At 56.2% G+C, this 138,908-nt stretch overlaps 4 protein-coding genes across 15 annotated transcripts; 1 reads left to right on the top strand and 3 right to left on the bottom strand.

Moving 5' to 3' along the window:
- Positions 1-1,224: 1,224 nt before the first annotated feature.
- On the top strand, positions 1,225-60,090 carry GNB1L (G protein subunit beta 1 like). 9 transcript variants are annotated; one of them, XM_080821177.1, is made up of 10 exons: positions 1,233-1,443; positions 1,564-1,658; positions 28,627-28,772; positions 29,281-29,406; positions 34,364-34,526; positions 39,310-39,408; positions 44,490-44,705; positions 48,605-48,687; positions 58,995-59,087; positions 59,533-60,090. In XM_080821177.1, the coding sequence occupies exons 3-9, from the start codon at positions 28,648-28,650 to the stop codon at positions 59,047-59,049; spliced, it is 867 nt and encodes a 288-aa protein (XP_080677303.1). In that variant the 5' UTR covers positions 1,233-1,443; positions 1,564-1,658; positions 28,627-28,647; the 3' UTR covers positions 59,050-59,087; positions 59,533-60,090. The 9 variants fall into 9 exon arrangements, with proteins under 9 accessions (XP_080677302.1, XP_080677301.1, XP_080677303.1 ...); XM_080821178.1 differs by lacking the exon at positions 48,605-48,687 and adding an exon at positions 26,661-26,710 and having other exon boundaries at positions 1,390-1,425; XM_080821172.1 differs by lacking the exon at positions 48,605-48,687 and adding an exon at positions 26,661-26,710 and having other exon boundaries at positions 1,426-1,443.
- A 17,982-nt stretch (positions 60,091-78,072) lies between these two features.
- Positions 78,073-85,992, bottom strand: TBX1 (T-box transcription factor 1; the record flags this gene model as incomplete). Of its 2 annotated transcripts, XM_080821429.1 has the most annotated exons (8): positions 78,073-79,043; positions 79,414-79,514; positions 79,600-79,667; positions 80,293-80,448; positions 81,050-81,221; positions 82,069-82,170; positions 84,148-84,511; positions 85,809-85,992. In XM_080821429.1, 8 exons carry the CDS (start codon positions 85,990-85,992, stop codon positions 78,556-78,558), a joined length of 1,635 nt encoding a protein of 544 aa, XP_080677555.1. In that variant the 3' UTR covers positions 78,073-78,555. The 2 variants fall into 2 exon arrangements, with proteins under 2 accessions (XP_080677555.1, XP_080677556.1); XM_080821430.1 differs by lacking the exon at positions 85,809-85,992 and having other exon boundaries at positions 84,148-84,572.
- A 32,324-nt stretch (positions 85,993-118,316) lies between these two features.
- Positions 118,317-119,186, bottom strand: GP1BB (glycoprotein Ib platelet subunit beta; the record flags this gene model as incomplete). The annotated part of the gene is made up of 2 exons (XM_080821613.1): positions 118,317-118,936; positions 119,177-119,186. 2 exons carry the CDS (start codon positions 119,184-119,186, stop codon positions 118,317-118,319), a joined length of 630 nt encoding a protein of 209 aa, XP_080677739.1.
- A 261-nt stretch (positions 119,187-119,447) lies between these two features.
- SEPTIN5 (septin 5) lies at positions 119,448-128,254 on the bottom strand (the record flags this gene model as incomplete). 3 transcript variants are annotated; one of them, XM_080822154.1, is made up of 12 exons in its annotated part: positions 119,448-120,503; positions 120,614-120,716; positions 120,954-121,089; positions 121,189-121,285; positions 122,073-122,174; positions 122,295-122,412; positions 122,592-122,726; positions 122,814-122,937; positions 123,189-123,275; positions 123,383-123,479; positions 127,958-127,968; positions 128,105-128,147. In XM_080822154.1, 12 exons carry the CDS (start codon positions 128,145-128,147, stop codon positions 120,447-120,449), a joined length of 1,110 nt encoding a protein of 369 aa, XP_080678280.1. In that variant the 3' UTR covers positions 119,448-120,446. The 3 variants fall into 3 exon arrangements, with proteins under 3 accessions (XP_080678280.1, XP_080678279.1, XP_080678278.1); XM_080822153.1 differs by lacking the exon at positions 127,958-127,968 and having other exon boundaries at positions 128,105-128,254; XM_080822152.1 differs by lacking the exons at positions 127,958-127,968; positions 128,105-128,147 and adding an exon at positions 124,127-124,554.
- Between the last annotated feature and the right edge of the window lie 10,654 nt (positions 128,255-138,908).

Here is a 138,908-nt window from a genome sequence, read left to right on the forward strand (position 1 = left end):
AATTGTCGGGGAACTCCCCCTCTCCTTTGAGGCAGGAAGTTTAAATTATCAGGTCAATTAGGAAAGATACAACCGAAAAATACAAGTTTCATTCACACTTCAAGGAGGCGTTTCCTGGCTGGGTGCCACTTTTATTATTTTTGGCCAACGCGGCTGAAAGCCCCACAGACCCAAGTAAAAGTACAATGTGATCTTTGATTCGCGTTTCAAAGATCAAAGAGAGAGAGTTTGGGTGTAAACGCAGATAACATTTCAGAGTTGGTTTCATGAAAGGAGTCACTAGACCAGGGCAGAGAGGGAGCTGGTCTCTTATGTGTGTGCTCGCCTGGAGAAACATCTTTTTCCAGTGAATTCCACTCCGCTGATGGCTCTAATAACATCTGGCCGGCATCCAGGTCCTTGGCCCACAGGGCATTTGGTCTTTGGGCTGGGGACCAGCCCCTCTCCCACCTCTTTACCTTAAGCACAGGAAGAGGAGACACGGAGCGGTGCACGCGAGAAGCACCCAATATTATGCTCCACTCGCTTTTGCAAAGTCTCTGGGTGCTGACTGGGCTTGCCACTCCCGGGCAGCAAACTTGGCCTTGGCAGCCTGCCCTCACTGTCCTCTCTCGGTCCAGCTTCGACCGGGGTAGGTAGCACAAACTCACCCACTAGAAAACCCACAGGCCCCCGCTTGCCAGCCCCTAGGCACCCCGGTGAGGATTCCTCGCTGTCAGCCCTGTCCTGCCCTCTTACTCCTGGGCCGGAGGTTATGTAGAACCAGGCACTGGGTGGTGAGAGACACTTTATATGGAAGCGCTGCTGCCCCTCTATGCCCAAACCCTCCCTGATGCCCTCTGTCCCCAGCATCTCTTCTGAATTTCAGTAGCGCCCCAGTGCCCAGCTGATGGAGGGCAGTGGCAATGGCTCAAACTTCTCTGGGGGAGCCGGGTGAGTGTCCGGCCCCTCCCTCCAGCTATCTGTTCCTCAGCCCCAGCGCATTTCACGTCTCCCTGCCAGACACCGCCAGCCCTGGCCGCCCCACGCGCGCGAACGCGGCCCGACCCGCTCCACGGACTTCGCGCGGCCAGGTTGAACGCGCTCCCATGACCCCCCGCGCCGCACTGCCTCGCTGGCAGGGCCTGGGAGCGCCTGCGCAGCCCTGCGCCCCAAGGCTCAGGGCGCAGGCGCGGCCCTCCTGGGAAGCGAGCGTGCGTCGTATGGGGCGGCCGCGCGCACGCAGGGGGCGTGGCTGCGCGACGTGTTCCGCTCTGAACGCTGCGTCAGTCCGAGCGAGCGTAGCCACCTTCGGCCCGGCGGGTCAGTGGGGCGGCGGAACCCGAGCGGCCAGCTGGGACCCCGCCCCTTCATCCCTTCCTAAGCCCCTGTCCGCAGAGAAGCGCTCGGAGTCCCCGGACTGTGTCCCAGTTGCCCTTCCGAAAGGCGAGCCTCAGTTTCTCGGTCCGCGCCGCAGGCTGGGGAGATCCTGGAGTCATGTTCGGGTGGTTCCCGCGGTCTTCGGAGGTCGCCCCCGCTTCCCGCCTTGCCTCACGGCGGCCGATATTGTTCTGCACTTTTTAGGTGGCACTTGGACGCTCGCTCCGGGAGGGGACCGGTCCGCAGTCTCCAGCCGCAGATCCGTGGACCCTCTTCACAGACGCTTCGCGCAGCCTCAGGTAGGTTGGCTTCTTTTTGCAGTGGGACTTGTGAACTCATATCCCGGCGGTTTCCTGCATGGCGTTTGCGGGAGGGGTGGTGCAGTGGTCTGCCCTCCACTCGCTGTGAGGCCTTGGGCAAGTTATTCTACCCCCTGGGCCCCGGGTCACCTCGGAGCTGAGAATGCTCTAGCGTTCGCGGTGCTTTTGGGCTTTGCGGGGAGGCAAATGCGCGTGCGTCCCGGTACGTGTTCCTTGAGTAGAGCGCTGTGCAGTCCAGGAGAAGGGACCAAATCCTTCAGTGTTAGGGTGGGGGGGAGAAGGGATAGAGGTCAACAGACTGGTAGTCAAGGACGGTTCAGGCCCAAAGCCTGAACCAGGGCTGGCTGGTTGGAGCAAGGGAGGCTTCTCTTCTCCCTCAGGCTGCAGGGGGCACACAGGCATGCTGGTGAGCAGGCAGGAAACAGCTGGGGTTCTGGTTGGGGGTGGGAGTTTGGGACTGGGAGGAATCCAGGGCAGAGACCTGGGTCGTGTGCACTCTGTCCTGAGCATGGGATGTGGTTTTTGCATGTTGCCTGCCACTTAACCTTAGATTGGTGGCAGGAGCTGGGGCATGGCTCACAGTCACTGGTTTTCAGAACTCCATGAGGGACTGAACTGGGCTCACAAGTAGACTGCGTTTGTGTGCTGCCCCTTAGGCCACTACTGCTGGCAGGCTCTAGCATATTCTTTTCCTGTGTTAGGATGGGGAGGATTTTCAGGTGGAAGAACCTCCACTGGAACCTGAGAGGTTCCAGAATTCTTGGGTGGCAAAGGTGGGTGCTGCAGGCTGCCCTGGGAGGTGCTCAGCAGAAAGCCCAGCAGAGCTGTATCTCCCTGGAGGATCTCACTCTGATGGGGACAGGAGAGATAAACACATGGGCAACTATGCGCAAAGGTGTGTGCAGGCTGTGGTGCCCCGTTGTGAGTTGATGGAGCATTAGGGTCTGTGTGGAGGGGTTGCAGAGTGTGTTCTGTGGTGGCTATGAGTGGACCTCCCTTTGCAGAGAGACTGAAGAGGTGGCCACTATCAAGCTGGGCAGCGTGAGAGCCCTGGGAGAGGGCTTCTGGCATTGGAAGATGATGGTTGCAGCCTCCTTTTCCACTTCAGGGCTCTTTGGGCTGCTTAGGGTTGATGACCACTGCTCTCCAGGCCCTTTACAGGAGTAAAGGTGTGGTGAAAGAAGGTGTAGCAAGTGGGATTAAACTTGGGGGTGTGGATGCTGGGCTGTTGACAGGAATGGGGACACAGGGAGGTGGTGTTCAAGGTGGGGTGTCTTTGCCAACGGGCTACAGTCTGAGTGGTGAGGTGAGTCTGGAAAGCGCGGATGAGGAGGTTGGAGGGCACAGAGAATAGCGGGTCCCCAGGCTTCTGTTGAGGATAAAGGTAGCACCTTTCAAGCTCCTCGTGCTTTGATGTTAAAGGATCTTTTGATACTTATATAACAGTTACAGTGTTTGGGGTGACTAGGGGACTCCTTCTTGGTGGATTGAAGGGTAGTTCCTAACCAGCATGGTGATGTGTGGTGGTTAAGCTGTGGTCTTTAGAGTCAGGTTCAGCTGCCTCCATCACTTAGTGGTGGTTGGTGTGTGGCTGCAAACAGATGACTTCACTCACCACTCTGCCTCTAGTATGATAACAGTACCAGCCTCATCAGGGGGTCAGTGTTTGGCACAGACAGAGCACTCAGTAAAAGGTTGCTTCTGTCATTTTCCTGAAACTCCCTGACAGCCAGCCAAGCCATCCAAGGAAACCCTGGGGATTCTGATCTGGCCCTCTTTCCTTCTCCTGCGACTGACAGCATCTGCCATCACAACTTGCCCGTGAAACGTCACAGGTGGCATTTGTCCACCTTCTCAGACATCATAGGCCTGCCTCCTGGGCTCTTCTTCCACTCAGAGCTCCTAGTTGGGTTCCTGGGATTTGCCTGGGATTCCTCCTGCTGCACAGTGGAGCTTGTTTGGCCTTGTTTCCGCTCTTCCCCACCTTGTTTTTGGACAGATTGCCTTGGATGGTGGCCTGCGTCTGACAGTCCCATCAGCTCTTCTCAACACTCCTGAGGCCACAGCTGTCAGCTCTTCTGACCCTCAGCAGTTACCTGGGATGCCTGGGTTTGCCACACTCCTTTTCAGCCCATCTCTGTCCCGTTGTGTCATGCCCACTCTCCCCACTGCGCCATTTCTTCTTTCTTCCTCCTTCTTCTTATAGTCGGTGTGGCAACTCCCTTCTGTTCCCAGCATGTCCCTTGGCTGGCGTGTTGGCAGGGCCCTCACAATCCCATCTGGGTGGGAACCAGTTATGCCATTGCACACCCTTGGCAGCAGATGGACCAGGTCTCTCCAGAGGTCACATATGTCCCCCACCCCAGTGGATCCCTGGATTGAGCAGCCCTGCTGTGGGGACCCTGTGTGTGCGCTTGCACAACCATGGAGCAGAAGAGCACGGCCATTAGTGCTCCTGCTGGTAAGCCCACAGAAGGGGGGCCCCCGGCTCTGTGCATGCCTGGCCCATGGTCCCCAGGGTGGACTTCTGCTGTGTGCCAATCTCACACCCATGCACCTTTGATTGCTCCCCATGGCTTCTGGACCGATTTGTCCACTTTGATTTGTCCACAACCTCTCCTGTGTCTTGGGATATCCTAGGGCACCTAATGGACTGACCCCAGGCATGGGCAGCCCCCTACATTGATGGGGACCTGCTCCTTCCTGATGATTATGAGCTCTTCTGCCAGGATTTCAAGGAAGTTTTTCAAAACCCGAACAGTTTTACTGAATACCATGGTGTATCACCTTGCCCCGCTACCTGCTGCCTCAAGCCAGCCCACAATGGCCCCACAGCTGCCTATGGTGAGGCAGTACTTAGCTAGGTACTCAGAGGCCCTGGTGCTCAACGTGGGCGCTGTCCCCATTGCTGTGGCCACCCCTGCTGTTTGTAGTTCCAACTCTACACACAGAAATACTCTCCCTGAACAGCAGTGGGCCAAGGAGAACAGCCTTGGGTCTGTGGAGTCCCCTACCTTGTCTAGCTCTGCATGCAGCACTGATCCTGGTCCTGTGGGGCCAGCCCCGTCCCAGCCAGGGGAGATGACCCCTACACCTGTTCCTGTACTTTCAGGATCTGCTAACCTGCCTGCCCAGAAGCCAGATCCAGTTCCACCAGGGCGTCCAGAACCCCCAGAAGACAGAGGAGATTTCTGAGATGGAGGTAGACCAGGAGGCATCCTTAGGTACCCCACAGTGGGTGGCGGACACCTCAAGAGCCCCAGGAGACTTAGCAGTTTCTCCTACTCCCCACTCCACAGCCCTGGGTTCTGCACACAGCCCAGGGAGGTGGAGCAGTGCTCCTTGTGACCAAGTGGCCTACATAGCTACATAGCCCACAGCCCCCCAACAGGACAGGATGGCTTTCCCAGATATTTGCCCTACCCACTTGCTTTATTGTTGGGTAGGAGGTGCACCCATTTGGCCTCTCCTCTGAGCACAAACAGCCCTCTCGTCCCCCTCACCACCCCATCTCCTGTTATAACAGAATAGTGGACTCTTTGCTGTGTGCATCATCCTCACGACTTCCCCAGTGGCCCAGAATCTGCCTCCCAGTAGGTTCTCAGGTGCGTTTCCACTGGTTGGACAATTTCAAAAGCAGTCTCGTCAGATTTTTGTATGTCTTTATAGCTGTTCCACTCCCTGGAACCCTTTGTTCAATGTTGGCTGGACTGGACTAGGTCTGTCCTGTCAGCTCCTTGTGAATCTGCCCCTGGGTGATGTCTCTACTTTGGCCCCCTTCCCCGTCTTGGCTCCCTGTGACCTCTGTCCTCTGGGCTGGAATTTAAGGACGGCTGCGTGGAGGAAGCAGCCACTTTGATCATTTAGTATGAGTGGGATGGCAGAGAAAGATGCTTCCCTATGGGTTTACCACCAGCCTTGGCCAGCTAGGAAGGTAAGATACAGGCCTCCTGGCCAGTTTCAATTCAATTCTCATTTTCCCCTTTTGTTTATCAACATTCTAGTGATACCTGGCTTTCTTCAGAAGTTGGCATGAATTTCTGTGTCTCAGTGCCTTTGCCTATGTTGCCCTCCCACTTTCTGCTCTTCAGCGGTCCCTGTCTCCCTGCCCACTCTTGCACATTGCTCACTCTGCACTTAAACCATAACACTATAAATGACTTGGATCTCTGGGTAGACTGTGAGCCTCTAGGGCAGGAGCACATCTCGATCAGCTTTGTGTTCCTGGTACACAGTTCATTAAACATATGTTGAATCCACGGCTCCTCTTGTGTGGTGGGTGCCAGCGGGCAGAGCCCTTATTTTGTTAGCAGGAGCACTATTGCCTCTTCAGGGTAGGCCCTAGCCTCAAGCACTCGAGGTCAGTGTTGGAGGTGTGGTTTCCGGTGGGGGCTTTGAGAATTGAAGGGTCTGGTTGAAGGCAGGAGTTAGGCTGAATAGGTGGGAGCGGGAGGCTTGGCAGGTAGAGTGTGATTTTGAGAACTGACTTCCTAGAGCCGGAAGTAAATCCAGCAGCAGGCTGCAAACCAGAGCTTTAGACCCAGGGGCCAGAGGTTTGGATTGGGATTAAGGAAGACCTGTTCTGTACAAGGATGGGTTTTCTAATAATGAGAACTGAGTTCAGAACCCCCTCAGCCAAGTTTAACACAGGATGGGTACAGTGCACCTACCCAGAGGGACAATTAGACAAGAACATCATATCCCTCCAGTTTTACAGTTGTGGAAACAACGCTTTCCTGGAAAGTAGGAAGAAAAAGTAAGTGGAAATGTGAACTGCTGCTAAAACTAGTTATTTTAGAGAAAAATTAGGAAGCAAATAAACAAATATCTGGTAAAAATTTTTAAGTAAAATAGACACTGCTGGGATTATTGTATTTAGTAATTGTCGTTTTTAAAGTCTCTGGCTTCAGATGGTTTTATGTGTGAGCTGTTTTATGGCCCTGATGCCCTGTAAGTAAAACAGGTGCAAGTCTTAGAAATAAGTGGGAGGCTGATAGAACCCTAAAAGCAAACAAGCAATCGAACAGAAGAAATCACTGCAGCCTTGATTCTGATCAAGTGTAGGAAATCTCTGCACGTTGTAACCCAACCCCAGACGCACTGCTGCCCCCCTGCCACTGCTATTGCTCAGGTCTGGACCCTCCTCCTTTTCCAGACCCAGCTCAGACTGTTTCCCATGGCAGGGCAGACCCTGGCCTGCCAGTGGGTGTGATATTGTTGGCCATATCTTTTGAGTTGGTAAGATGTCTCTGACCGTAGAACCTGGGGTTACTCTCTGGGCTGATGACCCAGTGCCTTAGTTGACATCCCCTCTAGTGCTGGCCTCTGAACAGGGCACCTTTCTCATCCACATTTAGTGGATCTGAAGTGAATCCCTTTCAGCTCAAGATCACCATCTTCCCTTCTGACCCCATTGCCATCTCCTTTGGGCCCCAGACAGCTCCTGCCAGCTTGGTTTGTAGTCTGGCATCCCTCTCCTGAGGGCCACCTCTCCAGAGGCAGGCCCAAGAGGACCCGTGGAGAGGCCAGACGACCTGTATTTTAATTTGGAAAATGGGTCCGGTTGTGGTTGGGCTCTCATCACAAAGGACAAGAAATGAGGGTGGGGCCTTAGCGGCAAAGGCAAGGTTGCCAGTTCCTGGGTGCCCTTGAGGGTGGCATCAGGAGAGGAGGGGAAGGCTCTGGCCTGGCCTTGCAGATAGGCAGTGCATATGGTGTTGCAGAGTGACGGTTTCATTGGCAGCTGATGCTGTGCCCTGTCTTTGGGCAGATGCAGTGACCTAGCTGCTTTCCCGTTCTGAGCGGGGAGAAGGAACACAGAGAACCAGAAGAGGAGGCCCTGCCATGTGTGACGGGAGGAGAATCCTCAGGGCATTCACCACTCCCGGCTCTTCACACACAGGTGTGAGGCTAGAGGAGGCTGCTTCTGGGACCAGGACAGTCTGGCAAGGTTTGCTGGCTGTGCTCAGGGTCTGGCCGATGTGCTAGGGTCTGTCTACCAAATCATTGTGCCTGTCCCGTACTTGGCCTTGGAAATAACATGGAGATTTTATTTCCTAAAGCTAGGACACAGCGGGCACAATAGAAGAATTTTTAAAGTACATGTCTACGAGGAAAAGTTGAACACCAGAAGTATCATGGATACGGTCCTCTGAGGGACCACACTCTTTATAAAGCTGCAACAATGAATGTACTTGGAATTGGTGTGGATGGATGAACAGAGGAGAATAGAGAACTCTGAAATAAAGCCAAATAAATGCAGGATTTGGTTCATGCTAAAGGTATGGTTTCAAATTAATGGGGGTGAAATGGATTATTTAGTAAAAGGAGTTGGAACAACTGGTTAGCCATCTGGAAAATAGTAAAACTGGATACCCACCTCACTCTGCGCCAGGCTCCACTCCAGATGGATTAAAGATGTCAATATTTTAAAAAAAATCTTGAAAGTACTACAGGGAAATATGGGTGATTTTTTTTTTCCTGCCTGTGATCCCAGAACTTTCAAAGTTCTAGATATCCAGAATTGCTGAAGGTATGGAGAAAGAGGCTTTTTCTTGCTATTGTTGGGACTATCCAATACTACAAATCACCTCCATAACATTTCTTTTCTCTCTCTTTTTTTTTTTTTTAAGATTTTTTTCATTTATTTGACAGGCAGAGATCACAAGCAGGCAGAGAGGCAGGCAGAGAGAGAGGGAAGCAGGCTGCCTGCTGAGCAGAGAGCCCGATGTGGGGCTCGATCCCAGGGTCCTGGGATCATGACCCGAACTGAAGGACCCGAGCCGAAGGCAGAGACTTTAACCCACTGTGCCACCCGGGCGCCCCCCCCCCCCCTTAACATTTCTAAGCACACAGACCCTGACCACTTGGCTTATGTGCAGATGGCCACTGTTCTTCCTCAGTGTGGGACTTCAGAGCATGGACTTGAGCTCGGTCACACCTTTCCTCCACTTGCAAGCTCATGGTCCTTGGTGTCACCTGACCTCATAAGGCAGTGGGAAGATCAAATGGGTAAGGTCTGAGCCCTGTCAGGTGCCTAGCAGGCACTCACCGCATTAACAGCAAGACTGGAAACGGCCCAAAGGTCCTATAGCACGGACTGAGGTAAATAGAGCTGTTGTCCTGTCCCATCAGTTGGGATGAGCCAGACTGTGCTGCAGTCACAACCTCCCACGTCTCACTACTCATCTGTCACAGACCAGCCGGCATGGCCCCCACCCATGGCAGAGGACCCATGCCAACAGGAGTTCACTGGACGTACTTCTCCACAACCACAGAGGCAGGGGAAAGACCACAGTGAACCACAAGTGATACTTGTCACTCCTTTTCCATGATGGTGGCCAAAGGAAGCTGCCAAACCACACCTGAGTTCTGAGGGATGAGTGGCTAATCCTCCCGTGGGGTGAGGCCGTCAGCATGGAGAAGGTGAACCTGACACTCAACAGGGCAGCTGTCGCCAAAGTGGGGGCAGGCCTCCATCAGTACCCGTGGAAAGATGCCTGCGAGTTTACAAAGGCTGTGGGGCTTAAACGACAGAATGTATTCCTCCCAGTTCTGGAGGCTGGAAGCCCAAGATCAAGGTGCTAGCACGCTTGTTTCTCCTGCGGTCTGTCCGCTTGGCTTGTGATGGCCGTCTCCTCCCTGTGTCCTCACATGGTTGTGTCTCTGTGCCTTTTGGTTCTAATTCCTCTTTTAAGGACTAGTCCTGTTGGATTAGGGGCCACCCACATGACCTCATTTAACCTTAATGCCCTTTTTATAGAGGTCCTATCTCCAAATAGAGTCACATTCTGAAAGGGTAGGGGCTAGAACTTCAACATGTGAATTGGGGGGCAGGGGGATGGACACAGTTTGCCCCTAATAATGCTCATGATGGAGTTCTTATTTTTCATTTTTGCAATTTCCAAAAGTGCTGTGGTGAGCACCCTTGGAGCATCGCTGAGTGACAGGCAGGGCCCCTCTACCCGCCTGTGCCAGTCTTGTAACAGGAGTGGGAATCTCTGAGGTGCGGAGCCGCTGAGTTTGGGGGCTCGTGTTTTCCACAGCATGACCTGTCCTACCCTAAAAAGTAGAGGACCCTTTTCCCACAGGGCACAGACCTTCCCACCCCAGGTTAAGGATGCCACGCTGGCCCAGCCTGCCCATGGTGCCATCTTTCTCATACATGCCTGGCTCTCTGGTCTGGTCCTCCACCAATTATCTGGCTTTATAGTGAGTGTTCATTATTTGATAGAGAAATATTCCCAACTCTCCCTCCCCCTCTCTGACACATGTTTTTTCAGTTGTTTTGGCTAGTTGTAAAAACACATGTCAAAAACAGACGTGGAGAGGATGGTACAGTGGACCATGGTGTGTCCGCTCGACTCCAGTGTTGGTCAGTCCCTATCCTGGGGGCACCCTGTTGGTGGATCAGCTGGCCACGTGTGCTGTGCCAGACAGCAGGCATCCTGAGCTCACTTTCTCTTTGGGCTGTGGTGGCCTCATTTGTAAATGGACTACATGATCTCTGTTACAAGGGTGTTGATGGTGAGCCCGGGAGAAGTCCCTGGTCTGCGGGGTGCCCTTGGCAGCCCATTCCTTCTCTCCTGGCCTCAGGAGGGGCACAGCCAGGGCTGGGGCTGTGGGTGCTGGGTGCTCATCCACTTGCCGGGAGGGGCCGCCAGACAGTGGAGAGGAGCATTCTGGGCTCTTGTCCACCTGTGTGCCTAAGTAGCATAGGGCCTGGACTGACAGTGAGCCCATACTCGGCCATACGTGCAGGTGCTGTGTGGTCAGTGCAGGGACACCTGGCACTGGGAGTGCTGCATCTCATGCCCCATGGGGTCCTGAGTGCAGAGTGTTGTTCGCCTTCACATTTTGCACCAAAACCAAGGTTTTCTGAAGGCTACAGGTGGAGAGGTGGGAGGCCTGTGAGGGCCTACAAGGTAGGGGAATTCAGGAAGCATGGGGTGGCCAGGTAACTGATCCAGTGCACTGTCCTCTAGGACATGGCAACCTTTCCACCACCAAGACCCCTGTGTTCCTCTCCCTGAAAATCAGGGTGCAAATGGGAGCCATGGATGATGACGGGCAGGAGGGTAACCCCAGAGCCAGTGCAGCTCTGCCCCTGTGTTCCCACCCCACTCCAGGTTCCTGCTTCCTGAGTTCCACCATGGTTTCCTGGCCCCTATCATCACGTCCCATGTCCCCTGTCCCCCTTCATCCCCCACAAGTTGCTGAACTTAGCAAGGCTCCCTTTGCTGCCTGGGTAATGGAGAGAATTTCTGCCTTGCATGTGCTAGGAGGCAGCAGGCAGGTAGCCTCTGTCGCAGGAGGAAACATGGATCCCTGTCGGAAAGTGTATCCCCACCACCATGGTTACAGACCCTCTCTCCCAGTGGGATCAGGTTCCCAGGAGCTGCCTGGGCACTATCCCCTGGGGATTGGCCCATTCCGTGCCCAGGGTGAGAGTTGTCTGGGGGCTGTCATCAGCACTGGGCAGCTGGCTGCCGTGGACCAGATCTCATGGCGGAAGCAGGCCCCAGAGGCTGGCACTGGTGCGTGGGAATGGTCACACTTCCTGTAAAACAGTGAGCTTTTCCGTGTGTTCACCGGGGACAAAAATGCTGCTGGCCTGGCTGGCTTCCCACTCCTGCCTGGAAGTTTGTGGGGGCAGGCCAGCTGAAAGTGCTCCCGACCTGGACTTCCTTCCTGCCATCTTTCCAGGCTCCCTGGACCTGCCCCTGGGGGTGATAGGCATCCTCAGCTGCAGCTTGAGGTGCCTGTTCATGGAGTGGCGCTGCCTGCCCAGCCAGCCTGCCTCAGCTACCCGGCAGCCCCCTCTCCCTGGCATTTCCTTTCAGTCTAGCAAGTTTGGCCTGCCCCCCACCATCCTGAGCAGCAGTCTGCAACTGCTGGCCTCAGCGGCCCAGCTCCAAAGCCCCTGCTGGCTGCGGAGCACATGGCCACACCTCACACACTGTGGCTGCCAGTTTGTCCTACATCATTGTGCCTTTGTCTGAGGCTCACTCCGGCCGCCCTGGCGCAGTCTCGCCCGGCTGGCGTGGGAGCCCCGGTAGAGCGCCTAGCAGGGACTTGGCTGTGGTGTGGCAGGGGAGAGCAGGCGTGCGGCTAGGAGCACCGTGCTCCCTTCTGCCTGGGCACCCATCGTACCATGTGGGCCTTGATGCCCACAGAGGAGCCATGTCCCAGGGGATGTGACTGTAACTTTGCCTCTCCATTGCCCTCTCCTCCAAACGCCGTGGAACCCTTCCAGAAGGGGTGCCTGCAGACCTGGCGGAATGATGTCTCGACACATGTGGGGCACTGCTGGGTTTACTGCAGGCAAGGAGCTCCTGGGGCTGGGACGGGGCACGTTCTCCCTCAAAGGAGCCAGGAACGCGTGAGCTTTGCAGGAGCAGGACTCCAAGTTATGGGGCAAGTGACTCGCTGCTATTGGACAGAACGAGAAGCTTCAGGCTGAGGGTGGAGGCAGCTGTCAGTCTGTCTCCCAAGGGCCTTCAGGGGTGCAGCACTCTTGACTCCACCACAGAAGTCTGTTGTTTCAACAGCTGTCCCCCAGATCTGCTTCGCGGCCTTTCTGGCCCCTGGAGAGATGCCCTGTCCGTAGTCAAAGCTCAGAGGGGGCTCCTGGCAGCGGGGCTTGGCGGTTTTCCCTGTACTCTCAAGAAGCAGCCAGCACAGGGCCTTGTGGAGCCTCAGGTCACCTTCACCTGTTGCTCCTGGGACATGACTGTGCTGGAGGCAGGCAGGCCTGGGACTGACCTTTGGTCCCTTAGGGTAAGTGCTGCTGGAGGGCATTCTTTTTTTTTTTTTTTAAGATTTTATCTATTTATCTGACAGACAGAGATCACAAGCAGACAGAGAGGCAGGCAGAGAGAGAGGAGGAAGCAGGCTCCTCGCTCAGCAGAGATCCCGATGCGGGGCTCGATCCCAGAACCCTGGGATCATGACCCGAGCCGAAGGCAGAGGCTTTAACCCACTGAGCCACCCAGGCGCCCCAACTGGAGGGCATTCTTTACAACACCCCCCCCCCGCCCCGCCACCGCACAGTACACACAGTTCCATCAGTCACTGGGAGAGGTGGGGATGGCCGTGGTTGGGGTGCGCGCTTGCTGCCCAGGGGGAAGGCAGGTGCAGGGATGGGGCCTGTGGGGCGCAGGGCTGCTCAGAGCACTGTCTTCCCTCTCCTAAGCCCTCCCTCCCATGCAGGGCTGGCTGTACTGCGTCCCCGGAACCCCTCCCTGGGATCTGCATCTTTGAAGCCAGGGATACTGACAGAGGATTCAATGAATCCAAGGTCGCCAGTCGGGCGTTGACAGATGCCCGGCCACGATACTATTTCTGATTTAATAACCGAATGGGAGGCTGGCCCTTGGTAATAATTAGGGCTAATTACTGAGGAGGTGTTGACAGACGGGCTGAGAGGAAACAAACTACCTTTATCCCCGGGCTTAGAGTCAGATTACCGGCCCAGTGCTATCTGCCCCTCGGAAAGTAGACGCTTCAATCACTCACCGAGGCTTCAAAGGGGAAAGGGCCCTGACAATGCATGGGGTTTGGAAAGGAGCTATGAAGTGCGCCTTTGACTCCGAATCGCCAAACGGAGCCCCATTCCAGAAATGGTTTCTTTGTGAAGTTTGAGTTACCCCCGGCAAACCAGCCTCCCTGGCTTAGGGCTGGGGAGGGGTGCTGTGGGCGCAGGCTGGGCTGGTGCCGGGACGGGCTCGGCTGGCCCCGATCCCTCCTAGGCTGGGCCTGTGCCTGGCAGCCCATGGGCCTGAGCAGGGAGGTGCAGCATGCTTTCCTTGGCCCGGGGAGTGTGTCCAGTTCTTTGTGGCCAGGAGCTGCAGGTAACAGGACAGGGATCTTACTGTCCCCCAGGCTTGTTCCTTCCATTGTCTCATCCGGACACACTTTCTAAAGCTGTTGTGGGCAGGTCCAGGTTCTCTGGTTTTGTTTTGTTTTGCTTTTGGGGACAGGGCAGAGGGAGAGAATCTCAAGCAAGCTCCAAGCACAGAGCTTGATCTCACAACCTTGAGATCATGGCCTGAGTCGAAATCGAGAGTCAGACGCTTAACCAACTGAGCCGCCCAGGTGCCCAGTAGTCCGGCCTCTCTGGAAGGGACTGTGCCCTTGGCCTTACTTATGGCAGGACCACCTCTCTGGGGCCTGGGCATCACTTACTGGGCTGCCCCCACCCTGGCTTCAGTGGTAAGCCAATGCTGTGGGCGGGACACTGACCCCCAGGGCCTCAGCGACAGGGTGACGACTTGGAAAGGGATTGTCCTAAGTTGTAGGCTGGTTCCTGATGCCTGTTTGTGCACCTGCTGACTCCCCTGGGACTCCTTGTATTTCAAAGACCATGGAAGGCAGTGGTCAAACCTCCATTCCCATGGAAGATTTCCCAGTGACCTGGACTAGACTGCCCAGGTCACTGTGTCTGTGATATGGCTTCCAAGGGCCAGTTCTGGGACTCTTGCTGTAGTCTGTCCTGATCAGGAAGGTGGGAGGGTGATGAAGCAGTGCTCAGGACAGGCCTGTCCAGAGAGCATCTTTGCGGTCCCAGGTGTACCCTGGGAAGCACAAAGTGGGTTTCTGTTCCTGCCAGCCTGGAGAGCCAGCCACTTCAGAGCCTTCCCACTAGGACGGCTATGTAGTTCAAGGAGAGAATAAGCTGGTCTGGCTGATGGAGATGCATTCTTCCTTTCCCTGGCACGCTGCTCTGCTTCTCCAGGTGACCATGGTGGTGATGACAATTATGACAAAAGTCATCAGCTAATTTGCTTAGCTATTAGGGAGCTATTAGGAACACTACTGGTGAATTTAAATCTACTTCTCTGGGGGCAAAAACAGGATGGTGAATTATTTTAAGTGGGCTAAGCCCTTAAAAATTGGCATTGAGGGGCGCCTGGGTGGCTCAGTGGGTTAAAGCCTCTGCCTACGGCTTAGGTCATGATCCCAGGGTCCTGGGATCGAGCCCCACATCGGGCTCTCTGCTCAGCAGGGAGCTTGCTTCCATCTCTCTCTCTCTGCCTGCCTCTTTGCCTACTTGTGATCTGTGTCTGTCAAATAAATAAATAAAATCTTTTAAAAAAAATTGGCATTGAATCTTTTTAAAGCTGCCTAAGTAGAATTAGAAATTGTCTCTAAGCCAGCAAAGTCTAAGCAGGAAACTGGGTTTTCATAATGTGTTAGTGGTAACTCCTATAGACTGTAGCTTGAAAAAAAAAAGCACAATATTGTCTAATATATTTTATTTGAAAAATAGCATCCCAGAACATTTTCTGGGATCCCAAGAGAGCAGTGGCTCAGTGCATTACCTTGTGCACAGAAGCGTGCTCGAGTCCTCTTCTCTTCTTATTAACATTTTACGTGATTAGCATGGTACAGCTGTCACAGTCATGAACTGACATTGGTGCATCATTACTGACTTAAGTCTACATTTATTCAGATTTCTTGAGTTTTTACCTAACGTCCCCTTTCCCCAGGATGCCATCCAGGGCATCCCATTACATTTCATTGTCAGGTGTCCTTAGTGTCCTCTGGGCTGTGACAGTTTCTTAGACTTCCCCTATTTTTCTAGCTTTGACCGTTTTATGGGGTACCAGTCAGGTCTTTTGTGGAACGTTCGTTCCTCAGCTAGGCTATGTCACATGTCTTTCTCATGATTAGACTGGGGCTGTGGATTTCCAGGAGCTGGACCTCAAAGATAAAACATCATCTCATCACATATTAATGGTACATACTGTCAAAATGACATCACTGTTGATTTCAGCCTTGGTCACCTGGCTGAGGTAGTGGTTGTCAGGTTTCCTTTCTGTAAAGTTGGTCTTTTCTTTCCCTTTCCAGACTGTCCTCTTAGGAAGGACTCAGTATGGGCTGCCTCTCATGAGGGGTTCCTTGAGGGCTGAGTATCTCCACAAATGATTGGGAATTTTCCTGCATGCAATATTTGTCTACTCTCCCCCGTTTATTTTTTAAATTATTTTATTATATCAGAATGAACTCGTGAAGATCTGTTATTAATATGATTGTTACTATGAAATGTACTTCCAGTGACTCTTAACACCTGTCTGTACCAGCACCACCACAATCCCAACCCAGAAGCTGATCCATTATCTCAGAACCTTTCTCCTGCTCCCCCTCAATAGTCAGCCTCTCCCCCCAACACCTGGCCCTTTGCCACCGCCCACCTGTGCTCTCTGCCTAGTTGGGCCGGAATGCCATATAACTAGGCTCATACTGTACGTAACCTTTCACGCACCATAATTCTCTGGAGTTCCATCCATGTTGTTGCGTTTTCCAGTAGTTCCTTATTATTGCTCGAGAGTATTCCATTCACCTGTGAATGGTCATTGGGAGCAACATGAACAGAACTGCTGTACACATTCATGTACAGGCTTTTGTTTGCACATCAATTTTCATTTCTCTCCAATAATTATCAAGGGGTAGGATTGCCAGGCAATATGATACATGTATATTTCACTCTATAAGAAACTACCAGGTGTTTTCCAGAATGCTTGTACCATTTTGCATTCTTAGGAACAGTGTATGAGAATTTTGTGTTCCACGTTTCCATCAGCACTTGGTTTTGTTCTAATATTTATGGCCTTCAGTTCCATTTCTGCTAAATTGTCAAGCTTATGTGCATTGGGTTGTTTATAGCATTTCCTTAACGTTTGTTGTGTCTTGAGTGATAATCCTTTCATGAAGATAGTTTGTTTCTATCTGTTTAGATAGAGATTTATCAATGTTGTAAATCTTTCTAAAGAACCAGTCTCTGATTTTGTTGATTTTCTCCATTGTTTTACTATTCCCTTTTTCATTTGTTTCTGCTCTATCCTTATCATTTCCTTCCTTTATCTTACTTTGGGGCTTATTTTGTACTTCTTTTTCTAGTTTCTTAAGGTGAAGACTACATCATTGATTTGAGATTTTTCTTTTTCTAATATAGGTTTGTGTTTTTTTTTTTTTAAAGTAATCTCTACACCCAGCATGGGGCTTGAACTCACAACCCTGAGATCCAAGAGTCTTATGCTGTACTGACTGAGCCAGCCAGGTACCCTGAATGTAGGCATTTAATGCTATATTTTTTTCCTCCATGCCTCACTTTAGCTGTATCCTACAAATTTTGATTATTTTGTTTTTCATTTTTAATAAGTGCAAAATATTTCCTAATTTCTCTTGGGACTACGTACCTCTTTAACCAATTGAGTATTTCGAAGTATATTGTTCATTTTCCAAATATTTGGAGATTTTCCAGTTACCTTTCCATTATTGATTTCCAGGTTAATTCCATAATATTAGAGAAGATATTTTGTATGTTTTTGTTTCTTCATTTTTTAAGGTTTTATGACCCAGGATATGGTCTATCTTGATGAATATTCCATGTGCATTTGAGAATAATGTGTTTTTTTCTGTTGGATAGAGTATTCTCTTAATGTCAGCTAGGTCGGGTAGACAGATAGTATTAATCAGGAATCTGTATGACTTTTTGGCCACTTATTCAGCTAATTACTAAAGAGGAGTTTAAGTCTTAGCTATAATTATGTATTTGTTTATTTCTGCTTTTCAGTTCCATCAGTTTTTCCTTCATACATTTTGAAGTTCTGTTGTTAGCTGAATACATATTTAGGACTCTTACATCTTTTTGATGAATTGATACATTTCATTATTTTCTATCCTTCTTATCCCTGGTACTGTTCCTTTCTCTGAGGTGTACTTTCTGTGACATTAACATATTCTCTCCAACCAACTTTCTTTTATTATATGTATAGTAATTATTTTTCATCTTTTAATCTGTGTTTTATATTGAAAGTGGGTATCTGCCAGATAATTTACATTTGGGTCTTTTTTTTAATAGGTTATAATTGTTAGATCTAATAACTAACATGTTAAGAGCATTTACATTTATCGTAGGCATTGATATGATTCTATTTTGTTTCACTGTTTTGTTGTTTTCTCTTTTTCCTTTAATTTTTTGGTTTCTCGGTCTCTTCTTTTCTGTCTTCTTATGAATTATTTAAATATTTTCAAATACTCCTTTGAAATTTTTCTGTTGGCTTTTTAGCTGTATCTCTTTGTATTATATGTTTTTAGTGGTTCCTCTAGAGATAGCAGTGTACATTCTCAACCTTTAACAGTTTTTTTGGGTTAGTATTATTTTTCATTTCATATAAAATATAGAAGCCTTACAATCATATAGGTCCCCTTGCCCTCCTGCTTTCATGTGATAGCTGTCTATTAAGAATCCTACCAGACAGTATTATCGTTTTAACAATATACATGTTCATTTAAGAGGTGAAAATTTGTCTTTTATATTTTCCTGGATATTTACTATTTCTCTTCCTCTGCCTTCTTGAAGTTCCACGATTCCTTCTGATTAACATTATTTTTGAGCTGTAGAACCTCCTTTAATATTCCCTTTAGGCCACATCTGCTGCCAAATATTCTCTCAGTTTTCCTTCATCTGAGAATATCAGTTTTTGCCTTCATTCCCCAAAGAGAATTTACTGGATATAGAGGTTTTTTCTTTCAATACTTTAAAAGTATTCCACTGTCTGCTGGCTTCCGTGGTTTCTGATGAGAAATCCACACTAATTCAGATTGTTATTTCCCTATGTATGTGTCATCGCTGTCAAGATTTTTTCTTTATTATTTTTCAGCAGTTTATGCTGTATTTTTTTTTTTTTTTAAAGATTTTTTATTTATTTGACAGAGAGAGATCACAGTAGACAGAGAGGCAGAGAGAGAGGGAGAGAGGGAAGCAGGCTCCCTGCTGAGCAGAGAGCCCGATGCGGGACTCGATCCCAGGACCCTGAGATCATGACCTGAGCCGAAGGCAGCGGCTTAACCCACTGAGCCACCCAGGCGCCCAGTTTATGCTGTATTTGAATGTGGTTTTATCCTGCTTATGGCTCATTAAGATCTTAAATCTATAAATTTTTGTCTCTTCCCAAATTTGTGGAATTTCAGATAGTTATTTATTCAAGTAATTTTCCCGCTCCATTTCTTTCTCTTCTTCTCCAGACTCTAGTGACACGAACCTCAGACATTTTACTGTTATTTCACAAGTCCCTGATGCTCTAATTATTTATTTCAATGTTTTTTTCTTTCTGGTTTTATACTAGATAATTTCTATTGACCAATCTTCATGTTTTTTAGCTCTTTCCTTTGTCATCTCCCATTCCATTATTGAATTTTTTTGTTTTTGGATATTTTTTGGATGTTATTGTTTTGAAATTTCCTTTAAAAAATTAATTTATGTTTTTCTGCTGAGAACTTTCCTTCTGTTCATTTCAAGTATGTTTACCTTTGCCTCATGAAGCATAATTATAGAAGTTGCTTTAGAATCCTTTTCTGATATTCCCAATATTTGAATAGTCTCGAAGTTGGCATCTGTAAGTTGACTTTTCCCTTGAGAACTGCTCTCATTTTCTGGTTCTTGGTATGTTGAATAACTTTGTATTATATCCTAGACATATTCTGGTTGAGTGTTACATGGGGTCCTCTGGAGAATGTTGAGTTTTGTATTAGCAGGCAGTCAGCCCAGTTAGAATTGCCACACACGTTCTGTCTTGCCCTTTGTGGGCTATGGTTTTAATCTCTTCAATTTTCAAAGCTTTTGAGAGGTTCCTTTGGGTCTATCCCAGGCTTATGAAACTCAGTAGCGAGCAGTAGTGAGTAGTGGGACTTTTGTGAGTTCATTCACAGAATTAAGAGACCTTTTTCTTTAGCTCTTTCCTCTCTGCATTCCCCACCCCCATGCCCAACTCTGCACACACACTCTATCTAGCAGGATTCTCTTATGGTTCCTCTGGTCAAAAAGACAGAGGTTTCTCTCAGAGTCACTGCTTCCACACAGTTCTGTGTCCAGGGCCCATTCTTGTCCAGGCAGTACTGAGAGAGAAGAGAAAAACTAGCCATCAGGGATTTCCTCTCACATTCTTTAGACTTTTTCTTTGTAAAGTTGTCCAGAAACTAGTCTATCTAAGTTTTAGCTACTGCTGCCTTGCAGCTATGCAAGCTGGGCCTACCCCAAGGCAATGCCGCAAGACATATGAATAAAATTGGAAAACTCAACCCATATAGATCACTTCTCCTCCAAGGTTTTACTTGCCTCCAAAATCTGTCTGTCATTGTTCACTTTTCAGAGGTTTTAGGTAATTGCTTTTTATACTTTGTCTAGAGTTTTTAGTCATAGTCAGCCAGAGAAAGAGGCTATGGTGAATTTGTTTCATCCTTGCCAGATCCAGAAGCCTGTCAATGTAGTTTTACTTTGCATTTCACTGTGAGTCATGTTAAGCATCTTTGTATATGTTTAAGGGCCATTTTCATTTCTTGTGAATGTGAATTCATGTCTTTGCCCATTTTCTATTTGGTTTTCAGAATTTCTTTCCTTAATTTTGAAGATTTCTGTATATTCTAAAGATACTGAATTTTATCTCTTTTGACGTGTTAAAGTTTAGAAATGTCTTAGGTATTTTATCTTCTAATTGGTATTGTGAACAGAATTTTCTCTAACAGGTTATTGTTTGTGCATATGGAAGCTATTAAGTTCTCTTTGTTAGTTTTTTCCCTGATACCATACTAAGGTGTGTGGTTTTTTTTTTTTCTTTAACATTTGAATTTGTTTTATCATTGATTATCTAAGGCTCTCAAGTATATCATCATGTCATCTGGAAGATCATTTGTTTTCTTTTCCAAGTCATATGCCTTTAATTGATTTTTCTTATTTAATTGCATTGGCTTAAACCTTCAGTATAGTGTTGAATAGTAGTATAGATACTGGGTATTCTGACCTTAGAAAAAATACCTCCAATATTTCTTCATAAAGTAATGTTTTGACTGTAGAAGGAGGTTGTGTGTGTGTGTGTGTGTGTGTGTATTTTAATAATTTTTAAGAAACTCATAAGTTTCTCTTTGGTTAGGTGGGGTTTGTTTTGTTTTAAGATTTTATTTATTTATTTTGAGAGAGAGAGAGACAGCACGAGTGATGGGGAAGCACAGAGGGTGAGGGAGAAGCAGATCCCCCACTGAGCAGGGAGCCAGGTTAAGTGTTTTAATAAAAACCCAGGTGCCCTGGTTAAATGTTTTAATAAAAAATGGGTTTTGGGGCACCTGGATGGCTCAGTGGGTTAAGCCTTTGGCTTCGGCTCAGGCCATGATCCCAGGGTCCTGAGATCAACCCCAGTGTCAGGCTTCCTACTCAGTGGGGAGCTTGCTTCTCCATCTCCCTCTGACTCTCACCCCCTCTGCTCATGTTCTCTCTCTTTTTTTTTTTTTTTAGATTTTTCATTTATTTATTTGATAGACAGAGATCACAAGTAGGCAGAGAGGCAGACAGAGAGAGAGGGAGGAAGCAGGCTCCCTGCTGAGCAGAGAGCCCGATGCAGGGCTCGATCCCAGGACCCTGGGATCATGACCTGAGCTGAAGGCAGAGACTTTAACCCACTGAGCCACCCAGGCGCCCCGACGACTCATTTTCTCTCTTGCTTGCTCTCCTTCACACACACATACTCTCTCTCTCTCAAATAAATAAATAAAATATTTTTAAAAAACACAACAACTAACCTTACATTTCCACTTGGTCATCCTGTATTATTTCTTTAATTTGATGTTGTATTTTGTTTGCTAATATTTTATTTACTATTTTTGTATGATAATCATAAGTTATATTGGCCTCTACTTTCGCTCTGATCAAAGCTTTAAATATACCTCATGAATTCTGGTTTATAGTGCTTTTCGTTGTCATTTCTTAAAGTTAGTAGATTAAGTACTTCCCATTTCACCTAAAATTTGTTGTATAATAAATGGTTTTAAATTTTTAGTTGGGAGGACATTTTAGTTTTTATTTTGTTAATTTCTAATATAACTTCACTGTGGTCATAGTGTGTGTTTATAATATTTCTTCTTTATGGAACTTACTGATGTTTTCTTTGTGACCCAGAATACAATTTTTATACATGTTCACATGCACTTGAGAAGAAGGGGTAGTCTCTGTTTTCTGGGTGTAAAGTTCCATATGGATCCATAATATTTACCCCTTGGAGTCTTCTATTTCCTTACTTATTATTTATTATTCACTTGCTATGATTTGTACTAAGAGTAGTAGTATATCCTGTTCTCCAATTATTGGTGAATTTTTTCTGTGACTCCATGCATTTCCTGTAGCTTCTGTTTTATAAAGGTGGCGTTTTTGTCTTTTAGTACATAGGTATTCAAAACAATCATATATTCATTGTAAATTGCAGCTTTCAGTATTGCAAAGTATCTGGGTTTGTCAATTCTGATGCTTTTTGGCTAGAATTCAACTTTGTTGACATCGGTATTTCAACCCCTGCTTTTTTATTGTTTCTATTTGTCTGAAATACCTTTGTCCATCTCTAGTTTTAGCCTTTTGGAATCTCTTTAACTTAAAAAAAAAAAAAGATTTATATACTTATTTTAGAGAGAGAGAGAGAGAGAGCACGTGTGCATGAGTCAGTGGGGGGCGGGTGCTGAGGGAGGTGCTGAGGGAGAGGGAGACAAGTCCCAAGTAGACTGTGCTGAATGCAGAGTCCTAGGCTCAGTCTCAGGACCCCAAACAAGATCACAACCTGAGCTGAAACCAATCAGGTACATAACTGACTGCACCACCCAGGCGCCCCCACCCTTTTTTCCTTACTAGCTTTATATTCTGAGTATTCTGGGTATGGCCTATCATTAGATATATGTGTCATGAATATTTTCCCCCGTCTATGGCCTCCTTTTTTATGTTATTAATGTCTCTTAATGAGAATTATCATTTTGAGTTTCAGCCATGTGAGACTGGAGTTTATACATTTTCAGTTTTGTGGAATATTCTATTATATGTATGTACCAACTTTGTGCAGTTGATGGTCATTTGCATTGTTTCTAGTTTTTATTAGCATGCATAATATTGCTATGAACATTCTTATACAAATCTCTCCTTGTACATATGTGAGAATTTCTTTAGGGTATTTATCTAAGAATGGGGTTGCTGCCTCATAAGGTGTGCAGACTAGTCCTAAATTGTTTTCCAAAGTGATTCTTTCAATTTATGTTCTCTCTTGCGAGATAAAGCGTTCAAGTTGTCCCACATTGTAGTCAACATTTGACAGATTGTTTAATCTTTTGCTAATTTGCTAGGAGTGTAATTATATCACATTGTGGTTTTGACAGGCTTTCCAAGATTATTAATTAGGTTAAACATCTTTTCATATGTTTATTAGCCATTTATGTTTCTTGTGATATATCTGTTCAAGTCTTTCGCTTATTTTCCTTTTTGGCGTTTGCTTTCTTATTGTATTGATCTGTGTGTTCTTTATTCTAGATATGAGTCCAGTGTGGGTTTGTCTTCCTCTCCTTCCTCTAGAATGCTTTTATAATTTTAAGAATGCTTTTATAATTTTAATTTTATAATTTATAATTTTTATAATTTTACAGAAAAGTTGCAAATACAGTATAGTGAATACTTACATACCCTTCACTTATGTTCATTAATTGTTCGCATTTTGCCACATTTGCTTTACCTGTCTGTATGTAGATAGAGACTGGAATTTCTTTTTCTGAAACATTTGAAAACAGTGTGCAGACATCATGACGTTTCAGCCCTAAAACACTGTAGCCTGGGACTAAGAGCATTCTTCTAGGCAAAATACCATTATTCCTGCCCAAGAAAATGAACAATAATTTCATATTTTAAAAGATATTATATTTCTTTATTTAGAGAGAGTAAGCATGAGCGGGAGGAGGGGCAGAGGGAGAGGGAGAGAATCCCAAGCCGACTCTGCACTGATGCCGAGATCAGACCTGAGCTGAAATCAAGAGTCAGATGCTCAACTGACTGAGTGGCCCAGGTGCCCCACAGTAATTCCATATTATCTACAGTCTATATTCAGAAACTCCCCAGTTGTTCCCTTACCTTTCTGATCCAGTCAAGGTTCATGTGTTATATCTGGTCACAATGCCTCTTTAGTCTCTCAACTTAGAACCTTCACCCTGCTTTTTGCTCTTGTTTTTTCTCTTGATCTTGACCTTTTTCATAAGTGTGAGCTAGCTGCCTTGCCCAATATCCTGTAATCTGGATGTGTCTGTTTTCTGCAAGTCATTGGCACAGGTATACGAGGATGGTGCTGTGTTTTCTGGCATCACCTCAGGAGATAAGTGATGCTGGTTTGTTTATTATTGGCGGTGCCAGCTTCAATCTCATGGTGAAGGTGGTGACAGCCAGATGTCTCCATTGTTAAGGAACATTCTCCTTCTGCGATCAGTAAATAATCTGTAATGTAATACCTTGGCACAGAGCAAATCTCCTGTTTCCCAACAGCCTTTCACCCAGTTGGATCCTTTTTCAAATCTGAGTGGTGAATTTTGTGATCTCTTGCTCTCCACTTGTGATTTTAGTCCCCTCTTTCTATTTCTTCAGAGCCTTAAACATCTTTATTCTATATGCCTGGATGCTTTGTGCTCTAGGGGTCTAGTTCTGCCTTTTGTTGTTTCTCATGGCTCTCACTCATGGTGCTGTGTTTCCTTTTTCTTTTCTATGAGTTCCGACTCCTTGCATTTCATAGGACTTTATCGGTGAATTCATTCAGGCCTGTGTTGAAGGTGGGCTCCTTCTGAGACATTTCACAGACTGAAGTTTTGGAGACCTCCTAAGGTGGTGTAAATTAGGACTAAAGCATCATTCTGGCACCTCTGGTGTAGGTCTACTTCTGGTTCAGTTTAACACTGAGCATTTAGTCCTGTGGGGTCTCATCTTTATGGAGATGTTCCTAGGAGATTGTCCACTTGGGGAGGGTCCCGAGCTTTGTCTTTCATGGACTTGGAGGCCTTGCCTTAGAACCAGAATTCTAGATCACTAATGTAGCAAATGCCCTCAGGGCAGGTGCCAATCTTGGGGGGGGCTCCATAGACCTCACTACGTTTGACTTCTGCTTACTTAGTGTTTGGCCTTTGAAGGTTCTAAACTTTTTTTTTTTTTTTTAGTTTTTTTTTTAAGATTTTATTTATTTATTTGACAGACAGAGATCACAAGTAAGCAGAGAGGTAGGCAGAGGGGGTGGGGGAGCAGGCTTCTCGCTGAGAGGAGAGCCCGATGCGGGGCTTGATCCCAGGACCCTGAGATCATGACCTGAGCAGAAGGCAGAGGCTTTAACCCACTGAGCCAACCAGGCGCCCCGAGTTTGGGTTTTTATTTTAGTTGTTTTGTGGGCATCTATCCTGTCACAGAGTAGTGCCTCCCTAGTTTCTGCTGGTTATGGAATTCTTAGGTGCCTTGTGGGGCTTCTGGAAGCCATTCTGTGCTCTCCTGTGGCCCACTTATGGAGGGCTTGGGGTGGGGGGTGCTGTTTGAGGTACTCGCAGCATCCCACGTGGCTTGTCCTTGCTCTCCCAGGCATAGGCAGTCAGTGAGGCAAAATCTGGTGGGCTGGAGTCAGCAATGATAGTGCTTGGTTGACTCTGGTGGTGGCTTCCCTGCTTTGGCTCACTTCTCAGTGCTCCTTGTTGATTCCAAGCTTCTTCAAGGACCAGTGGTCCTGTTGCAGTAAAAGGAAAGGGTTCTGTGACTGAGGGCACGGTGGGTGCTCAGGGCTGACTCAGGGATCAGGCTGTGGTCTTTGGGTACCAGCTTCTCCCTTGGCCCTCCCTGCCTCCTCTGCATTTGCCAGTCTCTGGTTGTTTGCCTGCCTTCCCCATGAGGGGCACCCTTGGGTCCCATGGCCACTGTGCCTGCCTGAGGCGTGCATGGCTTGATGGGAGGGTGAGTGCCAGGTGTAGCCTCAGGCAGACAGGGTCCCATGGGGAAAGGCATAGGTGGCTGGGTGGCCAGGAGGAAGGCTCTATCTGGGCCCTTCTCTGTGGGGCTGACCCTGAGGCCTGCCAGGCTGCTGCTTCTAAGGTGGGACACAGGGGGGCACTGTCATCCTCCATCCATGGGCCCAGGGCCTGAGGGGCTTTCGGGGTTCGCAGCATCAGTTGGAAAGGCTGTCAGAGTTGCGCAAATTTTGTCAGGTTGTCTTTCTTTTTAATTTTGAAAAGAATGTGTCTCTCTTTGACATCTCGAAAAATAGGCAGAATCCAAAGTTGTGCTCGGTGGATTAAGTTTCATGTTCCTTTGCCCTCTGGGAGGAAAAGACAAGTGACAGAACAGGGGAATGAGGCAGTGGCGGGCGGCTGGTACCACGCACCGGTGTTGCACAAGGGGCTGCGGCCTCCGCTCCAGGCGGCTCACTGCCAGGGGAGATAGGATAACGCGATTATTCTCAATTAGATTAATAAAGAATAATTAGATGTCATAAATCAAGTAATCATAGGATATTGTCATGGGAAAAATATGTAGCTAGAATTAATTAGTTTTCAAATAAAGCGTTTATTTTAATTGCTTGAAATGATGGAGCCCTTAATTGCCGATGCATCATTTTGGCCTGAACAGTTTGGTTGTTGTAACAACGTGACGGGTTTGTTCCCCGCAGTTCTGGGGAAACAATAGAGGAGAACTTGATTTCATCACCTCAGACGGAGCCTTGTGCTGGTGAGGTTCTGGAAACTCCCATCAGGCCGCAGGCAGGTGGCAAGTGTGGGCTGCGCTTTGGCTGGCGCCGCCCAAGGCCCCCGTGCTGCCTGTGCATGTGTGTGAGTGTGTGCAGGCATGTGCGTGCGTGTGTACACATGTGAGCATGTGCCCTCTGTCCGTGTGCACATAAGTGTGCATGAATGTCACGTGTGTGCGTGTAGTGTCTCCTGGCAGCTCACCTGTCCCAAGCCACAGAGCAGGGGCCATGGGTCATGGAGCAATGTGGGGTCAGGTGTCTGCCTGCAGGAGGCCGTCCTTGCATTTGGGAAGAGTCAGTTGGTTTTTAGCTAAAGTTGAGAGAGGCGTTCAGAACAAAAACCCTAAAAAAGAAAGAAACAAACAGGGACTTGGCCATTTGTAAGGTCCATTCTCAGGGACCCCTTCCTTCTCTTTGACAGAGGCGGGATCAAGCAGTGGAGTGGCTGCCTATGGTCTCTCCCCAGTAAGGGTGAGCATCTGCCCCTTCCTGTCCCCAGCCCTGCCGTGTCTGCTCTGGGTCATTAGGATCAGCCCCAACCCTACTTCCATCCCTCATGTGGACCAGGCCTCAGCTGGCCTGGTGCTGGCACTGGCTTTCCACTGGGTCTCTGCAGTGTTTCCCTGGCTCCGGTGGTCTCCGGAGTCTCAGGTCACTACCTGCCCCCCACTCCCCTCCTGTCTGGTGACTCAGAGCCCCCTGGCCTCCAAGGCCCCAGCTGCCTTGACAGTGGCATTTCTCAGGTGTTTGAACCTTGCACTCTAGTGAAGCTACTCCGGGCTCTATTCTGGAGAGAGAGAGAGAGAGAGAGAGAGAGAGAGAAGGAAAGGGTCTGGGATGGTTTCAACGAGGGGAGGTACAGGGCTTCCCGGTGAGGGTGTGGCTGAGTGGTGCCTGGACCAGTCTCCAGCTGGAGAAACTCATGCCCCTCCTTCCTCTGCGACTGTGTGTTTGCCTGTCCTCTGGCTCAGCCCCCATCCCACGTGAGCCTCTGTCTTTGGCCTGGAACCCCCTCCAGCTTCTGGCATTGGCAAAGGCTCCCTCCTGGAGGAATGCTATCTTCTCTGCTCCTGTTCTTTGCCCTGCCCAGTTCCCCTGGTGGCTGTGGCTCCCTCAGTGGCCAGGTAGCCTCCTCCCTGGTCTGTGTCCAGGCTGGAGAGAGACAGGTGGGGAAGCGTCTCAGATCGAGCAGGAGAGGCCCCCTGATGAAGTTGCTGCAGCCTCCCAGCAGTCTGCTCCTGGCCTTTCCCTCTGTACCCTCAGCCTGGCCTGGGACCTGCAGGCTGACAGATGTGCCCCTTGGTCATTGGAGCAGGTCACTTCTGGTCCGGCAACGCCTCCTGTACCATTGCTGGGGTGGGCTCAGTGGTTACCCTGGGAGGCTTCTCCTTTCAGGAGGGTCGGCCCCATGGGACCAGTGATTTGAGGAAGGGTCACTTATCTGTCATATCAGTCCTCCTGGGGAGTGACATGGTAACTCAGTCACTACCCCTTCCCCACACACCAGCGCACTAGCCGCTCCGCCTCTTGGTGGCAGCGTGCAGACTTCAGGCCTGAATCTGAGGGGCCTGGGGTAGCTCACCAGACCATTCCCTGCCTCCTTTTCTCCAGCAGTGAATGTGGTGCTGCCTTCTCTGAGGGCGGACGTATAGGCCCTCAGGACCCAGCAGGCAGGGTCTGCAGCACATGTGAGAGAGATTCCTCTCTATCTTTGGGTCCTGCTCACTCCCCCAGCCCCCAGGGCCCCCACACACCTCTTGTCTGTCCCTCGGTTCATCCCTTCAATATGCACGTGCTGAGGAGCTGCTGTGTGCCTGATGCCAGTGGTCAGGCCTGTGGTCTGGGGGGAGCAGGCCAGTGTGGCCCCTGTTCCCTGAGCTTGCTGTGGGGCCAGAGTGGACAGCATATCCAGCCATGTCATTGCTCCACTGCAGGGAGGAGAGGAGAGGGGCCTCATGAAGGAGGAGGGAAGCTGAATTTGCAGTACTCAGCCAGGCTCAGAGGCAGGACAGACACCCCCAGGCATGTGGACAGCCCAGGAGTAGAGAAGCCAGCCTGAGGGAGGAGGAGTCACTCCTCCCACTGCTGTGGCCAATGGAATTCAGGGAGTCAGAGGGTATAGGGTGGGTGGACAGCAGGCCTTGGAGGCCAGAGGTAGGCTCTATGCAGGGTACTGAGGGTGAGAGTGACCTCAGAAGGGTGCAGGTGCCACTGTGCCCCCCCCCCAGAGATGGTGCAGGTTGGGACCATAGTGATGCCATTTGGGTGTAGAGGCCAATAGGTGGGAGGGAAGACAGGCTGAAGGGGCTGGGCAGCATCCAGGGAGGCTCTTATTGCCTTTCTGAAGGACGACAGGTGTGTCACTTATGCCTTTCCTTGGTCCCCAGGTGCCTGCACCCCCAGCCAGTATGGCAGCCTCCCCACTCCCACCGCCGGACCCCCAGTTTGTCCTCCGTGGTACCCAGTCGGCGGTGCACGCGCTGCATTTCTTCGGAGGAGCCCAAGGACAGGGGCGCCCACTCCTCCTCTCGGGGTGAGTAGCTGCGGCCCCAACCCAACCCCAGGGGTTAGCCCATGGTGAATTTAGGGGCAGTGGGCTACCAGTGAGCCAAGGGCTCATTTGGGGATCTCAGTGACAGGCTCAGACTGCCCATCCCTCGGGCACACAGACTTTTCAGAACCCACTGACAAGCCGTCCCTCGGCCTGGCCCCCTTGGAGGAGGCAGGGAGCACACCCTCTCTCACGGATACCACACAGTTTACAGTGTCAGCGGTAGCCCCCTACGCCTCTCCAGAGGAGTGGACTCTGCCTCGGGTGCCCTCTAAGGCTCCTGAGGGCTTTCTACCCGCCATCCCTGGTAAAGGACTGCTGTGCCACTTTTACCCTTAGTTCACATGTCCAGCCATCCTCTAAACTGAAAGCTCTGACTGAAATGCCTGGTCCACCAGCTGGGTGGTTTCTCCCCCAGCCCCGCAGAGCATGCTGGGACTGTCTTCTGATCCCTCTCCCTGAGCCTGTGCTTTTGCGCTTGTCACAACAGGTCCCTGAGCGGGCTGGTGCACATCTGGAGCCTGCAGACGCGGAGGGCAGTTGCAACCCTGGATGGCCATGGGGGCCAGTGTGTGACCTGGCTGCGGACACTGCCCCAAGGGCACCAGCTGCTCAGGTGGGTCTTGATGGCAGCGAGTACAGTCCCAAAGGAGTCAAGCTATGGCCCTCAGCAGGGCCATGAACTTGCCACTGGAGGTTCTCGGGGTCTCCCCCAGCTGCTGGGGCAGCCCCTCCCCATGGCAGAGCAAGTGTGATCTCTGCCCTTGGCCCGTCCAGAGGCAGTGTCCAGGTCCACTGGGTGCGTGTCGCTGTGGTCTTTGTGACCACTGCTCTGTCCAGACAGGTGCCTACTGAGACGAGCCTGATGAATGCACAAAACAACTCTGTAGTGGCCTGAGCAGAGGCCTCCCTGGCCTGCCAGGCCTCTCCAGTGGCAGGAGCTAGGGGTCCATGGCTGAGCTCCAGGATTCTTCTTAGAGGAGCCTCAGCTTCCCTCCTGTGGACCCCAGGGCTCTGGTGTCACCACACCTCCTCTGACGAGTGGTCCCCTTTCCACGCAGTGGTGCAGAACTTGCGTCTAAAGCCTGCCCACTGATTGGGGTTGTGCTCCAAACCCTGAGAGCAGCCACCCTCTCTGGGCACTGGGAGTGCCACAGGGGCGCCCAGGTCCATGGCATTTGGGCTGACCGGTGACGAGGAGAGCAGGGTGGGCATGTGGCACTCCTGACAGAGGAAGCTGTGTGGTGGGCCCAGCTGTGAGCAGCTGGAGACCGGGCAGCAGAGCCCAGAGGGGCCGTGTTCTGGCACTGCCACCACGGCCTTGAAGAGGTGCCAGGCTGGTGACTCCAGGTGAGAGGTGGGCCAGGAGGCAGCAGGAAGGGGCAGGTGGGGGAGAGAATGAGCTTATGTCTAAGTTTGAGTGAAACTTTCCTGAATGCCCTCCAGAGCAGGTCTGCCTTCCTGCCATGGACTCGGATCCTGGGCAACTAGGCACCACGGTTCCCAGTCCCCAGAGGACAAGGCCCGTCAGGGACACACCCTTTGCAAAGCACTTTTTGCCAGACTTGCTGCTGCTACACCTCTGAATGTGGCTCGCAGGTGATCGAAGAACCAGAGGTATCCAGGAGGCTGGTGGCCTTGGACGCGTGTGCCTGCAGAGCCACATGCTGGCCCCCTTCTCCCCCAATTGGTGTGGCAGGCCCTCCATATGGTTGTGGACTTTCCCTGATGCTTAGAATAGACACTGCGTCCAAATACAACACTAAACTGCTTGCACTGGATGCTTCTGTTTGTAAACATTCCTCCTGTGTTTTCAGCCAAGGCCTTAGGACCCTTGGCGCCTCCTGCTCCTCCAGGGCCCAGATGCCTTGGGCTGCTCTCAGGAAACCCCCAGCCCTGGGGTCCGCCCCTCAGAAAGCTGGCCTGACATTGTGTGGGGAGGCAAGCAGCAAGGGCAGCCTGTGAGTGAATGTTGGACAGTCGATCCTTCCCCTTTCCAAGCTGGACGGCACCGTGGTAGCCGTGCTCCAGGCAGGGGCCCGTGGGTCGGGAGGTCTGCAGCGCAGACCGTGCACGTTCTTGGAATGCCCAGGTGCGTTTACGTTGCACTAGAGGCCGGGCGCCCAGCTGTGTTTGGAAGCCAAGTCTCTCCAAGTAGCACTTGAGAAAGGAAGGTACGCTTTCATGTCAAGGGGAGGCTGGAGGACAGAAAGCTGGGGGCCAGAGGGCACACCTGTGCCCAGTGACAGCCACCTGGGTGGCTGTGTTTCCTACCTCTTCTATGGTGACCGCAGCACCCTTGCAGAAAAGTGCACAGAACAAGTTTGCAGACTGTTGTACTATCACAGAGTGGACACCTGGGTAACCACTGAAGTCAGAGGCAGAGCCCTGACGCTGGCTCCGTTCTCGTCCTCAGGAGGCAGCCCCCTTGCCCCTCATTCTTGCCTTACCATTCGGAACATGCATCTCCAAAAAGCATAGACTTGTTAGGTCTGGTTTTTTTTCTTACTTACAAAAATGGCACCATGCAGAACAGCTTCCTTTGTCCAGGACTGCTTCCGCTCAGTTCTACTTTGTGAGCTCCACGGTGGATGCGTGTAGCTATAGGGCACTGTGTGGGATTTTCCTGTGTGGTGTTCCACTGGATGTGTGTGAATGCTCATTCTACTCTCAGTGGAGATCTGGGTCGTCCACTTGGGGCTGAGAAGCATAAGGATTAAAACCCCAGTTTGGGTCTCCAGGCGCCCGGTGCATGTGTGTCTGCAGATTGGACCCTGGACCCAGAGGTGGGGCATCGGCCACAGGGTGTGCACGTACTGGGCGGCTCAGAAGGTGCCAGGCTGCCCCCAGTGCAAGCGCCCCCACCCTCGCACTGCTTTCTGGGTACGGCCTCATTTGCATTTTCCTGACCACTTAATGCGCCAGCCCTCTTCTGCAGTTGTTAGCCACTGGGATAGAGTCTCCCTTCAATCCCCATTTCTCTAGCAGACTGACTACCTTTTTCTCATTGAGTTACACGAGTTTTTTAATATTCTAGATGTGTCTGATATTTATATCACCAGGTGCTGCTCCCACAAAGTGACTTACAGTTCTCACTCAATGATGTGTCAATGAGTGGAAGTTAGCCATTTAAATGGGGTTAGAGCTGCCATCTTTCCCTTATGGCTGGTGCTTCTGTGTCGTGTGAAGGAGTCCCAGCAACAGCTCATGAAGACCTGATCTCTCAGGAGCTTCCCTCCTGTTCCTTTTTGGCCTACACTGCAGCTGGAATTGGCTGTTGGTGAGGTATGCGTTCTTTGTTTCTATATGGATAGCCAGCGGTTCCATCCTCCCTTCCCTCATTTCCCCTCCAAGTTCAGGGACACGGGCGGCTGAGGAAGTGGATGGTGCGGGGTGGCTTCGAGGCAGAGGTGTGGGAGCAGCGTGCCCAGTGGGCAGAGAACCAGGGTGATGGGGGCAAGGTCTCAGAGGTAGCTGGGGAGGTTGGGAGATTGGCTGCATCATGCAAGCAAGTTTGTCAGTGGAGCGTGGCAGTGAATATCTTGAGGAAAATGGGAGGCAGCTCTCTCCCAGTCAGAGAATGGAGTCACACACCTGAGGAGGAAGAAGGGGAGGAAGAAACCTTGGGGCATCAGCATGAACTTGTGAGGTTTTGAAAGTATATACCCAAAGATAGGTGCAGAAATACTTGTGTGTGTGAGTGTGTTTGCCTGTGTGTGTGTGTGAGGTTTGTGTGTGAGGGTGTGTATGGGTGAGCTATGTTTCCATGTGTAAGTGAGGTGTGTGTTTGGAGTATGTCTGTGAGTGTGAATCTGTGCATGAGGTGTGTGTTTGAGGTATGTTTGTGTGTGACTGTGTGTGTGAGGTATGTTTGCATGTGTGGGTGAGGCATGTGTGTGTGAGGTGTGTTTGCATGTGTGGGTAAGCTGTGTTTGTATCTGAGGTGTGTATGCATGTGTGGGTGAGGGGTGTGTGTGAGGTGTGTTTGTGTGTGTGTTTGCATATGTGGGTGAGGGGTGTGTGTAAGGTATGTTTGCATGTGTGTTTGCGTGTGTGGGTGAGGGGGCTTTGTGAGGTGTGTTTGCGTATGTGAGTGTTTGCGTGTGTGAGAGAGAGGTGGGTGTGTGTGTGTGAGTGTGTGTGTATTTCCTGGCTCTGCCAAGAGGGCCTGGCGGCAGCGGCACCTCACAACAGTAACCACACCAGCGCCCAGACCCTGCTTTGCAAATATCTCTCTGCACTGGAAGGAACAAGGATTCCCTGGAGAAATGATTCTGGGTCTGGAATATCTTGCTGATGGACACGTGTCAGAAGGACTCTGAGCCAGCTCAAAGGGGGTCCCGCTGGCCAATCTGGGATGGTTTGAGCACAAAAATAAATAATGGGAAGTGTAGATGACAGCCCACTGAGTAATACAGGAACACGCAAGTCCAAGCTGATGGAAACAGAGAGAACAGAAGGAGAGGGGAACACCCATTCTTCCTGTAGGATAGCGTCTCGTAAATGGAGGAGGTGGTGGGCGTGGGAGTCCCCTGCCAGTGGCCGGGAAGGCCCCATTCCGGTCTGATGTCTCTGTAAAAGTATTTGCTTTTAACTCGAGTGAACACACTTTTCCAGAACTCCGCAGATCGGCTATCTGCCCTCCTCCTGGGTGCGGTGTGCAAGACATGACTTTGTCACAGTCTGCAGTCCATCTTGGGAGCCCGACACCCTGATTGTTTTCTTATACACACTAACGTTTGCTCTTTGTGGGTTGTTCTGTGGGCCTGACAATGGCCACCATCACGGTGGTGCCCCCCCCAGGGCCACATAGGGCTGTCAGCACCCTGCAGAGCCTCTGTGCTGCCCCCTGTAGACGGCAGCCCCAGTCCCCCACCTGCCGTCATGCTGTCCCGGAAACGTCCCAGCAGGGGAATCATGCCGTAGGTGGCCTTTTGGCTCTGGCCTTTTGGCTCTGGCCTTTTGGCTTATAGCAGAAGGCATCCGATATTCCTGCGGGTTGTAGCACGTGTCACAGTTTGTCCCTGTCTGTCACTGAGTGGAATTCTGTGGTGTGGAGGCACATGGTTGGTTCCCCACCCTCGTACTGAAGAGTCGCGTCAAGTTTGGGCAGTTAGGAACAGAGCTGCTGTTTGTGTACAGGCTTTTGTGTGAATACAGGTCTTAAATTCACTTGGGAATACTCGTGAGGGTAAGATTGCTGGGCCATCACAGTTAATTCACAGAGGGAGGGAGGAGGGTGAGCTCACACTTTGGCAGCACGGGGAGTGGCAGGAAGAGCCCGGGAGGCTGATCATGGGGCATGTGTCGCAAAGCTCACTGGCACATGGTTGATGGTGGCCCTCTGGGATGACCCATGAAGGTGTCAGGCCTCAGGCATCTTGGATACAAAGCCCTTCCTTGGCTGAGGTGCCCCCAACCAGGTAATGCATACCATCTGGGCCCCTCTCTGGAAGGTGCCCCCTGCCTTTCTTCAGCATCAGGCTGGCCCCAGCATGCTGGCATTGGTCCAGGTGGGACACCCAGTCTGCTCACCTTGGAGGCTCATGGCCTGTCTCCTCTTGGTTTGGCAGTCAGGGCCGGGACCTGAAGCTGAGCCTGTGGGACCTGGCAGAGGGCAGGAATGCCGTCGTGGACTCTGTGGCCCTGGAGAGCATGGGCTTCTGCAGGAGCTCCATCCTCGCTGGGGCTCAGGAGCGCTGGATGCTGGCTGTGCCGGGGAGAGGCAGTGACGAGGTGAGTGCCAGCCTGCCTGGTGCCTGGCTTCACGAGCTGCTTGCACTTGGTTCCCCATCCTGAACACCTATTAGAGGAATGCTGTGCCTGCCACAGGAGCCCCATGGAGTGCCAGACTGCAACTCCAGGGCCTTGGTCTGGCTGCTGCCCCAGTACCCAGTACTGCACGGCGTGGGGCTCAAGACCATCAGGAGTGCAAGGGCAGAGACTGCCTGGAGAGGTCCTCAGAGGACTTAGGAGCAGGCATGCATGGTGGGGAGTCTCGGGCAGGCCAGTAGGAGATGGTGGGAGAGAAATCTTGGCCTTCTGGTAGTCTGGGCATCAGGGGCAGCCTTTTGGGTTGCTGAATTGAGTTCTGGCTTGAGAGGCCTTGATCAGATCTGGAATGCTGAGGTTTGGGGGAGGCTGGCACCGGGGTAGTAAGTGCAGAACAGAGGGTGCAGGTGAGAGGGGAACTCAGAGAACGGGGCTCCAGGTGGGCGTGATGGAGCCTCGGAGGTGACTGTCAGATGGAGCTCAGGCCAGAGTGGCCAGCAGTGGTTGGTGATGGAGATCTGGTTAGGCTGGGCAGCGTGTCCACACCCCCAGAAGCAGAAGAGGCAGAGTCCGCCAAGGGGAACAGGTGGTGGGAAGCGAGGGTGGAGGGTAAGGTGGAAGATGAGGGTGTGGCTGGAGGGGCCAGCACTTGGGGAGCTGAAGGGAAATTGAAGAAGAAACCCAGGAGCAGCAATCAGACAGGCCTGTTGAGTGTGGGGCGCATAGGCGCTCAGGGTCTGGGCCGAGTGTGGGGTGCCAGGGGTTCTGAGCCCAGGGCAGGGAGGGCCCGGTGGTGCACACATGCAGGGAGAGGGAGCCTCCTGTCTGCCGCCCACGGCCATGTCTCCCTGTGTTCCCTGCTGGCCCCAAGGGGCTGTGCGGCAGGCGGCGCTGGGCAAGGACACGGGGCCCCATGCCCACAGCAGCGAGGTTTGGCCCCTACCCAAGAAGACTCGTTTGTCTTAAAGCAGATTCAGTTCATAAATAATGAGAAAGGAACAGGCATTTATTTGTTCATGATTGCGTTTAAATCGCCAATTAGGAGCTACACACACTTTTCTTGCCAATTTGCCAAAAACCTGTTAAAAGTTTTATGAATGTGAAAAGAGAGGGGTGTGCTTCCTCCTGAACAGCCGGGACCAGGCAGCGCCAAGTCTCGCTCCTGCGCTGCACGCCGTAGAGCCCAGCCCTCCCCACTGAGGCGGGGATGCCCCATGCTGCTCTCTGCTTCTCAGCCTCTCTGGGCCTTCCTGGCTGCGAGTCCCACCCCCGGGGTCTGGCCCCTGACACCCGGCATGTGCTGCTCCACGTTTTTTTAACTGGCTTGCTGGCTCCCTAGTCGCCAGTGCAGGTGGCACCTGTGGTTTTCAGGAGCAGCCAGTTCAAGGACCTCAGATATCCTGGGAAAATGGTTGTTTTCCATGTTCCCACCTGGAATCTGCCTGGATGGAATCTGCTTGGAAAGGCATTGCTGGACTATGCCCAGACAATGCCCAGGGAGGACATGCTCCCACCCTGCTCGGCCGTCTGGGTGGCCACGCTTGTCCAAACCAAATATTTTACCTTCTGGAAACTAAGGTTGCAGTCGAGTGCCAGATGGAAAGTACTCTGGTATCTGGAGGAGGCTCCGAGCGCAGGCATCCAGGCCCTTGCCAGAGCCCAGAGCCCAGAGCCCTTTGTCGGACTCACAGCAGCCCTGGGCTTGCCCTGGTCCTTGGGCCCTGGGCTCCTTGCTCTCCTACACTCAGGATATGGCTGTGGGTACTGCCACTCACTCTTCCTCCCATAGTGTTTTGCTCAGGCTTCGGGGCTGTCCTGGTTTTCCTCCTCTCCTCCCCGAGCTGACTTGCAGGGTGACTCACCCCTACCTGAGTCCCTTGCTTTCACACCCCTCCTCACTGCCACCAGAGGGATCTTCCTGGGCCCACAGATTGGGAGAGGTCATCCCTCACTATACCTGCGTGCCCTTGTACCAGGCCATCCAGGGTGTGGGCCCATGCAGACTGTGTGTCCAGGGACTTTTGTTTCTTCTGGCATCCCTCTCCCCATGAGCACATGCAAGCAATCAGGGTGGCTTCTCCCCACAGATCCCAACTACCCAGTCAATATCTTTTTTTTTAATATACTTAAAAAAATTTTTTTTTTAGTGGGTGGAGGGGCAGAGGGAAAGAAAGAGAATCTTTTTATTTTTTTAATTTAATTTTTAAAAAGATTTTATTTATTTATTTGAGAGAGAGAGCATGAGTCGTGGGCAGAGGCAGAGGGAGAGAGAGAAGCAGGCTGTCCACTGAGCAGGGAGCCCCATGTGGGACTCAATCACAGGACCCTGAGATCATGATCCAAGCCAAAGGCAGATGCTTAACAAACTGAGGCACCCCGGCACCCATATTTCTTTAAAATTTTTTAAAGGATTTTATTTATTCACTGATAGAAAGACCGCATAAGCAAGGAGAGCAGCAGGCGGAGGGAGAAGGAGAAGCAGGCTCTTGTCTGAGCAGGGAGCCCGATGTGGGACTTGATCTCAGGACCCTGGGATGATGACCTGAGCTGAAGGCAGACGCTTAACTGGCTCTGAGAGAGAGAATCTTAAGGAGACTCCGTGCTCATCAGGGAGCTTGCTTCTCCCTCTCCCTCTGCCTTCACACGGCTAGCAGCTTTGCTGCTTTGCATGTGCACAGGGCTGGGTGCCCAGGTGTCCCAACCCAGAGGAGCAGTTCTTTCTCTGTCCTATGGAGCATCTGGCCTCCAGGGTGAGCGCACCCTGGCTGGGGCCCACAGGCTTCCCACAGTGTCTACAGCCAATTCTCAAACAGTAAGCCTGAAATTGAGTCGCTGGTACTCACTGCCAAGGACACAGAGGCTCCGAAAGCCCCCTCCCCTTCTCCTGGGTTTTCACCTGACTTCTGAGACATCCTTAGGTTCCGCTGTGTCTTGGTTGCCACGTGACTTTTCTTGCATGTCTTTTTATTTTGCTAGAGCTCCTCCTTGAAATCTTTGCTGTTCCAGGGGCTCCTTCTAGCAGCCTCTAACTTGATGACAGTAACAACCGCTCACATCACTGAGGGTCTTTTCTGTCTTCTTCGTGGGCAGTGAGGGCTGCGGGGGCTGGTATGGACAGTGATCCTGCAGGCCCCGCAGACACTGGGGGAGCCTGTGTGCGTGTGCGTACATAGGTGTGTGCCTCTTTGTGGGGACGTGTTCATACTCTGCAGCGAGCCCCTCCCCGAGGACACTGCGTGGGCCTCTGGTAAGAACCCTGCCCAGAAGGTCCCCACAGCCTCAGCCTGTGGGTGTGCCACCCCCATGCAGGCCTGCAGCTGGGAGGCCCGGGCCGCCATGCCACTGGCTTTCTACCCTGCCTGCAGCGTGCCCTCGGACAGACCCAGCGTGCAGGTAGCAGATCGTGAGAGGACTCAGGACTTAATCTCAGGCCTTGGGCTGGTTCTCCCCTGTGGGTTAGTGAGAGCAGCCCAGCTCACACACACCTGCCTCCAGTTCACTGGGTGACTGAGACAGCAGGCCGGCTGTCCCTTCAACACCCCCCACCTCTGCCCCAGACTCTTCACCTGCAAACCAGAAGATGTCCTCTTGTTGGCGAGGGATAATATGGCTTTATAGTGGCCGCACGCTGTCAGCACAGCCCCTCTCACCGACATCAAGGGGGCCTGAGGGCTGGTCGAGCCTCCCCATCATGGAGTGGCAGACCTGCTTCATATGGAATCCCCTCTACCTCCAAGCACCACAGGAGGGGGCGCCCTTGTCCCTGCTTGCTGGAGATGAGGCAGTAGGGATGCAGATGGCTGGGGGGACAGTTTCTGGGCGGCAGTGCTCTAGTGCCCAAGCCTGCTCCTTGTGGCTGTAGCTATCCCCTGCAGATGGTGTGGGGCAGAGCTTGGCCCAGCTCAGATGGACAGGCCTGAATGTGACCTGGCTGTGTGGACCAGAAAGGAACATCTTCCAGCTCGGGCACAGGAGGGCCTGCCCCTGCATTCAGGTGACACAAAACACCACTGTGATACCCAGTATAGAGGTGCGGGGTGTCGGGACCAGCCAGGCCCCAAACAGAGTTCCCCTTGGTGCACACCATGTTCATTTCCTAGACAGGCTGGTGATCCCCAGGGGTCCCTTGTGCACTTTTTTTTTTTTTTTAAGATTATTCATTCGTCAGTGAGAGAGAGAAAGAGCACATCAGGGGGAGTTTCAGGGAGAGGGAGAAGTAGGCTCCCTGCTGAGCAGGGATCCTGATGTGGGACTCAATCTCAGGACCCTGGAATCATGACCTGACCTGAAGGCAGATGCTTATATAACCGACTGAGCCACCATGGTCCCCGCCCCCACATGCACTTCTGTAAACCATCTGATGCACCTGAGTTAGTCAGAGTTGTTCACATGAAAGCCCACATCAGGAAAGAGAAGGAGGCAGAGATCGGGAGGATGGGTAAACTGAGTCAGTGCCCAGCAAGTCCCCTGCTCAGTGAAGAGGTAAAATCAGGAAAGGCCAGAGGTGGTGATGCTGGTGAGAGGGACATGCCGGTCACTCAGGAATGACGTGTGAGTTTCACAACGCCCAGCAGCGCCTGAACCCACGAGCCTATGCGGCCTAATTAGGAGGCTCGGCTCCCAGGTTCCTCTGGGGAGCAGACAGAAACTTGCAGCAGCCTTGGCTAATCGCCTTAAAAGTCTCTTGTTTGTATAGCACAGGCTCGACTTGGCGCCTGCCCAAATCAACTTGTTTTCTTACCGTCAGGTTCAGATTCTGGAGATGCCATCCAAGACGTCAGTGTGCACCCTGAAGCCGGAGGCAGATGCCAAGCCAGGCATGCCCATGTGCCTGGAGCTGTGGCAGGTAAGGCCCAGCGCACTCCAACCACGCCCTGCCAGTCACGCCTTCCAGGCCATGAATCATGCCCCATTCAGGATTTGGTTTAGCGTCAAACCACGAGCCCCCTGGGAGCCCGTATGCATGCTGCCTTCCACAGCCTCAGTGTCCCCCCGGGGGCTCCTGCTGCCCCCCTGCCGCTGCTGCTTGTCCTACAAACTGACCGGGGCAGGCCTGGCTTATGCTGTCCTCTGCAGGGCGCCCCACTGGCCCGGCCAGTGAGGAGGGACAGCTGGGTCAGCGGAGCAGCCCCTTCCTGCGGAGGGCCACGAACTCCGCTCCTCTTCGCACGCCCACGTGCAGCCCTGCACAGGGCTAGGAGGGAAGTGCTGACTAACCCTACAAGCCCTCCTGGCCCCTGCTTGGCTGGGGATTACCTTCTGTGACTTCTTTGCCTCCAAGGCAGGAGTGGGCTTAACACGCTGACTTTCCCTGCAGCCACACTTGGCATTTCTGATTTGCAGCCATTTCCTTCTTTCTTATCTATTCTTTCTGCTTAGAGAGGGTCAGAAGACATCTGGGGCTGGCAGCTGAAGCTTGGGACCAGGGAATGGGTCACACTCCAGAGTCCTGGCAGCATGGATTTCGGCTCCAAGGCCAAGAGTGAGGTCTTGGGAGGGATCCTCCTGGGCCCGCCCACTTGCCTCTACTAGAAGTCCCAACCCTCCACAGAGCACAGCCTCCTCCTGGCCACAAGGGACAGCACTGGCTCAAAGTGTACTACTGTTCTGCTTCTCAGGGCTGCTGCTGTTTGGGGCAACGGAGCTAATGATCTGGTGTGTTCACCTGGTAAGAATGCCAGGCAGCATCTTTGCTGTGACAGAGACCGAGGTAGATAGGTCCTTGCCTTGGGGAGCATGGCTTATAGGCCATTTTCCCAGCTCTGTTCAGTTTACCAGCACCTTCTAGGAGCTACCTGAGCCTGCCTGAGATTGGGAGGAGGTGATTCCTGCCTCGTGCCTCGCTGCTTGTTTGCACTTCTCCCAAGATGGGCTTGGGCACTTTGGGGATGTCTGTGGGGCCAAGAGGACCCACAGGGCCAGGTACCCCACCAGAGCCCTTGCCCCACGCTTTTCGTCCCTCCACGGACCTGCGCCTTCTTGCCATTGGTTTCCCCCTGTGCAGTTTCTTGACGAACATCCCAGTTGGAATTTGTTTCGATAAGCTGATTCCACCGCTCAGAGACAAGCCCACGGGGAGCTGAGCAGAGGGGTGGGGGTGGGGCTCCAAGATGACCGTGCTCCTGGCACCTGCACGTTTGTGGCGGGGAACCGCCTGAGGTCTGGACGCCTAGGGCCGCGGTGTGGTGCTCACACTTCCGGGCTGGGCCTTGTGGCTGCACCCGCTCACTCTGCTTCCCTGGAAACACCGTCATTGCGTAATCATGTAAAAATTCCAGCAGAAAAATGTATAGAAACGGGATGTACAAACTTGTTAAGGTAATTAATATAGTTGACAGAAGGACAAATCGAGTTTTTGTTAGTTGATACAGATCCAACGCAAAGTGTTCTGTTAAAAGAGAGTTGACATTAATTTGAAATGTCCTTTTTTTTTCTCTCCAAACCTGAAGGTCCAGGTTGTAGTTTATTAATCTGAGTGTGGCAGAGGGACCTGACATGGTATTTCTCACTGAAACATTCAGATGTATTCTTCTTTTTTAATCTTTTTTTAAAAAAGATTTTATTTATTAGAGAGAGAGGGAGAGAACACCAACAGGGGGAGGAGCAGAGGCAGAGGGAGAAGCAGACCCCTTGCTGAGCAGGGAGCCTGATGCGGGGCTTAATCCCAGGATCCTGGGATCATGACCTGAGCTGAAGGCAGACACTTAACCGACTGAGCCATCCAGGTGTTCTGTATCCTTTTTATTTTTTTAGATTTTTAAAAAAACTTTACTTGAGAGAGCATGCAGGTGGTGGGGAGGGGCAGAGGGAAAAAAGAAAGTAGATTCCCTGCCCAGCGCCACACCAAGGGGATCCACCTCCGCACTCTAGGATGAAGACCTGAGCGGGAAGGCAGACAGACTGAGCCACCCAGGCACCCCAGATTCTTGTTTGGCTCTTCAAAGGGGCCGACTTGCATTGAATTAGGTTGATTATCACATTAAAGCTCAGGAATACTGATCACAACAGCCCTGAGAACAGGCTTTCAGACCGTGGGCCTAGGGTCCCCTCTAGTGAGCTGGGAGCTCCCTACAGGACTGATCCCAGCAGGTGCTGTAGGCGGGGCCTGCCTGCTGGGGTCCCTCCCAGTTAGGGCGCCCAGTGACAGGAGAAGACACAAAGCAAGTCCTTCTGGCAACTTTAGGTCCTTGCCCCACGGAGATCAGCCTTTCCCCAAAGGCCTGAGGCCATGAGACTGCTATTCTACCTGTGGCACCTGTAGCTGGGGTCCGCAGGGGCCCTGCAGCACGGATGGGGAGCAGTAGCCATCAGGACTAGACCTCAGTGCTTGGTCACCCTCAGCAACAGTGAGGCGAGCCCCTGCAGGTTGGTCTGGCTCCTATTCTGATAGGTGGGTGACTGGCATGCAGCCCGTGAACGAGCCGAGACGCTTTCAGAACCCAGAGACCACGGGCATGATGCAAACTTGGGCTGCAGAGACAGACCAGAACCAATGTGTTGGCACTGAGAGGAGCAGCGCCCTAGGGTGGCGGGGTGGAGGAGAGGCTGGGCAGAGGCAGGGTGGATGGAAAAGCAGGCAACAAGACAGATCACTGCCCCGAAGAGAACAGACCCAAGTGGGCCCCAGGCGAGGTCCTCAGAGCTGACCTCTTGGGTAGGACAGGGCAGGTCTGGCCTTGGGGGTTGGCGTGAGTTCCTGGTCAACAGACGGAGCACTGGGCTGTTCTCATCTGGCTCTCACCCTCCTAGCAGGGTCTAGATACGGCTGCTCATGGGGTAAGGCCCTTTCTGGAGAGGCACAGCGGCCTGAGACGAGGTACCTGAGCAGAGGGCCTAATCGCTTCTTCAAGCAGTCTATACGTGTCTGGAGAAAAGCCTTATAAATAATTTCATGCCGCACAAATAGTTTCCAATCAGGTGACTTGAAAGATACCAAAGTGGAGCTCTTCCCCATTAGAGAACTGCAGAGAAAGCATACCGACCCTGACGGGTTCGCATGGGAGGCCAGACGGAGGCAGGGATCACGCTCGGCTGCTCCCAGCCTTGGCCCCTCTGTGGCAGCATCAGCAGGCGGGTGCACACACAGGGTTCATGGTCATGGGGCCCTTCTCCTAACTGCTTGCTCAGTTAGGCCCACTGGGGGGGCAGTCAGCCTATAAGAGGCCCTCGGGAGGGGCACAGGCTGCCACAGGCTAAGCGAAGCTAGGAGCCTTTCTTTGTATGTATGAACACGTATTATCATCAGAAAAAAAATGTCGAAGCCGGTTCCATGGATGTGCGGGAGACATCCTCCAGGCTAGCTGCCATCTCCTTCTTTTTTTTTTTTTTTTTTTTTTTTTTTTTTAAAGATTTTATTCATTTATTCGACAGACAGAGATCACAAGCAGGCAGAGAGAAAGGAAGGGAAGCAGGCTCCCCGCCGAGCAGAGAGCCCGATGCGGGGCTCGATCCCAGGACCCTGGGATCATGACCTGAGCCGAAGGCAGAGGCTTTAACCCACTGAGCCACCCAGGCGCCCCTGCCATCTCCTTCTGATCAAAGAGCCACTCTGCATCAGGCTCCCCCTGACTCCCTTCACTAACCAGGGCCTCAGTGACGTACATCGCACCCTAAAGCCTCAGTTTCCCCTTCTGATACACAGAGAGAGCCCTGCTTCCAGGTGTAGAGGATATAGTGTCCTCTTGTTAGACACATGATCTGGTGCCTTTTGGCTAAACCCAGTCACCTTGCTTAGCTGAGCAAAGGTTCTTTCTGGGCACTCTGTGATGTGTACAGTGTCGGGGCCTAGAGCCCCTCGGGGTGGGTGGAAGCACCCACGCAGCTCATAACGGGAGTGCCATCAGCCCGTGACCCATGAGGCCCAGGTACTCTGCTCAGTGCCAGCCTTGCCGCCAACAGGGGACTGACTGTTCTGGGAGTTGCAGGTGACCCAGGAGGCAGCCTTGCTGAGCAGCTCCAACCCCTCTGCTGCCAGGACCCCATTCTTACCACTGACCACCATGCAGAGGCCAGGCCCACAGTTCCTGGAGGCTCAGCTGAGCTCCTGGCTCTTGGAAAATTCACTGGGGAGGGGTTGTGCTCAGTTATTTCTGACATTTGAGTGACGCCGACCCCAGGCAGCTCAGCAGGAAATGCAGAGACGAGTGAAGAGCAAAAGGCATCGGCACGCGTGTGCTTTGCCCCAGAAGCAACCTGGGTCCCTGTCCTGGAGACTGGGCACCAAGCACGGGGCTGCCACTTTCAGTCCTGGGGTGACACGGCGTCCCGCGGCGCTCCCCTGGAGTGGTTGCCGAGGTGAGATAAACGAGGCGTCTGTCCCGGGTGCAGAGCCCTCTGACCCGAGTCCTCATTCATCACAATAGCTCAGGGCCAGCAGAGCTCGGCTCACACCAGTCAGCACCCTGGCGACTCACCAGGCCTGGGGGGGTGGGGGGCTTCTGCGGCGACGTTGACAAAGCACAGAAAGTTCATTTTTCATTGAGATGGAGTTCGCGATTTCCTTTGGCTGGCAGTTCTAGACAGGTGACCGGCCCCACGAAGGGGTGGCCACAAGTCTCAGCCTGCAGAAAGGAGGCAGGAGGAAGCTGCAGCACCCGTCCCGGCTGGCAAGCAGCAGCGGCCTGGCAGCGTGAGGCAGGGGCCGAGGCAGGGGCCGTGATGGGCGACCTTGGGCTCGGCGCCCTCCAGTCTCGGTCCTCAGAGCACGCCAATGGTGGCCCGTGCCAGCCTGGTGCCACTGGTGTCTGCTCTCAAGGGGACACACAGAGCCTCCAAACTGTTACTGCCGTGTGAGGAACACAGGGAATCGGTACCTGACTGGGCCACCTCCAAGGCCCAGCAGGGGAGGCCACCCCTCTCCAGAGCCCCTTCTCCCCCAGAATGTACTGGAGCCTTCTTCGGGAGCTGACTGCTGTGCTGTCCCCACAGGCCGACTCCAGTCCCCGCCCACTCCTCCTGGCTGGCTACGAGGACGGATCGGTGGCCCTGTGGGACGTCTCTGAGCGGAAGGTGTGCAGCCGCGTCGCCTGCCACACGGAGCCCGTCATGGGCTTTGACTTTGACTCCCAGAAGGCCAGGGGCGTCTCGGGCTCCGCAGAGAAGGCGCTGGCTGTCTGGAGCCTGGATGAGCAGCAGGCCCTGCAGGTCAGTACGCCAGACCCGAGGTGTCATTTATCCTGCTTTGCACTAACAGTCTGATAGGCTGAAACAATATTTAGGCATGAAGAGGAGTTGTTGCAGATCCCTGGCTAATTAATCACCACAAGGCGGGGTACAGGCCAGCCTGTCCGCGGGGCCGGCGCAGGAAGAAGGGGGCGTGGGCGCTTGTGAGCCGTTCACATGGTTTGGGTTTCTCTCAGACCTCGGGTTAACAGCAGTCACGTCTTGTCCATCTAGAGAAAAGGCATGTAGAGTCCAGGGGTAGGCAAGTCCATTTGCAAAGACTCAGAGGAATTCAGTCAGTAAGGAACTGATTAATCAACCCAAACCAACCCAGTGTGGAGAAACCCACGGAGTCACGCCCCCCAGGGCAGTCTGCAGGCCAACCCCAGGGAAGCTGTTCCTCTCTGCCTGCCATGACAGGGAAGGGGTGTGAGGCCTCAGGCCAGAGCGGGGTGTTGCTGAAAACCTTCCCATGAAGTCTCGGTGGACTTTCCCTTCCCACATGGCTTGTGGAACACTTGTGGGCCAGGTCTGGGCCTGTGGCTGGTGCTCGGCCTGCAATGGCCCAGCCTGCACCCTCAGCCCTGTTTGGGACCTTGGGGGTAGAGTTGGGGGTCGGGGAGCCTCCTGTCTAGGCCTCACACAAGGGCAGGTCCCAGGGGGGCTGCAGGTCACGGGATGAGAGGTTTGATGCCTCTTGGCCCCCAGAGGGTGACCTGGTGCACTCTGGTGTCTTGGGGTGGCTGAGGAGTCCCTGTTGGCCAGGAAGCCTTGGAAGGAGGAGACTTGGCCACTTGACTAGCTCGTGGAAGCTGCGTGGAAGGGCAGCGCTCTAAACCCAGGTCTGGTTGGGGAACAGGGCCCCAGTTGGGAAATGTGTGGCCCTTGGGGAGACTGCCAGCAGAAGTAGCGGCAGGCTCGGCACCTGGCCTCACCTGGGTGCTCATCGCTGGAGTGCTGGAGGACAGGACTGCCCCTCTGTGCAGAAGCTGTGGGGGAGAAGAAGGCATCTCCCCTCACCAGGCGATAAAGCCTTGCCTGCTAGCCTGGCAAGCCTGCTATACCTCATACTCGCCCGGCGTGGACCCTCACAGCCAGAGGAAGAAGATCTGGGCAGGCACCACCAAGACCCTGAGGCACGACGTGGGTTGGAGAGGGGCAGGGCAGGCCCCCAGGGAAACTAAGGGCGTGCTGCAGTGCCTAGCAGGTGTCACGCATCCTGAGTGCTACCCTGGGCGGGGGGCGGGGGTGGGGTGCGGCATTGCCACCAGGTCACCCCGAAAGAGGGACGGAGCCAGGACAGCTGGGGCAGGGGTCTTACGTGGTGGGTGAGGAGTCCTGGGGAAGACAGAGGCTGAGAAGGAGTGAGGCAGCAGGGTGCTAGAGGGAATGGTGACGGACAAAGAGGCCCAGAGACGGACACAGCTCAGGCAGAGGGAGACCTGGGAAGGGTGCTTTCATGTTGAAGCTGGAATTGGGACTGGCATCCTAGAAAGAATGATCCAGAGCAAGTGGCCAGCAGCGGCAGGGAGGAACTGCCCACTGTCCTGGTGTGAGGCTCCCCGGTGTCTCTCTGGGTAGGATCAGAACAGGAACCTGAGGGTGGGAGCGGCCGGGCAGAGCCCAGCAAGAGAGGGGAAAGGGGGTCAGTGTGATATTAAGGGATGGGTACACATTTATGCTTCCTCAGCACTGCTCTTCCCCAGCAGATCAGCTTGTGCCAGTACATGGCCAACTTACAGTAAAGGCAACTAGCTGTCTGTCTTTCTGTCCTTCTTTTGTCTTAGAGAGCCCATGGAGGCCCTGGGGGAAGGGGTTTTAGACAGGCCTCCAAATGGGGCCAGGCCTGGCTGTGGTGGGGCAGAGCTTCTCATGCCTCTGTCCCAGCAGAAAGGCCCCAAGCCCTTGGAATGGTGGACCTGAGCAGGGATGGGAGTGAATGTTGTCGTGATGGCTGTCATCTTTTTTTATTTTTTATTTTATTTTAATTTTTTTTAATTTTTTATTTATCCGACAGAGAGAGATCACAGGTAGGCAGAGAGGCAGGCAGAGAGAGGGAAGCAGGCTCTCTGCTGAGCAGAAAGCCCGATGTGGGACTCGATCCCAGGACCCTGAGACCATGACCTGAGCTGAAGGCAGAGGCTTAACCCACTGAGCCACCCAGGCACCCAGTGATGGCTGTCATCTTTAAGACTGGGGCAGAGCCAGGCTGGTGCTGGGTCTTCCTGTCCTCAGCAGAGGAGGGCATCTCACTGGGTGTCGAGCCCAGCCAGGTAGGCCTTGGAGTTCTCTCTTACACCCCTCCTTCATGTTCCTTGAGCCTGTTGGGGACAAGCCTGGGCCTCCACCTTCCCACTGTGGGGTCCAGGGCTCCATCCCACTGTGGCTTGAATTTCATCAGCCTGACCTTGCAAAAGGCTGAAGACTCGGGGTGCTTCCCTGAGAACCCCACCCCAGACTGCAGTACCCCCAGGACCCCGGGAAGGGTCCCCTCCTGCCGACCTGGCCCAGATCCGCCTGGTTTCCACCGGCTTGCTGGGGAAACAGCTGCTGGAACTTAAAGACTTAAATTTATGGGGCACGTTCCAGTCCAGAGATGAACTTTTACTGTACTGATGAACTGAAAAGTTAAAGCACAGAGGATTATTAATGAATTTGAAAGTTAAAGCAGAAGGGGAACCAGGCACCGCGGGGTGGACGTGGTGGTTACGTGACGGTGTTACTCGGGGCTTGGGGCCCCACTCAGCAGCACACATCAAAGCAGGAGGACAGTGCTCCTCCCGCCGAGCACAGCCACCGAGAACGGCTGCATGTCAGGTTCCGAGTTGGCCCCAGAGGCCCTGGAGGTTTTCAGGTTGTGACACAAGGCACCTGAGGAGGAAGTGTCAGGGGCCGGTGCCCACAGGCGTCCACGGGCATCCTCGCCCCGAGGTCCTTGGTGCACCGTGCTGGCCCTCTGCTGCAGCTGCCTTCCCTGGCCCTTGAGCCACGTGGGCACAGATGGGCCTCACCTCACAACCCGCTGCTGGAGTCTCTAATGAGCCCAAATCAATCTCTCCCGGGCGGGCGCTGGGAGCGGAGACGCAGATGAGGTTTCCCGCAGCAGAGCGTGGGTAATGAGAACCAGATGGCGGCCGCGCCGCGTGCACATTCCTGGCACCTGAGGTCATGTGCTGTGAGAGCCACTAGTGGCCAGGGATCCCTCCCAGAGGGTCCTTATCCGGGATGGGTGCGGCCAGGGTCTGTGGCAGTGACCGGGAGCCTTAGGCCACCCTCCTCAGGACACTGTGGCCTCGGGGACACGTGGCAATGCTGGGCCACTCGCTTGCCTTCCAGAGGTGGCTTTTCCTCCAGCCTCCAGGGGATCGGGCCTTGGCTGTCGTCAGACACAGGTGGTGTGCAGACCTGCTCCTTCCTCCCACACTTGGGCAGGGCCCATGGCCTTGAAGCAGGGGCTGATTTACGGCCAGCAGTATTTTTAGGCCTTTAAGTAATATTGAACCACTCCCCCCCACCAGCCTGGACTGGGAATCGGACCAACCACGCTTCCCCGAGGTGCACCCACGGCTGGTTGGCCAGGCATCCCCTTGTCCTGCTGTGCATCTGCTGCCCTTTCTCCCAGTCCCCGCCCTCTAAATTGTCAATGGCAGGACCTATGGACCTGAGACCAAGCAAATTGTGGACACAACTCAACCCCCCATAGGCACCTCAGGAACACAGCAGAATAAGCAAGGCTCTGGCGGCCATGACCATGAACGGACCCTGTTGGACCTTCCTTGGGAGTCTCCTCCTCGGGAATACAAGCGCAGGACGGGGACTGGCCTCTCGTGGTTGAGGTCGCCGTCAGAGCTTCTGCTGTTGCTTCTCTTCTTTCCTGCCAGGGGAGCCTACTTTCTGCCTTCGCTTCGGGACCAGAGTCACTCCCGCCCCCGTGGGCAGTGCTGGGCATCTTCGCTCCTCCCAGGTAGTAACATGGCATGGAAGGCGTTCTGTGCCCTAGACCCAGCTTCCAGTGTGTGAGAACCACGGCTCCGGGGTGTCTATGGAAATTCAAATTCCTCTTCCTCTTGCCTTGGGTTCTTGGTGATCGTCAGCAAGAGCAGACTTGAAAGCAGCCCTTTTCTCCCTGGAAATACTCCCTGATGGAATATGAAGGAGGTGACCCTGAAGCAGGGCCCCACGTGGGTTCCAGGGAGTCCATGGCTCCGAGCCAAGGGGTCCCCTGGTTACCCCTGGCTTAGGGCAAAGTCCACAGAAGAGAAAAGGATGAGGGATGGTGATGGTCATCAGTTCTCATTTCCAGCCCCGTGTTCTGGTCCGTGTGAGTGGAGAGGGGTTCAGGCACACATAGGATTTGCCTTCTCACCTATGCACAGTGGCCTTGGCTCCCGCAGTCCTTCTCCAGCATGTGCCACTTAGTGGCCTGGACATCGTGGTGCCCCAGTTGGTGGGCCAGGTACTGGCCAGAGCCCTGGAAGAGTTGGGGGGGGGTCCCTGACCATGAGATGTGGGGCAGGCGTGGAGGTGACTGGGCAGGTCTCTGGGGGGCTGCCTGAATGCTGATAGCACTGGCTAGGAGCCCAGGCCGTGCCACGAGGAGGCCAGGGCTGTAGTGAGCCACCCACACGCTACAACTTGGACGGCATGCAAGTTTGCTGTCAGGTTTTGCAAGGGTCTCATTGTAGAAGATCCTCCTTCTGCTCCTAGTGGAGAAAGAATCTGGATTGTGAATAGGCATTGAGCTGTCAGACTTGGGGCTTTTCTTCTCAAATTAGTTAACTTAAATGAATTGTGTTATTTTATGGTATCAAAACAACCACATAGTCTTAAAATAACCTGTTAGAGAGCCTGTCGGTTTCCGTGTGGTGGGGCTCCATCAGAATTGTTTGGGACCATCAGTCGGCCTCTCAGTAAACTAAGCTGCACCCCCTCCCCTGTTACCCCTCTCTGCTTATGGTGTTGGGGTATGGGGAGTCCCAGAATCAAGGCAGGCATCCTCTCCTCTCCTGACCTCTGGATAAGCTGGTAGGGGTTCTGTTTTGTGAGTGGCCATGGGTCGCTGTTTTCTACTGGGACAGGTGTTTTCTCTGCAAGGAAGGCTTGATTTTCTTCTTGGACTGATTTAGGTTTCTGGATTTTTTGGGGGGGGTTAGTAAGTTGCTTTTTTCTAAGAATTTGTCTCTGGGCATAAAAACCTTTAAGATATTTTCTTTCTTTCTTTTTTTTTTTTTTTAAAGATTTTATTTATTTATTTGAGAGAGAGAGAGTGAGAGAGAGCATGAGAGGGGAGAAGATCAGAGGGAGAAGCAGACTCCCTGTGGAGCTGGGAGCCCGATGCAGGACTTGATTCTGGGACTCCAGGATCATGACTTGAACTGAAGGCAGTTGCTTAACCAACTGAGCCACCCAGGCGCCTAAGATATTTTTCATACTACTTTTTTAGTTGTTTGAAATGACTATGTAGACTCTACTGTATTTACAAAACTGTCCCATTTTTTATTCCTGATCAGTCTTATCTTTGTTGATCTTTAATTCTATCATGAAGAGTCTTTTATGGTTTGAAAGAAGAAAAAGAAAAAAAGCAAAAAGAAAAAAAAAGACAAAAAAAATCCTTTCTGTTTCATCATTTCTGTTCTGATATTTCCTTTCCTTCCTCCCCTGTTTTCTGGGGCTTGGTCTGTTGCTCTGACTTGAACTGGGTATGGAACCCGCTTGTTCTCTCTGCTGACTGACCCCCAGTGGCAGCTGCAGCCTCTCTGCAGCCCTCTAGCTGCATCCCACGTTGGGAGATGTCACTGTCTTCATTTTGGGGGGCACCCAATTTTTGCTTGTTCTCTGACTGCTGAGCTGATCAGAGTGTTTTTATGTTTCCAAATGTTTGATTTTTTCTTCCCCCCCAGTTTTTTTTTTTTTTTTAATTTTTGGATTTCTAACTCAATGCCATTGTGGTTGGAGAATAAGGTCTGAATGATATCAGCTCTTTGAAATGTGGAGGCCAGTCCCGTTGACATAAGTATTCCACATGTGTGTGAGAAGGAAGTGCTTCTCGTTGCTGGGTGCACGGCCGTCCCTGCATGCACTCAGGCAGCCGTGGGGGCCGTGCAGTCCGACACCGTCCGTGTGACTGGGCGCCTCGGGAAGGGGCAGGGAGATCCCGGCCCCAAGACACATCTTGGCAACTTCTCTGGCATCCTGTGTGTTCTTCTGCATTTTGAAGCTGGCTTAAGAACATCTGGGTTTAGCATGGTCACCTTCCTGGGGAATTGAACCTTTATACTTTTGTGACTCTTGTTATCCCCGAGAAGGATTTTTGCCTAAAAGCCTGTTTTGCCAACTCTTAATATGGTTCATGCCAGGTTTCTTCTGATTATACTACTTCCTTTGATAGCTTTAAAAAATAATCTTTTGCCTTCAACTTGTCTTCAGATATAGGTATCTCTCTCGCAGAGCTGGCTTTGCACACGGATTGGGTCTCACTGCTGCTCTTTTGTACCGTAAACGTTGCTCGGGCATTCTTATTCCTCAGGCACTCCTTCCAGAGGCCGAGAGTGCTGCCTGTTACGGAACATCTAGTGGGGGCCTCCGACTGTGTGAATCTGCCCGTTGATGGTACCCACAGTTCTAGGTGCTTCTCCGGGTTTGTCCTGGCTCCCCACTGGACTGTGGGGGAGCCAGCTCCCAGCCAACTCACCAGCCTTTGGGGTCTGGCCCACAGATTTTGATTTCTGTGTCTTCATTTTTGTTCAGTTCGAAATACTTTCTATTGTCCCTGACGATTTCTTCTTTGATCCAGGTTGTTCCTTAGAAGTAAATTACTTAATTTCCAAATATTTGTTGATTTTGTAGATATCTTTCGTCTAGCTTCATTCTGCTGTCAGTGAAGGAACCTGCACAATGTCAGCATTTAGCTATTTATTGAGGCTTGTGTTTGGCTCAGCACACACTGCATTACATCTTGGTGAGCACGTGTGTTACGCATTTGTTGGGCGGAGCATTCCGTCAGCACGACCTTGGTCAAGGTGGTTGGTAGCGCTCACGTCTGCCATATCCCTGCCGATCGTTTCATCTAGTTTTTCGCCAGTTACTGAGCAAGGTCTTTGGATCTTTGAGTGTGGTCGTGAATGTGCCTATTTCCCCCTTTCTGTCTGCTTTGCTTCATGAATTTTGAAGTGCTGTCATTATGTGCATTTAAGGTGGTGACCACATCCGGCTGAATGGTGATCATGAAATATCCTTCTGTAGCTCTTGTCATGTCTTTTTTTTTTTTTAATAGTAATTTAATTTTTTTTTAAATGGAAGTGTAGTTGACACCCAACGAATGTTACCTTAGTTTCCGGTGTAACACATCCTTTGTCTTGGGGTCGATTTAGTCTGAAGCTAATGCAGCAGCACCAACTTCCTCAGGTTTCCTCTTTTTGAGGCATGTCTCCCTTATTTTCAGCCAAGGTCCGTCTCTTTATATTTAAAATGGATCTTTGGCTGTCTTGCTTTTCAGTCCTTCCTGACCATCTCTGCCTTCTGATTGGAGCACTCAGTCTGTTTGTACTTAATGGAATTAGTGATGTGCTTGGCCTTAAGCCTGCCATCTTGATACTGGTTTTCCAGTTGTCCCTTCTGTTTTTGACCCTCTTTTACTCCTTTCCTGCCTTCTTGTGTGTTAATCAAATATTCATTTTTTGGTTTTCCATTTTATTTCCTCTCTTGGTTTCTTTGATATCACTCTTATCATTTTCTTCTGAGCAGCTCCTTGCAGGTTCACAGTACACGTCGTCGATGTAACCAGCCCTACTCAGTCAGTGCTGATGCACCACTTCCCCAACATGTGTCATACCCCATGCTAGAAGGATTCCATTTACCACCCTCCCACCCTTTCTCCTGCCACGGTTATACATTTTACTTCTGCATGCCTTATAAACTTTTCAATGTCATTAGCTTTGCGTTAAACTATCAGTTATTAAACCTGAGAGCAAGACCTGAGCTGAAATCGAGAACCAGGAGCGTAACTGACTGAGCCACCTAGGCACCCCCAGGTTTTTTTTTTATATAAACAAGGAATAGTACTATAAATGTGTTTTCTCTTCCTTAAGATTTTATTAATATTTTCTTACCTCTAGCTTATTGCAAGAATATGCAGGATATAATACATATAGCATATCAAATACGTGTTAACTCTTCATGTCATCAGTAAGGCTTCCAGTCACCGGAAGGCTGTTGGTAGTTTTGGGGGAGTCAGAAGTGATAAGTGGGTTTTCAGCTACATGGGGAGTCAGCACCCCTAACCTGTGTGTTGTACAATGGTCAACTGGAGTTTATATTTACCCATCTTTTACCATTTCTGGTGCTCTTCCTGTAGATCCCAGTTGCTGTCTGGTTTTATTTCCCTTTATCTGGAAGAATACCCTTTGGCATTTCTTGAAGTGTAGTTCTTCTGACAGAAGATTCTCTAGCTTCGGTTTATGAACAATGTCTATTTCATCCTCTTTTTTAAAAAAGAATCTAGGGATAATGGTTTTGTTTTCCTTCATGCACTTTAAAGGTGTTGTTCCATTGTCATCTGGTGTCCATAGTTTCAAATAAGAATTCATCGTATCTCATCATTATTCCTAAACACACCATGCATCTCACTTCATGGTGGCTTTCAAGGTTTTGTTCATCTGTGGTTTTCAGTAGTCTCACTCTCCTGGAACTCCCATAAATTAGACAGTTGGGTATCATTCCATACTCCCTGAGGCTCTGTTCAGTTTTCTTCAATCATGTTCCTCTCTCTGTTCTTCAGATTGAATAATGTTTATTGATATGTCCTCTAGTTAACTGACTTCTCAAAATAATTTACAATCTGCCACTAAGCCTATCCCACAAGTTTTTCATTTCAGTTACTGAGCTGCTCCATTCTCCATTTTCTATGTGGTTCTTTTTTTTTTTTTTTTTTTTAAAGATTTTATTTATTTATTTGAGAGAGTGAGACGGGGGTGGGGGGAGAGCACACATGAGCAGGATGAGGGGCAGAGGGAGAAGCAGGCTCTCTGCTGAGCAGGGAGCCCGATGCAGGGCTCAATCCCAGGACTCCAGGATCATGACCTGAGCTGAAGGTAGAACTTAAAGCAACTAAGCCACCCAGGTGCCCCTCTTCTTCTTTTGTTTAAATAAAAGACTATTTTTTTTTCAGAACAGTTTTAGGTTCACAGCAAAATTGAGAGGAAGGTACAGACATATCCCGCATGCCCCTTGCCCCTCACCCCTGTGCGTGCACAGCCTCCCCCATTATCGACAGCACACCAAAGTGGGACAACTGGTACAACATACAGATCTCCACTGACACATTATCACCCAGAGTCTACAGTTCACAGTAAGTTCACTTTTGATGGTGTGCATTCTGTGGGTTTAGACAAATGTGTAATGATGTGTATCCACCATTACAGTATCACACACCGTGTTTTCACTGCCCTAAAAATCCTCTGTGCTCTGCCCGGTCATGCCTCCTCCCACACTGACCCTTGACAACCACTGATTTCTCTTGCTATCTTTGTGGTTTGGTTTTGCCTTTTCCAGAACATTATAAGGCTGGAATCATACCGTCTGTTGCCTTTTTGGATTGGCCTCTTTCAGTGAGTAATACACATTTAAAGGTCCTCTGTGTCTTTTATAGTTTGATGGCTCATTTCTTTTTAGCACTGAAATTCCATTGTCTGGATGCATCACAGTTTATTTACCCGTTCACCTATTAAAGGACATCTTAGTTGCTTCCAGGTTTTAGCAGTTACGAGTAAAGCTGCTGTAAACACTGATGTATGGTATTTGGCATGGTGGGGATCGGAGGGAGGGGGAGAAGAGAGACTCTTAAGCAGGCTCCACACCCAGCACAGAGACTGACTTGGGGCTCGAGCTCATGAGCCTGAGATCATGACCTGAGCTGAAAGCAAGGGTCAGAAGCTTAACTGAGCCATCCAGGCACCCCACAGTTTTTTGTATGGATATAAATTTTCAGCTCCTTTGGGTAAATACCAAAGCATGCCGTTTCGGATCACATGGTGAGAGTATGTTTGGTTTTGTTAAGATACCATCAAGCTGCCTTCCAAAATGGCTGTAGCATTTTGCATTCCCACCAGCAGTGAAGGAGAGTTCCTGTAGCTCTACATCCTCACGAGCATTTGGTATTGTCAGTGTTCTGGACTTGGCCATTCTAACAAGTGTATAGTGGTATCTGGTTTTTTTCCTTGTCATTGTTATTGAAATACAGTTGAGGTACAGTGTTATCTTAGTTGTTGTTCTATTGTGCATTTCCCTGATAACGTATGACAGAAGCACGTTTCATGTGCTTACTGCCATATGTTGATCTTCTTTGGAGAAGTGTGTGTTAAGGTCTTTTGCCCATTTTTTAGTCAGGTCGTTTGTTTTCTTATTGTTGAATCTTAAGGGTTCTTTGTACATTTGGGTTAATAGTCCTTTATCAGATGTGTCTTCTGCAAACATTTTCTCCTGTTCTGTGGCTTGTCTTTTCATTATCTTGCCAATATCTTTCACAGAGCAGAAAATTGAATTTTAGTGAAGCTTTGCTTATCAGTTCTTTCTTTCATGGATCATGCCTTTGGTATTGTGTCTAAAAGGTCATTGCTGGGCCCCTGAGTGGCTCAGTTGGTTAAGTATCTGGCTTCAGCTTAGGTCATGATCCCGGGGTCCTGGGATCAAGTCCTGCATCAGGCTCCCTGCTCAGTGAGGAGTCTGCTTCTCTCTCTGCCCATCCCACTGCTCCTGCTCACATGTAACGTGCTGTCTCTCTCACACACACACAAAAATAAATAAAATCTTTAAAAAAAAAAAAACTAAAATAAAATGTCATTGCCAAGCCCAAGGTCATCTAGGGTTTTGTCCTTTGTTATCTTTTATGATTTTTATAGTGTGTTTTATATTCAGGTCTGTGATTCATTTCAAGTTACTTTTGTGAATTAGAGGAGTGAAGTCTTTGTCTGGACTCCTATTTTTGCACGTGGATGTCCAGTTTTTCTGCTTGTTAAAAAGAGTATCTTTCCCTTCGTTATGTTTCCTTTGCTCCTTTGTCCAAGATGACTTGACTCTGTTTATGTGGGTCTGTTTCTGGGCTCTCTGTGCTGCTTCTTTGATCTGTCCCTTCTTTCATCAGTACCACACTGTCTTGACCACTACAGCTTTATAGTAAGTCCTGAAGTCAGGTAGCGTCAGCCTCTGACTTTGTTCTTCTCCTTTAACATAATATGTTGGCTGTTCTGAGTTGGTTCTTTTCTATAACCTCCATTTTTCTGCTAATAATTCCTGTCCGTTCACTCATAGGGGAAATTGTTCTTTATAATTACTTGAATGCGTTTTCTTTCATTTTTTTTTTGAACATACTTAAATAGCTGCTTTAAAGTTTTTGTCTGATATGTTCAACATCTGTGCCATTCTGGGCCAGTTTCTATTAACTGCTTTTTTTTTTCCCAGTTGACTGTGGGTCATATATTCCTGCTTCTTTGCGTGTCAAATAATTTTTCTGTTTGTGTGCTCAACACTGTAAGTGATACGTGGTGGAGACTCCAAACTCTAATCTTTTGCTCTGAAGGATATTTACTTTTGTTCTTATAGGCAGGTAGTTCAGTTACTGGCTGTTCACCTTGAACTTGTGGCAGCTTGGCTTTATGCTCTGTCAGGGCAGATACATGGAAAGCCCAGGGTCCTTCCCAGGCTCCTCTGATGTGGTAGGACTCACCTTCTGAACTCTGCCTCTCCTTTAGGCCATGGAGAGCTCTGCATCTCTAGCATTGTTCCAGTATGGGCCCTACCCGAACATGTGACCCTTATTCCTGAAGCAAGACCACTGTGGCATCCCAGCCAGTGCTGGGTTGTCAGGTGGTATTTGTGCTTGGGCCGGCTGGACCCAGGGTCACAGCTGATCTCCTGTATCTGTTCCATCTCACCCTGTTGTAGTCCCTGTCCGGTAAACCTCATGTGGTGTCCTGAGCACGCACAGCCCAGCTCTCACACAAGGACTGATGGGGAGCCCAGATACAGCTTTCAGTCCCTCCCCCAGTTCCCTCCATGCTGCTGGCTCACCCCACAAATCTAGCCACTCCAGCTGCCTCCACACTCTGATCTCTGCCTCTTCAGCTTCATGTGCCTCTGTGCACACCTGGATTTCATGGCTGGGACATGTCCCTGGGCAGGTTGCTGCCAGAGTGTTTGTGAGGCTCACCCCATCAGCTGCCCCTCCCCTCCTGCTGTCCACAGCCCGCCCACACGAGGTTGCTTGGTATCTTTTGTCCAGTTTGATGGTGGTCTATAGCATGAGGACTGGTCTGGTACCAGTTACTCCATCATAGCCACATTCCTGTTGCTCTTGGTTCATGAATGTTATGCCCGTTTGCCTCTAGAACCGAGAGTCATAGCTCTTCATTGCGAATTGTACCCTTTGTCATTGGTAAATATGGTACATAGTCTGTCTTCTTACTTTTTCCTCTGAATTCAGTGTTTCCTGTTACTAACACTGGACTCCTGTCTCTGTTGTCCGCACTCTTCTGGTACATCTTTGCCAATCTTTCTGTGTCTCTCTTACACGTAGCACAGATCTGGATTTAACTTTGGAATCTAATTATAAATCTGTTGAGTATATTTATGGAAAAATACAAGGGCAGATACTAGGAAAACATGGCATCTAGTGTCAGGGTTAGGGAAGAAAGTCATGTTGTTTTGTCATTATTCACAGTGGATTGTCAGATAATCTCTCAAGTATGAGGTTGACTATTGTATGTTATGCCCCAAATGACAAAAGATGAGCAAATCAGTGAATTTAACAAACAGCGTTTGTTAAACGCTGTTTAACATCTCACTGTGCTCCCATATTTTGGTTATTTACATAACTGGTTCTGTAGCCATAATCCATGTATTGTTTTAGACCTAATCCCACTGGTAAGTAGATTCCTTGCTTTTGCCATATCATCTACTAAAGTTCTCTGGTTATCTCTCATAACACTGGAGTTAATCTTCCAGTCCTTCAAGAAGAGCTTACAGGAGCAAATTCTTTAAGTTCTTACATGTTCAAAAATGCTTGTCCATTGTTTTTATACTTGAGCAGCAGTTTGGCTGGATATAAAATTCTTGGACCATGCCTGCCTTTGCAGCCTCTGCTGTCTTCTGGCACAGATGTGGCTGCGGAACATTTTGAGGACAGCCGAACCCTACCTCACAATTGACATGCTCTTTTTCTGACTATTGAAAGGACTTTTTAAGCTGTCAAGTCCAGTGATTTTCCTAAGGTGTATCTTGAAATTGACCATCCTGTAGCCTGTCTTTGGATCTGGATCATAAGGCTTCAGTTTTTCTAGAAATTACAATTGATTTTCTAAACCACTGAATGTTAGAGCATCTCTGCCTTTTTTCCATGTCTTCTGTTTTCTCTCCAGTCCATTGTAACTCTTTGTTTTCCCTTTCACTTTGCTCGCTTTGTATCATTCCTGTTCTTACTGTCTTGTTCCAGTCTCCTTCTGCCATTTCCCATTCCCCTCCATTTCTTTGAGGTCTTCCTCTTCTTGCCTGAGCTCTGTCAGTTCAGTTTTCCTCCTCTGTGTTTTGCTTCGTGTTCTTGTTTTATGGAGATAACTGCTTCATGAGGTTTTATTTTATTAAATCATGGCGAAAGAAATCCTTGGTGACAATTTCTGTTGCTTCCAAGGAATATCGCAAATGGCTTTTCTGTGTTTCTTCCTTTTCCCCTGTGTTATCTTTGCATAGGTGAGTGATTCTTAACCAAACCCACCATGGCCCCATGGGGAAGTGAACTAGGAGAAAACGGTGTGCTGGTAAGGGACAGCAAAGGCAACTTCAGGTCAATAAGAGCTTGTGGTATACCCAGAATCAGTAGAAGGAAGTGGCTACTGTGTATTGTCACAATGACGGCAAAGTGCCTTTGTCACTTAGTGTCCATCGCAATGGACACAATGGAGATGCCAGATTGCAATGCATGAGACAGTGCCATGTAACCACGAATAGCTGTGACCACAAAGGCAGCTCTGATTCCCTACCTGCTGCAGGGAGGCACGTGTCGGTAAGGGGTCATCACTCAGCACTGACTATGGGAGCACTCAGTGTCCAGAAAGAGGTTGGCTCCGTGTCTCCATGCAGATAGAACACGCCTGTGTACCTCCTTGTTTGTTTTGCCTGCCCTCCACTCAGAACCAAGCTAAGGACTAAGGTTTCGGCCATGGCCAGTGTGGCAGGCCCTGCAGGAGCTCCTGCATTCTGCACCTTCACTGTTGTCCCCCACAGGTCCTGCTTGTGCCCACTGACTCTCCGCTTGGTGGGCCGTCAGCCCTGTTGCTGAAGATGGACTTGGTGTCTCTCATCCTCCTCATGCTATGGGTAGGCATGAGTTTATGCTGCTCTCAAGCTGGAGATGCATCTCGCTTGGACGCCAGAGTGCAGCGTATTTCTTTGATGAGGAAACCTAGGACCCAGCCCACTGAGGTCTTTCCTGAAGGCCTGACAGGCAGAGACAGCCCTTGAGTTCCTCTCAGACCTTGTGTAGGGGAGCAGCTCTGCGGGACCTCAGGGGCTCTCTCAGGGAAGGGCCTGAAGTCTTACGCAAGGGCTTGGCCAAGGGCAGCAGTTAGGCTGCTCCCCTCAGTGGGTCTGTGCCTGGCTCCTGGGATGTAGGGGTAAGTTTGCAGGAGCTTATGGCCATCTTGGCGGCCTGCATTTCCCTCCTTGTTCTGCCTGCCAGATCAGGGCTGCCCACAGGTGGGAGCCCCTGGGACAAGTCTTAAAAGCCACTTCGTGGTTCTCTCTGCTGTTCTTGATCTTCTAGGTGTGCAGAACTCATGAACTCACGAATCCTGGGATCGCTGATGTCAAGATCCGGCCAGACCGCAAGATCCTGGCCACTGCGGGCTGGGACCACCGGGTCCGAGTGTTTCACTGGCAGACAATGAAGCCACTGGCCGTACTATCCTTCCACAGTGCCACCGTCCACTGTGTGGCCTTTGCTGCAGATGGCTTGCTGGCCGCAGGATCTGGGGATCAGCGGATCAGCATCTGGTCCCTCTACCCCACCCACAGTGACATGTCTGCTCCCTTGTTGAGCCACGCAGAGGGCAGGGAGGTGGGCGCCCATGCTGTGGCCTGACCCAGGCATGTGGAACCCTGCAACAGCCAGCCGCAGTTCCCCTCCTCCAGTTACAAGAGGTACTTGGTCTGTGGAGTCTTTGTTTTCCGCCCAAGGTGCGTGTTTCCTTTTGTGAAATACAGCACCTGTACAACAGTGACTCTACAGCTTACAAGAGTAACTGGGCCAGACGCCTGGGCAGCTGTGGCCCAGGTGAGAGGCCAACCTGGGCCTGCTTTACAATAAACCTCTAGATGCAAACCCCTGGGCTCAAGGTACAGATTCTCCAAGGTGACACCCTGGATACCCCCTTCGGGTCAGCTCTGAGAGCTCTCCTCAGACCTTCTGCTGGGCAGGGCAATTGACCCCTGTGCACTGGGGGACAGTGAATGTGGCCCCCAGATCCTGCGGACTCCGTTGGCTCCTCACCCTGAGGCTGGCCAGGAGCTCCCGATGCTCAGGGCTGAAGCCAGAACCAGTAGAAAGAAGTGACCAGACCCCTTGGGGGAGCAAGGCAGGAGGAGGGTGGGCTGTGGGTGAGGGCAGAGGCAGAGAGACCTTGTGGCTCAGGGGCAGGCCAAGGGCGGGATCCCTGGGAGGAAACACCGCCGCCAAGAGAGAAAGACCAAAGACGGCAAGGTGCCTTGGGTGGAAAATATGGCAGGATTAAGTGCAGCTGACACAGCCACCAACAACACAGAGCCAGCACTGTGCACCCGGGGCAACTGGGGATGAACAGCCAAAGCAGCCGGTGCATCCAGAGTCTCCTTACCGGGCCCGGCCGTCAGGGCATCTTTTAAAGCTGGTTGGGAAGGAATGGGACCCTGGAAATTGGGGTGGGGGCTGTGGGCAGTCACTGAGGAAGCTGGGGGTGGCCTCCAACCCCTTTGTTCCGCTGCCTTTTTTGCCAGAAGAACCCGCTTCGGTCTCTGCCTGAAGAGGTCAGTCTTCCTTTACCTGAAGGACGGGAATGGCTCCCCCTGGGGCGGGGTCGCTGTGGGACACTCCTGACCACCTTCCCCCACCCTGGCTTTGCTTATAACTAGACTCAGGCCCCAGGAGGCCCCAAAGGGTGAGGTACGAAGTGTGGCCCGTGATGAGGTGGCTACGCTCCAGAAGAACTTCATGCAGATAGAAATCTGGAGAACACGTGTGGGATCCAGGTGGCAGGGATATGAAATGCATGAGGCCAGATCCATGGAAACAGGACCACTCACGGAGGGTCTGAGCTTGCTGCAGCCCGAGGACTAAGAAAGGGCCCCAGGGTGTGGTTGCTTGGTTGAAACCTGGACCACAGGGCGGGTTCGCTGAGGACAGTTAACTGCCAGAGCCACCTCAGTGTGCTGCAGAGGGAGTGAGCCGTGGGGTCGGGGGGATTGTGGTATTTGAGGGGACTCAACACATGAGCGCTGCCAACCCTCCATAAAAGCCTTTCCCCATGACCTTGAGGAGTACATCTGCAAGGGGAGCCCGGCATCCTTGGAGAGCTCTGTGGTTTCTCCTCTCTGCAGGTCGGCTTGAGCCGCTGCCATGGAACGAGGATCTCGAAACGCAGTGGAGTCACTGGGTCTCCGAGTGGCAAGGCCTAGCAGTGGCCTTAACGGCCCAAGACCGAGTAGACGTGGTTGGGTGGTGAGCAGCCACAGCCACCAGCAGCCAGACTGGCAGAGATGCGGGTGTGGGCTGGTGGCCTTGGGGCCCTAGGAGTGCCAGGGACAGCCCGATCAGGTTTAGCTTGAGCGGAAGTGTTCTGGATCGAGCCAATGATATGTGACCCGGGCCACCAAAATAGAGTCACAACCCCTTCAGTCACCTCCCAGGCCCCTTGAGGAAAGACCCCACCACACTGCAGACAACGTATACTGCTGATCTTCTGCCCAGCCTCCCCAGGGACATGGCCACTCCCTAGGGGGCGGTATACCATTGGAGCTCCCGGAAGGCCCATCCTGGGGACTGGCCTACTACCCACATGGACCCCATTGGCTGGAGGTGCTGGCGAGTGTCCTCCAGCACCCCTGGAGGACACGCTGGCCCCCGAGTATCCTATGGCCACGTCACTGGATGTTGGGAGGACACATCCCGAAGGATCTGCACACGACAAATGTCAAAAGGAAGGGCTCTGTTTAGGCTGCAGGCACTTGAACCTCATGGACGTGAGGAAAACTGCCAAGTCAGCCACATTTGGGGTGCTCCTCACAGGGAGGCTGTAGGGTCAGAGACAGTGAAGAGGGGCCTCACGAAGCCAGAGCCCCGCATGGCTCCCCCAAGAGGCCACGTGCTGAGGGTGTTCTGGAACCTGGCTGTAGTTGGCTCAGTGCCTTTTCTCATCTCCCTCTTCTCTCTGCTGACCTGACCAAAGGCAGTTGGGGTGCTGGTTGTGGGGGCTCATTTTGGAGGGTGAGCCTCTGCAAATCCCATCTGTGGCCGGGCAGCCACGGGCTGGTGCCCAACAGCAAAGAATGGTCCGAAGAGTCTCTGAGCGTCCCTGGCCTCCTTGTTAGAGCACAGCTGTGAGCACAGAGTGAGTGGTGCCAACATCCAGTGCTCGAGAGCACTTTCTGGAGAGTGTGCTGCGCTGCAGGCGGTCACGGAGGGGGAGGGGCACGCCTGTCTGCCTGTGGGGCAGGAGGGGAGATGTGAGTCTCCTCAGTTACTTTGCATGCCCTTCCAGCAGCCCTGCCACAATCCACTGCTGAGGCTGGGAGGCCCCTGTGGGGGTGCCAGCCCCCTGCCTCAGCTCTGACTCCGAGGCACTGGGCGCGGGGCTGGTGCCGCCTCGAGAGGCTTCTAAACCCGATGGCTGGGAAAGTGGTGACACCCCCCTCTGCGTAGGCCTGTGTCATCAGCTCATCAAGAATCTTGGTGACTTGCCCTCTGGTAGAATCACCGCATTTACAAAAACAGTCTCAGAGGTGTGTGTTCCAGACAAAGCGACAGGGCACTGCAAGTCGGCGTGAGGTTTATTAAACCCAGAGATGCTTCCAGAATGTCTGAGGTGAGATTACGGGCGCCTTGCCCCTGGAGATGGTAGGGAGGTAGTGTTGGCAGACGCGGACCCAGAGTCCATACCCAGCCCTCAGCTTCATGTTGAAGGCACAAGCAGAGATGCGTGGAGGATTGCAGGTGACTGACTCCTTACAGAGGTCATGTGCTGGTGAGCAGTGTCTCAGGGACATCTTGTGGCCAAATCGTGGCGTACGGGGGGCCAAACTGGGCCGGCAGAGTCTTACTAGTCCTGTGTGCCTGATGGGGCTGTGTGGCTAAGGCAAGCAGTTTCCAAGGCCACGCAGGCCTTCTGGGTGTCGTGTGGAAAGACTGGTGGCCAGGATTTGGATCTGCTTAGCCGAGCCCCCTGGAATTGCAGCGGCACCGACTTCCTAGAAACACTACTGTGTGAACCAGTGGGGCCCTCTTCTGTGCCCACTGTGGGGCCCACAGTTTTGCACAACATGGCCTCCATCAGCAGGATCTGAGGCATTAGCAAATCACCACAGACCTGACCAGTCTCAAATTCCCCAGGGTGTAAGGAGAAACAGGGGCCCTGTGCAGACACCCAGCCTGGGGAGGGTACTTCCTCTTTGCAAAGCCTCAGATGGTTCTTGTCATGTTCCCAGGGCTGAGTCATTCCTCAGACCTGACCTGGTGTTGGGGGCTGGCTGTGCCTTGAGACCCAGGTGTGCAGTGGCCCTGCCATCTTCCAAGAGCTGTGCAAGCCCCCTGCTACAAGGGCTCAAGCCGATCTCCCTGAGCTTCCAGGATGTGTTGCAGAGTGGGCAGAGCAATGTGCCTGCAGCTGTCCCACAGTACAGGCAGGTGCTCTACGAGGAGGAGCCTCTGTGTGGATCCAAGGTTGCCCTTTACCAGAAGGACGCATGCGCTCTCAGGGTTGGTCCCTTTGATGTAAATTTAGGGCCCTGAATGTTCTGGGATTGGCTTTTTTTTCCTTCGCGTGGATGCTCATAGTGGCTTTATTCCTAAGAGTGCCAAACCAGAAACAACCCAAATGGGTTGACAGGTGAATGGACAGAGAAGCAAACCATGGTAAATATGTATGATGTAGTCCCACCAGCCAGGAAGAGGAGCCTGGATGGATCCGGAAAAACCAGGGTGGGGGGAAGCCACAGGCTTGCCACGGTCCTTACAGGCCAGAAAGCTTAGCGTAGCCCAGATCTCCCGCAGGCCGTGCAAGGTGTCTGTGCATTTGGGGCTCCATGAGTTGAAGGCTGCTCTGGGCACAGCCTCAGGCAGAGGCGGTAAGAGGCCTCCCACACCCCCTGATAGAGTTTTCTCCACTTTTCTCTTCACCACTATTCAAAAAGGCCTGCTTTTCCTTAAAGATCTTTCCACATGCCTCCTGCCCATCAGTAAAACTTGTCCTTGGAAGTCCAGTTACTGGTGGTCCTCAACCTGTTAAACAGACAAAAGAATGAGAGCAGAGCTTGGGCCAGGCCTCCTGGCCTTCCCTTCAGGCCCTGTGGGAAGCCCCACTCCCTCCTGGTCACCCCCCTGCAAGCAAACAGCAACCGCGGTGGCTGACAGGAGGCGTCTGCCTGTCCCCATGGTACCTTGGGGGCCGGGCCGAGGGTGGGGAGGCAGCATCCGAGCATCTTGAGCATCTCAGGCCACACGGCCGTGTCGCCTCACGTCAGATGCTTTCAGCAAGACCCCCACCCCCCACCCCAGGCCCAGCAGCTCCTCCGCACTCCCAGCCACTTCTGTCCGTGGCAGCCGAATGGTTTTGCGAAATCGGCCCTGGGATTTTCTGCGCAGTTCCTAAGCGCCTTTCCTAGCTGTTCACTGAGCAACCTTTTCAGGACTTATACTCAAGCCCCATTTCATTCAGGAGCCACTTGAATTTAGCACAATCCACAGTGGCCAAACCGTGGTGATTCTGCAGCCCTGACATAGATGTTATCATCCAGGGCGATGAGGAAGGCTGTGGCTCAGGTGCCCAGGGGGCAGGAAATGCGCCAGGCAGAGACCTGAGGTTCCCCAGGTGAGTGATGGGGGACCCATTGGCCAAGCGTCACTCATCAGGTGTCCTCCCCCCCAGCAAGACGCTTTTTAGTCCAAACTATCCATGGAGAGAGGCTCACCAGTCTCGAAGAATTCTTCGTTAATACTCTTAGTGGAGGGGCGCCTGGGTGGTTCAGTCCGTTGAGCGTCTGCCTTCAGCTCAGGTCATGATCCCAGCGTCCTGGGATCGAGTCCCATATCAGGTCCCCGGCTCAGCGGGAACCTGATTTTCCCTCTCCTGCTCCACCTGCTTGTGCGCTTTCTCTCTCTCTCTCTCGCTCTCTCTCTCTGTGTCACATAAATAAAATCTTAAAAAAAAAAAAAAAGGCAAAACAAGACCCTCTCTTAGTGAAGAGGCTGTTCACAACCAGAGAAAACTCGTTCGGAGTAGCGATGCAATTTCTCATGCGCGGTTCTGGCTCTGCTCAATGTGTTCTGCCGTTCTATCCTCATTGGAAGAGCTTCCATGGGTCAGGAATGCGGGCACGGTGCAGCCAGGGCCCCTGGTTGGCGTCTCACAGGCTATAGTTAGGGGTCAGTAGGGGTGGGCACCTCTTTCAGCCCTCCTGGTTGTTAGAAGAATCCAGAGCCTCATGCTCTAGGACTGAGGCTCTCAGCTCCTAGGGTCTACCCAGCCTCTTCAGGGCCAGCAGGAGTGGCCTTGGGGTACTCTGTGTGGAGCCTTTCGTGGCCCACGGTGGGATCTGATGTTCTACTGGGGAGACAAAGCATCCCCCGTCACCACCTCTGGGGCCAAGCGTGCCTCTCATCAGCAGGACAGACTGGGCTGCAGCGGGTACCCCCTCCAGGCCACCTCCCCGGCAAGGCATGCAGCTATGCCATCCCGACCAGCCAGCCCAGGCAAGTGAGCAGCCTAGCGTGTACCTCTGGTGAGAGCCCGCCCCGGGAACCTTCCACCCATCCTCTTCCAGACCCATGGTTACCCTGCAAGGGCGGTCCCACGGTCCTTCCCACCGGGCACATGGGCAGGGGGTACAGCGCTTACCCAGCATCCCCTACAGGCCGGGTCCCTCTCAGGCAAGCTGGAGGCTGGGGACAGACCAGGACATGACCAGTGGGGCGGCCGTGGGGACACTGAGAATTCTCCACCTTTTCTTGCGCTCTCTCGTTTCACAGGTGGGACGATGTCAGGCCGCCATGGCTTTGGGAAATACGCAGACCAGCCTTGGCGTGTGATGGGGGGCAAGCCCTGGGGAGCCGGACGGGGCGCTCTGACGCTGAGGCTTCACTGATGTAGGGCTTGCTGAGGCGCAGTGTCCCGGGAGACCTTGGCGCGCCCGCTCGGCCGGCTGGCTTGGTGCTGACGTGACATGCGTGTCTTTACGCTCCCGAGTGAGTGATGTTCAATCAGGTGTTACCCACCTGTGTCTGTGCCAAGAAGCCACAGAACACCCTCTGCACAAAAGGACTGTTTGCACAAAGGAAAAACATTCCTTCAGGGGGTTCTTTAGAAATGCTTGATACTCAACTAGCTAGAACTTCATGGCAAAGCCTGGTGTCAAAGACGAGCTGGCACAGATGGGAACCTTACAGCTGAGCTGGCCGTGCACCTGTGCTTCAGGGCGACTCCTCCCACAGCCTGTGGCTCAAGAGTGGGGGAGGGTGGCGGTGCTGTGGGAGGAACACCCTGCATCCCCACATCTGGCCCACTCCTCCTATCCCGCAGCATCACCGCACTCACTCCTGCCTCGACTCAGTTCCCCCTGGGGCCAAGCTCTCCAGCTTGGGAGCCGGGGGGAAGGAAGCACCTGGTCTGGACAGAGCGGAGCAAGAGGCTGAGAGCCAGGCAGCGGCTGGTGAGTGGAGCAGGCATACACCCAACCCGCCCAGAGACGTGCCCCCCAAGTACAGGACTGTCAGTTCTGCAGAGGCAGTCCTAAACCTGAGCTTATGGAATCCCTGCGGAAAAAAACATCTGAGCAAGCAGGAGATGGAGCCCCAGACCGGAGGAAGTAGGGCTCAGCTGAGAAAAGGTGCTCAGGGCCTGCCGAGGAAATGCTTTGGCCTCCATCCCTGCCAAGAGGGGGCCCAGAGCCGCTCCACCCGTCCACCCAGCACCCATGGTGGGCTCTCAGATCTCGGAGCAGGTTCAGTAAAGTATATCCTGTGTGCCACCAATAGATACCCTTGGGCCTCAGCCTCTGGGACCTCGGGCCCAAAGAGCCAGGAGTATTCATGGGTGCTGGCCCCTAGGGGCAGATGTGGGGAATCTTGTTACTGCCCCCAAACCAGGAGGCATTAGAGGGGCCAAGAGCAGTGCTGAGGGCCAAGGGGCCTTACACACGGGCCTGGGATGCATCAGGCAGCAAGACAAGGGTCACTGTCATCTATTCAAACACACAAGATTCCAATGGGCGAAGAAGTCTGATTGACACTCAAACGGGACAAGGTAACAGGAAGTAGACCAGAAAAGTATTGTAATAGTGAAGCAGGCCAAGCGTGCCTGAAGATTGCTATGGGCTGCATGTCTGTGTCCTCCCAGAAGTTCATAGGTTGAGACCTAACCCCGCAGGTGACAGTACTAGGATGGGGCCTCTAGAAGGTGCTTAGGTCATGGGGTGGAGCCTTTGTGAATGGGATTAGCGCCTTATAAAAGAGACCCCAGGAGCCCCCCTGCCCTTCTGCCACATGAGGACCCAGGAATTGGGCTCTCACCAGACACTGGCTCTGCCTTGATCTTGGACGTCTAGTCTCCAGAATGGTGAGAAATGAAATTCTGTTACTCATAAGCCACTCAGTCTGTGGTATTTTGTTAGAGCAGCCTGAACGGACTGAGACAAGATGCTGTATTTTTTTAAAGATTTTATTTAGTTATTTGACAGATCACAAGTAGGCAGAGAGGCAGGCAGAGAGAGAGAGGGATATAGGCTCCCTGCTGAACGGTACTTTGTTGAGGAGATGAATCAAATTCTCCATCGGTGGGCATTCGAGTTGTTTCCCACTTTTGATGTAACAGATACTGCTTCAGTGTCCCTTACCATGCCTTTTGCATACTTAGCCAAGTATATCTTGTTTTCAAAGAGTTTATTTATTTATCTGACAGAGAGAGATCACTAGCAGACAGAGAGGCAGGCAGAGAGAGAGGAGAAAGCAGGCTCCTCGCTCAGCAGAGAGCCCGATGTGGGACTCGATCCCAGGACCCTGAGATCATGACCTGAGCTGAAGGCAGAGGCTTAACCCACTGAGCCACCCTGGCGCCCCAAGATGCTGTATTTTTATTGTTTTGTTTTATTTTGTTTTGTTTTTTAGGATGTGGAATGCTAGGGGGGTGCCTGGATAGGTAGCTCAGCAGGTCAAGCATCCAACTCTTGATTTCAAATCAAGCCGTGATCTCTGGGTTGTGAGATCAGACTCTGCATCAGGCTCTGCACTGGGCATGGAACCTTCTTAAGATTCTCTCTCCCTCTCCCTCTGACCCTCCCTGCCTTAAAAAAAAAAAAAAGTGGAGGGGCACCTGGGTCATGATCCCAGGGTGCTGGGATCGGGCCCTGCATCCGGCTCTCTGCTCAGTGGGGAGCCTGCTGCCTCCTCTCTCTCTGCCTGCTTCTCTGCCTACTTGTGATCTCTGTCTGTCAAATAAATAAATAAATAAAATCTTTTTTTTTTTTTTTTAAAGTGGAATGTTAGGAAATCAAGTCATTTGGTTTCGTCCTGTTGCAATGATCTGTCGCGGCATTAATAAACCAGCCCAAATTTAGCAGTATATAGTAGCCTTCCATGCATGTGGCTTCCAGGGGTCAGGAAGCTGGGAAGCTCGGTGGGCCGGTGGAGCCTGGGGAGAGCTAGGCACAGCGGGCACTATCAACAGGAGCACCTTTGCGTGGCCTCTCAGCATGGCGGTCTCAGGAGAATCAGGCTTTTTACAACGGCCCTCCAAGAGCTCATCCAATAAACCAGCAGGAGTCTTCTCTGCCCAGCCATGGGCAGAAAAGGGACATGGACCACACTGGGTGAGGGAGGAAAGTCAAAATATTTTCATCCTTTACAAAATAAGGCACATCCTTGTTTTTCTCTGTGTAGCAAGAAAGAGAGCACAGACAACTGAGACCCCAGGACTTGGAGGAAGGAGCCTGAAGCAGGACCTGGGCCTCCTGCCATGGCCAGGAGGGAGCAACCAGCCACAAACTCCCTCCAGTCCTGCACAGGGCACCCCAAATTTGCAGGGTGTGATGAGATGCTCACGAAGAAGCTTATTCATCCCAACACACCAGGCCCTATTTCCAAATAAGTGGACAGCAGATCTGGACCTCCCATCCACATGAAAGCCAAAGAATCCTTCATCTCAGGGAATATGAGAGACGGGGTTCTCATCAAGAGTGATGGAGAAGAGTTGTCACCGAGCAGGCCAGGGTCGGCCAGCCTTACTCAGTGACCGCACCGGGCCCTCCTGTGGTGCCCAGCCCAGAGCTGAGCTGCCTGCTGGCCCGGTAGGTAGTCTGAGCTGTTGGGGTGCTGAGAACACACCTAAGGAAAAATAAGAAGCAGCCTAAGGAGAAATGAAACAGATCAATACTTTTAAGTTTATCAGCTTTAGTGAATCTCATATTGTGTGTATGTGTGTGTGTGTGTGTCTTTCCTAAGATGTTAAGATACCTTCAGATCCCTACGTTAGGCTTGTCATTCTTGTTAAATATTTAGAAGTGTTTTTAGTGCATTTGCAATCAGTTTTTGAATGTCGGGAGAATTTTATTCTATTATAGCCTTACATTTTGCTGTATCAACCAAGTTCAGGTGTGGCTATTGTGAGAATTCTTTATTCTGCAACATAACAATTTATAAATCTTGAGAATTTATCAAACCATTGATGTGGTTTTTCTGTTTTGGAGATTTCATTTTTTTTAAAGATTTTATTTATTTATTTGACAGACAGAGATCACAAGTAGGCAGAGGCAGGCAGAGGGAGAGGGGGAAGCAGGCTCCCTGCTGAGCAGAGAGCCCGATGCGGGACTCGATCCCAGGACCCTGGGATCACGACCTGAGCCAAAGGCTGAGGCTTTAACTCACTGAGCCACCTAGGCGCCCGAGATTTCATTTAAAAAAAAAAAAAAAAAAGATTTCATGTATTTATTTGACAGAGACACACCAAGAAAGGGAACACAAGCAGGGGGAGTGGGAGAGGGAGAAGCAGGCTTCCCGATGAGCAAGAAGCCCGAAGAGGGGCTTGATCCCAGGACCCTGGGATCATGACCTGAGCTGAAGGCAGACACTTAAGGACTGAGCCACCCAGGTGCCCCCTATTTTGGAGATTTCAAACAGAGGCCACAATGAGGGGAGGCACAGCAACCCCCAGGGAGCCAGTGCTCAGCTTCAACATTAAACTAAGGTTTCCCTGGCTGCCGCCAGGGTTGAAGGGTGGGCACTTGGCACCTTCCTCTGGGGAGCGAGGGCTCCCAGGATCTGAGGTGAGCTCTGGGACATCCGGAGCTTTTTTTTTTTTTTTTAAGATTTTATTTATTTATTTGACAGACAGAGATCACAAGTAGGCAGAGAGGCAGGCAGAGAGAGAGGAGGAAGCAGGCTCCCTGTTGAGCAGAGAGCCCGATGTGGGACTCGATCCCAGGACCCTGGGATCATGACCTGAGCTGAAAGCAGAGGCTTTAACCCACTGAGCCACCCAGGTTCCCACATCCGGAGCTTTTAACTTTCTCATCATCTAGAACATGGGAGTGACCACTCCAGCAGATGGGGCGGGGGGGGGGGGGCAACAATTCCTCATGAAATGCACCGCCTTCTCCTTGTAGACTAGACAGATGTCAGGTGTCTGATGGGCAGACGGTGGGGGTAGGGGAGACTGAATTCTGCCCAAGTCCGCAGCCACAGGGGTGAAGCCCACAGCGGCACACACCTTTTCCATCCATAACCCGCGAACCCGACTTCCCCCTTCCCTAGCTGGAGAAGTAAAGAACAAGAACCTGCTGTTTGCTAATCAGGAATAATAAATCCTATGGTGGTCCCTCCCCCACACGCTGCTCAGATCAGTTCCAGGGGCAGAGAGCGAAGAGAGTGGAGAGGGGGCAAGAGGAGAAAGGACACTAGAGTGGGCGCAGAACAGAAGAAAGGGGCCGGAAGGTTCTTTATATGTCACAGGAGAACTTACATCCAGTAACAGTCACCCTCCTTCGGAGATGGTTGCGTGAACTGTAACAAAATTCCACCCCCGGGAACACCCTCCTACCTCTTGGCCAGCCCCCGGCCCCACAGCCCCGGCACCCAGCGGTCTGTTCTCTTGTTCTGCAGCCTCACTCCTTCCAGAACATATGTAGACGGACTTCCACAGTACGGTGCCTCCCCTCTGGTCACCTGCAATTCTGCATTTGGGTTCCAGGGGCTGGCTGCTCTGCTGAGAAATGGCTGCTTTCTCTCCGAGTGACCCTTGGGCCTGGGAGACTTGGCTCCTGAGCGGGGTATAGGCATCTGGACCCACCATCAAGGTGGTCTGCCTTTGTGGAGCCGGTCTCAAGCCCCTCGCCCCCAAGCCCCAGTAAAGCCTGCCAAGGCCCTGGCCAGCAGAGCGACCGACATCTGTCCCTCCCTGTGGGAACATGCATTCTCCTAGAGCAGAAGCTGTATCTCAACCAATACTGTGTGGCAGCCACTTTGGCAGGTGACTGTGTAAACATGTCACTCCATGCTCCCTACCTCACACCACACCTTTGCCTCTTCCGAAAGAGAGAGGGTTGGTGGGGGCCCTCCCAGAGCTAAGTGGCCCTCCTGGAGAGTCGGGACACCTAACTAAAGCTATACCAACAAAAGAGGGGCACAGGAACTAGCTGGACTGGCCGGGGCACAGGCGCTTGGAAAAGCATCTCCCAGGGGTCCTAAACCCCACACCCAGGGCAGTCACCAGCAACCACCAGGGTTTAGGACCCACTGCTCAGGCTGGTGGGCCAGACAGCCTGCCTCATGGCTGAGTCTGGGTCCCTGGGCACCAGAGAAGCTTGTAGAGAGAGCCCGGGGTGGACTCAGCCTGGGGCAAGAAGCACCAAGAGAGCAGCTCCCACCAGGAGGGACGCTCGCTGGTCTAGCGGCTGTGCAGCTATGTGGGGCTCCAAATACTTGGGGCTTGTGACTCTGTGATGTCTGGGCCCAATCATTCTGTGCTGGGACCGTCCTCTGCACAGGAAAGTGCCTCCAAAGGAGACATCCAGAGTGTCTCCAGGCAGGCACTGCCCAATGGCCCTGCAGAATGAAATTTCCATGTTAAAAACCCCTGGTTTAGAGATAAGTTGGGACTCAGTCAATCCAAGATGAACAGAGCGGCTCTTGTAGATTATGGATAGTCCAGGCTTTCTTCGTTTTTCTTTTTATTTTTTTAAGATTTTATTTATTTATTTGACAGAGAGCACAAGCAGGGGGAGTGGCACGTGGACGGAGAGGGAGAAGCAGACCCCACTGAGCAGGGAGAGTGATCCAGGACTTGATCCTGGGACCCTGGGATTGTGACCTGAGCCAAAGGCAGACGCTTAACTGACTGAGCCACCCAGGCACCCCCAGCCTTTCTTTAATTGTTAAATACGTGTAAGCATACGTGAAAGATACAAATTCGCCATTTTAGCCATTTCGAGTGTCCAGTTCAGTGGCATTAAACACATTCACGGTGTTGAACAACCATCCCCAGCATCCATCTCCAGAGCGTTGTTATCTAAATACAACTCTATCCCCATTAAACACGACCCCTCCATTCCCTCCTCCCCCAGCCCCTTGCACCCCCCTCCAATACCTTCTGTCTCCATAGATCTGACTCCTCTAGGGCATCTCATGTCAGTGGACTCCTATAGTTTGTGTCTGGTTTGTTTCACCAAGCATAATGTCCCCAAGGTCCATCCTCGTTGCAAAGCACGTGTCAGAATTTCCTTCCTTTTTATGACCCCATGGGGTGCCACTGTATGGCCATCCCACATTTTCATCCATTCATCAGTCCGTTTTTATCCATGGGTTAGCTGATGACCCTTGGTCTGCCTGTACCCTGTTCTTGTGACTGATATGGTTACAGACACAAGTTATATCTGTGTCAGTCCCTGCTTTCAATTCTGTGGGAATCTACACCCAGAGTGGAACTACTGGGTCCTACATAGTTTCAGGCTTACTTTTTTGAGGGACCTCCATCCTGTTTTCCACAGCAGCTGCACTGTTTTACACTCCCACCACTCTTCACCCACGTGTGTTCTGTTATGTGTGTGTGTGTGTGTGTGTGTGAGAGAGAGAGAGAGAGAGAGAGTGTGTTCATAGCAGCCATCTTAATGGGTATGAAGTCTCTTGTGGTTGGTTTATTTATTTTTATTTTTTTAAAAGATTTTATTTGTTTATTTGAGAGAGAGACAGAGCATGAGCAAGGGGGAGGAGGCAGAGGGAGAGGGAGAAGCAGGCTCCCCGAGGAGTAGGGAGCCTGATGTGGGGCCTAATCCCAGGAGCATGAGATCATGACCCGAGCCGAGGGCAGACACCCAACCAACTGAGCCACCCAGGCGCCCCTCCCTCGTGGTTTCAACCAGGTTTTTCATTCATCATAAATTATTTTCTGGGTGTACACGTGATAGGATCTCGTTCTTCTGGAAACTTAAATTCTCACTGGGATGAGACACCTGCGTGGGCAAGAGCTGGAAACTGGAGGGCACTCCAGCAGCAGGAGAAAGTCAGGATGTGTTTCCCTCAAAGGGGTCACAAACTGATCAGAAGGCCTTTTCTTTGGTGGCACAACCAGGAGGGGAGGCCCCAGACCCTCACATGTCCCCAGCGCAGGTCTTAGAGGTCAGGGCTGCTCTGTGAGCTGGGGGCAACACACGGGTAGTGGCCGCGGGAGGCAGAGGGTTAGGCTCTGACTTGACACAGCTGAAAGCTGAGAGATAAAGGATGTGGGCAATGCCATTCCTCTTTATAATTAAGAAGATAACTTAATTACTGGTATTAAGACCCAAGCTTCTCCCCCATGGGGGCTGCTTTTCCCAATACACCTTCAGTTCTGCTGTTCCCAACACACAGACCTGGCGGGGGTAAAGCAGAAGTGCCGAGACTGCGAAGTCTCAGCTTGTGAACCCATCTGGTTTGAAGGAGCACAACAAGCAGCGCAGGGAATGGGATAGAAGGGGAGATTTGTGTGTTTTTTCAAATACAGAAAATGTGTGGGGTAGCCCAAGGAATAACCCCAGCCTCCCCTCCCAGGGCCAGGTTGCATGTGTGGCCATGTCATGCCTCCCCCCACCCCGCTCATGTCATGGTACAGAGGCGGCCTTGGGGGTGAGGGAGGCACGTGGGGATCAGGTTTGTACAGAGGCATCAGACGCGCCCAAATGTAGAAGCCTGGCCCTGCCCCCACCCGGGGACCTGTGAGACGGCACAGCCTCACTGGAACCCATACAGAGGATGAGAGGCCTGTCCCCGCTGCTCACACCGGCCTCTGAGACTTACACTGCTCCCGCAGGGCAGGGGTCAGTGCCCAGCATGAAGGGGAAACAGGTACAGGGCCTGTGGCCCCTGGGAGGTAGGGTCTCCCTGGCACCCAGCTCAAGGGGAGGCCACACTCCTGCTGTCACTGGAGGGGTTCCTTTTGTCCTAGAAGGAGCACCTCAGGCCCCCACCCTCCCTCTGTCTGCCTGCACGTGGCTCCCCGGGGCTGTGCCGGCTCTGCACCGCTCCCCCTAGCAACTGTGGCCCCATGGAATTCTCTAGCGTGCATGACTGCTTTGATCTACAGCACACCTGGAGAGCAGTGCCTCGCGCTCACCCACCCGTCGTCATACGGGTCCCACACACTCTGTGGACTTCCCCCGCCAGAGGGAGAGGGGTGGCTGAGGCACCCCTCCCCGCCCCCCAACCAGGCTTCCTTTTCCTCTGCAACTCCTCGGTTGAGGTTCCACCAAATAGACTCCCCTCATCCCACGGCAGAATCTCAGTGTACTGTTCTGCCCCCCAGATGCTTCCCTGCGCAGGACATGGTGTCACCATGCCCTCCAGGAGGCCTCTCATCGGGGACCTGTGCCCACAGCTGCCTGTGCCCTACAGCTCACCCAACGTGCTTGTCTGGGACACTATCTCCTGGTCTCAGGAGAGCTGTGTGGTGTTGCCAGCTTTACTTAGTGGAGGTATGGGCGGGGGGCAGGGGGTGTCCCATCCCAGAGCACCCCTGCCCTGGCCGTGAGCCTGCAGACGAGACCCTGTGGGCGGTGGGTTTGTCAGAGGCCACATTTCCCAAGCCTTCCTAGGAGCTGGAGTGTTTGCATCGAAGACAGAGGCTCTGGACTGGAGGAAGGCAGCACCTGCGGCTCTGGTTTGGTCTTCCTCCTCTCACAAGAGCAAGCTAGGCTGCTGGTGGGGGGGAGGGGATCGTGCACCACACTCCAGGGTCCTTGTCTTCCCTAGATCCCTTATGGGGGATCCAGAGGGGTGAAGAGGGGAATAGACAGGCTCCACTCCTCCTCTACTTAGTCAAGAGTTAACCTGTTTCCCTTGTGGGACAGCCATTGTTTTTTGAAGGGCTTGAAGGGTTAAGGAGTTGAGGGTCCCTGGACCCATCTCCGAGGTCCCTTCTAATTCAAGCTCTTGTCCTCTTGAGTCCTAGTAACTGGACACCTGGAGAGAGGTGAAGGGAGCAGAATGGGACCTCTGGGCCAACTGAGGAACCTAGAGCAAGACTCTGAGGGAAAAGCCCACAAGGAAGCGGGTCGGAGGGGCCCAGAGCCCCCACACAGCACCTCATGGAAGGGGCAGGCCAGGTGCATCCACAGAGGAGCCCAAAGCAAGGACATGGAAGCTGCCAGGACAGTGGCTTTACAGGGAAGTCAAGGACAGTCTGGGGTAGTTGTCCAAGGGAATGTCAGCCCCACACGGCAGGCAGTGGTGACAGCCCTGGGAGAGCTAACCGGGCACCCATTTCAGGAATAAGTGACTAAAAGTGGCCCTAGCGTCTTTCTGACATGAGGGGCCCCCAGCAGAAGCTGGGTGACCCGAGCCACCCTTTCCTCACCACCTCCCCAGGATAGAAGGATGGAAGGTGGATGACAGCAGCCTACTGAGCTGTTGCATGGCTGCCCGGAGGGACCAGTCCCACCTGCAGCACTGAGTCCTACAGCATCCAACTTAAAGCCCCCAAGTGTCCCTCGCAGGAAACTGGACGCTGGTCAGCAGTGAGAACCGCTGGGTGGGCTGCAGCTTGGTGAGCCTTGCAACACCCCAGAGAGGAAAGCAGCCAGCCCGGGTGTCCTGTGGCACGATCTCATCTATGGGCAGTTCTTAAGGAAGGCAAACTCATCTATGGGGGCAGAGGAGAGAAAACCATGCCTGCATGAGGGGCTGTTCCCCAGTGTAGGGGAGCCCTCACCTGCAGCCTCCAAAGAGCTGACCTGCCGCTCCTGTGCTGTCCAGCACTCAGAATGCACCCAGGGAGGAACTGAATGTTTCATTTTATTCTATTTTTGTTCATTAACATGGAAGCAGCCTGCCACAGCCAGCAGCCACCGTGTTGGACAGCAGCAGCAGCTTTCCATCTCGAGTGGGTGATGACTGGGAGCGGGTGCACAGCCGGGAGCTGGCAGGCCGCACACCGGGGACCCGTGTGCTCAGCTGCACCCTCCCGCTGCAAATGCCCAGCCCCATCGCCGGATCAGATGGGAGCTTCCGCTCCCTTTAGCTTTAAACAGAACCAAAACAGAGATCTTTCCAGCTGTGGTTCTCAACCTCTGACCCTCTCTGTGGCAGAGTGCGAAGTATAAAGAGGAAGAGGGCGCCTGGGAGGGGAAACACACTGCGCCCGGGAGGGGAGGCCAGCCCCTGCAGGGGAGACTAGCTCTGTGGGCCACAGCCCACCATTCCTGCAGGCCTCCCCGGACAAGAATGCAGGGTGCATTTGTGGTACAAATGGGAAACAGGATGCACAAGTTGGGAGCCCAATGGTGCGTGTGGCTCACCCAGGGGGAGGTCTGCAGTGAGGGGTTATGCCCATCGGGGATGGACGTCCAGAGCTGCCCCTATGAGTCCCCGAAGCCACGTTTACAGACCACTAGCCACTGGCCAGCCCACTGGCCACTCAAACAAGTCTTCACACCCTGGTACTAGATGGACTCTGAAGCTTTGGTGGACCCTGGCTCCAGGGCTCACTCCTCAGCAGCCTAGTCACCCCCTCCCTCCATAGACCTGCCTCATGGAAATGCTTCCTGCTGTCCAACTCCTAAGTCTTGGGTCACCTCATGCCACCGGGGTGAACACATCCAGGAAGAAATTGTCCGGTCTAGGATAGACATGGGGAAATGCCTGGCCGGGCTGGGAGAGGTGGCCACTGTCATGTGGCAGCAACTGCCACAGACATCCTGGGACAGACACAGAAAGGGGATAGAACCTCAGCCACTTGCATTTCCCGTCCATCTTGTGTCCAAGTTAGCAGCCTTGACGTTGACCGGTTGTCAGCTTTTCCTGCCTGGACTCAGGAAGGGAGGGATCAAAGGGTTCCTCTGGCCCCATCCCTGGTGTTGAGTTAATGGGGAGCGGTCCCTCACCACCTGGCCTGGGAAAAATGCTTCACAGACAGGTTTCAAGATGACTCATGACCACTGTCATTGTGCCCCCTGCCCAGGTCACTCCGTGGGGACATTCACAGGGAGCAAAGTCAATAAACAGGGGAAAACGCGGGCCTGGGCTAGGGCCAGCCAGGGGAAATGCTAGAACAGCAGAACTGCCTGTTTTTGTCTTTCTGCCATCAGTCAGAACTTCTCCCCTTCCCAGCCCCCAACGGACAGTGTCCTGCCGTGATGGTTATTTCCCGCTCCGGTGGAAAAGCCCCCAGGACAGGCATTGGTTCTGAAAACAGGCCAGGGCTGCCCGCCTAAATCCCAGAGTTAAGCAAAAGGGCCTTATGCACACCTGGGGCTGGGGCGGAGCCCCAGTCCGTTTGGCCTCGGGGAGGATGGGATGAAGCTGCAAGGTGGAAGTGGGGGCGGGAAGCGGGCGGGCAGGGCTGAAGGAGACCCTGGGAACGAACCCGGATGGGGACACGGCAGAGGGGGCGGGGAGAGGACGGAGAGGGGCGTGGCCGGGAAGAGGCTCTGGAGCGCGCAGGGAGGAGGCGCTCGGAGGGCACTGTAGGGACACCCGCTTCGATTCGGCTTGTGGGACTGGAGCTGGGGAGACCCCGAAGCCCCCGAGTCGACCGGAGACGCTCTCCCCGACATCCCCCGTGAGGTCTAACTGGACACAAATAAATGGACACGCAGGCAACTTCCAAAAGAGGCGAAACCTTTATCAAGTCGGCGCCGGCGCGGTATCTACAGTATCTACAAATATCTACACGTATCTACACCGCCTGCAGACGGGCTCTCGGGTCGTCTACACTGCAACTGCCGGCCGGGCCGGGGGTTGGGGGTAGGGGGCGACGCGGTCTCGCGGAGAACAATAAATATCACTTCCTTCCGCCGCTGACCGGGCGCTTTGGCACTGGCGGGCGCGGACCCCGTGGCCCTCCGGGCTGGGGAGGGACCCGCGGTGGTTCCCCGGACTGGAGAACCAGATCCTTCGACAGCCTTGGGTCTGGAGAGTGGAGGGCCCCGATGGCTTCGAGGCTGGGGAAGGGGAGACCCGCACTGGCCCCCGGGGCTGGAGGAACATGTTCTTGGATGGCCCTTGGGGCTGGGTGGACGGGGACCCCGACGGCCCTCGGGGCTGTGCGGGGACCCCGGGTGAAGAAGCAGCCGGCGGACGCCCGCATTATCTGGGGCAGTAGTCGTAGGAGCCGGGCGGCGCGGCCCCGGCCGACGAGTACATGTTGGCGGCGGCGGCTGCGGCAGCGGCGGCAGCGGCAGCGGCGGCGGCCGCCGGGCTCACTGCGGGGTGGTGGTGGTGCGGATGCGCGTGCGCGTGCGGGTGGTAGCCGTGGCCCCGCAGGCCGGGCAGCGGGTAGGGCGTCGGCCGACTCTTGGCCCCGAGATAATGGTCGTAGGCGGCGGCCGGGTACTTATAGGGGTGGTGATGCAGCGGCTCGGACGCGCCGGGCGCCTCCAGGCGCAGCTCGGGGTGCGGAGGGCTGGGCCGGCCTCCGGGCGCACCGGGCAGCGGGACGAGGCCGCCGGCGCCGCCGGCCCCGGGCAGTGCGGGGCTCAGCACCCGTGCCAGCAGCTGCGGCGGGTGCGCCGGGTCCCCGAGCACGGCCGGTCCGCCCGCGTCGCGCTCGAATTCTCGCCGTGCCTCGGCCGCGTCTGCGGGGAGAGCCGAGGGGTGAGCGCGCCGGGTCGGGACCGCAGAGGTCACCCGCGAGCGTCCCGCCGCTACTGGCGGGGAGGAGGCGCCAGCCTGCACTCGGGCGCTCCCCACCCCTTCTCGCCGAATCTGCGGGAGACCCGGGCCCTCCCAGGGGCCCGCGCCCCTCCGCGGGCGGCAGGCGGGGCGGGCGAGGCGCAGCCGTCGGGCCGGGCGGGCGAGTGCGCGCTTGCCCGCCGCCACCGCCGTTGTGCAACCGGCGCGAAGGCCGCGAGCGCCCCTGCGGCGAGGGCGAGGCCAGGCTCGGCCGTCTGCCCGGGGCGGAGCGCGCGCAGGGCCACGGCCCGGATCCCCCGACCCCGGCCCTACCTTTCTCTGCGCCGTTGGGCTGCGTGGGGGAGGCCACGGGGTTCCGCGAGCGCGCGAAGGCGCTCATAAGCGGCAGCGCGCCGGGCCGGTGGTTCCGGGGCCTGCGGAGAGGGAGAAGGGCAGCGGGTCAGGGGGGCGCCCCCGCCAGGCTCCGGAGCAGTCGCGGGCTCCTCAGAGGACACTCACCAGTCCTCCGGATCGCAATCTCGGAAGCCTTTGGCGAAAGGGTTGCTGGCGATCTTGAGCTGCGTGATCTGCAGGGCGGGAGATGGGGGGAGGGGCAGGCGGGCATTGAGCAAGTGGCTAGAGCCCCTGCGCTAGGGGTGGGGGCACCCGGGTAGGGTGGCTTGGAGGAGCTCCCCCATAAGGGCCCTTTTATTCTCCCGGGACGAGAACCTCCCCACAGTTAACTCCCTCACTGAGGTTGTCCCTCTGTCCTGCCAAATGGGAAGCTCCTTTCTAGCTAGAGAACCCCTTTGTGGCCCCAAGTGATTAGCATGTAGACCCCTGTGTCCCTGGCTGGGATGAGAATGTGGTCACCTCCACCGCCCATCCTGCAATGTGTGTGTGTTGGGGGTGGGGGATGCCCTAGGAATTTGGGTAAACCGTGGATCAGGCCCCTGATGGGGAGTTTCCGGAATGGTTTGGAAAACAAACTTTCAGGCCGCAGTGACAGTTGCTGCTGGAGAGGTCAAGCTGATGGGGGGCTGGGCCAGCAGGCGGCAGAGGGGAGGACGCTGGCTGAGGCCCTTAGGGGTGCGAATCCATGGGTGTTGGGTTCCACCAGGACCTACAACCTTTGGGTCCAAACCTCTATCCCCCAGGCAACTGGAAATTGTGACCCAGAACTATTGAATGTACCCATCCCCAGGACCTCACCCGATGGTTCTGGTAGGCAGTGACTGCAGTGAAGCGAGTCTCCTCAAACACAAAGGTTTTAAAGTTCTCCTCAGCATATTTTTCACTGTCTTTGCGTGGGTCCACATAGACAACGTGAAAGCGGGGCTGGTATCTGTGCATGGAGTTGAGAATAATCTGGAAGATAAGGTGGCAGGTTTGGAACTAGGAAATGGGCGAAAGTTCAGATAGGCCATGAACTCCCCAGAGAACCTGGACAAAACTCTGAACTCCCCAGATGATGTCGGGCCATGGGGCTCAAGAGGAGACTGCGATCAGCTGGGACCACCAGGAAAGACACTCCAAATGGCCAAAGATCAGGGTTTCGATCCTCTTTGCCTAGGTCCTTGAGAGAACTACTTCTGGCCTACGGTGGGTGGGTGGGTGGATGGTAGGGGGCTGCAGGCCAAAGCTCAGCCCAGCAGGCAAGCAGCATCATCCGCCTGGATTCTGCAAAGCCACTGGACACTACCCCTACACACAGCCCCATCCTTTCCAGTTAAAAAACTTCCAGCAAAAGATCAGGAGTGGAGCGAAGGAAGCAAGGTGACACCCTCTCCCAGGCCTGAGGGCCACCAAGCCCTGTGAGCCCCTGACCCAGAGGGGCCTGCTCTCCTCAGCCTGTCCCTCATTCACATCCCAACCTGCCCAAGCTCTGGCCAACAGGGACTCTGGAGGCCCCGCACCGGGGGGAGAGCGCGAGCGCCGTGGCCTGGGGAGGTGCAGGGGGACCGCTCACATGGCCGTTGTCATCCAGCAGGTTGTTGGTCAGCTTGAGCTTGTCGAAGGACACAATTTGCTTCATCCACTGGGCACCTTTGGCAGGCGAGTCAGGGTGGTAGTGTACGCGGCCTGGTGTGGCAGGGTCAGCCTTCCCGGCCACAAGCCAGGAGGAGCTGTGGAAGGCGTACCTGGGGCAGCACCGGAACAGGGGGTCATGCTACGTGGGCTCAACCGAGAGGGCCTTGCTTAGTGAACCCCAAAAGTGCCTCTGATGAGTTTCCCCATCGTCAGTGAAATGGAGCCTTCAGCTGCCACACGGACTGGGAGCGTTTCAGGGGGGTTTGTGAAGAAAACCAAAAACTCCCTCCCGTCCCAACACACGAAAGGCCGCAGGAAGCCCAGCACCGAAGGAGGAGGCTGGGCTCTGGGCGCCACATTTCCACATTTCGCTGCATGCGGGTCTGCCCGCTCTGGGCCTCCTGGAGGTCTCCGAGTGGCCCGTGCGCGGCCCGGATTTGGCGGCGCCAGCGGCCTCGGGCGCAGGGCGGACCACGGTCTCTTTATTAATTGCTGTTAATTGTCTGGGCAGCTGAGGCCCGCCCTGCATAATCTCTGGCGGCCACCCCACCTTTCCTGCTCGGCTCCAGGGCCCAGCGTTCCCGGGGGGTGGGGGAAGGGGACAAGGTGCCCCAAGCTCACCTCGTGGGAGAAGATGAGAAAAAGGGCAGGGGCTGTGTGCGATGGGCCTACTGGCCCAGGGGCGGGGGAGCTGTCTCGGGCTGTAGGCCTGGTGGAGGAGCCCAGCCCGGGGGACCTCACTGAGGGGAGTTTCCAAGAGCCACTGGGGGTGGGGTGTTAGGGTCGAGGGTCCGACAGGGCTGGGGAGGAAGCAGGTCAAGGGGAGCCGGTGGGACAGCCGGGCAGGTGCCGAGACTCCTTGGTCCCTTACGTCCTCATGGGCTGCCCTCAGAGGCATCAGCAGGCAGGCAGCAGCCGCTTCCCAGGGCACCCTCCCAGGTCCTGCTGGGCGCTCACCGGTAGCGCTTGTCGTCCACTGGAACGAAGTCCATGAGGAGCATGTAGTCGGCCATGGGGTCCATGCCGAAGAGCTTCACTTGAAACGTGGGGAACATGCGCCTGGGGGGCGGCGAGGCCTCCGGTCACTCCGGGTGGGGGAAGGCAGGGCTGCCCCACCTTGACCAACCCGGACCGGTAGCTTCCTGCTGGCCACGGAGTTCAGCGGCCTGACCTGTCCACCTCCTCTCCTCTCCCCCAGCTACTCTAACCCAGCTAGGCCCCTGCCCAGCCAAGGGCAAGCGGATTGGCAGGGCAGCCCCCTGCCCCCTTTTTAGAGACCCCAAAATGGCTCACAAAGCACTAGAGCTGAGCCTCGGCGGCGCCCCAGCATGGTCTATGGCTGCTTCTGCCACATTTGCCTGCACAGAGCCGGCCTCGCATTTTCTAATTCTCAGCTGTCCGGTCTAGAGCTAGCCGCAGTCGGCAGTACCCGCTCAGCAAGACTCCCCAGACTCGGTCCCAGAGAGTCTCAATCCTCCACAGAGCCTCCCCTAGCTCTATCTAAGCGACGGATGTAAGCTCCCGGCTGGAACAAAGTGAAACCGGGGCCCTCTGTGTGGCTCCCAGGAGTCCCAGTCGCCCTTTTGGCTGGGTCTGCGGCTGCTCCCCAGTCCCTCCAGCAAGGCTGAGGCCTCAGAGCCCACAGCCCCAACTCTTAGGCCCTGTCTCCGGCCCAGTGGTGGAGTCTCCCTACTTTCCTCAGGGATACACACAAGTTCCAAACCCCCACTATAACCCCCCCCCACCCCGACTCAGCTACTCTGGGAGAATTTGGGCTCGTGCCCTTGTGGTCACCTAACTCTCCCCTCCCCTGGACTCTGACTCTATGACCCATCCAGGCTCTTGAAAGGACATTCCACAGCTCCTGGATGGGCCACGGCTGTGGGCCAGCCCCTGGGCCCTGGAGGACAGCATGAGGCTTGGCTCCCGCCTGCCCTTCCTACGGCTTCCCCTCATAGGCAACTCCATGCAGGCAGTGGGCAGAAAACAGGCCATGAGGCTGGGCCTCCTAGCCAGGCTTGTGACCCCCACCTCTGCAGGCTGGTGGGTGCTACAGAATGCTGGCTTCTGGGATGAAGCCTGGCCACCGCCACGGCCCTTGCTGGGCTGGACCGGGCCAGAGGCTGGGATGCCATCCTCATGGGACAGTAAGAAGAGCCTGCAGAAGACCCACAGAGCTGAAGCTGAGCACAGGCCTCAGGATCCCCAGGGAGGACAGCCTCGGGAGGGAAACAGAAACCGTGAGAAGGCTCTGCAAACAGGCCCTGAGCTCCCCTTGGCTGTGTTCGAAGAGCTGGTGTCTCCGTGTGTACATTAGACACAGCCCGGCACCCGCCTTTGTCTGCTGGTCAAATAGGTTGCATCGCAAAACTTGTTCCCCTTCTCTCTGGGCGCTTAGAGCAAATACAGGCCAATTGGAAGGCGGCGAGCCCCAGCAGCAGAGCCAGGCCCCACAATCACCCGACATTTAGGCCCTAGAAAACTGGGTGAGGAAACTGGGTAGCAACTTTCAGGGGAGAGACCCTACTGTTTTTAAGGGTCTTAACTTTCTCCTAAAATTTTGCAGACAATTGTCCAGCTGCCCCGCTTTATCTAACCCGTGTAGACTGAACTGGGGAACTAAAGACGTGAATTTCCTTTGAGGTGGGATCCGCTGGAAGCCGGCTGGCTGGCGAGGCCGCTCAGGGGCAGCTGCCTAACCCTCTAGCCCGGTGTGCTCCGAGCCGGCCCTGGGCTTCCGGCGGCAGGCGCCTTGGGGCTGCGGGAGGAGCGAGCCGGTCCGCCGGGCTTCTCTCCACCGGCCTTCCGAGGCTGCCCGCGCCGTCCCCTGGCCCAGCTCCGTACGCCGGGCGGCTGTCGCCGGAGCCGGGACCGCGGAGAACCAAGAGCCAGCTCGCGCCTAGAGGGGGCCGCAGGTGGCGGGGCCGGGCCCCCACCCCGCTTGTCGGCCCCACTCGCGTGGATCGGACCGAGGCGCGCTGCCCGAGCCCGGGGCCACGTGGGGAGGGTCGCGGGCAGTGAGGGGGGCACCCTGACCTGCCGGCCTTGGTGACGATCATCTCGGTGCCCAGCTGATTGAACTCGTCCCACAGCGCCTTCATCTCCAGCTGCACACTCACGCTGGCCACCTTCGCGTTCTTCTTCACTGGCGCCTTGGCGGCGGCCGCGCAGCTGGCCCCGGGGCCCTCGGGCTCGGCGGCGGCGCTGGTGGCGGCCCCGGCGGCCGGCGCGAACGGGTAGGCGTGCGGCGGCGGGCCCGGGGCGCCGGGGGCGGCGGCGGCGCACGGGTCGTAGCGCGGCGGCGGGGGCTCGCGCGGGCCGTACGGGTCGGCGCCCGGCGACGCGGCGCCCGGGAAGCCCCCCGCGGCCCCCAGGCTGCTCAGGCTGCTGGCCGTGAAGGCTGCAACGTCGCAGAAGTGCGAGAGCTGAGTGAGCCACGGGCTGGACACGGCGGAGATCATGACCCGCGGGCCGCCGCCGCCGCCGCCCCGCCGCCGCCGAGGTGAGCGCTGCCCCGCGCCCCGGGCCGAGTGGCGGGCGCTGCGCTGCGCTGCGCCCCGGGCCGCGCCGCCCTACACCGCGGGCCGGCCCCGAGGAGGCGCCCCGCCCCGCCCCGCCCCGCGCCCCCCCCCAGCGCCGAGACAATGGCCTCCCTCCCCTCCCCCGTCTCTCGCCCCTCCCCCGCTCCTTTCCCCCTCCCCGGCCCCCAGCCCGCCCGCCGCGGCTCGCTCGGCCCGGGCCCCCCGACCGCCCGGACCGGCTCCCCAGAGCGCCGGGCCGTCCGCCGCCCCTCGCTCTGCCGCCCTCCCGCGTTGCATTTCTCCTTTCTCTCTCCAGGCTCTTTTTCCAATTTGTTATTTCTTTACCTTTGTCTTCCTCGATGAAAATTTCCCTCCTAATCCTCTTTCCTTCTTCCACTATCTCTTTCGTTTCTCTTTATTTCTGTTTTATTTTTTGCCTCTTTCTTTCTCCAGTTCTACCCCTCTCCTTTCTTTCCACTTCATTTTTCATCACTTCGTCTTTCTTTCCAGTCAGCCTTTTGCCTCTTATTTCTGTAGGTCTTTTCCTGTTATTCAGGGGTTTTTTCCTCTTTTTTTTTTAACAAAATAAAAACTGGAGATTTTCTCAAGCTTTCCCCCCTCTTTTATGACTTTATTTTCTATCTTAAATTCCCCTTCACTTTCTTCTTTTTCGTTCTCACTCTGTTTCTTTTTCATCTTTCTCATTTTTCCGACCTTCCTTTGGAGTTTTCTGTGTTTTCTCTCTTCTCAATTTCTTCTCCTCCCGCTGTCCTCACCACTTTCTCTCTCTCGTTTTCCCCGGTTCCCAGACTCTATGACATTCTCCTCTCCTGCCACCTTTCCTCTGCCTCTCCCAGCTTGCGGCCCCCGCTGCCACCTTTCTCCCGTCCTTCTCTTCTGTCCCTCTTGGCTTCCACTAAGTCCTATTCTGGGCCTGAGTCTCCTGCTTGTGGGTCTCTACAGTTGGGACCCCAGGCTGGAGGGTGCACAGGCTTTGGGCAGGATACCTGCCCTTCTTCTCTGTTCCAGAGTCGCTGGAAGCCTGGAGCCCCCTCTGCCAGGGCTCCCTCCACCTACTCTGTGTTCGGGCCCTGCCAACACTCTTTGCTTGGGGCCCACGGCAGCAGTGGCAGGGGGTCTGGCGGGCAGGTCTCTAGACACAGCGGGGCGGCTCACCTTCCATGTCTCTGGTGACGGTGCTGAAGTGCATCCCGGCCGGGGATCCCAACAGCCGGCGAAGCTTCGCCTGGTCGGAGGACCGGGGGCCCAGGCGAACGGTGCACTCTGCGGCCTCTGCTGCAACCAGAGAGGCGATGCTGAACGCACTGGCCCGGGGAGACAGCGGGCTCCGCGCGTCCATAGGCGCCCCGGCGGCCTGGCCGGCGCCGCCTCCGACTGCGTGCACCCAGGCGCACCGAGGCCGGCCCAGCCCACGGGACCCGGGGGCGGGGGCCTGCGGTGCCACTCACAGCCTCCAGCCCTGGGCCCAGGGGATTATGGCGTCACGGCCCCCCACTCCGGGATGGTGGCAGCGGAGGGGCCCAGATGGGTGGAGCGCCCTGGGAGCCTGGGGCCCTTCTGTTTTTCAAGCCCCCTGCCCCTGGCCTCTGCTCCCAGGGACCTCCGTGACCAGCGCCCTTCGAACATCCCGCTGTTCCCACCGAGGCCGGGGTTCCCTCTGTCCCGCGAAGCCACTGTCGAGTTCGACAGCCCCCGAGGGGAAGCAGCTACACGGAGAGCGCCCAGCCTCAGCCGGTGTCAGGGAGGCACCGATGGATCACCGTGGGGCCGCCTGGTTTCAGCCATGCCCCTGCCCTCGGCCCCTCCCGCCTCCTCCTCCCTGGCTGCCCCTGCACCTGGGTGGGGAGAGGGCAGTTCGGGCTCCCAGCACTGGCCACGGGCGGACAACCCCAGAGCTGTGGCGTCGTCCGTCCCTGAGCGCAGCGGAACAGGACCCAGCCCAGCGAACGCCCCCCCAACCCCCTTCAGCTGGCTCACTGTCGTGGTTGGGGACCCCGAGCAGAGGGACGCCGCCCAGGCCGCGCAGCCCAGGAGCCCGAGTGTCACGCGCACCCGCGCGCGCACCACCCGCCTCTGGCCAGGACGCTTATACATCCGGAGGGTGGGCAGTGCCCGCTCCTCCGACCTCCCCGCGCACCGGCCGGGCGCAGGGAGGGCCGGGGGCGGGGCCTGCACCGGCCCAGGGAGCCGAGGACACGTCGGAGGACTTCAGGCCACCGGGTCCGGATTGTATGCTGAACCCTGCCACCCACCCTGCCCACCTGGGAAGGCCCTGCTGCGTTGGTGTCCAGCCAGGCCCAGCAGAGTGAGGCAAGGCCCACCCTGAGGCCTCAAGGCCTCTAGGCCCAGGCATTCAGGACACTAAGGGCCTAACTTGGCCTGTGCCTTCCCTCACCTACTGCCCCTGAGGCCTTTGCTGACCAGTTCAAGGCATCCACGGCTTCGAAGCCCAGAGTCTCCCCAGCAGAGCATCAAGACTCTCAGCCTCCCAGGAGCCTCTCTGGCCCTTCACTGAGGCTCTGGCAGTCCGGGACCTCTGTTTCCAAAGCTTCTCAGCCTGCAACCATGTTGTAGGCTTTCGCCCCCGCTTGCCTAGGATGGGGGTGGGAGGCAGGGGGCCTCTTCCAGGGCTTTTTTAATCCCTGGGCCTCAGACCCCAGGCTGGAGAGGGTGCTGGGTAGAAGTGGGGAAGGCTCAGGAACACAGAACTGGGGAGTACGCTCCAGTAGGAAGGGACTGGCCTCTGGGCCTGAGGACCAGGAAAGAGCATGAGGCAGTGAGTGCCACGCTTGCGGGAGCATGTGGGTATATACTGGGGTGTGGTGTGTGTGACTTCCTGTGCCATGAGTCCCCCTACCTGCCCCCTTGGCTGTGGCTGTAGTTGTGGAGTGTGGAGGGAAAGGGAAGCTGTTGCCAGAGCATGCCTTCAGCCCTGAGTGGCTATTTGGGGCTGTGACAGTGACACTGACCTGTGGGACCTATGGGTAGGGCCGGAGGGGAGTGAGATGTGGAACCAGCTGGGCTTAAAGTCCCTCTTCCTCTTCCCGGAGCAGGGCAGCCCACTGCCTTCAGGACCCCAGGAAAAGCTGCAGGAGGGGAGAGCCCAGCTGGGAGGGGACATCGGTGTGGCCAGGTTGTGGCAGTGTCCCACGAGACGTGCCCCACTGCTGGCAGTTCACATCCAGAAAGGCACACAGGGCAATGTCACCAGGAGTACCTCACGCTGGCAGTCCGAGCCCAAAGAGGCCATGGGCAGCGCTGGCTGAGTGTGCGGCCCATGTGTATGTGTGTGTGGGGGGGGTGGTCTGGGAGGGGCTCCTGTGTGTGGTTGTGCATTATCTGGGATGCAAGCTGCCCCAGCATGGGGGGATGCTAGTGGTTGTGTCCTGTGCACCTGGGAAGCCTCCTGTGTGTATCTGGGCACACACCTAAGGGCAATGGCCAGATGTGGAGTGGAACCAATATTGAGAAGGGAGAAGTGAAAGTGAAAAGCCCTGGGGCTTCCTGGATGGGCCTCTGGGGCACCGTCCTGAGGCCCTTGTCCCTCCGAGTCTGAGGTGGTGGAGGGGAGCGCACGATCCCCCCAGCCCCTCATTAACCCCTTCCTGCCGGAACTGGAACCTGCCGGGCCGGGCTGGGAGGGCAAGCGTGCGGGAGCAGATGACTCTGTGGGGTGGGCAAACCCTGGTCAAGGAAAAGGGCGCTGGGAAGAGGTGAGGGGTCTCACTCGGGCCGCTCCGTCGTCCCGGGGTCGACCCCTTTCCACCCGCGACCGATACTCACCCGCGCGACTGCAGAACCCCCGACCCCGCTGCTCAGTGCCCTGGCCCTCCTAGAGCCCTCGACTGGAGGGGCCCGAAGCGCTCGAAGCGCCAGGCCGCCCGAGCCTCCAGCCCGCGGCGGAGTCGCTGCCTCCCCCGCCCACCCCGGCTGCGCCTCTCGGAAACACCCTCCGTCCCTCCTGGGGCGCGCACCGCCCTCTCGCGCTGCGCTCCACCGCCCCGCAACACGCCCGCGCGCTCGCCGCCGCCCCGGCCCCGGCCCCGGCCCCGGCCCCAGCCCCGGCAGCCGGAGGGAGCGCGCCTGCCCGCCGGCCCGCGCCCCGCACACCCGGTCCCGCACGCGCACGCCGCGCCGCCGCCAGCTTGGGAAGCCTTTCTCCCTCACCTGGCCGGCCGCGGCTCCCTTCCGCCTCGCTCCCCCTGCCGGCCGCGCCTCCATGACCGCGAGGTAAGACGCCTGGCGGGGCGCCGGCCTGCGCGGGGCCGGGAGGGCCGAAGGGCCGGCGGTCGGAAGCCGCCCGGGGTCCGCCTTCTCGGGGGCGCCGTCCGCCCCTCTGCCTGGGGAGCAGAGAAAAGACCAGAGCCGCATTTTGAGGCCCGGCTGGCCGCGAAGTCAGGGTTACTATGAGACCATTTTACAGGCCCTAAAACCGAGGCTGGGCGTTGCCGGGGCGCCGGTAGGTACGGGGTGGTGACCAGAAGTCCGGCTGAGGACGGGAGGCGGGAGGAGGCTGACCCCGCGGCGTGTCCTCGGCACCGGGACAGCTGCAGCCTTTGCTTCCCTCTGGGCCCTGCACGGGGTCCCACGGGGTGCTCGACTGCGCCCCAGCACTACCCTGGAAGGCTCAGCCACACCCCACCCCCAGCAACTTTGGAGTTTTGCCTGAAGCAGGCCCTGTGTCGGAGGTTTTCTCCCCAGCGTGCAGGAGGTGGCCCCCTGGAGAGTCTTGACTAGCCGGCTGCCTGCCGGGCTCCGCCTCTGGAGAGTGCACGTGTCTCCCCCAGGGGAGCTGTCACCACTGGCACCTTAACTCTCTTTTTGCAGGACCCCACTTCTCACCCTGCCTCTATTGGTAAAGGCACACCTAAAGCGCTGGGACGGCTGCTTCTAATTCCCTCCAAGGTCTCTGTTCCTAGCCCTGGATGGACCTGAGCACCCTTGTGCCCCTCTGGCGTGCGCAAAGCCCTCAGATGCTTGCACTCAGCTGCTCCTGAAGACTAGGGGCGCGACACCAGTGTCCCCGGCATGGGTCTCCCCCCCTCAGGGAGCAAATGCATATGCAGAAGAATCCAGGCAGGAACCCACAGGATGTGGGTGCAGGGAGCCCTGGAGACCCCCCTCCTCCTGGAATCAGAGTTTGGATCAGGGCAGAACCAGGCTGCGCTGCCCAGGGCACAGACAGAGAAGAGCCGGCTTTACCTGATCCCATTAACACGTTTTGGGATTGATCCGCCCGGAACTGCCTCAAGTGTCCGCTTAGACTTGGCCTCAGGGGTCTCAAAGGAAAGTCCTGCCCCAGGAGCATCCTGTACCCTGCCTTTCTGCCTCAGTTGGCGCCTCCACCCCAGGATGAGCCTTGAGCCTTTGGAGGAGCCAAGTCTCCACAGGGCAACAGCGAGAGTGAGAGGGAGGCGAGGTTCGCTGGAGCCCCGGGGAGGCGGGCACACTGGGTGTCTCTGTCCTCCCTTCCCAGCCCTGTCCTCATCTTGACGCTCCGGCAGGCCACTTGGGGCATGCCCCATCATTTCTCCATCCAGCGAAGGTGCTTTGGCCGCGACGCTGCCAACGTACGTAGCTTTCAAGGTGGCGCTTGTGTGGCTAGGCAGGGACCCCAAGCTCTGAAGGCAGATGGATGGGGCTGCCATGCCCACACTGTCCGCGCAGTAGCTGGGCTGTGGCCTCCTTACCCTCGGTCTCCAGCCACGGAGCAGGGAGAACTTCCAGCTCCCTGCAGTGGGGAATCAGGCTTAGTCTTCAGTAACCGCCCCCACCCCCACCCCCCCCACTCCCAGGAGCCCAGGCTGTGCAGTCAGCAGGCGCCCTGCATGGGGTACTGCTTGCCTGAGCACCATCAGACCACATGCCTTGGGTTTACAGACCCTCCAGGTACTGGGGTGGCATGGGGCGGGCGGGTGGGGGGTGGGGGGCATGTTCAGGGGCTATGTTGCGGCCCGGCCCGGGGCTGGGGCCAGAATGGGGGGCAAGAGTGGTGTCTAGCACACATCTGATCTCTGGTGACACTGCCTTGCAAGGTTGGAGGAGGGGAATCCCTCTCTCCAGCTTGAGGACTCCATGTGCCCAGAGAGCAGTGGCTCGGTTGACCTCTAAGGGCTCCCTGGCCCTTCCTTCCTCATGCCTGTCCCCCTATGGAAGCAGAAGCCCCTGTGAGCCCACTTCTAGGCTTCCTCCTTGGTGTTTGGTTCTTTTTTTTTTTTTTTTTAAGATTTTATTTATTTATTTATTTGACAGAGATCACAAGTAGGCAGAGAGGCAGGCAGAGAGAGAGGAGGAAGCAGGCTCCCTGCTCAGCAGAGAGCCCTATGCGAGCTTAATCCCAGGACCCTAGGATCATGACCTGAGCCAAAGGCAGAGGCTTTAACCCACAGAGCCACCCAGGCATCCCTGGTATTGGGCTCTAACCTAAACTTGGTGCGCTGGGATGTGTATCTGCCTGGCCAAATGGCAGGCAGAAGGCCTGCCTGGGGGCCCTAGGCCCACAGTAGGGTTCACACAAGGGGGACTGAGGGCTCTGAGGGGATACCAAAGGTCCAGGAGTTAGAAACAGCCTGGTATGTGCACTCTGGTGGCTCAGAGAGGGCATGGGTGGGCTGAATTGAAGGACGGCTAGAGAAGGGGCTGGGCCTCTCGCCCCTCCCGTGACATCCCTAGGATTCTTTTTGGACCCCAGTGTCACCTGCCTCCTGGTCCAAGAGCAGGGCTTGCTACCTCTCTGGAGGGCTGGGGCCTGGATCCTGGGGCCTAGTGACTGCTGGATGAGCAAATAGGGAAATTGAGAGTCCATGGGTAGATACCAGAAGGGACGGCAGTAGTGGGGAGAAGAGAAGACAGGACAGAGAGACACATGGGTCATGTGTAGCTGGGTCACAGTCTCCCCTCTGCCTCGGGCCCAGCTGTACTCCTCCACTGGGGGAGCTGTCTTCCAGGGGAACAGGATGGGGAGATAGGGAGAGGGATGACCGGCCGGATGGGGCTGTCAGCTAGGCCTGGGTGATGGCACACCCCCCCCCCCCACCAAGCACCATGGCCTCCTGCAGTCTGGAAGTTCCCACAACTCCAGAACAAACAAACAAACAGCCGATGCATAGCCAAGCCCTGGGCCCCTCTCCGATTTCTGGGCCTGTTGATTTAGCTGCCCACTTGGTGGGCGGACCCAGCCACATGGGGAGCCAGCTGTCCATCTGTCTGTCCATCTACCAGTCATGCTAACCTCTCCAGCCCAGGTGCTGTCAGGCAGAGGTGGGGCTCAGAAACCCAGGTGACAGAGACTTAGGTGTACCACTGACAGGACTGAAGAGACCAGCCCCACCAGCACCCCAGCGTGGCCTCTTTGAACAGGACAGGACTGACACTTTCCAGGGAAAGGGACACGCCCCTAGAGCTCCTGGGGTGTATTGGCTGAAGTGAGTGGCCAGAAAACCGAGAGCTGCTCAGGTGCCTCTGGTTAGCGGGGGACCCTGGTGGGGAGCACAGCACCCCCTTCTCAGGCACTGACATGACCTTGACATCACCGCACCCCCACACTCATGAGCGTGAATGTACATGTATGCGCACACACATGAACACACCCACAGGGGTACACACATGCACATTGTACACACAGGAACGCGGACACACGTACACGTGCACTCACTGGACACACACACACATACCTGTGAGCATGGACGTGCATACACATGTGAGCAGGGGCACACCCATGCATACACTTCAAACACACATACACTGATATGCACTAGAATGCCCATACCAGTTGGTGCAGAACACACACACAGGTGTGCACGTGTGCGCAGGGGAGTCCTTCACAGGCAGCCACACTGGTGAGTCTTTGGCGTCCCCAATGCTTATTTCACTCACTCAAGAGAAACAGTTTTCCTTGACTTGGATGAGGTCCCCGGGGAGCTGCAGGTACCACATGATGAAGGAAGAAGGAAATGCGGGTTCCTGAAGGTGACACACTCTAAGGATGCCCTGGGTCTGGGAGGTCGGACGGCTAGGTTGATGTCCTGGGCATCGGGGATGGAAGACTCTCCCAACAGGGTCATTCAATAGGGATCCTTCTGGGTGGAATCGCCTGGGAGGTCTGTCTCCACGCTCAGGCCCCAGGCTTGAATCGGGCTTGGAGTCCAACATGAGCCTGAGAGGCTCGGAAAAGAAAGAGACCAGGGATGGTGACGGAGACAATGAAGAATGGCCTCTAAGCCGGTTAATGTCAGCACCCGTGTTAATAGGTTGCTTTGAACATGTACAGTAGTTGCATATATCTAACTTGTAATTTTTGCTAAGTGTTAAATTAGCAGCTAAATTCAAGCTGTCCACATATTCACTGTGAGGACAAAGCGGGACTCCTGGGAGAAGCTTTGTGTCAAAATCTGGTCCAAGGGCAGTGGAGAATTGGCTCTGCACCTGGGCCCCTCTTCATGTACTCTGCTCCCTGGCTCAGCCCCCAGGGCTGTTGCATTGTCCCCAGTGGTCCGGGGCCATTCCCAGGTGCCTGGCAGCCAGAGCCTTTGCACCCACTGCCTTAAGCAGGCCCACCCTGGTTCTGTCCGCCCGCCAACCTGGCTGAAGGCAGGAGGCCCGTGGACTGTACAGCTGGAGCAGGTGGCACGTGCATTGCTGTCACACAGAGTTAGTGTGAGGACACTGAGGCCTGACGGGCAAGGCTGTGGAGTGGGGGCTTCTCTCACCAAGGACCAGCACCCCAATGGGTAGATGAGAGACTAAGGCCCCCCAGAGATCTGGGGAGGCAGCCAGACCTCCATGGTATGCCAGTCCCCAACAGCTCTTCCAGCCCTGCCCAGTCTTCTGCTTTTCCAGAGAATGCTGTGTGCATTGCAGGGAAACTGCTGGGGAAAAAGCCAGGGGTAACATCTTGGAGAATTGATTCTTTTAGGGAGGGGCTCTCTGTCCTCTCGGCCCTTCAGGGCAAGTGGGGAACCAGGGGTGGCTCAGTCATCATGAGCTGGGGCCGGGTGTGACCTTTGCTCTGTGGTGTTCCATGTCTGGGGTACAACCTTGGCCTCTCCAAACTTCAGTGTTCCTGTCTGAGAAATGGGGAGAAGTCTCCAAGGCCCCACGTCAGCTCTAGAACATGGCTCCTCTACTGGCATCCTCATTTCAGCTGCCCTGGTCTCCTTGGGCCACCCCCCACCCCAATCTCAACTAGTCCCCCAGGACTGGGTAGGGCAGCTGTTGCTTCTGTGATTCTCTGGGGCTGCCAGGCCTGGCTTGGAAATCAGTGGCCCAGTGGGGAGTGGTCCTTCCTGTGTCCCCGAGAAGCCCAGTTATACTCTGCCCAACTTCTGCACCTGGCCCAGGGGCCTAGACTCAGCCTCAGTTTCCCCATGTTCATGAGCACAGCTCCACCCCACCCCAGCCAGACAAATCCCTTCCCTCCTCCAAGACTCCACTGAACCAGGTTGGAATTTCTCAAAAGCAAACAAACAGGAGAGCTCAGAGTTGCGGTTTTCAGAGCTCAGATTCCGCCCCGTCTGTCTGAGCCTGCATCAAGCCCGGCCAGCCGCCCCCGGGCAGGCTGGACGGGGCCCACAGCTGAGCCCCCCAGGTCGCTGGCTGTTGGACCAGAGTTGGGGCACCAGGCTCAGAGTGGACCTGAAGCACTGGGCTGCCCATTTCCCTCCTGAGACCCAGCAAGCATGGCAGGGGGCCGCAGACTGCACCGAACAGAAAGGACACCTGGCCTGGTGGGGACACGGCTGGAGGTGAAAAGGAATCTGCTGTGGGGACAGCGGCAGCTGGGGGATGGTGCCCCGCTGATGTCAGGCAGAGCTGTTGGAGCAGGGCTAGTGAGGACTGGAAGGGTTGGGGTCTCCGAGGATCCAGGCACTGGGGGGTTGACCCTAAGCGGCCGGCAGAGGGGGTGGTGACATGGAGGCTCAGACAGCAGGGCCATGGTGGCTGTGTGGGAACGCGGGGGTGGGGAGGCAGGCCAAGGGCGGGAAGGCACCTCAAGGGGCCGAAGGGGCTAGGAGGGAGGGCTGGGGTGAGGGGAGGGGCGGAGGGGGCTCTCGCCAGGTGGTCTTAATCTCCTCAGTGAAATAGGAGTCCTGGGGGTGGGCGGGGGAGGTGGGAGCCTGAGACAGCTGCGGGGAGGGGACAGCCTGACAGCCCTGAGGCCCCCCAGACTGGGAGCCCCTGCCTGCCAGACCCACTCCCTGAGTCAGTCCTGGGATGGGTCCCTGGGCCGAGACTTGGAGCTGGTTCTTCTACCCACCCCCTCCCCCCGGCCTCTTTTGCCTTCATGTCCCAGAGGGTCTGGCCTGTGTCTGAGCTGTGTGTAGAGGGTGGCCTGGCCTTTGCTGCTGTCTAAACAGCCTTCAGTGGCTGGGCGGGGCAGGGGCTGGGTTACTTTTACCTTTATTGAAGCCCCCCAACTTGGATCCCCACTAGCCCACTAAACTATCAAAGGCCCTGAGGTAACACCCATGGGGGGCAGGGGGAGGAAGTAGGGGCCCCTGGCCAGGCCTGGACCCTCAATTTCCCCTGGCCAGCCCTCCACAGTGACCAGGACAGAAGGCAGGGACTGGGTGGGTCTTCTCTTTTCCCCACCAAGGGACGTGCCACAGGCGGGAAACTGAGGCTGGGAGGAGGTGGGTGGAATTGGTCTTGGCCACTAGGCAGTGGGGGACAGGAGGGGATGTGGGCAGTGTGGAGGCGCCGGCTGCCCCATTCTGCTAAGTGGGTGCTTGGCACCAGCTGTGCTGGGCGGACAGACAGACAGATGCGAGCTTTCACTGATGTCCCAAGCCAACCCAACCCCTCCTTCCAGGGCGTTTGTTTGCCAGGACCTAATGCACCCAGGCCGCCCCATGCTGGGCGGGGTATGGGCGGCGCCACGCTGTCTCAGGCCTCCCTGGGAAGGGCCAGGCCCTGGGGCAGATGCGAGTGTCCGAGGTGCCCACCAGAGAAAACGGAGGTGGCCCTCCCACAAGGGCGATGTGAAGCGGGAGCCCCTGCGGCTTCCCAGGCCTGGCTTTCCTCCCCATTCCACAGCAGGCCCCTCACTGAATTGCCTGGATCCTGGCTCCCGTCTGGGTGCCTCACCATGTGTCCCCTCCTTCTTGGTTCTGTGCCATGGTTCTACCCCCAGTGACAATTAAACCCATCTTAGGACTGTACCCCTTCGCACCTGCTGGGCCCTGCACTCTTGGGGGGGTGGGTAGGGGAGTGCTTACTTCAGGGCATTTGCCAAAAGTGTCCCTGTTCCCTTCCAGGCCGGGAACTGCGGGGCCAAGAAAGGAATCAAGAGAATAAGCTGGCCCACATGTGGACAGCAGCAATAAGCAGCAAGGCAGGCCCAGTCTGTTTTGGTGGGTGTCCTCAAATGTTGCCAGTAGAAGGTGGCACATGAATGGGGGCTAAGCCACCCCTGGTGAGCTGAACCAGGGCTGAGACCTGGGGAGTCAGCCCGCACTGGTGGGGGGAAGGTGGGACGGGTCCCTGAGCTTTCATCTCCCCAGGGCCCCTTCAATGCAGCACCCAGAGAGTTCCCTGACAGGGTCTCAGATGTCGCTGTGCCCCCAAGCACCTCCCATCGGTCTCCAACAAGACGACTGTTCATCACTTTAGAGGAAACTTTTACAGATTCTTTCCTATGTCAGGGGAGAGCACCTTTCAGTCTGGGAAGATGGAATGGGGTGATACCCTGTAAATGTCTGCAGGGCTGTCTTTGGGCAAAGGAAGCAGCCCAGTCTCAGGGAAGAAAGTTCTGGAAGGAAGTTTGTTGGTCCCAGATGAAGAGCAGTGACATTGTGCAGAGTATCTGGGAGGTAAGCAAAGGAGGTGGTCATTGGAGGGGGAGGAGGACAGTTGGAGTGGCACAGGCCACAGGGGGACAGGGGACACAGAGCCCCTGGACTGAAGGACATTTTCCTGACTCCAGCTTTGGGCTTCTGGCCTTGCTTCCTGGGACACTCAGTGTGAATCTGTTCTCTGCACATCATCTGCTCTGGGAGCAGGGGCTGACGACCTGTGGCCTGGATGCTGAGGACTTTGGAGCTCACTTTCCTTGTCCACAGGCCCAGTGGGAGCCTGGGACCCTCCTTCCTAGCCCAGAACTGGGGCAGTGAGGACTAACCGCATTATGGATCAGGGGCTAAGGGCAGAGGTCTGAGGCTGAAAGACATCTCCCAGGTCTGCCCATGGGGGCCTTAGGGGCTATTGTTGTGAGAAACAGTCATTGACTGGTGGGTGCCTAGCATTGTGTCAGCAAATTATACCTATTATGTCCACGCTTCACAGGGTAGCAGTGGTCATGGTGTAGGTGCTAAGGACACTGCTCTAGGGTCTGGACACTGGCCCCTTGGTCTAACATGTCACCTCCTCCATTCTACATGTGCTGTCTTTCTTGATGTGACCCCAAGTGTCCCTGGTTCTGATCTTGAGGCTGGACGTGCCCAAAGAGGTGCTCAGGCCCTTCCTGACCTCCTGACAGCACCCCCATCACACCCTACCAGTTGGTCTATGGTCTGGACCTAGTCCCAGAGCAGCTCATCGCAGCCATATGACAGCCAGCATCAAGCATCTTGGATTTCTGAAAAAGGGACCCCCCACCTGGTGGCAGTTGACACCTGAGCTCACCCCACCCAGTGGCAAGGGGCAGGGGTGAGTGACCTGACTGGAGACAGCTGCTGTGGAAACAGTCAGAAAACCCCAATGTCACTCGCCCTGGTTCCAGAGGGGAGACTGAGGCACAGAGCAAAGCAAGGCCTCTGGCATCCGTGAGGGGTCTTGCCCAGCCAGGGGTTCTGCCACAATCCATCCCGGCCCTGCCCTTGGTGCCCTGTACACCTCTGCTGTCCACCCGCCCGCCCAGGCAGAAAATGGCCATTTCCTCCGGCCCCTGCCCCAGGGAGCGACACGGAGCTGGCAAAACAAACAGGCCGTTCCTCCTGTGGCCGCCGGCTGGTGATGGATGGCCAGAGGGGCTGGCCTCGCTGATGGACGACCGCCCATCATGTGTGGGCCGGAGGCGGGGGCCCAGAGAAACCTCTGCCGGCCACAGGCACAGAAACATGCTCATGAGCCGTGATGCTGGCCTCACTCTACCTGGAGACATTCCCTGAGCTGAAGACATTCCCCAAGCCAGAGACCCAGGTGGACCAAGACCCGGGCATACCATTTCCCTTTGCCTCAGTCTCCCTAATGGCGTGTGTGTGGGGGGGATCGTAGTCTAGGCCCCCACCATGGGTAGGGTTTGAGCCAACATACCCTAGGATGAGGTTCTTCATAGCACCTCTGAGGTTCCCACCTGTCTCAAAAAGTTCTAGCATCCCTTCCTCGCCCTGTACTCTAGACCCCGCCAGGGTGGGATCCTTTGAAGCCTTTATCAGCACTTTTATGTGTCTGTTTGGGCTCACGGGGCCTACACAGCTTGGGACCCCCACCAACAGAGCCTACCTAAGCAGGCTGTGGAGGGCACGACACCCCTGAGATTGGGTCCCTGAGCTCAAGGCAGTGTTGGGCAGGCACACTGGGTGTGTCTCAGGTGTGAATGAAGGCTGGGCAGTGGAACCCCAAGTCTCGGAGCTCGGACAGGGCTGGATCCCCTGCACTGACCCAGAAGGCCCTAGGATCCCCTGCCCCAGCTGTCCCTGCTCCAGACTTCATCAGCAGCTTTTCCATCTGTTCATTTCAGGCAGATGCGTAAACCAAGGCTCAGGGGAATTCTGGCTGGAGGGAGCATAGGCCTGGGTTGAGGTGGGCCCCACTGGGTGTCCCTGAGTCCTCCATCACCCAGTGATGGCAACTCCCACCAGGCAGGGCTGGATGTTCTGGTGATGCTGATGGCCCCACGGAGGCCACAGCGGACAAGCCCAGAGCACTGGAAGGCTCCGAGAACTTCCGGCCCTGACCGTCGGCCACCTGCAGGGCCCGAGGGATACCCAGCTACCCAGCCTGAGGCCGGCAGCAGCACCGGCCACCCAGCTGGTGACCGGCTGGAGAGGAAGGGGCAGCTGTGGCCAGGCCTCTGACCCCCCCCCCCGAACTGCCCAGCCCCACCGGGAGCATGTCTGGCCAAGAGGAAGCTTCTGAGACCCCCACTTCCTGAACCTCAGAGCAGGCTGGGTTGGGGCCGCCCACTTCCCTCCAGAGCCCCCAGCCCTGCCCTCTGCAACTCCAACTCAGTCCTATAGCTCCACGCCCCTCAGCTCTGTATCTTCCAGGGCGGAGGGCAGAGGGGGCGGCAAGACTGGCCCTGATCTGGGGTCAGCAGGGGCAGGAAGTCACGTTGAGTGGGGTGTGAAGACCTGGTGGGTGAGGGGCCTGGGCAGAGGGGGAGGGCTGGGCCAAGGAGGGACCTTGCCTGGAGATGAGGCTGCCCAGAGAGCAGGGTGATGATCTCTTCCTACGGGCCCTTCGGGGACAGGCTAGCCCACTGCTTCAACCTTGTGGGTGTCAGTTGGGTCCATGTCTGCCATGGCCAGGGTGATGCCCTGATTCAGCCATCAGCTTCTAGAGCTGGGTTGGTTACGGCTGAGGTGATGGTCCCCCACTGAAATGAACGGTGGGAGCAGCAGGTGATGCCAGAGCTGGAGTGTTTGAAAGAAGTCCTATGGGCAGTGATCTGGGGTCCTAGGGGGAAGCCCTTGGGCTCTCCACTCTGGTAGGTTTGGATTGTGCCTGTGGGGCTGGGCCAGGCAGAGATGTCTTGGCCCTCCACACTGCTGGGGGCAGGAAGTCTGGGTCTGGCCTGGGCTGGCAGACTCGGGGGCAGGACCAAGGCCCAGGCAGGGCAGGAAGTGGCCCTGGACTCCAGCAGGGATGGGGTGGCCTCTGAGAGGCCATTTCCTCCCTGGGAACATCCTGCCCAGGCAGCAGCAGGGAAGAGGGCTCCAGTCCGGGAGGGCAGGAAGGGACTGGGGCTCAGTGTCCCCTCAGGCAGGGCCCTGGAAGGTCCCAGGAGGGAATGACCTCATGGATGTCTGAGCCTCAGGAGCTAAAACGCCGGTCGGGGCTCTCCCTAACCCCTGACTTGGAGCTCCTGGGCTCCCACCTTGGGCTGAGTTCCTGGAGTTTCCAGCAGCCAACTTATTCTGCCGAGGCCAGGTGCTCAGACTCCCGCCCAGCCTCAGCTTCCCATGTGAGCCCTGGCCAGAACCTGTGCCTCCCAGCCTGTGTACAGCTATGAACAGAGGGCTGGGAGCCCAGGGAAAGGCCCCATAGGCAGCAACCTGTGCCTCAGAGCTCAAGCCATCGGGCTGGGCCTGGGCAAATAGCCCAGGCCCAGCTGCCCCTGCTCCAGGCCCAGGGAGGGGGTCAGCAGTCCAGCAGCAACCCCCTTACCCCCCGAATCATGTCCTAAATATAACCAGAGCAGGCGCCTGGCCGGGAATAGAGACCTCTGTCAGCCCCCAGCAGGTGCCCGTGGGAGGAAGGTCAGTGTGATTGGCAGGGGTGCTGGCCGGGCAGGCAGCCAGATGTGGGTCATGTGAATGTCCAGTGGCAAGGCCCAAGGGTGGGCCGGCGTGTCCTCACAGGACAGCTGGGTGCCCGGCCTGCCCCGTTTAGGGTAATGCTGGACCTGGCCCTCGCCTGCATTCCACTTCTGAGGCTGCTACCACGCCCCCAGAAAGGGCAGGGACGCCCAGCCCTGGCCATGTCCTGAACCCTCAGCACTGTCCCACCCTGCCACTCTGGCCACCACAGCCTGAGCCCCCGACCTGCAGCCCCATACGGTGACCAATCATCCATCTGACCACGTGGGGTCCCTGAGCAGATGCTCAGAATGCTGCCGGCACTGCTCAACATCCCTCCGTCCCTCAGCCCTGCAGGGTTCTGCTGTCCCTTCCACGCTTAGGCCTCTTTCTGCCCTGTGGGCTCATCATTGGCACTACCCCCAAACCTCAACTCCAGGCTGTTTGGAGGTGACCACCAGCCTGGCTGATGGGGCTAGTCTCCAGGTCCTCCAGAGTCTCCCCCCTACCCACGGACCTCACTTCCTGTCCTGGCATCAAGCTGCTCCCCCCAACCTGACCGTCGGGTGAGGCCCTCTTGAGCCCCACATCACTGGGGCCAGGGCTCTGAAGAAGGCAGGTGGGGCCCATCTGCCCTCCCAGCTCCCTCAGGCAGCATCCTGGGCTCCAGGCCAGGTCCCGCCCTGGCCTGTCTCTTGAGCCCAGAGCTGCATCCCCCTCTGCTGGGCGAGTCCTGGACGCCCTTGAACATGGCTCTCGCCAGCCAACTTGCTCTGCTGTTCACTTAAAGCCTTTTCCTCCACTCCTTCCTGTTGAGAGGAGACTGTCTAGCTAAGAATCTCTAAGTATACTGAAAAAGGCTAAACAGCCTGAGAGAGGGATCCTTGCTAGTTTTTTACCAGGGTCATCCCAGTTACTTAAATACAACAGTGGCTCCCCTCTTGACTAAAGTCAGGGGCAAGGGGAAGTGGAGCAGGAGTGGCGGGTGCTGGGGTAGGGAGGCCTGTCCGAGGCACCGCAGGGATCCAGTGGTCTGGCCTGACCCTCAGAAGTGACATGGAAGGGCAGGGCTGGTCAAGACACCCAGCTGCCCCTGGACCCCACTGGGGTGTTTGTTGATTGAATAAACGAGTATATGTCCAGTGCCCAGCACTGCGCTGGCCACATGACACGCCGTCATTGCGAGTTCAGAATTCTGGAACCTGGGGCTCTAGGAGGGAGTCTGGGGTCCAGAGACTCTTGTCTGAAAAGGACCTAGGGGAACTGGCCATACCCTCCATCCCATAATTCCCCTCCATAGCCCCCTGGCTTCGGTCTTTCAGCCCTCCTCACGCACCCTAGAGCCCCACAAGCAGCCCACTGCACCCAGGACAGTGAGCTTTGCAATTCTTGCTTTGCAGGTTGTTGAGGAGAAAGCCTATGCAGGGAAAGCGCACGGTGGGGTGGAGTGCGGTGCAGGGGCTGCACAGGGGGCGGTGCCCCATATGGGAGGGGTTGGGTCGGGATGCTGGAGGGGACAGACTAGGGAAGCTGGGTTCTGGTGCCAGCTGGAGAGTGTGGACTGCAATCTGCAGCCCCTATCCCCCACCCCTCCTGGCCTGACTCTCAGGCTCCCAGAAAGGTGAGTCCCAGCCCCACGGCCCTGTTGTACTGGACATGGGGATGGCTGCAATGTGGGCTTGTTTGTTCTTCATCTAGTTTTTCTGGTTTGGAACCTGGATGCCCCAGCAGGGCTAGGGGCCTGGGAATGGGTGGGGGTAGGGAGCACAGAGAGGAGCAGGGGGCCCTGGCAGAGGTGCAGCTGAGGGAAGGGATCAGCCCTGAGTGCAAGGCCGTCCCTGGACCCGCCTTGCTGTCACTTTCCTGTCCTTACCCGCCCTCACCTGCGGACAGGTGGGTGAGCTCCGCTCTGAGCCATGGAGTCACCCACATGGGCTTCCAGGAGGAGCTCTGTCCTGAACCCATCTGCCTTCAGCCTCTGGCCTGGCTGCGGGCTAAGGAGGGGACCCACAGTGCAGCCCCGATGAGGCTTTTGTGGTCAGAGGGTCAGGGGTGGGAGAAGGTTCCCACTGACAACCTAGCTTTGGTTCTTGGCCCCCTCAGCCTTCCTTGGAGAGGCCTGAGTAATGCATTCTGTGTGGGGGGACAGTGGGGACAGGGGGCAGTGGGCAGTGGCTCGAGGCCCCGGAGTGTGGAGGGGCCTCTTAGGGGAGGCAAGTCCCACCCACAGGACTCCTACCTGCCTTCGGTTTAAATCCAGGCTTCTCGGCTTCCTGCAAGGGGGGCCCTAGGCCTCTCTGTACTTCTGGAGAGGACTGCTGGGGGTCTTCCTCCTTGCTCCTGCCTCCTGGCCCTCCATGGCCCATGGGGGGGCCTCTAACCCCTTCCTCTAACCCCAGCAGCCCCAAATGCCTGGGATGCCCTCTCTTCTTCCCAATTCAAGTCTGCCCACCTGCCCTTCTCCCAAATCAATGTGGGGAAACCGAGGCCCAAGGAATGGAAGGAAGGGCTGAGAGGCAGCACTGTTGAGTGGTGTGGCCAGAACTCTAATGGGGGGTGATGGTGGCTGTGGTGGTCGGGTGCCGGCCAGGACCCCCAGAGTCAGTGGCTTCTGGGAAGCCTGGCTTCCTGGATGGGGCTGCTCTGTGAGCTTCAGCCCCCAGTGGGCACATCTCCCCAGTCCCCAAGCCTGGCAGGGCCATCATTAGTCAGGTGTCTTCTCACAGACAGCAGGGACCTGGAGAGAGCAGCTGGCCAGACAAGGGAACTATGGAGAGCATCTATGTCCCACTGTGGGCACCATTCTCAGACACTCCCAGCAGCTGCCCTTCCTCTGGGCAGCCCACTCTGATCTCTCTCTGATTATTCGGTCAGGTTACCCAGGGCTCATCACCCACTAGACACTTACCATCTCCATTTCGGAGTATGGGAAATGGAGGTATGGTGACCTAGGATGTCTGTCCTCGGAGCATGAATCCAGGCCTAGCATTGAGGGTGGCTATCCAGTGAGGTGAGGGGGCAGGGGCAAGACTGGGGCTGCCAGGGGCACCTGGGTGGCTCAGTGGGTTAAAGCCTCTGCCTTCGGCTTAGGTCATGGTCCCAGGGTCCTGGGATCGAGCCCCGCATCAGGCTCTCTGCTCATCAGGGAGCCTGCTTCCCTTCCTCTCTGCCTGCCTCTCTGCCTACTTGTGATCTCTGTCTGTCAAATAAATAAAGAAAGAAAGAAAAAAAAAAAGAGAAAAAGTCTGGGACAGCCAAAGAGGGGGACTAGTGGGCTCCCAGTGGGGGCATGAGGCACAGAATTTCCACCAGGAGAGGGAATTAACAGCTGAAGATGGGGCTGGGAGTATGCGTGCCATTCGGGGCTCACGGTTCAAACCCCCATGGGTTCTGAGGGTACATAGGAGTTCACCAGGGCAGAAGGGCAAGTGTGAGAAGTAGAGTCTAATGAGGCCCACCAAGGCTCTGTGCGGGAACTGGGACTCAGGGTGAGCGAGCAGCCCCCAGGCCCTCGAGGTAGGACCCGGGGATTTACTCAGGTCTATCCTATATACCCAGTCGGCCAGAACTCTGTCTCTCCTGTGGGCAGAGATTAAAGGACTTCAGGGGCTGGGACAGACTCGGGGGAAGGAGTCTATACAGCAGGGCTGGTTGGAGGCTTTCCCTCTGACCCTGGACATGCTGTCCCCTCCCTGGGACTCAGTTTTCCCATCTGTAAAATGGTCACTATGGACCCTGGGGAGGCTCATGGCTCTGAATTGGCTTGCTGGCTCAGGGATGGGGGTGTGGCCAAGCCCTACCAACTGAGACCAGATCAGGCACTCAGCAGCAGGTGCTTTGAGGGCTGGGGGCCCCTCTGGCTGGGCTTGGTATGATGGCCTACCCTGGAGAAATCATCAGGACAACTGTCCCCTTGCTCCCCCACATTCCCAGTCAGGCCTGGGCTGGCCCAGCCCCCAAACATTTCTTAGAGATTAGGCCCTAATCCTTGTCAGCCCCCAGGGGGACCCCAGCCTCCATTTGCTGTCACTCACCCACCCAGCCCCTCTACCCATAGTGCTCCAGCCCTCAGGGCCCTGGGAAGCTTGCAGAAGGAAGATGGCTCTGCTGAATCCCCAGGTGGGACCTAGAGCCTGGCCCTCCTTGCCAGGGCCAGCTCTACTCAGCCCAAGGCATGCTTCTGGCCCCTCTGTGGTTCAGGTCTGGTGAGGAGTCTCTTCTGATGTCAAAATGAAGAAACTCTGTCCTGTTGCTTTTTTAAGTCAGTTCCAAGGCACAAATCCCCGCTCTCCCTCCCGCACCCCAGGCAGGCATTACCAATCCATCCCAGATCTCCTGCTCTGTGCTCAGGTTTCTGGCAACTCTGAGCTCCAGGTGGCTCTGCCCCGGGGGGTCTAAAGTAGTGGATCAGCTAGCCTAGCCCTGCTGGTGGTGGGGAAGGGCCATTTGGTGGTCTTCCTGGGGGCTCCCAGACCAGGGAAAGCCAGCCCTGGCGGGGTTCAGGGCTTCCTACCGGCTTCACATGGTGCTGGAGACCCAAGAGAGAGGCACTAGCAGAGTGGGGAGCTGATACCGGGCCCCCCACCCTTTGCACTGAAGTCACCCCTAGCTCTGACCCCTCATGGGAGTTCCCACCTCATCACCACACCCCCTACCCCATCCCCAGAAACTTGGGTCCAGGGAGGGGTGGGTGGTTTTATGGGTAAGGGTAGGGGGGCTGGCCCTGCCGCCACAAGGCCTGGGCGGGCACCTTGACACAGCTCAGGCTCCAGAAACATTTGCTTTAAGTCTTAAAATATCAAGTTCCTGCTTCACAAGGCTTCCCTGGGGGCCACCAGGCAGGCGGGAGGGATTTCAGGAGTAAGAAGATTCCCCCACTGGCCCTCACCCCATAGCCGCTCCGCCCACCCCTTGGCCTCAGCTGAAGCCAGCCTTAGTGTTTGGTGGCTGCCAGCTGGGGCCCTCCTCTCCTGCTCGGGGGGAACCCCCAGTTGGCCACATCAAGTTCCACCTCTTCAGAGCCCCCAACCTCCACAGACCCCTGGGGTGGGGTGGAGGTGCAGGACCCAGCAGCCTGTCTTCCCCTGGAGCTCCACCTTGCTCCAGTGGACCCATGGGTGCTTTCTGCCAAGGACAGTTCAGACGGGGAAACTGAGGCCCAGGGAAAGCAAGGCTTCCTTAAAGCCACAAATGAGCCTCTCACGCATGGCAGTGGGGCTATGTACCCCACCCTTGTGTCCAGCCCTGTGGCAGAGGCAGGGTCGCTAGAGAGGTCTTTTTTTTTTATTTTTAAGTAATTTCTACACCAAGTATGGGGCTCAAACTCACAACCCTCCGATTAAGAGTTGGATGTTCTATTGGCCCCCCAGGGGAAATCTTGAAAAGGTGATGACACCACCTGGGTGCTGGGCCCAGCATTCAAGGTGGCTTCCCAGGGTCAGAAGCGGGCCCTTTGTGTGGGGTCTTGATGGGTGGGTAGGAGTTTTCTGATGGTGCTGGTGGGCAGGTTCCCTGGACTTACAGGCCAGCTTTAGCAGAAGGACCAGCCTGGGGAGCACAGGCTGGTGGCAGACCCATGGTGCCCATAGAACGGATGGCTCTGAGAGCACGGGCGCTGAAGGGCTTCCAGCGTAGGCCCAGGTACTTGATTAGGCTTGCTGTCAGGTGAGGGTGGGATGGGGACCTGGGCGAGCCTGGTGCTCAGAGGGTCTGGGACCTGTTGCTTGGGGGGACAGAAGAGCCCTCCTGGACGGCCAGTTCTGCCACTCAGCACGAAGGTAGCGCCCTCCCACCTCTGCTACCCCTGGGACCACCGTCCAGAGGAAGGCATAGCCTCCATAGCCCGCCCACCCCCTCCCAGGCAGACCACCAGCCTTGGCCCGGGGGGACCAGCCTAGCGCAGAGCGGGAATTGGAGCCAGGCAGCAACAGCTGGCCCCACTCGAGCATCCCCAAGGGGCCACCGCCTTTTTCCCAGGCCCCCAGCCCAGCCTGTTCCCAGGCTGCACCCCACCCCCCCAAAAACACGCTGCTAGGGACATGGTTGGGCGAGGCTGTGAAGGGACCACCGGCTGGGAAATCTCCTACTCCCTGGCTACTGGGATGCAGTGCCTCACCAGCAGGCTGTGGGGACGCCCAGCATGGCCTCTACCCCATGGGACCCCTGCCTCATTCCACTTCTTGTGTTCATGGGCTCAGTTTCCCTGCAGGAATACACACACTTCAGATGACTGGAAGACTCCAGGGGGACCTCACCAGCCACAGGGGACCATGGGGGTGGGCAGCGAGACCCCCCCACCTCCCACCAGCTCTCAAAGCAGATGCACAGATCTCTGTAGGTGCCGAAAGACACCGTTTTGGTGGCTGCCATCCTTTTTGGTAGCATGAGTGGGATGAGTGTCTACTTGCTTCCCTGGGAGTTCCAGGGGGTCTCAGAGAGCTCTAGGTGGGGCCCACAGACCTTGTGTCTCTGTCCTCACCCCTCCCCTCCCATGCATACCCCGGGGTGCCGATCTTCCTCAGTGGCTGAGGCCCTGATTGCTTGTGCACCAGCCATGCCTTTCAGAGAATTCCAGACACACTGGGCATTCCCCTCTCAGAAGGGTCCCTGCTGCACTGTTACTCGGCTGCTGCTTAGTGTCTGACCACCCGGCCGCCCTATCTGTTCTCAGGGCCTCCCACACCTTGGCTGGGGCAAGTGTCCCATTTTGCAGGTGGGGGAAACTGAGGCCCCAAAAGGCTGTGAGGCTGAGCCCATAGAGGTGGAGTTGTCCTGAAGATTGTCAACTGTGACTGCCAAGTGACACAGTGAGGTGAGGTGTGGGAGGGACTGGAGACAGAGTCATGGGGGTGGGGTAGGCGAGATGGGGACCAGGGACAGATCCCCCATGTCCACACTGTCCTGCTTCATGGCTGGGACCACAAGAGGGCAGGGGCCAGAGCAGCACCCCCACAACCCTGAGGAACCGGGTGTTGTGTCCCCGAAGGGTGGAGAGTTACAGCCAGGAGGATTAGTAGGTCGTTGGCACCCCTGAAACCCAAGCTGGCTGCTGGTTCTGGGAATGGGTGTCTGACCCCTCTGCGGCCTCTGGGATCCCGGAGAAAATCCTCGAGGCCGAGTTAATACCAAGACCAATTTTTATTTCAACAAAGTTAATTCTCAACAATGTGACACTGAGGGAGAGGGATTTTCCTGCCACAGGGGAAGGGGGGGCTGGGGTCCTGACATGGCGCCGCCCCTCCCCCTCCCCCAGCTGTCCCCACCACATGGGCAGGGACTGAGCTGCCCTGAGGTTGATGTTCTGGGACAGAGCAGTTCAGGCTGCCCCTTTTCGGGGGGATCCCGCCACCTTCCCCTCTTCTTCCTCAGGCCTGCAGACTCTCTGGGTCTGGAATGCCGTCTCCCATCTCTCTCTGCCCTCCCAGGCCCTTGAGGTGAGTGAGGGGACTTCGAAGCCCGCTGCGTCCCTTATCTTCTTGAGGAGGGTGTGGTCTGTCTGCGACCTGGGCAGACAGGGCTCCGGAAGGTCCACTGAGTAACACGTGGGTCTGGGTCCCTTGGGTCACACACACTTTGTGGACCCTGACCACACCCCATTGAACTGGCTACATGTCCTCCCACTTCGAAGGGCGCAGCTGGCCCGGACTCAGACCTGGACCAGGATACCCACTGGGAGAGCTAGAGGAGAGAACAGGGGCTCTGGTGGCAGAGGGTGTTCCCCCCAGCAGCCCCTCCGCCCACCCCAGAATCCATGAGCAGAGAAGGTGGGAGGGGCTGGGAACGAGGGCGCTGGGACTCGACCCCACTGCCCCCCAGCCAAGCCTGGGGCTGGACCCGGAAGCTGCTCTCCAACCAGATAATCGATGGTCTGGGGGCTGTAGAGGCTGCGGAAAGGTTGGGAGCCTTGTCAGAAATTCCTTCTGACGATGACCACATGCGCTGCCCGAAGGGACAGGCTCAGCCAGGCCCCACCCCGCTGCCCTGCCTTCCCTCCGCAGCGGCCACTCCATCACTCTCGCCCCAGGCACAGCGGCCACTACTCCCCTTCTATGGAGGGGAAGCGGGCCTGCCTGGGCCATGACCTCTACACAGACCCCAGCCAGCAGAAGTGCTTGCAGGCCCCCAGGTGCTCTAGGGGAGCCCCAAGTGGACACAGCTACGGGAGGCCTGTGATGGTGGGGGGGACACACACTGTGGGGGCAGAGGGACCAGTGCGGGCCATGGTCAGACATCCGCTGGGGCAGCCCAGGGCTGTCCACACGAGCCCCCAGGCTTTACTCTGAGGGTACTGCCCGGGTAGGGGCCCAAGGGCACCCTACGACAGGCCAAAGTCAAACCAGATGGGCTAGGGGCCCTGTGGGGCAGGCGGGCCATTCGTCACCGTTATCTGCTCCGCCGCCGAAATCACAAACACATTTTTAAGTGAAGGACTTAGCTGCCACCGGCCTGTGGACCCTGATGCCGCCCAGCTGTGGCCACACCGGGCCAGGGCTGGGGAGGGGGTAGAGTTGAGAGAGGGAGTATGGGGGGCCACCAATCTGCCTGAGGAAGGAGTCCTGGCAGCCCCCAACGTGCCCCGCAAGGCTACTCTGGCAGCTGAGCCAGTGCCAAGACCTCCACCCCAAGTCTGACATCTGCTTGGACCCCTCCAGAGCTGGGGAAATGGGCCCAGGGAGGCCCCTGATCTCTGCTCTGGGCATTTCTGCCTCCTGTCTTCCTCCCACCACCTTGGCAACACAGAGTCACTCTCCGACCCACATGCAGCCGGGCTGTGCATCAGGGCTGCTCATGAGGACAGAGGGGCTCTAGGTCAGGGTTGTGCCTTCTGTACGGGGCGGGCGGCTCAGGGGTTATACCATGGGAGACACTGGTTCCAAGACCCAGAGAGACCAGGAAAGGAAGAGAGACAAGAGCTAGAGAAGTGGGACAGTGAACCTGGCGCCTGTCCTCGGAGACCCACCCTGTGTGGCACTGCAAAGCCAGCTGGTCTCGGTGGTGTGGCCCAGTCCCGCTTGTGCTGCGGCCTGGCTTTGTGACGCGGCGGGACAAGTCCTCTAGGGTGTGCAGGCAAGGATGGGCTGGGCTCCTTCTGGCCATCACTCTGGGAGCTGAATGCAGGTCCTGCCCAGCACCCTGGACCCCCGGGCAGGCCCATGGGGGTGGGGGGCGCCGGGAGAAATGGCCTGTGACGGGGGTGGACGTCCCGGGCGGGAAAGCAAACACTGTCAGCGGCTAATGAGCGGGAACCGGGCCTGGGGCCGAGGGCCCAGGGAGGGGCATGGCCATCGCTCATCCTGACAGGCGGGCAGCAAGGGGGGGGGGGCTGGGGACTAGAAGTGGGGGAGAGCATGAGAGCCGACAGAGGGTACCCTGGAGACCCGACCCCACACACAGACAGACAGACGGACACAGTGGAGGCAGCCAGACCTCTCACTCCTGGCTGGCTCCCATCCCCAGCTGTGGCCCTGATGGCCCTTCGCTTGCTCCATCATCTCCCCTGTCTGACCCAGTGGGCCGTCCCCCTCCCCCACACAGAGTCTTTCACGGGACAAAGGAAACCGCCCCAGGAGGGGGCGCTGAACCTGGGACCCTCTCATTGCACACTGGAGAGTAAGAACTGGAGTTTTGAGGCCCTGCCTCTCCCTGGGCCTCGGTTTCCCAATCTTTACAAGGCTGAGGAAGGAAGGCACGCTCTGAGAGGTCCTCCCTGCCCCAACTTTCCATGGTCACTGTTCCTCCTCCCTACATGCAGCCTCAGGTGTCCTCAAGCTCCCCACCCTTACACACAGTCCTCCCCAAACCTCAATGCCTCCAACAGACCCCATAACAGCGGGTGGGCTGACTCCACCCCCGAGGGGAGCAGCCCCTCCAGTCCTGCCATCCCATTTCATAGGCGGGCAGACTGAGGTGCAGAGTGGGAGGGCAGATGGACAAGTCGGACATCAGGCCCAGCACTTGGCCCCCCTGCCTCTGGTGGGTTAGAAATGCCCAGGCCGAACTGACCCAACCTCTTAGCTTCTCGTCTGCCTTGAGCACCCTGAAACTGTAGGGTCTCTGGGTAGGCAAGACCTCGAGAGGGCTCCTGAGTTCCTCCTGGCCAGGACCCAGTCCCGATGGCCCCATGACAGCTTGGTTGGCCGAGTGGCCTGTAGGTGCTTGCCTACGGGGGAGTCCAGGCCCCTGTCCTGCCTCAGCTGGGAGGGAGGGGCAGCCATAAATTCACACCGCCAGCCGCCCGAGGGATAAATGTGTCATCGACTGCACGATTTACGAGCACACCCCTGGCCCGCAAGGCAGAGAAAACAAGCCTCTGTGTACACATGGCGCGGCGGGCAGGGACGGGCGGCTGCCAGGGGGCCGTGTGGGGGCACGGCCGGCCGGCTGGACACGTGCATGTGCGAGGTGAGGGGGCACGGGTGTGGGGTGGGGGGGACACAGGTGTGGGGGGACGTGGACACACTCGTACAGGGAGGTGGGACCGTACACGGCCGATATCCCCACCAACCCATGCACGGATGCGCACAGCGGTGTGATTACACAGACACTTACATCAGACGATGACACGGCGTGCTCAGGGACACCCAGGTGGCACCCACCCCGGAGGTGTGCTCTCTCCCACCCCCTCAGAGGAGTCAGACCCAAGAAAGGGAAGAAAAGGAAGGCTCTCCGGATGCTTGTGAGCACGCGTGTGTTTGTGCATGTGTGTGTGCTTTATATGATATGTGTGTGTGTGTGCATGCGCAGGGTCTCTCCCATCTGCACACGGCCACCGTGGAAGGGCCACTGCATGATGGTGCACACACAGAGCCGGACCAGCAGGCCCAAGGCAGACACAGGGCAAGCAAGTCGTCGGGAGATGACCATGCATGGGAACCAGGGCTGGATGGTGACGCCTCAGGCCTATTTGGGTCCCGCCTGCTTTGAAGTGGCCCAGGGGCACAAGGCAGCCCCGACACCACGGGGCCAGCTCCCGAGCACAGCCCAGGCAGCAGTGCTAAGGAGTGGGGCCGTGACTCAGCCTTGACTCTTCACAGTCCCATTGCCGGCCCTGCTGACCGCATACCCTTGACCCACTTTGTCCACAAGGACCCCGTGGGACAGTTCCAGGCTCGAGGCTCTACCGGTGCTGACCGAAGTCACCTGTTGGCTGGGACCAATCCCGGTGCAGCCCCCCGGGGGCCTGAAGGTGTGGGGGTGGGAGGTCGGGACTTCGGAGCTATGCTCCAGGGAGCACTTGGGGGATTCTGGGATGACTCTGTGGACCCATAATGGCATCTTTGAAGTCTTGGACTCAGGAGCTTTGTGGAACTAGGCTGTGGGTCAGCCTTAGCTGACAACATCCTTCCATGGATGGTATGGGGACACGCTCTAGCCACTCATCCTGCTGGCCTTGCCATGAGAGAATCAGTAGTGTGGCCCCCCAGGAAGATTCCTGGAACCGTGGATCTCCAGTGCAGGGAGAAGGGACTGACCGGTGTCCTGGAAACCCCTGTGGCAGAACCACGGTATCCCAAATGCAGAGAGAGAGCATCACTCACCTCCACACTGGGGACCCCCAGAGGCAGAGCAGGCACCTGGAGAGCTGATCAGGGACCTCTAAAGACAGAGACCCACCAAACAGGGACCTCAGACCAGGGATCCCCAGAACAGAGACCTTCATACAGCAGACCCTTACACCAGAAATTCCCATAGCAGGGATCCACTGAGAAGAAACCTATAGAGCAGGAGCTGCCGATAAAGGATAAAGGATTATCAGCAGAGAGACATATAAAATAAGGGACCCCCCCCACCCCAGAGCAAGGGGTACGCAGATGAAGCATTTTGTGCCAGGAGAGACCCAGAGTTCCCCAAAACAAGTCTGTCCCCACTTTTCCCATAAAGAGAACCAACGGTCTCCCCCACTCTCCCTTTTCGTTTCAGGATGGTGGTCATGTCCACGGGCTCTGGCTCGGCTCTGGGTCTGTGTCGCTGGTGCTGTCCCCGGGGTGGGGGGCCCAGGCTGCACTCCTACAGGAGACGAGGCAACCTGGACACGGTGAGCACCTTCAGTGGGCACACAGAGGCCCGGGCAGGCGTGTTTGGACAGGCGGCTGTCAGGGGCGCCCGCCCCTCCCCAGCCCTGCTCTGACAGAAGCCCTTCCCTCGGTATCTGCAAAGACTCGTGGGAATCCCTCAAGAGCATCTTTAAATAAACAAAGCACAGAGAAAAGTGAGCTCCTAAATACAAGTCACAGCAACACAGATTTCCACGCGGATGCACGGCCGAGCGCGGCCTTTAGGGCACCCTTCCGAGGGCACCTCCTCAAAGCTCTACTCAGGCCTGAGAGTGCTTCAGGGGCCGAGGGTACAACCCCCTAATGATGCCCAGGCTGCCCCGGGAATTTCACCCCCACCTCCCCAGACCCCCAGCTCCAGGCTGCAGCCTTCCTTTTGGGGATGGGCCTACCAGGCCTATCCACATGGAGGAGGTAAAGAGAAGCGGCTACCACGGGGGCCCTCTACTTCCCCTGGGGTCTGTACCCCCACACCCCAGCATCCCCATCAGGCAAAGTTTGGAGGATTCCCCCACCAGCCCCTCATAATTCTGAAAGTTCCTTTACCTCACTGGGAACACAGTGACCTTGTGGGGATGATTTCAGGGTCCCTTGTGCCTGGACAGAGGCAGTACTGGGGGGGTGGGGAAGGCCAGGCAGGCTGGAGCCCTCCCCTTCCGCACTCCTTGCCACATGAGGGTCCATCTGGTCTGGAGCCCCTCCGTTTGTCTGAAGCACTCAAACAGGGTGAGGTAAGCCCCCACCGCCCCACCAAGAACACCAGTAGTAGAAGGGGTGGAGAGAAGGGTGGGGGTTTCTCCTGGGTGAAGGTTGGGGACCAAGAGACCTGCACCCCAAAGCCCTCCCCCACGCAGCCAGTGGCCTCCAGGCAGGGCTGCACACTGCTGGGAACAATGCTTGAGAACCAATGAAGAACTGGACAGGCAGCTCCCCGTGCACACTTGGGGGCCCATTGGCCCTCTCCCTCCCACAGGCTGAACCTAGCGCCCCTCTGGGCTCTGCACTCCCTGTACCTCAGCCTGAACATCCCCAGGAGTCCACCCTCCCCAAACACACATACACACACACACACACACACACACACACACACACATCACTGCTTTTGATGTCCCAAGGCTGGGGCACTCAGGCTTGTACTGAGAGTTAGAGGATGGTTCCCCGCACCCCACCAGGGTTTCTTGGGCACCGAATTCCCAGAGCTCTGAAGGTAGTCACTGTCCTTGCTCCCGCTGCTCTTTGAGAGATTTCATAGTGGACATTTGTTTGCCTGTGTACAAGTGGTCTTATTTCTGCGACAGAAGCCCTGAGGGGTGGTCAACTGGACAGACCCCCGGAGCTGGAACTGGGGGCCTGGGCAGTGGGGTTCCTGAGCACAGCCCACAGGTCTTGGGAGCACTCTCATGGGCTCTCTTAGTTTTTGCCCACTGAACACTGGCCTCCCTGGGGGGTGTTCACACCCAAGGAGTGCCCACCTTGTCCATCTCTCAGCACCCTTTGTCCAACTGGCCCTCGGCACCCTGTGGGGGTGGTGGTGACAGAAAGGCAGGACAAAAGAAGGGACAGACAGTGCTTCCACTGGGACAGAGCAGATCCCCAGGAGCGCTTCTCTGGGGAGGACTGCTGACCCCCAGATCCTGCAGGGCCAGCCCAGGGGCTCTGCTGACAGGACAGGACGTCATTCCCCAAAGAGGTCTCCTGATGAGCATGGTGAGAGTGCTTTCCCTGGAGACAGCACTGCGTATAGAAGGTTCTGGGCATGTGACTGCACTGGGGAAAAACAGAAATGGGCCTGGGGGATTCCCCCAGGGGCTGTTTAAGGAAGGGGGGACACAATAGCTAAGGCCAGGCCCAGTCACCAGGCCCAGTGACCCCAAAGACTCCCCTCAGCCAAGGGGGGAGTGCTTCTCGAGAACCCCCTGCTGATTTATGGTTCTCCAGGGTGGACAGAGTTATGGCTGCTAAGGCCTTGCTCCCTCCCTCCTCCTCCACCCCGTTGGGGGTCAGCTGGGGTGGGGTAGCTCTCAGCTGGTTTCCAGATGGGACTGGTGGAGGGGACACCCGGGGGTGGGAGGCCAGACACCCTGAGCAAAGGGACCTGGCCCGTGTCAGCTGGCCAGGCCTAGCTGCCTCTCTCACTGTGGTTGTCTCTCTGTCTCTGTCTCAGGCTCTGTCTCTGTCACATGCAGCGCCCCCCTTCCCCAAGGCAGCCTGGGTGGGTGGGAGTGGGAGCTGGTGATTTATCACCTGCTGCCTGTCTTCCATCGGAAACGCCAGGGGTGGGCGCAGACGGTGCGGTGAGCTATGGGCCCCCAGGGCCCCGCCACCCACCCCAATGTTGTTGCTCTGTCTGGGCGGCGGGTGCGCCCCCCACACACACACACAACGTGGCCAGAGCTTAGACCCCTCCAGACCTTCCCAGGGCCTCGTCCACGCGGGCGCCACTCAAGTCTCCGCCCAGTGAGGGGCCGCCCGCTCCCCAGGCTCCCCTTCAACTCCCTAGGATGGAAGGGGCCTACAGAAGACCCGCGCACACCCCCCCCCCCCGCCCTCAGGTTGGTTGGGAGGTGGCGCAGCGTCTGTTCCACTCCCCTGGGGGAGCTCCCTCTACCGTCCCCACCGGGTATCCTCAGCAGAAGCGGCTAAGGCCAGCTCCTCACAGTCGCCCTCCACGCCCGCCACAGCAGCTCCTTCCAGCCCCGCCCTGGTGCACACAGCAGGGACTCAATAAGTGTTTACGGAGCAAACAGGCGGCGGGAGGGCGGTTGGTGCACCTGGGATGACACCCCCTCCGCCTGGCGGAAGAGGTCCCTTATCTTCCCTGTTGACGGGCTGTCAGCGATCGGAGGGAGGGAGGAGAGGGGAGCGGAGGAAAGGGGAGGGGAGGAGGAGGGAGGGATGCAGAATTGGCGCGCTCACCCTTCCCCGTCTGTTAGCGGCCTCTGGGAGCACCCTTCCCTGTTCCCATGGGGGTGGGGGTGCGACCTATCAGCCGTCTCGACGTTCACGCCACCAGCCTGGGCAAACCCTCCCTCTCCTGGCCTCTGTTTCTCCGCGGACGCGGGTTGCCTGCCCAGTGCCCACCTCGCCCGCCTTGGCCACACGAGGGCTGTTTCCGCAGACCGCGAGCGCCCTCTGGTGGTCTTACGGGGTCGTGGCGAGTGAGGGGGGAACTGGATGCGGTTTGGGGCGGGAAGTTATCACCCACGCATTTCACAGGCAAGGAAACGAAGGCTACCAGAGGGAGGTCACGGCTGTGTCTGCCCCAGGGATGCCGTCTGGCCCTTCTGGGGGTGGGCAGTGCTGTGGTCAGAGGACCCTTGGGCTGCAGGGCAAAGGACCCGCCTGTATCAGCCAGCCTGGGGACTAGAGGTGTAGGGGGATGGGTAGCACCTTGAGTTGTCACTGCCTTGTTCTCATCTGGAAGGAGTCTGAAGCCACAGAGAGGACCAGACTGTCAATGGGGAACAGAGCCTGGGGCAGGTATGTTGTCCATTAGATGGAGGACAACGGCTGGGGGGAAGGGCAGGATAGCCTGTTGAGCCAAGTGGTAGAGGTGTGCACTCCTCCTCCTTCCCGAACCGGCCCATTCAGGGGCGCTGAGCTGAGACCATCCTCTTCTCCACACTCCTTGGAAGCTGAGGCCCCAGGGTCAGTGCATGGAGGGTCAGCTCGGGGTCAGAAGTTGGGATGGGGGGGCTCCCAGGCGGCCTGGAAAGGGTTAGCCATTGAGGCCAGGCCAGCACCCTCTGTGCTCAGTACCTTGGCAGAAGTCAATCTAAATCATGCCCAACTGGCAACAACAACAACAAAAAGAGGGAGAAACCATGGAATTCAGCTGCCATATCTACCAGGGGGTAAGGAAGTTCTTCTCTAGGTCTGACCACATGGTGACGCCAGCCTCTTTCCTCCAACAGAGAAGCTCCAGCTGCTTTGGCTCTAGGCTCTCAGGGCTGTGTACCTACTCTCTCAGCCAGACACTGGCCCAGAAGCCCTCAAGCTTGTGGGCAGTGGGCATTGGACCTGGGCTCTTACTGACACTTCCTCATAGTTCCTGCTGGAGTCTTGGCTCACAGCCCAGAGGAGCCTCCTTCTTTTAGCTCAGGGTCATCTAGGACCCCTGGGTCATTTTCTCCTGGGCCCTGCATTTGCTCCCTGAAGGCCTCAGGGAGGAGGAAGAGAGGGGGAACCTAGGGGCCTGGTCTTAGCTCTGCTCTGGCTCAGCCGGGGATCCCTCTCTGGCATCTGGTTTCCTTTTCTGGAAAGTAAGGGGAACACTGTCTCCCTGTACCATGTTGGGAGTGAGTTAGGAGGTTGCTGTGTACATTGCTGTGACAACAATTATTACCTCTGACCCCTACCAGGGACTCTGAGTGTGCTGGGCCACCCCTGGGGGTTGGGAGGGTGGCAGTTCATTTGTACAAAAGGGGCCACCATCCCTGATGTGGTGATAAGGCCGGATGGACCATTGGGCAGTCGGCAACAGCCCACAATGGGCCGGATGGCCCGCACCTGCCCACAAAGGAGGGGGTGGCTCCTGGCTCATGTCTGACCGGCAGCCCCGAGATAGCATCAGCCCAACCGGAGGGTCATCCATCTTGTGCCACAAAGACTGGGACAAAGGCCGTGTCAGCGGCAGCCTCCCCGACCTGGTCAGTGGGGGCTAGAGCCTTCCTGTGCCAGGCACCCCGGGCCCAGGCCTGAGGCTTCTTGTTGGTGTCCATGGGGAGCAGCCTTCATTGTTTACGTGGGCAGCCAGGTGGGGGCCACATGGGGGTGGGAGGCGGACTCCAGTAGTGAGGAGAGCATCAGGCCTCCTTTGGGCACCCCAGGCCACTGGTTAGCAGCTTGTGCCTTGCTGGGGTAAACCCCCAAGGAGCCCCAGGCCCTGGCTGCTCGGCTCAGGGTTCAGGGACGAGGGCTGATCTGGGCAATCAGGGGGACCTGCCTGTGGGAAGTGGCGGCCAAGTGCAGGACATGATCCCAGATACCAAGCAACCCCCTGGTACCCACTCACCCCTGCAGGGACCTGCCTCACAGGCTGAGCTTCATAATTCAGATGCCCAGGGAGCTCCAGGGGGGCCATCAGACCATCCTCACCACCTCAGACCCAGCCCTGGCCATCCTCAAAACTGTTCACAGATCATGGTCATTGCCACTCACACTCCAAACAGTCCTCAGAGCCTTCTCACGGCTCCTCATTGACCCCCCCAGATGCTGCCACTGCAAACATCCATTCTCTCTTTCTCCCAACTACACTGCCCTGCAGGGCCCTCAATGTCCCCACTGTCCCATGTCCTCACTGTTGCTGCGTCCTCGCTGTTCCTCACTGTCCACAGAGTCCTCACTGCACTCAGTATCCTTGCTGTCCTGTGTCCTCACTGTCCCCAGTGTCTTCACTGTCCCAAGTGTCCTGTCCTCAGTGTCCTCATTGTTCCCAGTGTCCCTGCTGTCCCCACTATCCACTGTCTTCACTGTTCTATCCTCAGTGTCCTCGTTGTCCCCAGTATCCTTGCTGTCCCTAGTGTCCTCATTCCCCAGTGTCCTCACTGTTCACCCTGTCTTGTCTCCACAGTGTCTTCGCTCCCCAAAGTGTCCTCACAGTGTCCTCACCATTCGCACACTGTCCTCACTCCCCGCAGTGTCCTTACTCCCCTACAATGTGGTCACTGTCCGAGTTCTTCCGTGCTTTCCACTTGAACTTCTGCGAGAGTGAGTGGTCTGGGAGAGGTCACTCACTGACCCGGTGTTTAGCTGGCAGTTATTCTGGGTGGGTGAAGAAGGGATGCGTCCCCTTGAGGAGAATCCCAAGGCTGTTCCTGCGGTTTGCGCAGAGGAATTTCCGGGTGGTAGGGCACAGAGACCAGTCAGATAGGGAGAAGGGTTTATTCTGCGCTGGAGTTTGGCGTGGGGGACCTCGCCGGGGGCTGGACTGCAGCTTCCCACCGCCCTTGACCTGCTTCAGCGGCCCGGGCTAGCGGCGGGCACGCGGCGGTGGGGCGCGCCCTCGGCCAGGGGCCTGCAGGGGTTGGCGTGGTCTTGGAAATCCTGCCCAGGCGGAGGACGAGACTCGTCCGGGTCAGAGCGAGGGCCCCCCGGGATGGACTCTGTCGGGTCGGCGCGCCCGCGTCGCTCAGCGCTTCTCGGGGCTCCTCTCAGGACTCGCGGGCTCCCGCGGGCTCCGCCACCAGCGGGGCGGTCAGCGACAACGGGTGCGCGGCGCGGGCGCGGGCGCGCAGCCGGCGCAGGCGGCACAGCAGCAGCAGCAGCAGCAGCGCGTGCAGCAGCCCAAGGCCGAGCAGCAGGAGCTGCGCCCCCAGCGCCCCCCGGCAGAGCGCGCCCAGCGCACAGGCGGCGCGCAGCTCGTCCTCCGCCAGGTAGGGCAGCAGGCGGCCGCGCAGAGCGGGGGGCGCGGCGCAGCGCAGGTCGCGGTAGGGCGCGCGCTCGGGTCGTCCGGCCAGCCAGGCGCGCAGCGGCACCAGGTGGCAATCGCAGCGCCAGGGATTGGCCCCCAGGTGCGCGAGACGCAGCACGGGCAGCGCGTCCAGCAGTCCCGGCGGCAGCGCCGTCAGATTGTTGCCCGTCAGCACCAGTTCGGTCGTGTCCAGCGGGAAGGCGGCGGGCAGCGAGGCCCACGTCAGCCCGCGGCGCCCGCAATCCACGCGAGTCCCCGCGCAGTCACACGGCGCGGGGCAGCCCGCGGCCAGGCGGCTGGGCGGCGCTAGCAGCAGGAGCAGCAGGCTCAGCGCCCCGCGCGGCCCTGGAAGGGAAGCGCCTTAGTGAGCCTGGAGGCCTGTGGGGCTCTTGGGCGGGTCCCTGTGCACCCCGGGGCGCCGGGCCAGGCTCCAGCCCCAGAGGTCCCGAGAGCCTTGCCCGCAAGCCTCTCCACCCCCATCATCTCGTGCGCTGGCTAGAGGTCCCCTCGGAGTCCCACCCAAATCTCCCTACGGCAGCGCCTCCCAGCCCGACTCTGCTCAAGGAGCGCAGCCGGGGCCCTGCCTGACCCCAGACTCACCGAAGCCCATGGCGAGAGGATGGTGACCCGGCTTGCTCTGGACCGCGAAGCCTGGGCAGGAGAGCCAAGCGATAAGGCTGCCCCACCCCTGCCAGGCCTCAGATCCCCCACCAAACCGACCACAGCGCAGCCATCCGCCAGAAATAACCTGGAAGCCGAGGGGACAGGCTCTGTGGCCCCAGATAGAGCGCTATCACCAGGGCCCGCAGGCCGCCAAGGCTTCCGCCCCCTCACAACCTCCCAGGGGTGCATGGATCACTCTGACACCGCTGCGACTTCACCAACATTGTTTTCCTGTCACCAGGACAGGACGTGGCATTCACAACTGAACAAAACTGGAGAATGGGGTTTGGGGGGAAGGTATCATGCTGGGGGTTGGGGGTTGGGAGGGGTGGGCTAGGGAACTCAGGGCAACAGTGCTGCTGGGGAGAAGGGACCTCCGGCCACAGGCAGGGAATGGCAGTCTAGGCAGGCATAGGGGGTTACTGGGTCACCCACCACCACCCATTACTCCTAGAGCCCTCAGGCCAGGCCACAGCCATGGGTGAGGAGTATGGGCGATCACAGGAGTCCCAGCCCCACCAGCCCCATGAAATCCTTGCCTGCAGCCAGCTGCCCTCCTTTGGTCTGGAGGGATCATGAGTGCTTCTGTTGCCCAACCCGCCCACTGAGTTACCCGGTGAGGGGGTGAGGAGGTAAGGAAAGACCTGGCCCACCTCGGCACAAAGTGAGGTCTCAGCTTAAGCTGGGTGGCCCAAGGGAGTGGGCACAGGAGGGCTCCCGCATCCACTCTGTGGCACCGGGGTAGGGAACTAGGCCCGGGATGCTGGGGATCTGATCCCCTCTTCTGCCTTGTTTTACCCACCCACCTGAGTAGGGCCTGGAGTTGGAGTTCATGGCCTTCTAGGGCAGGGGTTGATCTTAAAAGCCATGCCCCAACCTAGCAGCTTCTCCCCCAAGGCCACAGGGGGCCAGCTGTGGTGGGGGGCTGCTCTCAGGCCTCTTGGAAGCAGATGCAAATGAGGGGAGGGACTGATACTGAGAATAAATTAGGGTTGGCTGGGGGCTGTGACCCCGCGTCTCTGGGTCAGGTCAGGAACAGCTGGGAACAGTCCTGGTCTGGGTCACTCTAGGACTGGGGTTGTGCCCAAGTCTGTTGCAGCTCCAGATGATTCCAGGGTTGAGTCCAGGCCAGTTGGGGTCCAGGAATGGGAAGGGCCAGCCTGGAAACTGGCAGTCTATCCATGGCGATGTGGGGCTGGGCTGGGGGTCACTGGTCCTGCATTTGCTGCTTCATTTTCTGCAGCATCTCCTGCATGCGCCTCAGCTGGAGGGGAGGCAGGAAGAGTGGAGGATGGAGTGAGAAACGAGGAGGAGGGGCCTGGTCCCGCCCCGCCCCACCCCCAGCCCCTGCTCCTCCCCTGGGGCCCTCGTCACCTCCTCATCCTTCATCCTGATGAGCTTTTCTGTCTCTGCGTCAGGCGTAGGCAGTGGCAGGATGGGGATGGGGCTCTCCATGCGGCTGTCCTGGGTCAGTTTGCTGTGGGGTAGACCAGAGGGCGGGAGTTTGTCTGACACCCAGCACTAGGAAGGCCCTCCCCCTCTGAGCTCCCATTGGCTCTGGGAGGACAAGATGCACGGTGGGCGGAGGGAGCTATGAGGGAGCCGGGGGGGCCAAGAGCAGGTCTGGGTGGGCAGCAGGGACCAGCCCTCTGTTAAGGAAACGTGGCTGGGGGTCGTGGGGCGCATGATGCGGTCGGGGGTCAGGACTGCGCACCTGGTCATCTGCTGGATGCAGTGTGCGCGATAGTTTTCATAGTGCACGTCGCATGTCACGTCCTTGAGGTCATGCATGTGCGTGCGGATAAGCATGTTACGCAGCTTCACGAAGTCGCAATGCGCCTGGTTTTCCACTGTGGGGCGGAAGTGGGTAGCGGGGGTGGGTGCAGGCCCTGGTGGTGGTGGGGGGGAGCCTTCCCACCCCCTAGGCGGTGCCCCACTCCTGAACTCACCCTCCACGATTCCCCAGGGGTACAGTCGCCCCCGGACCCGCTGCCCCTTGGCCTCCACCACTGTGTTGCTGCCGATAACCGCGAAGGGCGCACTCTCCTGGGGAGGGCAGGCACATGGGCTCTCGCCCAGTTAGTGTGAGTGTGGGGTTAGTGGCTGAAGACGGGCCTGGGCACACCGTACCCTGTTGGCACCTCCAGCATTACCAACAGGCTCTCCCCATAAGGATCCTGGAGTTGCCCACCTCTTTTGGCTTTTCGGAAGCCAGAGCCTGGCACCGCTTCTACCCCAGGGGCCCTTGCCAGGCGTGTGCCACCAGGCACATTGTCCCCTTCTGACACCACCCCCCATCAGGAACTGCTCCATCTAGCTACCTTTGCCATCCCTCCCCAGAGCTGAGCCCCGGCCTCCTGTTGGTGATGCTGACTTTGGCTGGGGCCTAGAGGCCCACTCTGCTCCTGGCCCAGTGGCCGACTATCCTATGTCTTGTCTCGCCACTCTAGATCCTGGGTCACCCAAAGCTATAGGCACCTTCTGGAGCTCAGAATTCTGGGGGCCAGGGCATGAGTAGGCTTGGGACCACAGGGCTCTGGGCCAGACCCTTCTGCTGGTGACCCCTTGGAAGAAGACTGAGGAGTAGGGTCAGAGTGGAGGCCTAGTCAGCACTGTGCCTTTGGGTCCTGGCAAGTGCCCCAGGACACATGAACCACATGGGACCCAAACCACACAAGCCAGTGGGGACACGGGGGACTGTACCCACCTCAGCCCCAGGTGAAGGGGCTCTTTTGCCCAGACAAAGGACTCCTGTCCACTGGGTTGGACCTGGATGCTTGGCTCCATGTAAACTGACCTTCGGTTCCCTCCTCTGCCACCCCAGGCTGCTCACCTTCAGTTCCCGATCTTGCTGCTTAAAGTCCTCGTCCTCGTCGGAGTCACACTCCGGGAACTGGTACACGTGGATGCCGAACTTGTCAATCTCCTCCCGGATCTGTGGTGGGGCAAGGGCTGTCAGACCTGAGGCTGTCCCAGTACCCAGGGACAGCCACGTTGGTACCCATGATCAGCACGGTGGCTGGTGTCCATCCCAAAGACCTAGTCCAAGGCTCACCCGCTCCTTCAGCTTTCGTATCTCGCCAGGGACCAGGCAGTCGGCTTTGGCGATGAGGGGCACAATGTTCACCTTCTCGTGCAGGGCCTTCATGAAACCCACATCCACAGGCCGCAGGCTGCAGAGAGTAGCCAGGGCTGGTGAGGGGCAGAGCGGGGGTGGTGGGGGGCCCGGAGAGAGGCTGGGATGGGCTCAGGGTGGGCAGGCTTGTGAGCGCACTGCCAGGGGACAGGCAGTGGCTGGTAGAGCCGTGGTGCTCTGTGGAAGTGGGAGCCCGTTCCAAGGCCGCTCACGCACCCGTGGCCGAAAGGGGAGATGAAGTACAGACAGCAGTGCACGCGGTTGTCTTGGATGTTCTTGCGGTTGAGGCCGCTCTCGTCGCGGAAATACTGCTCGAACTGCTGGTCCACGTAGTCAGTGATGGGCTTCCAGCTGCAGGGGGACAGGAGGGTCTGTGAGACCAGAGGGGAGGCTGGGCCAGCCTAGGCGGAGACTGTCCCCCGGCCGGGCTCTGCTCACCATTCCGAGTTGTTGACAGCATCCCCGAAGCCTGGCGTGTCCACAATGGTGAGCTTCAGCTTCACGCCCTTCTCCTCAATGTCCACTGTGTGCTTCAGGATCTCTACAGTCTGGCTGATGCGCTCTGCGGGGGTCGGGGCATGGTCTTGGGGGGGTGTCTCTCCATCTCCCAGTCCCCACCCCCACTGGGCAGCCAGGACCCTTGTTCTCATTCATTCTCATATTTGCGCCTTGGCCTGACTGTGATCTGGGCCACTCCTCCTGGACCCTGAACAGGAGATCCATGCTGTGAGAAGGGAGGAGCAGGGTCCGGATCTGGGAGGGAACCCTCTGAGGGGTCACGCAGCAGGGGATGGGGAAGCAGGGCCCACTCACCCTCGGCACTGAGCAGCTTCCGGTCCTTGTACAAGTCGGTCAGGAAGAGGCTGTGGACCAGTGTGGACTTCCCCAGGCCCGACTCACCTGCCAGCAGGTGTAGTGGAAGAGTTGGGTTAAGTCTGAGGTCCCTACGACAGAGCCTGGCTGGCTAATGGCCCAAGCCCCCCTGCCTGGGAGTCCAGCCCACTCACCGGCCACCATGAGCGTGAAATCAAAGCCCTTCTTCACAGACTTCCGGTGCACCTGATTGGGCAGTGTGGCGAAGCCCACGTACTGCTTGTCGATATCCTGGGGGCCGGCAGGGCAGGTCAAGGGCATGCTGGAGTGCCTAGGGCAGTCTGATGCCCCATTCCCTACCTGGCTCAGACATGGAGGCAGCAGAGGGCAGAGTCCCCTGGTGGGGAGTTTCAATGGCACAAATGGGGTGAGGGCCTGTGGGCGAAGGTCTGATGGTGGAAAGGCAGGTAAGAGGGTGGCAGGCATCCTTGCCCAGCCTCAGCGAGGGGCTCTGCAGGGACCTGACAATGTGTCTGTGTGTGTGGAGTTTAGGATGTCTGGCTGCGGCAGGCCCAGGCTGTGCTCTCCCTTGGGTGGTGGGAAGAGGGAGCCAGGACCAAGATCCCTCAGACACATCCAAGGTCCTTCACAGACCGGAGAAGCCCCCTGGCCTCAATACTCACCGTCCTGAGTGTACCGGGGGTGGGAGGCCCCATTTGGCCTTGATCCAGCCGCGGGGGTGGCTGGCTGCTGCTACTGAGGCGGAGCAGGGGCTATTTATAGACAGCGGCACCGAGACTCCCCCGCCCGCGGGGTCCCAGTGCCCACCCCGGCGGACCCTGGCCCTGCCGGTCCCTGTCACGTCCCAGAGCTCTCGGGACGGGCCCTGGAGGGCGCACACACGTTGACCCACATTCCACTCCCCTCTCCACACACACCTTGAGCCGCCTCTGGGCCTGGGTCCGCGGCGACAACAGCTGCTCCACCAGGCGGTCCTGGGGCGCTGCCAGCGAGTCCATCGCGGCGTCCGCACCTCAGACCCGGTCAGGCCCCCGGGGGCCGGGCTTACAGGAGGGACTTACGCGCGGTACTGCCTTGAAGGCCGGTTCTCGCCCCCGTTTTACAGACGCGGGAAGTGAGGCCCAGAGAAGGGACGTGGCCCACCCGGGGTGCCGCCGACCCCGGAGGCCGTGCGTGCCATGCCTGTGCCTCTGTCGACCACCCCGAGCCGCCCGCGGCGTCGCAGCCACAGGCAGGCCCCGCTCCCGCACCCGAACCAGAGGCGGGGCCTCGCCGGCGCTGGCTGGGGGTGGGGGGACAGGACCGCCCCACCCGTGCGGTCGCTGGGAAACAGTCGCCTGGAAATTGGGCCGCAGGCGGAGCCACCGGAAAGCTGCTGCGGAGGGCAGGGCCGAGCACAGGCGCGCATAGGCGGGGGGGCGGAGTCCCGCTGTCAGACCTGAGGCCTCTGTCCCGGCGTCGCGACCACCCGAGTGGGCGGGTGGGGGAAGCCGGGGCCCACCCAACGGCCCGGGTGGGGGGGCGGTTGTGGCCGCCCCGCGTCCGGGACCCCCCCAGGTGCAGCGCGGCTTCTGCCCGCCAGAGGGCGCCGGGGGTGGGGGACTCGCTCCCGGTACCCAGGCTCACCCACGCGGGAACCGGCCCCCTCATTCCTTCTCTCCTCGCAGAATTGGCCCGGAAACCTCCTGGAGGTGTCACGGCGCCCCAACTACCCACAGCCACACCCCTCCCTGCACTGCTCCCTCCTTCCTCCCGTGTGTGCGCGCGCGCGCGGGGGGGGGCAGGGGTGTTCTTGACTGGCATGACCTCCCCAGACGCGTGGGAACTTGGAGGGGGCAGAGCCCACTTCCCCAGCCTGGACAACAATCCCAACCCCCCACCCCCCCATCCCGTTTATAGAAGCTTAAAGTGGGGGATGGGGGTTAGTTAGAGCGCTAGAGGCCTACCCACACTACCTCTGGAAACTTGGAAGCTCCAGCCAGCACTGGCCACAACGGCCCCCAGACCACTCCTGCGAGCAAAGGTGGGGGTGTATGTGGAGTAAACTTACCCCTGCCCCGGTATGCGGCTCCCTCTGAGCTTCCTCCCCTGCTCTGACCCACAGGACAAGGCCTAGGGGGACTGGAGAGCTCCAGCCAGTGTAACTCTCACCTTCTGTGACCACCCCAGAGACCACAGGCATCGCCCGAGCTACCAGACCCTCTCTCACCCTTTCCTCCAGGACCCCACCAGAATCTGAACCAGCCAGTGCCAGCTGGGCAGAGGGAGGCTTGGAAAGGAGCTGCAACACGAAAAAACATACTCCTTGGGCTGTGCGTCAGTGGGGAGAAGCCCATCCCCCCCCCCCCCAGCTCTTCCCCACCCTGGTCCTTCCTTCTTGGCAACCCTGGTTGAGGGGCCTTTGTCCATCTGTCTAGGCTCATGACACTGCTCTGGGGCCTGGCACCTGGGGAGGAGGGATGGGTCCACAGCTGGGAACAGGAGAGTCTTTCATGCAGAGGAGAGGAGGGGGGAAGCCACAGGGCACCTCCCTCAGCTCTCCCAGAGGGGCCCTCAGTCCTTGCCCTGAAAGAGCCTCCAAACTGGCCCCAGGCCTCTGCCATGCTAACCTGCAGGAGGGGTCTGGCCCAAGTCCCACCCAGCCTCCACCAGCAGGCCCATTGTAGACACAGCCCCTCAGCCTAGCCCCCACCCAGACAGGTTGGCATCTCAGGCTCAGGGCATCTCCAAGGTAGACACTCCTGGGTATGGGCCTCAGGCTGAGAAGGAACCTCAGCACCCCACAGCCCCATGGCCAATGGAGCTTGTAACTTTCAGATTGCCTCAATTTCCCCATTGGTAAGGCAGAGCCTCTGGGGAGGCCCAAGTCAGGAGGGTAAGAGTCTCACTCTCAGCTCCCAACCTGCCTGCCCCAACACCTGAACTCACCCCAATAGGGCCTGTGGACTCCCTGGGGGAGCTCTAAGGAAGGGACCCTGCCACCCCCTCTCTCTGGCCCACGAAGTACAACAAATACTCCTCAGGGCTTCCTGAGCCATAGACACAGCTGCGCCCACCTCCTCCTGGTGCCTGAGACTCTCGAGGCATTTCCATTCTTAGAATCACTGGAGTCAGCTCTGGAAGCAGCCGCCAGAGCCAACAGAGCACCATCGCTGCCTGAGAGCCGGTGGGGGTCAGAGGATGGGGGCAGAGGGTCACCAGAACTCCCCCCAACCCTCTTTCCCAGTGCAGATAGACTGACTCAGTAGCACCAATAATGCTAACAGTGAAACTGCCACATGCTTCCAGCTCCCCCCAGATCCTCAGAGAGCCCGCCCCAACACCTGGCTCCCTGGCTTTGCTCCCGGGGCTCCCCCTTCCACCTGCATGGTGCCCTCTCTCTTGGTCCTAGTGGATGGGCGAGGCAGCCTCCTAACTGACCTCGTAGGATGGGCATACACAGGCCTGAAGGGGTTCATGCCTCTGCAGGAGGGGGTCCCTGTGTGGTACTGGGCAGCAGCTGCTGGGCCCAGTGACTCCAAGTGCCTGCAGGCCCCCCAAAAGGTGTGGGGGCTCATCTTCCAGTCCTTGTCTCTTTCTCCCTCAAACAATAGCCTGACAGCATGTGTCCCTGCATCTCAGGCATTGTCTGACCTGCTTTGATAGGAAGGCAGCTCCTGGCTCCGGCTCCCTGAAGCAGCCCTTGCCAGCAGGGTGAGGTTGAAGGGCCCCTCCCCAAGAGCCTCACCTCTCCTGGGGTTGGGTGCGTCCCTGCCAGGAGACTGGGAGCTGGTAGCCGGTGACTCCCGGCCCTCACCCCACCTGCTGGGTCTCTCCCGGGGCTGCCACCGCACCCTGGGCCAGGATTCCAGGGTTCCACCCAGCATCTACCCACTGTGTAAATCCCTATCCCTGACGAGAGCAGCCAAGGCTACGTGGGGGCAGAGTTGGGTCCAGAAAATCCCCCAAATGTGACTGAGCTCAAGCCAGACAGGCCCCATCAGGGCTGCCCCCAGAGCCCCCTGCCCACCTGGTTACCCCACCCCTACCCCACTCTCAGGGTATCCCAGCTCTGTTGAACCCCAGCCTCCGCTGGGTTTCACAGTGGGTGCCCAGGTCAGCCTCCTGTCGGGCCCTGTGTTCCCATAGGACAGGGACCAGGCTAGCCCCTTTGGAAAGCCACAAGCCTATTTGTACCCACTAGGTTGGAAGACCGGTGCTGGACACAGGCATGACTCAGACCAGGCTCTGGAGGCTCCCAGTCTGGGGAGGAGGCCTGGCCACAGATCAGCCCACTCAAATTGGTGTGTGGGGAAGAAAAGGCAAAAGATGCACAAGAGTGGGGTGGGGCTGCTCAGGTTCTAGGTGCTGGCTGATGGACACAGACCCCTCCCCAAGCCTGTGGCCTGCTGTGTCTGTGCCATCACTCAGGACCCCCAGCACGAGGCCCAAGGCCAGGTCAGGGAGGATATGCTGGAGCTGGATCAGTGGAAGAGGGACACCGGGCCCATCCCCCCAGGCTGGGAGGGGTGCCCATGCTGTAAGGGTCAAGGGCCAGGCCCCCAGCGGCCTGGCGCCCAATGCTCCCCTTCCTAGCCCCGGGCGCGGCGGCACTGCCCCCAGCTGACCATCGGTTATCGGTTATCGCGACACGGAGGGATGACGGCCGGCGGGGGCGGGGTCGTGCCTGGGCGCCGGCAGCGTCGGTGCCACAATGGGTGACAGTAGGCCGGGGGCGGGGGGAGGGGGGTGCGGCGGCGCGCACGTACCTGCTTGTCCTCTGCAGGGTCGGGGTCGGGTCAGGGTCCGCGTCCCGGCCGGCGGGCGGAAGAGAGAGGAAAGACACCGTGAGAGGCAGGCGGGCGTGCGGTGGGGACAAAGGCGCGCGCGGGTGCGCGGGCAGGCGCCGGGCTCACCTGGGGTCGCCAGCTTGCTCTTGTACCGCAGGCCTGTGCTCATGGTGGCCGCCGGCGGGGGGACGGGGCGGCGGCGGGCGCGCGGGCGGGGCGCGGCGATGAGCGGCGGAGGCCGAGGCCAGGCTGCGGGGTGACCGGCCCCTCCGCGCCGCCGCCGCCCGCCCCGCCCGCGCGCCCGCCAGCCAATCGGCGCCCGCCGCGCCCACGCGCGACCCGGCTCGGCCGGCGGGGGCGGGGACCCAGGCGCCCCCCAAAGGCCCCCGAGCCCGCCGCCTCCCGGCTACGCCCTCGCCTCCAGCCGCCCGCCAGCGCCCCGGGAACCCGGCGACGCCCGCGCTGCCCCCGCCCACCGCGTGGCGGCTGCCCGACTCCAGCCCCACCTCGCGTCTCCCGTGCACAGGCCTGGACGCCGCCTGCTTCGTTCTCCGGGGACCCCGGTCCTCGCCTCGGCCTCTGACCTAACCTCCGTGTGGCTCTTCCACAACGCCTGCCCTCCCCCTCCCCCACCCCGGGTGCTGCGGCCTCCTGTCAGCCCCTCCTCACCTCACCATGGACGTGGGAGATGTTGGCCAGGGGAGTCCTGCTCCTGGCCGCAGCAGGAAAGGTGATGGTCACCGCATGGAAGGTCGGATGCCCGGCGAAGGGCCAGCGCCCCACCTGCCCTGCTGCACTCAGCGCTGAGCACACCTGCTCTGGAAGGAGACATACCTGGGCAAGCTGCAAAGGCCAAGCCTCTGGACAGTGGTCCCTCTTCTCTTTTCCTGGCTTATTTTCTGGGATTATTTCTGAAGAGTGACTGAGCTGACATCTAGGACAGGACATGGCCTGACCTCCAGCATGCCTGCCTTCCCACTCCCCTCCCCAGCCCTGTACCTTCTGCTCTGCCGATCCACGGCCAGACCTGCCCCCAGCCCCGAGAAGGGGGGGGGCAGGGAGATCCCAGACTTCTGTACTAGAGGGCAGTTAGGGGGACTGAAGGCAGGGTCAGGGCCTGCACCCCATTTGCAGATGAGGAAGCTGAGGTCCCAGACCTTTGCTGACTTAGCAGGATTCACAAGCATGAGTGCCTCCTGTCTTCTGTTACTATCACACTCCCAAGTGTGATAGTACCTTTAGCTTCCCTGAAATGCCGCCAAGTGGCACATCTGGAGCATTCAGTCCCATAGAAAGAGACAGCTTGGCCTGTGGTCACCATCTCCCTTGGCGAAGGCCCCCTTAGAAGGAGATGGCTGCTGCACCCTCTTCACGCAGGAAACCTTCCTCTCTCCCCAGCCCCTTGTGTGCCCCTTGGTTGGTCCGCTGGTCCATGGGCTCCTCCATCTCTGAACCCCCGGCACCTAGCACAGAGCTCTTTGCCCAGTAAATGAAAAAGCCATCATTGTTCTGCCAGATTCTGTGGCAAAAGCCCATTTCCCCTCTACTGGGACACCCACCTGCTCCAGAACTTGACCCGTGTGGAGACACTCCACCGATCCGAGCCCTCATCCAAAGCCTCAGGGCCAGATGTGCTTGGAATTCAGAATTTGTCATATATCTTGCACATTACATGAGATCTCATTGGAACCTGTGACTACACCTCATGAACACATTAAGGCATTTGTAGTGAACCGTGGTCATTCACACAAACTGGAATAAGCAAAGGCCATAATACAGAGCTGCACATCAGCTCAAGGCTGGCTTTGTTACAGAGTTTTGAACACCTTTAGGTTTCAGAGCTTTGGGGGAATTTGGAATTGTGGATAAAGGAATGGGATGGGGAGGGGGCACTCCAAGTGATAGACAGGACTTCTGAGGCTTCATCAGCTCCGACAGGCTCAGTGGGAACCCCATCTCAGGGGGCATGGAGCTTTGCAAAAATGGTTCAGTTGGTGAAAACTGACACTTGGACATTTAGCATGAACTGACCCATACAAGCCTGGGCTTGTGGGTACAAAGGAGGAGGCGGGAACCTGTCCTCGATAAGGCAGATGTGTCTCTGCGAAGGGCCCCCTTGGGGCTCCAGACAGCCCTGGGCCAGGCCTTGAGGGGAGTGGGCTGCAGGTCAAGGGCATAGCTTGGGCAGAGGGTGGGAGGTGCACATGTAGAAGAATCATGGGCTTTGCAACAGTTCTGGAGATGGGAGACAACAAGGACAAGGTGTACTGCATAAACATGTCTTAAAGTAAGTGCACTCCAAAAGCGTCCATGCAGAAATGCTGCGGGGTTGGGGACCAGTGTCTTAGGTCTGGAGTGGAGCCGTGGAGCAGTGGAGCAGTGTGCAGCTGATGGAAAGGAGACCAGACCCATTCCCTGAAAGCAAAAGTTGTCAAGGGCAGGCCTGGGTCAATGCCTTCTGTGAAATGCCTACCAGAAGCTGCTGGCCTGGAAGGGGGAGGGGGAGGCTTTACTCCTTGCTCTGGGGCTGTGGTCACCCAGGACCGAGTCCAGCAGATAGCCCCAAACAGACATACTGGAGCTGTCCCCTGTCTAGTTGAGAGACCCCAGCGTGGCAGGACCCATTGACTGACAGGCAGAATATCTGCCTGGGACATTTCAGAAGCCAGGACTGGAAGGTGCTGGTGGGGTGTGGCTCCAGTTCTTTTAGATGGGACAGCGTTAAGTCCTCCTTCCATTTCTCTAGCCTGGATACTGCCAATGGGACGGCCCGAGCGAAACCCTCACCGGGCTCCTGCTGATCAATCAATGCAGCCCTGAGGGGGATGGGTGACATGGGAGGGGGCGGGAGTAACAGGGGCTGGCTTGGACCCACTGCATTAACCTAGGTAAGGGGCTGTGGCCTTGCTGAGTAGGCTCTGAGCCTGCTTCCCCAACAGGCGGAAAAACTGCTGGCTGTGGTTCAAAGAGAAGTAAATAAGACACTCCTGGGTGGGGGAAAATGCTACTTTTTAATTCATAAGGAAAAGAAGTTAATGAGTGAAAAAATAAGTTACATCCAGAAAAATCTGTTCAACCAACTTGGGCTACAAATAGCTTGATGCTTTCCAGAAAAAATTTTTTTCTTTTAGTTAAGAGGCTGCGTTCAACCCCATGCTGTGTTTCCCTCCTCCTTTCCACAAACTTGTGGGTGTCAGTGTGGTCACACGGGATGGAAGATGGCCTCACAGTAGACCTCGAGGATGGTGACATCCACGCAAAGACAAGTGGGTGGCAAGCAAGGCAGGTGCCAGGGTTCAGAGGTTTGTGTCAGGTGACACACTCCCAAGTCACTCCCAAGGATTTGTCGCTGAGTATGGGAGCAGTTGGCAGAGGAAGCCAAGATCAAGTTAAGTAAAAACCTGCTTAAGGACCTTCTGCTCTGGCCAGTGGGTGGTGCTCTGCTCAGGGCTCTTCTCACTTCATCTCGCTGCCTCTTCTCCCAACCTGCTCTGCCAGCTTCCACATCCAGCCCCGCCTGCCCCCTTCCCTCCGGCCACACTGTCCTGGACACTTATGTGCAGTGTCCTCCAGCTTCTGGCTTGGGGGACTGTACCCCAACGTGCCATGTCACTTTCCCGAGGTGCTCGCTCCTCCCTGTGCAATGCTGGGACCTTGAACCTGGCTTCAGGCCAAGGTCAAACAAGGGCTTCCTCCCCTCCTGAGGCAGTCTGAGAGTCCTGGTTTCAGAGGATGGTTCCCTGATCTGCTGGAAGGTGAGTTCATTCTCCCCTCCCTGACTCTGGTCACCCTCCCCCTACCTACATGGCTCTCTTTGGGGCAGCCCCAATGCCTGATAGGGAGGGGTGTTGTGGCCCCCCCCACAGACCAGAAGCAGAGCTTCACAATGTGGTGAGACCACACAGCTGGAACTCCTGGTCCAGGCCTCATTCCAGTAAAGAAGGGTGACCTGCCTCCAGCCCTGCCCTCTGACCAGCCCCCAGTCTGACCCTAAACTCCACTAGCTTGGTGACCAGATGCCCTCCTGCCCCCTGCCTCTGTCTGCTGGTGGGCACTGCCTCCACACCCCGGTCCTTGCTGGTCCCGCTGCTCTGGCTCAGCCAGCCCCATGAGAAGACCGGAAACTACCCCTAGCCCCCGGGGCTCCCCATCAGTGTTGCCCCACTCTTGCGTGTACATCCCACAGCTTGTGCCTCTGTGTGTCTGCTGCTTGGACAGCTCATCCCCGGCCCCCCGACCCTGGGGGGGCCCAGGCCTCGGAGCCTCACGCATTGTCCCCAGCCCCTACCGCCTGCCTGAGTGGAGTGCGTGGGCCCCTGGAGTTCTGGGGGTGGCTGTCTCATAGGGAAATGTGTGTGCAGTGAGGAGCTGCTGGAGAAGGCTTTTCTTGATCTCCTTGTTAGAAAACTGTAAGGGGGTCATGACACACGCCCGTCTTCCTCGCCAATCACAGCCGAGTCCACAGCAGCTGCCCCTTCCAGGAGGGTGCTGCCCAGCCCCATTAAAGCGGCCTGTGTGTGGCAGGGGACAGAGCAGAGTTCCAAGTGGGGCAGAGCCACGGTCCACACCGAGTTGCCCATTCACTGGGCAGCTGGCGGAGGGCTACAAAGGGCGCCTGTGCTCTGAGGCAGTGAGCCAGCATGGGGACCTGGGGACCCAGAGCAGCGGGTGACGGCCTCTCCCCCTGGCAAGGGTCTGTGGGGGGCGGCGTGGACTTCCAGCCACATCTGATGAAACATAGCCCTCTGAAGTGTTCTGGGGGAGGTCGTGGAGCGCAGCTCAGGGCAGGAGCAGGACCAACAGGACCCAGAGTGCAGTGTGACTCAGTACAGAAGAGATGTCTGACCATGTCCTCCAAAGGGGCCCTCCAAAGGTATACAAGCAGGGGTCAAGAGAAGACGAGACCTGCTCCAAAGCTTCTTAGCACCTCTGAGGCTCTGTCCTTGCTGCAGCCCTGAGATCTCGGGAGAAGCATAAGGTAGAGATGTGAAATGTGCCAATATGGAGACTCTCCCAGAGGCATCCAAGCATTGTTAAGATCCCTTGTGAAAGACAGAGTGTGGGGCCGGAGCGCAGGTACCCGGAGCAGCCTGGCAAAGTAGGGAAGCTTCCCGCCCTTTCCCTGTGACCTGCCTTTCCTGCCAGAGAAGGCCAAGTGTTGGGATTCCAAAGGCTGGCTCCGGCTTCCCCCCGCACCGAGTTCCTGGGTCAGCCATGTGAGCATTTGGCCGGGACAGATCAGGAAATCCCCCCAGGATAAACAGGATGCAGGGAGGACTTCGGACCCTGCCACCCAGCCATGCAGGCCATGTCCCTTACTGGCCTTGGCACAAGCCTGGTCCATAGCACCTACCCCTTGCATGCTGGCCACAGGGCCATGGCACCCCCTGCCCTCCCAGGGAGGGTGTGGCTGGTCAGTGGTGCAAGTACACTGCCTATCACACCCAGGCAAGAAAGCAGACAATAGTGCCCTCAGAACGGGCGTCAGTCACCTGGTTTCCAAGGTCTCTGGTGACTGGACACAGCTGGGCGAAGACAAGGATTCAGATTCTCCTCCCACCCCTTGTGCTGGTCGCAGGCTGTGGATTATGCCTATGCTAGCATACCATTGAGGTGGGAGGCAGGGTTGGGCATTGGTAGGGAGTTAAAGGAGCTATCATCCCTGAGGCCTGGGTGGGCACCGGCTCCTTCCTCCAGGGTGAAGACAAGGGCTCTCCCTGCCTCCTCTCTGCTCCCAGGTGGCCAGCCCCACTGGGTATTCTTTGCACACCCACGGTAGGCCAGAGCCTTGTGCTGCCCTCAAGGGGGGGCTCGGTCGGTGGGAGACAGACCAGCCGCCATACACCAGGAGGCCTCCACACTCCTTCCACTGGATGAGGCCAAATGTCTAAGGTCTGTGGCCAGCTAGACACAGCCTTGATAATGCGTGCAAGAAGGTCTATGTTCCCCGGCAGGATGTTCTGTGCTGAAGTTGGTGTCTGCTTCTTCCCCGTTCCAAAAGTTCTTTCTTTTCTTTTCCTTTCTTTTTTAAGGTTTTATTATTTATTTGACAGAGATAGTGAGACAGAGAGAGCACACAAGCAGTAGGGAGGTGCAGAGGAAGGGGGAGAAGCAGGTTCCAAGAAGCCCGACGCAGGGGCCGATCCCAGGACTCTGGGATCATGACCTGAGCCAAAGGCAGGTGCTTAACCAACTGAGCCACCCAGGCGCCCCTCCAAATAATCTTTAAAATGAAGCCTGGGAGCTCCTCCAAGGCAGATGGGAACCACCATCAGGGTCTTCTTGAGATGGAAGAGCAGTCAGAGATGGAGCCCCTGAGCTTGGGCAGCTTTTGCAGGAAAGGAGACCCCCAAGACATCACCAGTGGCTCTGAATGGCACCTGGGAAGCATGGGGCTTGGCCGCAAAGCATCAATGCTTCTGGCCGGGGTTCGGACCAAAGAAGCATCACCAGGGTGCGTTTCAGTGTTGGATCTGGGAAGTGGGACCCCTAGGAAAAAGGAATCACTCGGACTCACTCCCCTCCCTCAAGCTCTTGCCAAAGGCTCATTTTTGCAGTCATGACACTTCCCAACCACCCACAGGTGCTGGCATGTCCTAGAGTGAGCCCTGCCTCATGCCGTCGCCTGGTGAGAAGGCACAGGTGGCCTCCTTGGCAGGACACACTGCTGATGTGTTAAACTGGTCCTCCCTCTGGAACTTCCCAAGCAGCTGTGGGCTGCAGGTAGAGGGTGCCTCTTGCCTCCACAGTAGCCACCAGCCCTGCCCGGCTGTATGGCACAGGTAGGACAAAGTGGTGGCTGCCAACCTCTTTCTCTGGGGTTTCACAATGTAGGGGTCAACACACCAGAGGCTCCCAGAGGATGCTACCCACAGGCCAGGGGGGAGGCCATAGGCCATGAAGGTTGAGCACAAAGGCCCGAGGGCCACCTGGAGCAGGGCTGAGGGGTCCTGGGCAGATGCTGGCCAAATCAGGGTCCAGGAGAGCAGGGACGTCTGTAGAGCTGGGGATGAAAACATGCATTTGCAAGGGTGTTGCTGGGTAGGTCTCCCCACTTGCAAGCTTCTGGGAGCAGGACCAGCATGCTGGGGGTGGACCCTGCTGCCAAGGCAGTGTGAAAAGCTCTGCCAGAGACCCTGCCCAGGGTGGGGGTCCACACTCCCATAACAGACACTGGCTTAACCAGGGGTCCAACTAGAGCACCTCTGAGGCCTCAGAAGCCCTGCCCCAGGCCGCAGGACCAGCCATCCTGAGGTCTGGAGCAGGCCTGCCTCAAGTTCCGTACACCGGCAGACTGGAGAGCGTGGACAAATCTGGTGTGGTGAGGGTTTGCGAGGGTGATGATGATAAGAAGAACCCTGAGGAGGAGGGGCTGGTTCTGTTCATGTTCACGGGCACCCAGAAGAGTATCAGCCACACCCAGGTCCTGCTGGAATGCCATCTCTCCGGTCCCTGCAGGAGGTGGAGCAGCTTAGATCAGGCTGGGCTTTGGCCCTCCTGGGAGTGGGCGGGGTTCCTCCTCCTCCCTCCACACTACAGGAAACTATGGGGGCAGCTTTGGGTGGGGAGCAGGGCAGGGAGCTCAGACCCATCCATAGCTTCTGAAACAAATCAGAGAAGAGGGAGGAACCCAGATCCCAACCGGCAGGGGGGGCGGAGAAAACTGGAGGCAGCTGACTGGGGGCTGGGATAGGGGACCCCCACCAGCCCCCTGGCCCACCACGAGATACACTGCTTTATCTATCAGCTCAGTGCTGGAAAGATCCAGACAGTAATCTCTACAACCTGCTGGACACATCTGAGCCAGAGCCCCCAGCTGATTCAGACCCTGGGGAACCCCTCCCCACCCCCCTGCCCCTGTCAAGTGCCAGACACCGCACAGATGAGGACAGGACTGTCATGGATGGAGGCCTGGAATCTGATGGGCCCAGCATGACAAAGAATGGCCTGGAAGATGAGTCAAGACCCCTGCATCCAAAAACAGAGCCGCTGCAGCTGTAACTGTGGGAACTGGACTGATGGTTCCATTCGTGGAGACCGCCAGCCAGTGACTGTGGCTGACCATATCTCCCGAGCAGAGTCTCAGAGCTGCCAGCAGTACCCCCCACTCCCCAGCCCCGGAATGCACCAAACCCTCAGAGGACTCTCTTTCAGGACAGAAGGGCGACTGTCAGCAAGCTTCCTAAGGGCCCCTCAGAGAATGGGGAGCTCTCCGCCCCCGCCTGGAGTTGGGTAGTTTGGTGAACTGGATTTCATAAAACCTCTAGCCCACATCCTTCCCTTCTCCATCTCGCTTGCTGCCCAACACCATGGCCCTCACAGGCCCCGCTGACTTGTGCTGGAGCTGCTCTCATCTGGGGGGGAGGGAGGTGGCACAGCAGCTTGGGTCCCCCCTCAACCTCAAGGAGGTAATGGAACGGTGGGTAACAGGGTCCTACCCCCTCCCTCTTGTCCGCCCAGGTGAGGGGAGTCTCTCTCCTTCCCATCAGACGAGGTGTGCTTTTACCCTCTAAATGCCCCGATCTCTCTGAACACCCATCCTCCACCTGCTGGTGTGGGGTGCTCCTTGACCCACCCATGTTTGACAGTTCAGAGGGCTCCCCTGCTATCCCTCCTCCCATCATGCACCCCCCATTTCTGGGTCCTCATCACTGTGGAAGATGGGGATAGTAAGGGTATAAGAGGGTAGGAGGCATGGGGAAGGTTTTGGAGAAGAACCAGGGGTGTGTATAGAGGGGGGTGACAAGGTCCCTCAGGGGAGGAGAAAACAACCTTGTCTGGTGGATGAGAAGGCGTATTTATTTTTCACTGTACAGTATTTAAAAAGATAATTTTAAAAAATCCAAATGGCAAAAAAAAAAAAAACCCACAAAAACACAAAAACCAAAAAAATCCAGAGACTGACAAAAACAAAAAGGCAACGTAATTCCAAAACGGGCAAAGAACCGAACTAATGTTTCTCCAAGGAGGAGCCAGCCAGAGACAGGAGCTGGAGATTCCTGAGACCCACCTCATCCCAGGCTTGCCACCCTGGCCTGCACGCTCAGCCTTCTGGGGACCTTCCTTCCTGTGTCCAGCATGAGCCTGGGGCCACTTTCAAAGACTTTCTGAGGACCACGACAACCTGGCTTCTATCCATATGGCCTAATGTCAGGCCACACCCCTCCTGCCATGCTGAGCCTGGGCACTGTCTCTGGCCTTCTTCCTCTCCCCTCATTTGGCAAGAGTCTTTCCATGCCTCTTTCCTGGACATTCATCTGGGTACCCCCAGTCTTGACCGGGAGCCCCTCCTCTGTTCCCTCTTGCATTCCCAGCACTCCCAGGAGTTGGGACACAGCAAATGTCCTCAGCAGGATCTGAGTGGGAGAGTCAGGGAAAGGGACCTTCACAGACAGAGAGGCCTGGGCTTCGGATTTTGTCAGACACCAGGACGTGACAAGGGACCCTATTTGGGGGATGGATGTGGGCAGGGCCTCCTGGAACCCCAGAGAGGAGACAACTGTGACAAGGAGTGGGGGGACACCAAAAATGGAAAGAGGCCGCCAGCAGTGATCTTGATGCCAGAGTGGTGACGGGTGGTGTTCTAGGTTTTTCCATATATAGCCTATAGCTCAGGGTGATTCCAGAGGGGAGATGGGGGCAGAGAATGGGACAGTGGTGCCAGCTCACTCATAGAACTATAGCTGCGTGGCTGCCTGGCCTTGTCCCTGGCTTAGAGAATGTTCTTGATAGCTGATGCTTTTTGAGACTCCGATGAAAGACAGAAGCACATGGATGCCGTGGATATGAGGTATGGGACAGACAAAGGCTGTCTGCAGGATGTCTCAGCCTTGGGTCCCTCCCCTGCGGGGCTAGGGTTAGGGTTAGGGTTAGGGACCCAAGGGCACACTGGGGGCCCAGGGGAGCCTCGGGCAGCACTGGCCATGTGTATGTCCTCACATGGATTTGCTCTGCTCTCCCCTGCCTCCCAGGATGGCTATATGAGTAAGCCAGTCATCAGAATTTATACATTTTCCTGAATTAAACTTGTTATTTTGAAATGGAATTGGAAGAAACAATACAGCAAGATCTCATTCACCTAGTTTCCCCAATTTTAACATCTTGCAAAACAATATTATATATCACAGTGCACCCCCTTTAATCCCTGGGAAACCACATCTGTATAACGTCATTTTATGAAAGTCATATTAATGGGATCATGTAGTATTTGGCATTTGAACATTGGCTTTTTTCACTTGGCATAATTATCTGGGGACTAATCCGGGTTGCTGTGTGTGTAAGTAGCTCCTTCCTTTTTTACTGCTGAGTAGTAGTCCACGGTATGGACGTACCAATTTTTCTTGAGTCGTTCACCTGTTGAAGGATGTCTGAGTTGTTTCAGTTTCTAGATATTACAAATACAGCTGCTGGGAACATTCTTGTATAGGTCTTTGTGTGAATAGTTTTCATTTCTCTGGGAGAAATGCCCAGGAGGGCAGTCCTAGGATAATTGCATGTTTAGGTTTTTAAGAAACTGCCAAACTGTTTCCTAGAGTGGTCGAACCATTTTCCATTTCCACCAGTCATGTAGGAATGATTCCGTTTTCTGCATTCTCACCAGCACTTGGTACTGTCACTTTTTCCCTTTTTTTTTTTCTTAACATGTGTAATGACATCTCACTGTGGTTTTGCTTCGCATTTCCCTCATGGCTAATGATGTGCTTTTTTGTGGGCTTATTTGCCATTTGCATATCTTCCTTAGTGAAATGTCTATTCATGTCTTTTGCCCATGTTCTAATCAGATTGGTTATTTTTTGTTTGTTTTTTACTGTTGAATTTTGAGAATTCTTTATACTAGTCCTTCATTGGATATGTCATTTGTGAATATTTTGTCCCCATCTATATAGGTTGTCTTTTCATATTTTTTTTTATATAAAAGACTTTATTTATT

This window comes from Martes martes, assembly GCF_963455335.1.
Source record: "Martes martes genome assembly, chromosome: 13".
In the NCBI taxonomy this organism is placed as follows: Eukaryota; Metazoa; Chordata; class Mammalia; order Carnivora; family Mustelidae; genus Martes; species Martes martes.

Coding starts and splice junctions, on each gene's coding strand:
- GNB1L (XM_080821170.1), top strand. CDS start 28,648: ATGGCAGCCTCCCCACTCCCACCGCCGGACCCCCAGTTTGTCCTCCGT. Junction 28,773..29,280: donor CGCCCACTCCTCCTCTCGGG/GTGAGTAGCTGC, acceptor TTGTCACAACAG/GTCCCTGAGCGGGCTGGTGC. Junction 59,088..59,532: donor TCATCCTCCTCATGCTATGG/GTAGGCATGAGT, acceptor TTGATCTTCTAG/GTGTGCAGAACTCATGAACT.